Source organism: Cryptomeria japonica, chromosome 8 (assembly GCF_030272615.1).
Source record: "Cryptomeria japonica chromosome 8, Sugi_1.0, whole genome shotgun sequence".
Lineage (NCBI taxonomy): Eukaryota > Viridiplantae > Streptophyta > Pinopsida > Cupressales > Cupressaceae > Cryptomeria > Cryptomeria japonica.
This window is the reverse complement of record NC_081412.1, coordinates 720,157,916-720,302,094: the sequence shown is the minus strand read 5'-3', so window position 1 is coordinate 720,302,094 and position 144,179 is coordinate 720,157,916. Positions and strand designations below refer to the sequence as shown.

Sequence of the window (144,179 nt, the reverse complement as noted above, 5' to 3'; positions counted from 1 at the left end):
TCTCATCAACTTCAATGGAAAAAATGTACTCATTGGGAAAAGACTCTGGATTAGGTAGGGAGAAGGGTGAAGGAGCATCAACTAAGTGATCAGTCAATGCTTGACCTTTTATTGCCTTTTGTGAGACAAATTTAAGGTCAAACTTGGTCAACATCATAATCGACTTAGCTAAGCGTTCGAAAAGATCAGTTTTGGAGAAAAGATGTTTAAGAGGATCAAATTTAACGATAACATGTATCTCAACATTCAAGAGATAATTCCTCAACTTCTAAGTTGCAAAGACTAAAGCAAGGCATTATCTTTCTATCGCAGAATATCGGACTTCATAATCGAGTAGAGTGCGGCTTATGTATAAACCGGGCATTCTCTACCATCCTTATCACATTGTGCCAATAAGGCTACAAGAGCTTGAGGGGAAGCAGTGGCGTATAGAAGGAAAGGCTTAGTAGGATCAACAAGTTGAAGAATGGGAGGATTGGCCAAGTAAGTCTTTAAGTCTTTGAATGCCTGACGAAAATCCTCATTCCATTGGAAAGTGATATTCTTTTTAAGCAATTGTGTGAAGGGAAAGGTACGATCCGCAAGTTGAGAGATGAACCTACAAATAGCTTGGATCTTTCCTTGCAAACTTTTTAGTTGAGAAACATTCTTAGGAGGTGGCATGCTAACAATAACATCTATCTTCTTCGCATCCACCTCAATGCCACAATGTGAAACTATGAATCCTAATAGTTTTTCATTATCCACACCAAAAAACACATTTTTGGGGATTCAAACGCGTTGTACTTACAAATTCTCTCAAAGATTTGATGAAGGATCTTAACATGATCTGTATAAAGAATGGATTTGGCTAAGAAGTCATCAACATAATCTTCTAAGGTTTTATACATATAGTCATGGAAGATGAGAGTCATAGCACGTTGATAGATTGTGCTTGCATTTTTTAATCCAAAAGGCATCACAATCCAACAAAACATACCCCAAGGAGTGGTGAAATTAGTTTTATATTGATCTTGGGGATTAATGAAGATTTGATTATATCCTGAGAAACCATCCATAAAAGATAATAAAGCATGCCCTGCTACCGAATCCACTATCATATCGATATTCGGGAGAGGAAAGTCATCCTTTAAAGAGGCCTTGTTTAAATCACGAAAATCCGTACACATCCTAATCTTGTTTTCAGCTTTAGCCACAACTACAATGTTTCAAATCCATGGGGAATAATCAATAGGACAGATGAATCTAGCATCCAACAATTTTTCAATCTCAACTTTAACAAGTAATGCCACCTTAGGGTGAATCTTTCGAATCTTTTGCTTCACAAGTTTAGCATCAAGAATTAGGACAATGTTATGAGTGACAATCTTAGGATCTACGCCAGGCATGTCAGAATATATCCAAGCAAAGATCTCGGGGAATTCATGTAACAACTCAACATATTGTTTTTGCTCTTCTTCGTCAAGAAATTTCCCTATCTTGATGATCTTATCTTCAACACAAGGATCCATCTTGATATCAATGGTGTCATTTATTAGGAGATTGCTTTGATGAGGAGCATCTCTCAATTGAGGAAATTCTTTATCTCATCGTTATTTCTTTCTTTCCCAAAGTAAGCTTCCACATTTAAACAATAGGGAAAACTACGGTTATGGTGGTAACGAGGAAGGTTGTCATAAGCTCCCAAGAATTCAGCTAAGGAATCATCGATAGAAAAAACATCCAAAGCAAAGACACAAGAAGGGTCAAAGTCAATATATTCTGGATATTTTAGTGAGAGAGAAGCAGAAATGACATTAACACTAATAGATGGTCTCTTAGAGGCTTTAGTACGCTTGAAAGGATCATAACCAAGCCCAAATGTCATATCACGGAAGTTGTTTTCCAAGGGAACTTTAATCCCTTGTTCTTGAGCACCACATCCATTTCCATTATATCCACACCTAGCCAGGATGTGAAAGGCAGGACCATAAAGGTTAGTCATTTCCGAAGAAGAAGGAGGATTTTAAAAAAGTGAAGGATCAAAATACTCTTAACCAGAAACTAAGGGAGACGAAATTTGAGAGGCCACCATAAAGTTATTACTCAATGGCCCAAACAAAGTAGATTGCTTTTTAGGTTCTTCTTCTTCTTTCTTCTTTTCAACCCTAGTCTCTCTAAGGGGAATTTTGTACTCCCCTACGAAAGTAGGATTGAAATCAAGGGATCCCCAATCATCTTCTACAAGAATCTGTTCAGGAGAGAAAGTATTCTCAATCGTAGAGTTAGGTTGAGAAGACTCTTCCTTAGGAACCTTAGGTCCACTTGAGGAAGTATCAGGGATCAATCCAGATATGGGAGACAAGTTCGACGAACTACTCACACTAATCGGAGTAGAAGTTTTAGAGGAATTTTCTAAGATAGTTGGGGAAGAATTGATTGCAAAGGATTTAGAACTTGATGTTTGTAAACAAGCCTGAAATCTCGTGTCTCCTAACAAGGTGTATGTTGTATTGTTGTGAATGAATTTGATTTGCCTATGCAATGTAGAGGGAACACCTTGTATGCTATGAATCCATGGTCTCCCCAACAACAAGTTGTAGGTCAACTCTCCAGACATAACATGGATAGGAGTAGGTAAAGTAATAGGACCTATCTTAACAGGCAAGGTGATGATACCTAGTGAGGATTTAGCAACATTATCAAAGCCACAGATAGTGAGAGAATCAGGCTTAATAAGAGATGTATCAACATTGATCTTATGCAACAAGTTAATGCTACAAACATTAAGGCCAGAACCATTGTCGACTAGTGTTCATCTTATCGCACTATCATTTATGATAACCACAATCATTAAGGGATCATATTGTTGTTGAATTTCACTAGAAGGCAGCTCATCTTGTGTAAACACAATCTGAGCCTTAGGTGATGTAATAGAGTGAATCAAGGAAGCCATATTATTGGATGTCACTGTGGGTGGGACATTCAATGTTTTCAAGGCATCTTGTAGTATTCCATGATGAGTCGAGGAAGTTTGAAGAAAATCCCAAAGGGATATCTCGGCAAGAGTAGCTTTAAGTTGTTTGACAAGATCATATTCCTTACCAAGGGTTTGTGAAATGCAAGGTGCTTGAGGAAGAATGAGTTGAGGATCAGGTAGAGGACTCAGAACAACCAAAGGAGGACTAGGTTGCCTATTGTTTCTTGTGTTATAGGTATGGGCAACCACATTATAACTCTCCTTAGTTAGTTGTCTAGCATAGCTATAAGGACTCTTAGTGGGATTCCTTCCTTGAACCGTAATAATGGGTTTGTTTGGAGTGCTAAAGGAATCATGACTATATCCACCTTGAACCGTGAAAAGAGGTTGATTAGGAAGAGGTGAAGTTGGAGAAGGACGAGCACCTTGGACAACAAAAAGGGGTTTGCAATATTCATTCACATTGATCATATTGATTAACCTTTTAGATTCATTATTCTTGTTTGAAAGTTTAGGCAAAGACATAAAGTCATCAAGGGCATCATCCAATAAAGCATGGTCATAGTGATTGAAAGCCTTATCTTTGGACTCAAAAATAGACATAACATCATAGAGGGAATCATGGGAATCAACTATGTTGCTAGATCTAGCGGAGGATTTGATAGGAATATACCCATGAGAGGGTTCATTCAACTTATCTTTATCATCACCACAAAATGGCATAGTAACAAGGCTGATTAACTTTTGACAAAATGAGGGTTTAGAAGGCTTAGGGTTCAAAAACTCATCTAGAGCTTCATCTAATTCATCCTTACTAAACTCATAATCAACAAAATTGCATACATCATCAAAAGCACGAACATCTTGTAAATAGAAATCTGACATTTTGAAAGGAAAATTGCATGAAACTTAAACACACAGTGCAAGAAAAATACAAGAAACCTATCTCTTTTTTTTTCCTTTTTTTTTTATGTTTGGAAAGCAAATGAAATAAAATAGATCTAGATCTAACAATTCAATGCAATGCAAATGAAATTGGATTCGCGTCGGGTTCACCAAAGATGTGTAGGGGAAAAAGTGAGACTAAGTATGGAAACCCTAATCCCACTCTCATACACACTCATGGAATACAAAAGAGCTTAGGGAGGTAACAGACATCGGCTACTTCTTATGAGAAAGAGAGAGAGTCATGGATTACTTCTTAGGTTTTATATTCCTTTGTTGTAAATGAGAGAGAGGAATGATGCAAAATGCAATCTAACCTAGAAAGAAAGTAAGCAAGCCAATCCTAATATGAGAATGTAGATCAAAGAACAACTGAAACACTGCTAAAAAGTGCAGATCAGAAGGAAAAATCAAAGGTGCACCCATGTCTGAAATCTGAGTAGAAATGTCTAGGACTAGGGTGCCACGCCACTATCCCGATTCTGCAATTCTGGAGCTGCAATTGACAGGAGGGATTCTAAGATCTGCAAAGTACTGTTTTGTCAAGTCCTGCTGATAGAGGGCAGGACCATGGCACCACATCACTATCCTAGACTGGACCATGGTGCCATGCCACTATCTTGGGTAAGACCAAGGCGCCACGCCCCTGTCCTTGACAAATTTATGCACTTATGAGACTTCTGGGTGGTGTTGATGCATGTTCCAGATCTGAAACTGCTTCTGGATTCCTATTTCTTCACCTACAACTAAAAAGGGAAGGTTTGGGGTTGCTATAACCCTCACATTGGTGATTTACACCTCCACGAATAACTGATAATGTACTGAAAATGTGTGTGCAAGAACCTTGTGTATATGCAAGATCCTAAGAATGAAAGTGAACAACCTAGAGCAACCCTAAAGAGCAAACCCTAATTGCTTATAATTGACAAAGTAAATGCCCTAAATCCATGATGCAAAGTGATCTAAAGCATGAATATGAATCAAAATGAAGCTTATGCAAAGACATGAAAACAACATGAAACCATACCCAACCCCAAGGGAGAGGTACAAGCCAATCGTCAGTCGATGATCTCCTATTGTTCTATATATTAAAAAGCCCCCAATTGATAAAATGATGTTTGATGGATGAATGTTGAATGTTGTTGAAGACTTCAAATATCTACTCTTTCACTGCAAAGAAGGCTCTAATACTTCAAAAACCTGCTCTTAGATTCTTAGAAGAAGACCCCCTCAAATGAAGAAAGAGAGCTCTTAAGTATGAAACCCTAGATCTTAGTTTTATGTTTAGGTTGACCTAGGATTTGAATTTCCCATTGATATTTTGGGGTTAAGCATTATTATATCATAGGATTGTGCTCCTGAAATTTCAGGGAAAAAGTCACGGACCATGTGCATTCCCGCCACAGTCTGACCAACTTTTCACCAAATTTTTGGGGTCGTTAGATACGATGATATTAGAGCGCATGCCAAAGTTAAAGCTGATTTCAAGATGTTTTGATATGTGAAAACATGCCTAAATGGTTGAAATAAGACATAATTAGGGTTTATGATTAAATGATTCATTGGAGGAATAAGATGAAAAGGGGCGCACTTAGGGTAAAGGGCCCAACTTTATGATATGTAAAGTGATGATTCATGACCTTAGATTTAATTAAATTAATTAATTGAATGCTTAAAGGGGAATTAGAAATGCAAGATGCAAGACACACTAAGGCAGGTGCTAACCTAAGTGTGAAAATGTACCACCCTAGAAAGGGTGTACAATTTACGACACAACAATAACTACCCTTTTTGTTTTCAATTTGTAACTCTTATTCAACCCTACAAACACCAAGCTCTTTGGACAATGCATAGTCCAAAATAGGGTCATTAGAATTTATAATTGGAGCAAAAAACAACAATAAATTTCCCACTAAAATGTTTGGGTGTTAGATGTTTGCCTCCTCCAAGTTGGTTTAGAGCCAATATTTTTCAAAGTTCACCATTTTAATTCTTCAATGGACCAGAGACACGTACAAAGTGCCCAAAAAATCTTACTTGCAATGAAAAAATAAAATTCACAACAAACAAAATTGAGAGTGTTTTTTTTTTTGGTGAAATGTGTGATTTCCAATGAAATTGGATGCTCTTGCATCAAACACAATAAGTAAAATGTTCCATGAGTTGGAACTCATGAACATTTGAAAATCTTGTGCTTGCCTTTGATCCATCTTTCTTCCTCATCTTCTTGATTTTTCTTCTTCTTCACTCTACTCTGAGTTCTTCGTTCTCTTCCTTCTTCAATTTCCCCCTCTTTCTTTCTCTAATAAAATTTAACTCATTATAATATGAAACCTACCAAGTTTCTAAAGGGAGTTGAGCTAGCATTTCTCCCAAAAGGGACACCTATTCTAGAAAACACTACCATCTCAATTAAGGATCTCAAAGGAAACTGTTAAAAAATGTCACAAATCATGAGGGGAGATATTGGGCATGTTCCTACAATCTCCCTCTCAAAGTTACTGAAGGGGTTTTGAACCTACAACCTCGCTCTAATACCACTTGAAGGGGAGTTGAGTTGGTCATTTCTCCCAAATGGTGCGCCTATGTAGGAAACTGCTACCATCCCAGTTAAGGTTCTCAAAGGAGGCTATTAAACCATGTCACAAATCATGAGGAGAGACGTTGGACATGTTCCAACAGGTTCATCTTCACACTCCACCTCTTCATCTCCAAAACTTGCATACAAATCAACACTAGCAATTTATAGAAATAAGAAATTTCATCTTCTCTTCCTTACCTGCTTTTCTTTCATTTCCTTATTTTTGTATATTAAGAAAAATCATCATACCTTGATGTTTGTTAGCTTCTAACCAATTATTGCTACCCCTAACCACTCCTTTTTCTTCACATCCTTTCACCATTTCATCCACACAAAAATCAACCTCATTGTCAACATTGATACAATTTTAAAAATTAACATATACCTCATCTTTCTCTACTATTGTAACATATTTTCCAGTTTTCTCATACAATTTAATTTTGTCAAAGAGTTCACTAAGTTTGGAGTATACCACTTCAATCTCTACTACAACTTTTGTTCCACCTGCTGTCAATGCTAGCCACTCCTCAACTATTGCAACTTAGTAACATATCATCTCTTCATCTTTTGATACTATCTCTCCACTCTCCTCATTTCCATCTTCACCACAAATTATTCTTTGCATTGCTGCCTTAAACTTGCCACTTTTTCTATGTCCTTCATAGAACCAAGTTCAACTACAACTTCACTTTTATCCATCTTTGCAACTTCACTATTATCTACTACAACATTGTTATTTTTACTCATCTTCACATCCTTAGATACACTCACCTCTTTTTCATGTGCCTCATTATCAAGTTCATTTTCATAAATATAAAAAAAAAACTCTTTACTTGTGTAATCTCTTGCCTCTACAACTTTCTCCTCTTTATGGTTATTTGTTCTAATCTTGTTGTTTTCTTCTTCTACCTCCTCCCTTGCATTCAACCATGTCATTTTCTTCAACATCATGTCCTTCCAAGGACTAACCATTGCCCCAACTTCACAATCACTTGCTTCAACATATCTCTTCATATTTTCTACATGAAATTAGTATCGATAATATCCTTGCAAAGCTCATAAAAATGATATAATACCCAAGTTTTTGCCACCACAACTTCTTTTTCTATGCATGCAACTTCCTTGTCCTCCACTTGTATGCTTTCAATACAATATCAATTGCCACTTCTTTATTTTCCTCATTCTATTCTTTATCCTCTAACATGAGATTATTTTATTCTTTGGTGACATATGCATGATACCCTACCGCATCTTCTCTTCTATCCGTATTCCAAGCGATGTTAGCACATAGAATATGATATTCATCTTTTTGAATCTTCATTTCCTCTATCACCTCTCCTTCAAATAACTTTTTTATCTTCTTTATATCCTCTTTTTTTCTCCATTCTTTCTTTATGCTTATCTTATTTTATTGATTTCTTTCAACTACAATTGTGTGAGCTTCTCCCACATATTTTTCCTTTCATAACCTTCCATCATAGGGTTGTAGTGATGCATCTTCTCATCTTTCTTCTCACTTCCCTCTTTACCCAATCTCTCTATTTCATGATATATCTAATTCTTCTCTTTTCTAGATAGCATTCCACCCTATATCATGTCTTTCAACATTACACCTTTTATTAACCACGATACCATTTTCACATAATCTTTATTCACGTTTCTTTTTTCACATAATCTCTATTCATGTCTTTTTCTACCCATTTCAATATCTTTGCTATGCGCTATCTCTATCACATCCAATCTAGCTTCCATCTCTTCAGTAATAAATTTTGTAAATCTCATCTTGTCATTCTTCACAAATTAAAATTCTCAGAGGTTTTCTCAAGACCCATCCTGTCTTTTTTTTAGATATTTTGTCGAACACTTTCCACACACACTACTATCCTCTACTAACATAATTTTTGGAAGATGTAACCCTACTCTTCCTCTACCCACTCTCTCAGTAGAGGAACCTCATACACTTTCTACTTAGCCTTATTTTAGAGAATACCCAACACCATCTTAGACACCATCTTTTTCAGTGAACCTTCTCTTCTCTAATTTGTGTGTAAAATATTCTTAGATAAATAACTTCAACACATCCCAACAAACTTTCCTACTCTAATACCATTTGATGCAGATCAACATTTGAGAACCCTCAATGGGTGTCAATTGTTGCAGCTCTAGAACAATCTTCCACCAAGCCAAACTATTGCAAGCAACTTTTAGAATATAGAGAAAATTAAATAAAACAAAGGCAACAATAATATTGCATGCAAATATTGCTTCATATTATGGAATTGAAACAATGACATAGTCTTTCAAATCTGCAACAAGCTATAGGCAACATGAATATTCAAAATAGCTCTCAAAAACAACATCATCAACAAAATTTGCACTACAGGCAACCCATTGCAAATCTAAAACAAACATGTTTAAGACAACTTGTCATATGCCACTTTAGGCCTCTCTTTTTTTTGGCATTTCTTCATTTAAGCATTAGTATTCTCTTCTCTTCATTCTTGTCTTTTTGAAATCTTCAAATTCCACCACTCTCAGCTTTTTGTTCCTCTTGCCTAGGCATTTAATATCACCTCATCTGGATTTTTCTTTGTTTTTCCCCCTTGGGCGTGAGTAACTTCCTGGAAACGTCTACCTGTAATGTGTCAATCTTGAACTTGTAACTCTCCTTTTTGCTTTCAATTCAAACTCCTATTCAACCCTACAAACACCAGACACCTGGGCCATATTATACTTATTGTCCTCATTTTTGTTTTAAAAAATGACAGACCATTACATAAATTTTTTGTCAGTTTTTTTTTACTCTACCTCAGAATTTAACTTTACCCTTGGACTGGACTAATACTCAGTCCATCCTCAAACCACGTTTCAAATTTCGTTGCATTCTGAGTTTGTTTGCTATGTTTTTCCTTCAATTTCGAGTTTTTCTCCTTGACTGCAGGTGGAAAATTTTCCTTAAGTTGCAAGTTTTATGTTTTCCTTTGTTTTAGTGTTGTAGGGAAATTTTAAGTTAATTACAAGTGCATTTCATGAAAAATGGAACTTGCAACTTACTTTTTATTTCCCCCTTGTTGCTTTTTGGCTTTTAAGTCATTGTAGGAACTTTTTGGACATATTACAAGTGAACTTTAAGTTATAAAGTTTAAATAAAACTTGTAATTCATTTAAAAAGTTCCACTTAAGTGATTTTAAGTTATGGCAGGGGTTTTTCTTCTCCATTACAAGTTTTATAAAGTCACTTTAAGTTGCAAGAGGGATTTTATTTCCCTATTACAAGTTTTATTTTTAAGTTATTTTTGTGATTTGTAAAGGGAATTTTATCTTCCCTTTTCTAGTCTTTTATTGAGTTGTTTAAAACTTGTAAAGGGAGTTTTATTTCCCTTTTACATGCATTTTAAACTTGTTATTCCTCCTCAAGAACCCGACCAATAAAATTGGAGGATTTTATTGAAGATTTCCACCGATTTTTGTGGAGAGATTCAAGGAGGGAGAAGGCATTTTGGATTCCTTGCTATTTTCATGAATTTTCCAACTCCTTTCATGCCATTTGGAAGATGTTATTACTGGTTTCATGATCTTCAAACAACAAAACACGTGTTTCTTGAATGCCACGATTTTCTCCTTGGAATGCCACGAATCTTACTTTCTTCTAAATCATTTTTGCTTGTCTTGCTTAGGCGTGGGGTTTGAATACTTCTCTTGACCGATTCCTCATGCTTTGGATGGGCATTTTGATCCATATGGCGTTTTGGCAAAAACATGGCTAGGGTTTGGAGTGTGATTTATTGTCTATTTAGGAGATTTTCTTTCTTCTTTTAAGGATTGCTTCTTTCTTCTCGGAGGATGTTTTGATTGATCAAGGTATGTTCTTTTTCTTTCTTCTTTGTTTTCATTTCTTGTTTTTGGTTTGTGTTGATTTCCTTGGTCAATTTGTATATATGTTAGTTTTGTTAGTTCTTGCCTAATATCGGTTTTGTGAGAGATTTTCCCCTTTGTTCCAAGTTTGCAAAGCAATTGGTGAATTGCATTATCTTTCCCCATTTTCCCTCTTTACTTGCATTCGGGATTTAAAAACCCGATTCCAAGTAAGATGAAAATAGTTGATCTTCCCCTTTGGTTGAAAAATCTTAACCCTCTTTTGGTGAAATTCCAAGTTTCTAAGTTGGAAAATACTCATTCTTTCAAAATCGGGGTTTTAAAATCTGATTGCAAGTTGAAAGCTCTTCCCATTTTCATAAAGATGATCTTCCCTAAATCTTTCCATTTTCATCCATACTCATTACGATCATCTGTACCTACCATTCCCGCCATTTCCCATGTCAAAACTTGCATTCGGGTTTCAAAAGTCCGATTGCACATTTGTTTTTCTCCACTTGTATACTAGTAAAACATTTCCCAAGATCCAAAATTGGTCAAAAGCCAAGTTTCAAGCATCCCCATTTATTTCCCATCTTCCTCTCACAGAGTTGTGAAGTGCAAGGGTTATAATTTTTTCCCATTTGAAGAAGAGAAGATGTTAGTTGCAGCTGATCTTGATGTTGCTTTGACACTTTTAAGTCTTCATCGCAACGTATCAGGTTGTTCTTTGATGTCAGATTTACCATCATCTTCCATTCAAAAGAAGATGAAATATAAATTTGATAAGTACCAGAATGAGGTTTCTCCTTCACAAGTTTCCTCTCCTATGGATCATATCAAGGATACAAAAATATGACATGTTAGATTTCATCAAAAGGGTGGAGGATTCACAAGATATTAATATGCAACAACTATTGGACAACCACATTCACCATGCTTCTTCTTTTCCGGTGGCTGCCCTAGAACCCGAGTTTGTTCTTGCTTGTGCCCACCATTTTGATAAAGAGACAAGAACTATCATAAATGATGATGGGGAGGCAATAATCCGTCTTCATGCAAATACTATTGACAAAGTTTTCAGAATACCATCAACACCTATGTATATGGAGATTTCCAAAGATAGTGCAGCTAATTATTATGTCAAGAGGGAAAAAGATTGCAAATGCCACATTAACAGGTGGATCCATGAGCCACGTGTCGCTTTTACAAGGTGGGCTAAGTTGTACCATTGTGACTTCAAGTGGGAAATTGGAGACATCATTACACTTCTTAGTAGGATGTTGGGTCTAGAACATTCTAATGTTTTTGAGCCCTGGACGTATCAATTTATCATGTTTATAAGGCAATCCCATCACATCTCATGGCGAGAAATTATCAGTGACGCCTTGTGTGAACAACTTGCAACAATCCCTACTACCATAACATTCTATATGAACTCATACTTGGTGTATTTAGCAGCATCACTTAGACATTTTCCTAGGCTTTCTACCAAGGATGATCGTTCACTTATACCTGTGTGGGAATACTATAATCAATTATCTTTGAGACCCAACATATTACATTTCAAGAGGGTTTAGGATGCAATCTTTGATTATTTTATGTGTTAGTTTGACAAGACTCTAAAGAATAGTAGAGTATCAAATGAGGCATGGGAAAGGGTGAATGAATATGGTTGTTTGTTCCTTCAATTCCTGACTTTCACTTACATGAGAGTTGGATGTTATAGTGGGTAACCATACATGCTCCCTGGATACTCAACTGATAATATTATTATTATGGAGTTGGGAAGACAGATCATGGCATTTCATGCACATCAATCTGTCAAGCATAAGGTTGGGATGGGGATTTCTACAATTAACCCATTGAAGATTGGTCGATACTCCCTTATTACATCTACCAAAGCCAAAGCTATGGAGATCGAAATGTAGGAGATAAAACTCAAAAGGTTTAAGTCAAGAGCTGATTTTGACTACCGAGGTATGAAGGAGAGAATCAAAAAGTCTTTCATACATGTGCATCGCATTGAGGATATATGGGTCGATCTTCGTACAGAAAAGGAGGTTCATAAGATGAGGCTCGCCCTTGAGAAAATTATTGATTTGAACCTGGTGTACATTCCACAAGGGATGATTGATGATGGGAATATGCTTGATCCAGAATATGTTTTACGAAGAGTTGATGAAGCCCCACTTCCTTTAATTCAGTGGTCACATAAAGAATGCACTTCCATTCTTGAGATATTTCAGCCTATCCTAGCTAACACCAACACTTGGCTAAAAGGTAATGGTGTTAGACTCATCAAAATCAAGGTTGGAAGAGAAGATGATTCTACAGGACCCCTCAGATGCAAGTTTGAAATCCAGATGATGACAAGGAAGGTGCATCATCTTTGGGCACAAGAATCAAGTTGCGGGTTAGTCGTGCAATGGTACTTCCTCCCGAGGAGCTGATAGTTCATGGGAAGGAGAAATCTTAGCTTCACATTCATGTGATTGATCCTGAAAATCCAGAGGAAGAACAATAGTCAGATGATGCTCCTAAGTCACTGACTTTGGAGTCACCTCATGAGGTTCCTTCCTCAATCCCCATGGAGCTGCCTTTATCTCCTCCTGACGCAGTAGCAAATGACTCCCCTCAGAATGTCGTTCCCATTTTAGTAGTTGAGCCACCTCTTGATCATCAACAAGAGAGTTTGCTAGAAATCTTCGAGGATACTCTTGCATGTATTCATTTGTCAAAGATTGATACCTCTACTTCCTTCTTTGCAGAGTTTATGAAACAATCTTCATGCCTTTTGGTTACCGAACAAGCCATGGTTTCCATCCAGATAGATACTTCCCCTAGGATGACCATGATTGTTCAAACAGAAACTGCTTCTCCTCTACTTTCAGCTGCCACTGAAGGATTAATTTTGGCTTTACCTCCATGGCTTAGCTCTTTCACTCCCAAGAGAAAGAAGCATGAAATTTCTCTTGATGTCTTTGATTATTAGCAACTTAATATATCAAGGCTCAAGGTTACTAAAAGAGTCAAGACAATCTCAAGGGTAATAGTTGACAACAACAAGATGAAAGTGGTAGAAATTGTTGAGTCCCTTGTAGACAAGCCACACGAGGAAATGCAAGATGCTGATTACAGGGTCATAAGCAAACGCATGAAGTGGTCAAGCATGATGCCCAACAATCCGTAACTTCACTAGTACATCGATATGATGAGCTTCTAGCGAAGAAATACAAGCTAGAAGAGGAGAATAGGCAATTAGTTGCAGTTGTTCAAAGGATTACAAAATCTGTTAGTGAAGGGAGCAATCCTTCAAGTTCTTCCGATCCACAAGAATCAATTCAAGGAGTTGAGAGAGCTGCTCAAAAGGTACAAGCATTGGAGTCTTGGGTGGATTAACTTCATGATTTATGTGCACAGGTCTTGAAAGAGGTTTTTCAAATGATGGTCAAATTGAAGATCATTGAGGAACAATTGAACCAGGTTTCTGATACTTTCAAACAAAACTTGGAAAAGGTGGAAGATAGCTTGATAACATGGCTCAAAATTCCTCAACAAAATTTGAGTGTTCTTCTAGAACATCAGGTTATTCCTTTGAGGGTTGTATATCTCGGATACTAGGAGCTCTTGGAGAACAAAGCCCTTGTTCTCAAGTCACTTGTTGAAGATATTGATGATGCCATGAGACAATGATTGAAAGTATTTCAGGATATTGTTTCTCGTTGTGAGAAAGCTTCTTGCGATATCATGAATCACAATGGGGAGTTATTATCAAAAGAAAGGGTTCTCTCAGATCTACAGTCGAAGATTCATCATGACTAGAAGAGAACCATTTTTAGCTGCATCTATTCAAGCTTTGGTGACCTACCAAGTGTTCTTACATGAAATTCAGTTTTCCTTTGAGAAGAATAATGCCACAATCCTTCGTTGCAACGATGTTGTTGTGAAAACTATGATCGTGACAAAAAATACTCATGAATCGAATCCTGATGAGCTGCAAATGATCGTCCAGAAGTTCGAAGGATTCATATCTTTACATGCTGCAACCTAAATGTTTTTCAACACTTAGTTGCATTTTCAGAATTGTAATTTCTTAGTTGTAATTTCTCTTTTGACATGTTTACTTGTAAAAACATTTTGTAAACTGCAAGTTAAGTCATTACTTGCACTTTTGTAATTACAAGTAGACAAGTTACAAGTCAATTTAGAATAAGACTTGTAACTTTGAATAAGTCATAGTTAGTTATTGAATAAGTTTTGGTGGTTGAGAGAATTTCTCAAGTTAGTTAGGATCCTCCCACCTTTTTCTCAAGACTCCTCTACTATAAATACTTGAGGGGGTCTATTGTAATTTTTATCTTTTTGAAAGCAAGCAAAAACTCTATCAAATTTGCAGCAAATAAGTCTTTGAGTTTTTATATGTAATTTGAAGAATTGAAAGAAATAGAAGAAGATTGCTCAAGTTTTGAGTTTTTGTGCTACATTCTTGAGTTGTGTTCCATATTATCTTTCTTGGAAGTGTTTCTTAAAAAGCTTAATCGAATTTGATTTGCGGTCTTTGTGCTGCAAATATTGGAGGTTAATAGTAAATATTCTTTTGGGAAGAGTGATAAAACTTTGTGCTTACACTTGTTCTTAAGAGAGACTAGAAAAATATTTCGTGATAAGAAATAGTTGAGTCTTTGAGTTCATACTAGTTCTTATTGTTTTGTGTAAAAGAGAATAAGATATTTCAGACTTTGTGCTGCTATAATTTGTTTTTGATATTATTACTATATAAAAAAGTAAATAGGACTTCGTATATTCAAGTCTTTGAGCTTAATATTGTTGTCCCGTCTCAAAGGAAGTGCCGAAAGTCTTTGGGCTTTTAGAAAATTTTATTTCCTTTCTCTTATTTTATTTCAAAAAGTTGTCATTGTTATTTTAAGTTAACTTGCTATCACTTCCCTATGAAGAGAAAATGATATTGGCTTTTTTGAAGAAAGAAGAAAGACCATTGTCTCATTATGTTTAGTTTTAGATTAAATATAGATAGGGGGAGTCTTCCCTTAATTAGGAGAGTTTTACTCACACACTGTAATTGAAACCACAATTTTGTATATTTCCCCAAGTGTACAAAATTTTCAACCAACAATACCCCTATTTGCTTGGGACATAGTAGAGCCCAAAATAAGGGCGTTGGAACTTAAATTTGGAGCACAAAACAACAATAAATTGCCCACTAACATGCTTGGGTGTTGTATATTTGCCTCCTCCAATTTGGTTTAAAAGATCAAAGATTTGAACCTTTTAAATTAATAAATTTTAAACATTAAAGCCAGTTCACCATTGTTTTCTTAAGGTTCACCATTTTACTTCTCCAATAGATTGGAAGGGTATAAAAAGTGCCTGAAAATCTTACTTGCAAGTAAAAATTAAAGTTCTCAACAAACAAAATTGAGATTGTAGCATAGGAAATCGGAAATCATCACAAGCAAGTCAAAATACTAATCTAGCTCAATCACAAAAGCTCAAATGCAATGATCAATCCTAATTACATCCAATAGAGATAGGAAAACAAGATATTCAAGATCGAAAACTTAAGCAAACTAAATGCAGACTTGAATGTCTCCTTCATGTGGCTCCATTGTCCTTCTTTCTTCTTCAAATAGCTTTGTTGTGGATCTCACCTACTAGTGCATGATCATTATATGAAAGCAAGTAGACAAGATGATTGCTCAAGAATACTCGAAGCGTGATTGATTCGGGAAAGTGATTCATTCGATAATGTGATTAGTTCGATAATGTGATTAGTTGGGATTGAAGAAAATCATCCAATTTATAGACAAATTGGAGAAAAGACAAAATTAGCATGAATAGATTCAAATGGAAATTGCAAATAAAAAATGTCAATTATGACAAATTATGACAACTTATGCACTTTCTATGCAAAATTGATTGATTGATAATTCATGACAAAATTATGACAAATTTCTATGTCAAAATTGATTGATTGTCAATTATGACAAATTGAAATGTCATTCCCATGAAATTAGGAGAAAATTAGGAGAGAATTGAAATTAGATGAATTAGAAATTAGGAAATTAGAAAAAGAGGGAAAATTAGGAATTAAGATAAATTAGGTGAATTAATTAATAATTTGTCATTTATTAATTAATTCACAAAAAGAAGAAAAATTAGCCAATTAAATGAACATTTAATTGCGATGAGAAGACTTAGGATAAATAAATAATTTATTAATCCTAAAGGGAGAAATGACAAACAAGGTTAAATGATTAAATCACGAAACCCTAGAAGATGAATTAGCAATGCAAGGATGACAATTAGGTCTTGATGAAAGATAATTGACTCGATCATGATTCAGATTAACAAAGAACCAATGTGATAAATGATTTGATTGACAAATGCACCAATTGACAAGGAACAATGACAAATTGACCCAAATTGACACGATTGAGAAAGACGACAATCGATGACAAATTGATCACAAAAATGACAAAATTGACAAGAAGACAAGGATCGATGACAAAATAGATTGCAAAATGACAAGATTGAAAATGACAACGATCGATGACAAGATTGAAAAGAGGATAAAACCCTAGTTAGGATTGACGATGTCCAAAATGATGACAAATTAGCACGCACATTGATGCGACAAGATAAGATTGACCAAAATCATGACTGGATAGTGTTGTCGACAAGACCAAATTTGAGAGCGAGACGAATGAAGAACGCATAAGAAAGACTCGATGCTCGCAAATGATAAAGACCAAATGCATGACATAGGAGAAATGTTAATGCGACACAAAAACCCTAAAATAAGGCAATGCGCAAATGTTAAAGTATGACTCCGCAAGCGTTGACCATTTTTAGGTGTCTACATTTTGCCCCTCTTTGAGACAATGCGATTTTAAGCGTTGTTTCAAAGAACAATAATGAAAATACCCCAGACAATAATAATGACATATGCATGCCCCCTCGAGGAATTGGCCGGAAACATGCAAAAAAGAGGCCAATTGATCGATAAAAAATGATAGGATCGAACGGACTGACAATCGGAGATCGGATGCATGAAGGACAAGCAATTGATGGTGAAAAAGACCACGACCAACATGAGATGGAGAGGGTGCACGTCCATCTATGCACTGACAAAGATCTATAAATGAGACCAAGAGAGTGAAAATTGCTCATTTGCACTAGCCAAAAAGGAGAGTTTGTTGCTCTGGAAAAGGACACTTGCAGAGAGATGGCAAACATTCCAATGGCAGATCACCTCGGAGAACGTGTATGCACGTACAGACGACTGGACGACGTAGGAGCAGCGGTATGTATCTCAAAAACCCATGTTTTCAATTTTATGAATTTGACTTGCTGGCGGGACATTGCGGGGCCCACAGGGAATGCAGAAACTGACATCTGCGCTTGTGTAAGGCGAATCCTGCGCTTGTGTGATGTCTTCTGCGCTTGTGTAGGGAGACACAGGCGCAGGATACACAACACAGGCGCAGTTGTGCCCTGAGAACTCAATTTAGGTCAAAAACAGCGTGCAAATGATCCGGAAAGGGGGGATAAGGGTAGGATAGGTCAGAATAGATGAAAAACACCCTGATTTAGACATGAACTGAGGAAATGCAACCCATAGGAGCAAACCCTAAAACTGACAAAATATGCCCCAATTGTGATGTAGAGTCGACAGTATCCATTGATCACGCGGGAGAACCGACCAGACTGCTTCATGTTACGACATAGACTCAGGAGCACGGACAGAGATACATTAGCAGGACTTGGGATATACTATGTCGCATTCATGCCCGAGATTAGGGCAAACACAGGATTGCTTACCGCATTGGCAGAGCGATGGCATTCAGAGACTTCCTCCTTTCATCTGGCGACTGGAGAGGCGACTGTGACACTAGAGGATGTATGGCGTATCCTCCGCATTCCGATTCATGGGGAGATGGTAGAGTATGACCCAGTGACAGGAAGAGACGCATTGTGCAGTTTATTTGAGTGCGACGCAAATGATTTGGATATCGTCGAGAGGGAGATTGGCTGGGAGACCATGGCATCAGAGTATGATCGACGATATGTGGTGATAGCCGTGGTGATAGCATGCCTACTAGCAGGGGACAGACGAGGACACAGATTCCCTATTGGATGGGGAAGAGTGCTAGACCGACGACAGAGGGTACGATGTATGCATGGGGACAATGTGTACTTGCTATGCTGTATTTTCAGTTGCATCAGATAGCATATCAGGGAGTGTAGACTTTGAGTTGTGGAGTCACATTGCTACAGGTATGAGCATTTGAGCACATAGCCATATGTCGACTAATTACAGAGAGACAGGTAGTACCACATCGACCGTATGTGTACTGCTATGGAGGAGCACTGAGACAGGGTCCGTTTGGATACATACTATATTGGCGACATGAGCTAGACAGACTGAGAGAGTTCACATGGAGGCCATATCGTGATTGCCTTGGATGGTCAGATGATAGTGATGAGCTACCGTATTGTAGACAGGAGAGGTACCTGATTGGGCGACCAGTGAATCACCAGAGAGTGATTGAGATGTACCTGTCGAAGAGAGTTAGACGACAGTTTGGAGAGAGGTAGGATGTACCTAGGAGGACTGCACACTTTGCCCGATCTCACAGAGAGACGAGTCAGTGGGGGAGTATGATTCAGCCACACATAGCATATGCGGACTTCACATAGCTACAACAGAGACAGTGGGATTGGAGATCAGACGTAGTGGACGCCGGGACAACAGAGGAGTATGAGAGATGGTTTGCACGACGGCGACCAGTGCCATTGACAGATCCTGACGTTCCAGTACCTAGGAGACAAGCGGACTTCCCACTCGCAGGAGAGGAGGAGGGAGATGAGGATGAGGAGGATGAGGGCGAGGATGAGGATGAGGATGAGGGGGATGACGAGGACGGAGATGAGGATGAGCCAGATTCAGGCGAGCAGGAGGCATTGCAGGATATACCCATAGAGCCAGAGATAGCTAGGATAGAGGAGATGGAGATGTGCAGGGCTACCATAGCGAGTTAGCATGATCACATTGTGACTTTAGAGAGAGAGCATGAGCAGTTCAGAGTGGAGATAGCCAGACTTACAACGGCTCGAGATACAACAATAGCTCAGGCACGACGAGAAAAACAGAGTCACTGAGTATATTGGGTCGATTCGGGATGCCAGTGCACGGGAGATGGCACAAATGTTGGTAGAGACCGGAGAGGAGATACGCCATTGGAGGACACTATATGAGAGTGCAGTTCCACCAGAGCAGAGAGCAGCTTCATATCGGGCACGATTGAGGACAGAGAGTAGGGCATGCTCTCAGAGGTCATTGAGTAGCATGGGGGTGAGTGGACCTATGAGACCACCACAGCCAGGACCAGGAGGGACATCATCCGCGAGACATGGCAGGGATGAGGAGGACAGAGGGAGCACCCAGTGACAGAGGCACGTACTCCTTAGGACAGAGACAGATGTAGTTTGACATTTTGTACTCAGCCTGCGGGCCATACTTAGGACAGATAGTCCAATTTTGTACTTCGATATTATTGTGATATGTGATATGATATGCATCGATATGATGGGATGCAATGTGTTATGACATGTTATTTTCCATGTATGGATGACTTATGCACTGCTGATGTATGTTTGTGGAACATGTATGGATGCATTTTTTAAGTGTTTTTGATGCATTGATAATATGAAATGGATAAAATGCTGGATGTGATGCTTGATATAATGCAATTGTACTAACCAAATGGATGCAAGATGCGGCATATGTGTGTGGAAAAATCGGAGCATTAGACCGAACTGACTATCCGAACTGATGGAAGAAATGTTAGTAAGAAGAAATGAAACAGAGGACAGTTAGAGACGAAGAAAAACTTGCTTTTAGTAATGCACTTTGTAGGTGAGAACCTTTATTTTAATGTAGCAAAATGGATGCGTAGCATCATGGCATTGAAGGCTAGAGCTGAAATGCAACCCTTTTTTGCAAAAGACAGACACATCGCAGACAAACAACAATCACAACCAAAAAGAAAAGGATCATGAACCATCCCGGTCACTCTAAATCACTCAGTGACATCATCGAGCAACATAGGAACATGATCGAAGGCAAAAATAAATCAGTAAAAAGATAAGATGCACAAATTCCAACAAATCAAACAAACATCTTGATCTTCTTTGTCAAAAGTTGAAAGTGCTGATAGGACGATCATGCTGTCTGGTTTCAGGAATTGCGGTACCCCGTCTAAGACAGGACACAGTTTGGTTTCGAGTATACCACACCCTGTATAAGACCCATGATAGTAGTGACAAGGACAAATGATTTTGAGGTTGATTGATATGACAATTTTGATTAGTTGGAATGTCTGGTTTGATTGAAAAAGTTCATCTGTTAATGCATGATTTCATTTAAAGCACAGTGTTGGATTGCGTGTCGTTGGAGGGATGCTCAAGGATCTATCTATGCACAAAGGGATCATTTATTGACAAAATGCAAAATGCTTGTTTTTGGATTTCAATGTTTTGAAATGTGTTTGTGTTCATTTTTTCAGGACTTTATATGACTTTTTAGGGATTTTTTTCAGAACATTATTTGATTTTTTTGAATTATTTCAGAACATTTTGCAATTTTTTTGGATTATTTCAGGACATTTTTCAATTTTTATGATTATTTCAGGACATTTTTCAATTTTTATGATTTATTTTAGGACATTTTTCAATTTTTATGATTATTTCAGGACATTTTTTAATTTTTATGATTATTTCAGGACATTTTTCAATTTTTTAGAGATTTTTTTCAGGACTTTTTTCAATTTTTTAGAGATTTTTTCAAGACTTTTTTCAATTTTTTTGAATTATTTCAGGACATTTTTCAATTTTTTTGAGTTATTTCAGGACATTATTTGATTTTTAGGGATTTTGAATGTTTTCGAGATTTTTTCAATTTTTTTGATTATGATTTTGCCCCCAGTGTCTAGCAAGGCAAGGAATATGACAGGTGAATAAATAGGCTTGTTGAAATGATGGTGGATAGAGGGAAGACAAAGGCCTTTTATCATGGAGACAATACGGATGCAATTTTCAAGGGCTATGGCGTGATGGGACAAGAGACTGGATATGACAATGTAAAGCAGGGACATGGCATGAGGGATATGTCAAGAGGTTTTTGAAACCATGTTTAAACTTTGCATCCTTATGTCAGATCAAGATCAAAGAACAAAATAGAGTGTATGGATAGTGATAAGAGATGGATAGGATAAGCAAGACCAAGAATGGATAAGGGACATGGACTAAAGGTCGGGATTGGCTAAAGGATAGTGGCAGAAAGTTGCAATAAGCTAGGGAATATGGATGAAAGGTTATAATAAGCAAATGGATAAAGACCAAAAGCTATGATAGACTAAAAGCTGCAAACAAGATGCATGATGCTCATGACGATCCTCAGCCTTGTCAAGATCAAAGGTGGAAAAGGGGATATGTACATGAGGGACAATAGGATATGAAGGGTAATGACATGGTACGATAGGATAATGGAAAAATGAAGGACAAAAGGATATGATAGGATAAAACCTGTCCCCAAGTGTGGTGTGCAAGAAGTTCATAAATTACGCATGATGCCTATTTGCCAGGTTGTCATCACGATACTTGCCCAAGGCGCCTGTTTACCAGGTTTTCACTAGAGGGCGAATTATTTTTGCTTTACTTTTTTTTTTTTTTTTTTTTTTTTTTTTGTATTTTGACTTTTTCAATAGAAGATGGACACATGATAAGGGATGGAAGAAGGGCTCAAACATCTCTTTGTTTGGATAGTAGCCTTGAAAAAAATGGATCATGACCTTAAAAGTATGCTCAAAGACGTTGGTAGGATAAGGACATGGAAAAAGAGATGAAACTAAGGCGAGGATTTATGCAAAGGATTGGATCAAAGGGATCGAAGGATGGAAAATATGAATTGGATAATGGATAGGGTATTGGAAGAATTGGGCTTTAGTGGACGGAAATGTTGGCAAGATCAACATTGGCACACACCTTGAGGGGTGATGGATTGATGGAGGAAAGATGTATTTTGGATATTGAGATTTTGACGGAGGAAAGGCTATGGATTTTGGGACATAAAGGCCCAAAACGGATGAAGAAGGTGGTGGAGGAATAGACTTGGAAGGTTTGGATGGAGGAATAGCAATTTTAGATGCCAATTTTGATGTTTCTTTAGGATTTTGTGCTTCAAGGAGCCGCTTAGGGATCCACATGGTTTTTGATTTTTTATGCTTTTGTGGTTCCTTGGAGTGCATTGCCAACACAAGGGATTTAGGAACCCATATATATTTTGACTTTGCTTTATTTTGCTCAGTGGGCCTTTGTGGCCTTTTGGATATATTTTTTTCTTTTTGGATCATATTTTTCTTTGCTTTGACATGTCGATTATATTGGACATGTTGATCCTTAAATACATGCGGATTGCTAGACCTATGGCGTTTATACTTGGCATCCAAATTGCTTGGAGGGGGAAAGGAATGCATGGATGGATATGAATGAAATGGACTTCTTTTGGATTGATGAAATTTACTCAAGGATGTGTGCCTTTGCTGACCTTGCATAGAGGACGAAGGGATATAAGGACCTAAGATGGATGGAAGGTATGATGGGGAAGGTGTATGTTTTGATTTTGATGGAGGGATACCAACGTCTTGAGAGTGAGTTGTGTAGACATGACCCTTAAGATCTTCTTTGATATGGAGGGGTTCTTTCTCATGAAGGTCTACTCCTTTGCCTTTATAAATATCTTGACTTGTAGGATACTCTTTTCTTTGGGAAGAAGACGCGAGTCCATTATGAGGTGGATATGATATGAGAGAACTAATGAGATCTTGAAGTGGATCGGATTGCACCAAAGTGGAAGAACCCATTATGCATGTCGAGGGTCCATGAACATCTTGCACTGACACGTTAGAATCATGAAGAGGATTAGGATCATGAGGGCGATTAGGATCATGTAGTGGACATGGTTCAATGATAGGCTCTTCAAGAGATGGAATGGGAGAAATAATGGGATCATCAAAAGGAATGAGATCTTGGAGTGTATATGGAGCATTAGGACAAGGAGATGGAGGAACAAGAGGATCTTGTGGAGGATTTAAAGGAATAATTTGATCTTGACAAGGAGGAAGATCATTGGAATCCTCTTTAAAGGTGCTTTGCTCTTGACTTTTAATGGGATCATTGGAAAGGATGGAAGGGATATCTTGATCTTTCTTAGGGAGTGGAATGTCAATGGGATTTGAAAGGACATTTTTTTCATGAAATGGAAGGGGATCGTTTGGGATTGGATGGACTGGGATATCTTGATCTTGCTTGGGGAATGGAGTGTCAATAGGACTTTGGATAGGATGGACAAGAATAGGGGAATCATCGTGAGTGTCTGGGAAGATGGGGTCCTGGTCAACAATTGGATGGGATGATAAGGTTTCAAGATCTTGATCTTGATCTTTTTTTAAGACACGTTTCTTCATGCTCTAAATTATCCTCTTGACATGGGGTTGGACTTTGGATATGCATGGAGGATTCTGACAAGGGATCAATGTTTTGGCATGAAGGAAATGCACTTTGAACATTTGTGATGGATTCTGGCAAGGAATCAATGCTTGAACATGAGGAAGAGGGACTTCGAATGGGGTCCTCTAAAATAGGTAATGGCAATAAAGTGCATGGTGGCATTGGGTCTTGTATTTTTGAAACATGACAAGGATGTGCATCATGAATTGGATTATCTTGGCAATCAATTATGGATAGCCCTTGGGCAATTTCATCCTTGGGTGTATTGTATGATGAAGACAATATGGAAGGTTCTTGTGAAACTTGGAAAGGTGTAGGGATAGATGCCACTGGAGAGTCAATTTGTTTGTGGGGGGATGAGACATTGCTAGACATAAGTGTATTATTTTGATCTTCCTCAAAGAACTCACTTGGTAGGTTCCTTAAGAGCCTTGCAATAAAGCCACCTTTCTTTCGAGGTTTTGACATGGTTATATCTGGAATTTGAACTTGTTTGGAAAGGAGTTGGTTTTGGTTTGATGTCATGTTTTGATTTCGAACTAGATGTTGATCAAATTGGTTTGACATGTTCAAAATTTGGCTTGGTGCATGTTGCAAGTTTTGTTTTTGAATTTTTGGTTGTGGTTGTTGACATTGATATGTTGATTGAACTTGTTGATATTCCACCATTGGTTGAACTATTTGTGGACATTGTATAGTTGGTTGGACATATTGTTGAAATTGGACCATTGGTTGTGTTGGTTGTATATGTTGAACAATTGGTTGTATTGGTTGAAAATCTGATTGATAGTAAACACCATCTTGTTCTTGTTGTGGAGGCACATAATGTTGAAATTGATGTTGTCTCTTTTCTTGAAATTGTTTCATCATCTCTATTTGCGAGAGGAGAGCTGGTATGCCTGATCGTTCAAGAAGAGATCTTACATCAATTGGCTCAATCTTTGGATTTCGACCTGGAAATTTTCGAAACATTTTGGACATTTGTGATCTATTCTTCTCAATGTTTTTCACTCTTTGTTCCAAAATCTCCTCTTCTTGAGCTAGTTTCTCCTCTAGTTTTTGTATTTGGAGACTTGTTTCATCATAAAAAGTTTGATCGATATTGCCTTGTTGTTGGGTTGGATAGAATTGTGATTGCATTGTCGGCTGATATGTCAAACTTTGTTGCATCATTGGTGCTTGGAACCTTGTTTCAATAGACATGTCACTATGCAATGTTTTTGGGATTTTTGATTTTAAAAGGATGATGTATGATATGCAACTAAATGCAAACTAAATAAATGAAGATGCAATCTATGGCAAGAATGCAATCTATGTTTTTGTTCTTTATTCAAGATTTTGACAAACATTTTGGAATGCAAATCTAAAAATGAGACCCCTAGGAAATGGAAATGACGTCTAGACCTCAAAGGACAAAAGGACCAAGTGACAAAAGGACAAATTGACAATGTCTCACCTATATGCTTGGATGCTAAGCTAGGTTTGACAAAAATGATATGGATGACAAAAAGACAAAAGTTTGACAAGGTCTAGACTTCTTAACAATGACTTATGGTTTATTAAAGATTTGGATTACTCAAGTATGACAAAACCTAGTTTTGGCACTATATGCAAAGGGACAATTACTATGCAAATGACTCTAATATGATATGATAATGACTTAAGCTTGATGAAGAGACTTAGGGTATGCAAATATGAATGTATGACAATGGTATTACTCTAATGCAAGAGGACACATGCAAATGAATGACCCTTATTGATATGCAAAGGAGTATGACTTAGGTGAAACCTAACCTTGGATATTGACAATGAATTTGCAAAATGCAAACCTAAGATGAACCTAAATCTGAGTGACATGAATGTTGAGACAAGATTTTGAAAAATGTTTGACAACCATGTTTGAAGGTGTTTTGAACTTTGTTGGATGAAATGTTCTTATGTTTAACCTTGTTTTGAATCAATTTGCCTTGTTTTTGATGCAATTCAACTTTTGACAAGCAAAGAAGACAAGATACTTCAACTTAGACTCAAGACAATCATGCTCATTCACACATTTTTTATGGTAGGCAAGGACATTAGGTACTTGAGAGGTAGACTCATTATGGGATTCAAGGAGAATACATAGATGCTTGACCCCACGAGCTCCCCTCCACGACACTCACTTCTCAGGGCAGCCAAGCATCAGTCCCCATGGAAATCTCCCCATGGCGAACTTAGTATCTCTTCCAAGTATCCGAACTTGTCCTTCTCAAGCAACTAGAAGGGTTTTTGGCCTCTAAAAACAAGGTGTTTAGTAAGGATTTCTGTTAAGCGTTACTCCTTGATGTCACGCAAGCATGATTGAGACATTAAGCCCATCAAGATACCAAACAAATGTAGTCGTGCAAGCACGATTTAGACTGTGAGGTCCTACTTAGATGTTGATATGAGAAAGAGTTCAAGGGTCATCACTTCCCAAGTAACTGCAATTCCCACGTAACCCTTCCTTCAAAGCTTTCGCTCATCAGGTATTTTTTTATAGTGAGTTAGAATGCCAAGATATTCTAGCCGTACTCACTTTGGGTCGTTCCCTTCTCACGATTATCACTTGCTTGCAAAAGCAAATGGTCGGGAAGGCAGGCCCTCTAAAGGTGACACACAATCAAAAACATGAGCATGGTATTGAAGATCTGGATTTCTGATCACCCTAAGAAGGATGAGAGCATACTCTCCTACTCCAATGTCAAACTCAACAATCAAAGCAAACATATATTGATTCCATCCTATTTAGAAATCACTAGGTGCCTAAATATTAATTGCAAACACAAAGTTTAGTTGTAGTCCAAGGCAACCTGCAAAAACCCAAGTCAGAAGTTTGATATGTTTAGTTTTTGACTATCGAACCTGCATAAAACGTGTTAGTAGTTTCATTTGTTGTCTTTGTCATGCGTATGCCAAGGTTCTGCACAGAGAATCAGTACCAAAAAATTAAAAAAAAGCATAAACAAAATGCAAAAGAAAACAATTTGCAAGTGAAAAACACTGCCTGTTACCTCTGTTTCTGGCCCTACACAAGCGCAGAATGTCTGACACAGGCGCAGAATGTCCTTGACACAGGCGCAAAATGCTTGACATAGGCGCAGAAGTTCCCAGAAAACCCTGCACTACCCTGTTTCTTGGGTTTTTAACCTGCAAATCATCTCAAAAACACTCAAAAGCATGGTTAGGGGGTTAGTTCACGTCGGGTTCACCAATTAATGTAAGTTAGGAAATCATAAATCATCACAAGCAAGTCAAAATACTAATCTAGCTCAATCACAAAAGCTCAAATGCAATGATCAATCCTAATTACATCCAATAGAGATATGAAAACAAGATATTCAAGATTGAAAACTTAAGCAAACCAAATGCAGACTTGAATGTCTCCTTCATGTGGCTCCATTGTCCTCCTTTCTTCTTCAAATAGCTTTGTTGTAGATCTCACCTACTAGTGCATGATCATGATATGAAAGCAAGTGGACAAGATGATTCTCAAGAATACTCGAAGCGTGATTGATTCGGGAAAGTGATTCGTTCGATAATGTGATTAGTTGGGATTGAAGAAAATCATCTAATTTATAGACAAATTGGAGAAAAGACAAAATTAGCATGAATAGATTCAAATGGAAATTGCAAATAAAAAATGTCAATTATGACAAATTATGACAAATTATGCACTTTCTATGCAAAATTGATTGATTGATAATTCATGACAAAATTATGACAAATTTCTATGTCAAAATTGATTGATTGTCAATTATGACAAATTGAAATGTCATTTCCATGAAATTAGGAGAAAATTAGGAGAGAATTGAAATTAGATGAATTAGAAATTAGGAAATTAGAAAAAGAGGGAAAATTAAGAATTAAGATAAATTAGGTGAATTAATTAATAATTTGTCATTTATTAATTAATTCACAAAAAGAAGAATAATTAGCCAATTAAATGAACATTTAATTGTGATGAGAAGACGTAGGATAAATAAATAATTTATTAATCCTAAAGGGAGAAATGACAAACAAGGTTAAATGATTAAATCACGAAACCCTAAAAGATGAATTAGCAATGCAAGGATGACAATTAGGTCTTGATGAAAGATAATTGACTCGATCATGATTCTGATTAACAAAGAACCAATGTGATAAATGATTTGATTGATAAATGCGCCAATTGACGAGGAACAATGACAAATTGATCCAAATTGACACGATTGAGAAAGACGATGATCGATGACAAATCGATCGCAAAAATGACAAAATTGACAAGAAGACGAGGATCAATGACAAAATAGATTGCAAAACGACAAGATTGAAAATAACAACGATCGATGACAAATCAATCGTATGATGACAAGATTGAAAAGAGGACAAAACCCTAATTAGGATTGACTATGTCCAAAATGATGACAAATTAGCACGCACATTGATGCGACAAGATAAGATTGACCAAAATCATGACTGGATAGTGTTGTCGACAAGACCAAATTTGAGAGCGAGACGAATGAAGAACGCATAAGAAAGACTCGATGCTCGCAAATGATAAAGACCAAATGCATGACATAGGAGAAATGTTAATGCGACACAAAAACCCTAAAATAAGGCAATGCGCAAATGTTAAAGTATGACTCCACAAGCGTTGACCATTTTTAGGTGTCTACAGAGACAATTTTTAATTTTTTTTGAGATATGGGATTGCCAATGAACTCAACTAAAACCCTAGGTTTTGTGCTAGAAGAAGATACATCAACAACTTCACTGATCCTCATCTTTTCAATCAACTGATCTTCTAACTAATTGACTTTTGTACACAAAATGTCTTACAGAATATATGTTTATATTATCAGCACTTCATTATCAACTCTATTTTGTGTTTCATTCTTACGGTAAATTGTAAAGATAACACACAGTTTGAAAAAAAAGTTTGAGTTTGTAAGCAAGAGCGTAATATAAAGAGACAATCATACAAGCCCAAGTCAGATTCCACCGAAAAATGCTTGAAATAGTAAATGTTTATCAGGTCTTTGCTTTAAACATCATACATAGTTTTACAACACCTTATAACTCCCATTCACCCCCTTCACAAAAAACAAGCACATTATGCTGACTGCTACATGCAAAACACAACCCTTTGGTCTGTCAATGACACGCATTGGCCTGTGAAATTTAAAATCGTAAGTTTTGAACAAAGATCAACAGAAATTTTAATCCCTTGACCTCCCAAACACAATAACCATACCAATTCATGTAAGCACTGTACACAATTCTAATTTTCTAAATTACTTTTAAAGCATGTAGATTCTGGAGTGAACTCAGTCTTAAACAACTCGAGTGATTTTGATGCTAAGAAAGGTACCACCTTTGCAATCTTGCCAATGTTCTTAATATGTAGGAAAATCAGTATCAAACTTTTTCTTAATGACTGACATTGACTGACCAGTGCTTCACTTAATACCATGCTACACTCAAATATTCCAACTATCCAATCATTTGATAGATTTGTATGAAGCCACAACCCACATCTTCCTCCATGCATACCACACAGCAGCAGTGCTCATGCCCATGTCTACTAATCAACTCAGAAATGCATGCAGTCATTTCCTTAGCTAATCCATTTTGGTGTGCAGGTTGCTGACTTGCAGCAATGTTTTCCTTTTGGAAGCAACAATTTTCAGTCAGGAGAACAATCATCATGTACAGCAAGCACAGGAAACACCAATAATCTACAATTACTATGAATTTTTCACATCTTCAGTTTGTGTATTTAGCTTGGAAAGAAAATTCAATGCCATAAAACTGACAGCAATTTTCCAACAAAAAATTCAAGTTTATTGCCATAGTCTAAAGACTCTAAACATCTCTTCCCAACAGCGAGAATTCTTATCAAAACCTTAAAAAGGATTTGTTTGAGTTGTACGACTGTTGTGACGTTTTCACACATCGCCCCATTGCAAATGGGGACCCATGTTTTTCGCTTTTTAGGGTTTGTTTTCTAGGTCCTTTAGGGTTTTGTTAGCTGGCCTTTGCATTTTGAGTGCTGTCGGGGATCACATGGATAAGCAAGTCCGGCTTGAGTGAGGTCCTGATCCTGAAATTTGGCTAAGTCTGGAATGTCCTGATCCTGAAATTTGACTAAGTCTGGAAACTGAAAAAACCTCCAAAAACTAGATTTTGCAGTATAACTCCTGGAGGTCTGAAACCACTCTCAAACATCCTGAAAGTATATATGGAATATAACTTAAAGTACACTTATACTTAAATGTTATATTCCATTAAAATTATCCTGATAGAGAGTGCGAAAAGTCAAATTTCGCTCATGTCCTTCACTGAGGATCCAGAGCGAATTTCGCTCCTGTCCCTCTCCAAGGGACCAGAGCGAAAATACTTATTTGAGCTATTCCTGATCGTGTTTGGACGAATTGAGACATCAAAGGCATGGTGAAGGACGAAATGAGCATGATAGAGCATCCAGACTTGATCAAAAATAATGAAATGATGAAGTTTTTGCCTAGAGGATCAAATTCGCTCCTGTCCCTCACTGAAGGACCAGAGCGAAATTCTTCATAAGGTACGATCTGGGCAAAGATCAGGCAAGTTTTATGTTTGAAGGCAAGAAAGGAGATGAATTGAACCCATTGAAGATAAATTGAAGATTACCAAATGCCATCAAAGGACTAAAATGCTTAAGTTCGCTCCTGTCCCTCAGGAAGGGACCAGAGCGATTTTTGTTATAGATGATTTTCTTGCCAAGTTACAACCGATCTCAAGGCATGAATGAATGAAATGAAGTATGGTGAGACCATTGAAGATAAATTTTGAAGGTGATAAAGTAAAATGAAGCCCACAAGAGCAGGATCGCTCCTGTCCCTCTCCAAGGGACCAGGGCGATATAATGGTTATATTGTCGTTCCTCCAAATTCAAGGCACTCCAAGACGAAGAACAAGGTGGTGAAGACATTTTAAGACATCTCCATCAAGTGCAAAGCATCAAAAATTGCCAAAGATGAAGGATTTGCACCAAGACATCTAATTTGCTCCTGTCCCTCAGGAAGGGACCAGAGCGATATTTCCATAAAGGCATAGATTTCAAAAGTTAAGCAAGTGTCAAGCGACCAAGGGGATCAAAAAGACTACGTTTTACACGATGAGGACAATTGCAAGTTGGAGAACGCAAGCATGAACCCAAAGACTTGAAGTTCGCTCCTGTCCCTCTCCAAGGGACCAGAGCGATGTTTATTATATTAGCCAAATCCCTCAAAAATCACGTAAGGTCAAGGTTTTGCAAGGTCGTATGAGGTCCAAGGCATGATTAGAAGGTGATATACAAAGACTTCAAACGTTAAAAGATCCTTAAATTGAACACAGAAGCTATATCGCTCCTATCCCTCTCCAAGGGACCAGGGCGATTTGTATGGGATCCTTCATTTTCCTTCAAGTTCATGCCAAGTCAGGGTTTTTCGGGGTCACACAAGGTATAAGGTGTCATTTGAAGATGATATGCAAGAGTTTTGAACGTCAAAGTGTTACCAATTTGTGCAAGGAACTCATATCGCTCCTGTCCTTTGGACAAGGACCAAGGCGATTTCATTAAAACACTCATGATCCTTTAAATGCATGTCAAGGCAAGTGCACGTGAGATCAAGGACGTCCTTCAAAAGGCAATGAACGAAGAATGAAAGTTGAAAGATCACACATTTTGGCTAGAGCTTCCAGATCGCTCCTGTCCCTCTCCAAGGGACAAGGGCGATAATCTTTCTAAAGTCTAAATGCCTTGTAAAAAAAATCAAGTGGGACAAGCATGGAATGAACAAACAATGTTATTATTCGCCCTACAATGAAGATTAGAGATTAAAGATGCCAGGTCAAGGAGAAATTATAAGGATCGCTCCTGTCCCCCTCCAAGGGACCAGGGCGATATTTGCCAAGACACATGTTATCCTTTAAAGATCACGTTAAAATAAAGTTGTACAAGGTTTGAGACGTCTTCTAAAAGGTGATGAAGGAGGAGTTGATATCAAAAATGGAGAATTTCAAGTGAAAATATTTGGATCGCTCCTGTCCCTCTCCAAGGGACCAGGGTGATAATAGTCATGAGATGCATTCATTCGCACAAACAAGTCAATTAAGCTCAAAGATCCTAGCAAAAATGTCTAATTCAACGTGGAAATAAATACTTTGGACGTCGAAATTGCAAGAATCAAGACCCAGTTGATGGATCGCTCCTGTCCCTCTCCAAGGGACCAGGGCGATGAGGTACGTATCTTTCCATCTTCAAAATATTTTGGCGCTCAAACACATTTTTGAATTTATTTAAATGCTAGAAAATTCGATAAGATTGAAAATTTAATTAAAAATAGCATTTAAATATTGCATTTAAATATTAATTAATTTTTGCCTTGTAAAAAAAATCGAAGTTTATTAATTAAAAACGATGGCAAATTAATTAATTATTATAGAGCGCTTGGTATTTTATTGTTTTATGAAGGTCGGCCTTTCTTATTTATTAAAAAATCGTTTATAATTGCTTTATTTTTACAAAAGTCGGCCTAGATAATGATGAGAGGTAAGCACTTATAAAGGAGGGTGGTGAAGATCATTATTTTCACATTGTTATTTTATCATCTCAAGTGCGATTTAAGGAAGACAAAGAGGTGCGAATTATATTCAAAAGGGGTGTGAACTTGAAAATTCTATTGGTGCGAACTTGTCAAAGGCTTGAAGATCACGTCAAAAACTTGAAAGGTGGCGAAATTGCTATTTTGAAGGGAGATCACGTTGAAGACCATCTTATTTCAAATTTTGCCTAGGCAAATTCCTTTATTTCTAGAGTTAGCTCTCTACTGAGGTATGGCGATATTTGTTTTATTGTTTTAGTTTTTGATCGTCATAGCTTAGATTTTGAAATTTTGAAATTTTGAATTCATAGCTCAATAGTCGTTTTTAGGAAATGATTAATAAAGGACTTATCATTAAGTTTCCTAAAATTTGCTCTCTAATTTATGTTATGTATTGCAAAATCATGGTACTAATTTTGAAATGTTGTGTAGGCATCAAATGGAGATCTCTTCAAGGAAAATCAAGCCGGATCCAGGACGGTCTTCGCCAGGACGATCAAGTAAGGACATGGGCAACCTCTTTCAATCCAACGTTCCAAGGCGAGGTACATCATCATCCTGCACATCAAGGACACAAGGAGTTAGAACAAGGGCTCGTTGAAGAAGCAAATAATTCCAGATGAATTAATTAAAGCAAGCTTCTCAACAACATCAAGTTGAATATTTACCAAAGTTACAAGTGTCAGATGAGGTGGCATCCTAGTCATCACGTCTCCAATCAGTGAGGTCCATCTCAGCATGTCCAGATTCAATGTACTTAACTCATGGAAGGTGGCACAAACTCCGATGTACCTACCCTGGCTATCCATTGGTCGATTTTTCTAGAGAGGACATGTGTCCAAGCAATACAATTTTATCATTGGTCAAACATTAAATGTTATGTAATGGTTGTAACAAACCCTAATTAGGGTTTTCATTGTAAAATCTTGGCCATTGATCTTGAATTGATCTAAGTCATCAAATTGTATTGTGGGCACTATATAAGCCCAGGCATTTCATTTGTAAAGGCTAATAAGCAATAGCTAGAGAGTTAGAAGATAGAGAGTAGTTAGAAATTGATAGAATAGCAATTAGAGTAGAATAGGAGGACAAGGCAAGAAATTGTTGCCATTGATTGTAAACAAACTCCATTTTCATTGAAGTAATGGTGAAGTGTGTCGTTTCTTGCAATTTGCATGGTTTCTTGTTGAGTCTTCAGTCTTAGATGGTAGATGATTAGATGAATGGAGGAAATGTGATTGATTGATGGTGGAATTCGTATATCCATACTACTAGCAGTTTGTTGATGGCAGACTTGCCTTGTGTAGTCAACTGGAATCGTTCAGCTTAAGCTCAATTTCAATTTGTCGCTTCTTCATTGATATGCATCAACTTGGATGGTATCTATGCCTGCGGTGATGATTTGAACATCATAAAGCTTCCCTTAGAAGATCGCACTAGCCTTGTGTAGATGTTCCATTGATGTCAAAACAAGACTTAGTTAGAGTTTCATCAAAAATCAAATCATTGCTCCTACATTCTTAGTATTAGGATTAAATCCTCTCTTCACCCCCCTTCCTTTTTCCTTTTTTTTAATCTAAGTTAGTGAGAGCTTGTGTTCTAGCAAAGTAGATCGGAAATTCAATCACCAAATGTAAGTCCCCTTGTGATTCCAGCAAATCACATCATACCACGAAGAGCTTATCCACACGTAGAGACCCTACTAACAGAACCTTGGAGTCTTTCTAACTGATCCTTTACGCGAATCTTCAGCAGTTAGAGACTATTTTCTCAAGAGAGGATAAGATGCCTATTGGTATTTTATTCTGTGTATGATTGTGTACAAAATACACGTCAACAACGACCTAGGGTCAAACCAAAAGAGTAAATAATGCCACACCAAATAAAACAAATCCAAATGATTTTGCTTCTAAGGTGCAATATTTAGACTAAATAAAATAAAAATTGATCCCTTCATCAGAAATCATAGGAGGAAAGATAAGATTTTGAAGTCATAAAGAAAACGTTGAATGCTCTCGTCTCAAATGTGTCATATGGACAGAGAGAGAATCAAGCCTCTTTTCCCCTATTCAACTAAGTTGTACTGTCAACAATTTCCAAGACTTGAAAATTCTTCTTTGCTTGCAAAATTCTTCACACAATCTTATCACTTTCTCTTCCCTCTCCAGCCTTTCTCTTCTCAAATCTGTACCTTCAAAACTTCATCATGCTAAAAGACATCAAACTCTGCAACTTTGTAATAAAGATATCAACATGGTGATTACATAATACTTCAAAATCACAATAGTCAATCGACATAACCTTTCTGACCAACATTGCTCCGATACCACATGTAGGTCCCATTCAAGTAATCAAAAAGAAAAGCAGATGGTTCAAAAAAAAACTTGCATGGATATAAGCAGAAAAAAATAAGCAGCCCTTTCATAAATGTAAATAAATAGTACAAGGATGGGCCACCACTAATAATAAGAACCAAGTAATTAGGTTAGGTGATACAGTGACATAGGAAACATAGGGATATGAGTAACTATAACATAAAAATATATTGTGCAAGCATATCCAACATTAAACAAATTACACCGAGGATAAATTTTTGACCAAGCCAATTGAAGAATGAAAGAATATGTATACATATATACAATGAAACAATTGATTTTACATCACAAAAGCTATAAAAGCATACTGCCAGCTAACCATGGTTTTCCTCAAGGCTAAGTTCATTATATTAAAGATACAGCACACCAAAATATTTTGGAGTGAAGTTGGTAACAAATTTCTGACTTCCTGATGCCAATCAGTTAAATCAGAAAATCCCCAGCAAAGAATCTTTGTATAAAGGACTCCTAGTTCAGACACTTTGCAGGCCTACACGATGTGGTATGCTCATCCTGTTCATACTGCATTGGTTTTGTCTAAATGTTAAGACATCGATGTAACGGCGAAGTCGATGCTGATCAGAATTATTGAGCAAGAAGGGTGGGTTTAGTGTCAAAGAAGTTGCCTCAACCAGAAGAAAGTGAAACAGTGTCACAGATTTTGAATAGAGACTTGCAGCCTCATTTACATTGCTCATCAGTTCTTTCACCTGAAAATAAATACAACAATCACAGGATAGTTGATATATTGAGACCCAACCAAAAGCATATTTTGTACATTTCAGTGCACTTTTAACAGTGATAGTTTAATCAATAAATATAGGTGCTTACATACTAAATTTGTTAAGACAAACTTTGTTTTGACGTATATTCTTCTAAATCATTTAACAAAGCAAAGTGAATCATATTGCTGCTAATAAAAGAGTGTTAATATTGCTACTTACAGCACCCCTTCTGCCCAAGCACAGAGCTTCCTGAAATATACCTTCCATTGCATCAGGCATCTCTGCATTGCCTGTTACCCAAAATACATAAACAAATGTTGGAAGCATTGGTTTCAAAATCGATTCCATTTATGCATAAGCTTGTTTGTAAATCTTAATATACTATAGATATGTATACCTAATAATTAAATGAAACTGGTCTAGCAAATTGATTAACATGCAAAAACAAACAGGAGAAATCTGATCCATTTTACCATCCGATGGGGCAATCCTTTCAGCATGCTCAACTGCTGTAAGGAACTCTCTTTCCATTTGTGAGCAAGCAGCTGCTGCTCCATGGAAGTCAAATTCTTCTGATATTCGTGCAGTAATGGCACTTCTGTTAAATATTTCATTGCTGTCAATTACATCTGGAGACAAACTTCCTTCTGTAGCAGAGGCAGCCCAATTGTAGCATACATGCAAAGCCTGCTTCCAAATGGCTAAGCACACAAGCTGAAGTGAAAATGCCTCCAACTGTTTCTCTGATTTAAGCTACAAAGGTAACAAGTAACAATTATAAGACGTATTCAATGAAGAAAAGAGATACTTTAAAAGCAAGAACATTCCATGAGAGTTGTACCTTTTCATTTGCTTGATCAGAAATTGCATGAGCACACCGCATCAATGATAGGAGCCTTGTTCGAGGATTGGTGGAGGGTTGATTCACCATATCATCAGCTGAACCTGGAGAAGTGCCTGATCGTATTGAACTATGATTTCCAGGACTTCCAGAACTGCCTACAATATCTACTGCAGCCCCAGCTATTGCCATTGGAGCACTCATAGCTTGAATCTTCTGAATGGGCTTTGTTGGAGAAGCTGCCAACTTACCTAGCCCAGAGGCACTAATTGATGCATAAGAAAGCTCTGTTGTTGATGGGGAAGGAACAACAACATAATCTTGATCCATATACTCAAAGGTGTCGAGCTCTGTCAACGTCATCAAAGAATCTGTTAGGAAAACAAGAATATGATATATCATATAACCAAATGTTTTGCTGAACACAAAGCAAAACGAATGTGTACTTATTCAAATCCAGATATGACAAATTACCTTTAGACGAAGGCGTATTCATACATTTGTGTTCCATGACAGCTGCTGGGGATCTAAACAAATTGGTGCTTATGGGTCTTTCTTGTTTATTAGTAATAAATAGGATTGGCTGGTTCGTATCAGATTCTACACTTCCAGAAAGCAATTCTTTATTGATGGGAATTTTTGAAGATGGATTTTTTCCAGCCACTACAGCAGCACCCACAAAGCCAGAAGAAATGGAACTGGTGAACATATTTTTCTTTGAGGAAGAAGATAAACTTCCCAATTGACCATTTAAATCATCATCCAAAGGAAAAGGTAAACAATCCTCCTGTGAGCTCTCTCCAATGTCACTCAATGAATTGCCTCCTAACATAAACGAATCCTTACTGGGACCACCTGTAAGCCTGTACACAATTTTCCTTTTTAAAGCCAATAGAAACCAGACTTCAAAATCATTGTGAAAATGTATTTGTAAACAAAGAATCCAAATGAACTTGAAACATCATATAATATTTAACTTCATCTCTTCCTGAGAATTACATATCATTCAAGTGAGAGAATATGGCAGACAAGACAAATAAACAAGTAGCAAACAAGATAAAGATCAAGATTTAGTTTAAAGTATATATTCATGAATGCAGCATTGATTCAGGAAATCAAAAGGAGAAATAAACGTTTCTGATAACATATCTGGATAACCATTGCACAGAATATATTACTATTCTAACAAAACGTGCTTTATTAGCATTCTGCAATAAGTTTCTTACAATGTACTATAGCCCAACAATGCACAACATATATTGATAATTGCATATAACCGCAAATCAAATAAAGTTCATATGGGAAGCATTCATCTTTACCCTTCTAATTTTTGAGAGGTATCCAACTTTGCTTCTTTAAGGAATTCATGAGTGAAGAACTCCTCGAATGTTAATCTTTGCACTGAAAAGCATTCAAATCCACATGTAAGACCAAGATAGACATTTGAATTCATATTTCCAATGAAAAGAAATCAAATCTAAATGTAAAATAAATATAGACATTTCAATTTCCTTCATGATAATAAATTATATTTACTAACAATCCCCAATACAGACATTTGGATTTACTTCATAAAAGGGAAAAAAATATATTTACAACAGCACCTACAGCAGGAAATGATCATACCCAGAAAACTAAGAATTTAGTTCAGGAAACCCCAATTAATTACACAGGGTTAATGAAAGGGAAACATTGGTGCCCTAAGCGTTAAAATAGCCATACTTCTATGAATTATATGAGCAAAAACCAAACAGTATTTCCATATAATGCATGATCTTGCGCACTACAAAATTCATGAGTACTTTGAAAGTTAAACAGCCATACTGATTGCAAGTTTCAAATTGGTGATATCAATAGAATTAGATAGCAGGTAGTGGTGTGCCAGCTTCACAAATGAGTTATAAACCCCGCCTGCATTTTCCTAGAAGATCAGACTACCCCTAATTCAACAACAAAATTTAACCATTATATTTGATTGTATTCCTTTTATCAATATAATTTGCCTGCACTTCAAAGATGCTTAGCTCAATGATCAATTTTGGTTGTCAAAAGATAATTTGAGGTTTTGCATAAACTTGTAAATTATGACATCTTTTTGTTGAAATTTTCTATACTTTTGAGCCCCATTTACCTGTTGGATGAATAAATGAATGGAGTTTGAGAGAAATGGATGGCACACTTTGATGATTGTGGCTTAGATATATTATTGAATAGGAAAGTAGTGAGGTTGTTACAACCTGATTATAAGCTACTTTGCAGACATAACTAATGTGATTGTATTCCATCATTAACATAAGCAATAAATGCTTATGTACAAATTGTATTCCAGTATTATGTCTAGGATAATATCTAAAATTACCTAAGGTTGACCATTTGTGAACATTATTATAACTTATTTCTTAGCATTGAAAATAACTACATAAAATATTTCACTTCCAGCAGTTTTAATGAGTTTTGAGCTGCTTGTAATTATTTCAAAAGGTATATCTAAGTACAATGTTGGCTATTGGTTTATTTCCTGATATATTTTGATTAAGGCCATGAATATTGGTTTTGCAAGCTTTCCCTTACAAGTAACAACAGGATAAAGCAGGAAATATGTGTCTATTACTTTTTAAGTGTGATGACTTATATTCTTGTTCAGAAGAAAATCTTTGCCATAAAAAAGAGTAAATCCTGCACAAAGCTATTACATCAAGCATTAGAAATTAGAGGATCAGAAAGGCCAAGAAATTACAAGAACTATGATTGGATCCTAGGAAATAGTAGTTATCAAGATAGGAAATGAACCTACAAAGGGTGTGTAAGTATGAGCCTATGCTTAGGCGTGTGTGGTTTATCAGCAATTAGCAGTTGACTGGGAAACCATGGTTACCCCACCTAAAAAATATTAACAGTCCATACAGTCAATTATCAAAAGCAATGAGAAGGAGAGGGTTATGATACTGTTGACGTGTCTGAAATCGCATTGCTGCAAACTCCATATGGCCAACGCAGAATAGAATAACCAGCTGAGTATCCTATCCTCTCTTGAGATAAGGAAGTCCCTAATGCTGTTTTTTATATTTGATCAAAGGGGACAACCTCAAGGTTTCTTTTGTCAGGTCTTGACTGCGGGATCTCTCAGTGGTCTGATGTGTTTATGCTGGAAACACAAGGGGGACTTACGTTGAATGGGTAATTTATAGATAAGTTCCCTGGAACTTTTATAATCTTTCTATCAAATGATTTCGGTTAAGTTGATACGGTTTTAGGTGGGATTGCAGATTTTCTATGTAAAAAAAGGGAAAAAGGAGGGAAGGATAGGGAGAGAGAGAAAGAGACATGAAATGTAATTCTAACTAAGATAGCAAATTCAGTCAAGCAGATAGACACCTCCAAGAAACTAGATTAAACATCACCAGCTACTTAAGCACAATGTTTGCATAAATCCAGTGCAATCTTCAAAGGAAAAACAAGATTTTCATGTTATCAAGTACAACATTAGAACTTTTACATTCATAGTATGTGTTTGATAACCGAACTAAGCATGAAAGGTCCAGATTAACCATGCAGAAAGAAAGGCAATCAGCCGTTCCCTAATGGTGTGGACTGCAAGGATTCTATCAGATGCTTGCTTGAAAATGCTATGTAAAGGAAATAAACATAACTGAAAGATTTCTAAATTAAGTGAAGAAGGAGACCATGCACTCACAAGGAAATTTGAAAACAGTCTTAATCTTTGCATTAATTCCTGTAAAATTTCGCCAGAGCTTTTGCAACAATCCAAGAACTTCCTTCAAAATAAGGGAAAACCAGTCCCTTAAATAGACTTCAAAAAGGATGAATGGCCTATATTTAATCTAAACAAGTGGCCCAGATTCATCCATAAAGCATGGCTGCCCATACCCATAAATGGGATGCAAATATCAACAACCACCCCAAAATGGGCAATAACTACCCAAAAAAGGGATAATTACAGCAATTTGAAATAATCCAAAAAGGTGCATCAATAAAGTTTTACATTTGTTGACCAAAAGTCAAATGTCACCTTTTGGTGCAAAAGTGCACTTTTAAGATTTAGAGGGAAAAAGCACTTTTGAGAAATCACTTTCTCTATTTCAGTCTCACACTCCTTTTCTAGAAATTGATCTTCGCCATGCAAATATTCTCGCCATAAATCACGACCTGCTGCCCATTCCTCACGAACGTATTCCTAGAACCTGATGCATAACTGGAAAAGTAGACTAAATGGAGGCATGGGAGGATGGCGAATTTTGTATTGCATGCCTTCGAGATACTGGTCCACGTGCTTTAAACCGTCCTTCCAGCTGGAGCGATTACGCTCAAAGCATAATATGTCTGAATGGAACTGACCAGCAAAACTCAAGTCCTTAGTGGAATAGGTAATCCTATCCATTCCCAATCTTTCTTCCCAGTCCGGCTGGATTGCATTATCAGACAAGTTGTTTATCCATCCCGAAACCATTGATCGGAGGATGGTCTTACCTAGTTCTTGCATGTTTCCTAGAATCACTTCACATGCGTCACTCTCTTTGTCAATAATTTCTTTGGTGTTGTTCTTCATGGTGAGAGTCCAGTACCATTCCTTAAGAACACTGATGCTATGAGGATCCAGGATGGCAGACAATGTAGGAATCTGCGCTTGTCCAGGAAAGAGCTCTCATGAGGGGAAGGGTAGTGGTAGCCACTTCGTGCATGTGAAGGGATTCCCTCTTTACCTCTAATAACTTGACTAGAGTGAGCTCTCGATGGAGGGCCATTTCTTTTACTTCCTTAAGGATTCGCTCTCCCCTTTTCTTGATGTCTTGTATCCATTCCTTGACGGCCTTTGCGGTGTCCCGTACTCCTTCAAATTCTGTTGTGGTCCTTGGCGCCAATGCCATCGGGGGAATATGGGATTCGGAGGCATTGCATAGTGGCCTTAGGAGTTGATCGATGTATCCCTTTGCTTGCTCAACACGAGCCCGATACATGTCCTTTTCAGCTGTTATCTCTTCGAGCTGCCTGAGTATCTTCTGCACCGAATCCTTAAATTCTTCTTTTTCTTGCTCTTTAGTGTCTCGTCCGATGGGGACAGTTGTGATGCTATAATCTGCTAGTGTAATCTGATCTGCTGGCTTGTCTACGGGCGGGGTGGCAATGTGGAGAGTGCGGTTCCTTTGCTCGTCTTTGGTCACTCTGGAATATGCCTTGGGCTTTTTCTTCCCCTTAGCTTTTGCTTGGTCCATGCGCGAGAAGATATCCTCTAGATCAATAGGTGGTTTGGTGGCGGCCTTATGCTGGGCTCTGGCAATCAACCATTCTTGAGGCATTGTCTGGGCTGATTATAAGGTTAACTCTGCATTCTGTTCTTTGACGTTCTCAGCCGACTCACCACAGATTCGCAGTTGCTCTACTACCGGAGGAGTGAAAGAGGTGTGAAGCTCTTTGCTTGCAGCTGAATTCTCCCCTATTTTGCTGAACAACTGCCTGACATCTTCATGTGATGGTTGTTCTTTAGTTCTTTCGAGCTCATGAGTCTCATCTATCCTTTGCTCTCCTTCGACGGTGGAGTCATCTTTGGCTGTATTGTGGAGCAGCAACTCGTGGCAGCTCTGTTGAGTAGGTTCATGCACTTTGACCCCCTGGGTGGATGGAATCTCCCCTTCCTCTATTTGGTTGCCCAGTTCGGTCGATTCGAGGGCTCTTAGTTCAGTGTCTAGCACATCGGGCGCAGGAGGATCATTGGCTTCAAATGCATCGATGTCGCTCTGGGAAGGTGGAGGAGGTATACAATCCAATTCTACTACATCGTCGGACGAATTGGGGTCCTTTGAAGATGAAGTGACCTCTAGTCTCTTTATAGGAATCTTCTCCCTTCTTGTTCTTTTGGACGTCCGAGTCCCTCTGCAAGCCTTAGCCTTCTTTTTTTCTCTAGTTTCTCAGTTTCTTCCCGGGGTGCACTAGACGTTCCTTCATCTTCTGAAGACTGAGAATCGAGACTGCCCATTAAGTAGTAAGTGAACTGGACTCCCTCATGGATTAGCCTTTCAATTTTCTGATGTAACCATTGATTTGTGTACCTTGCTGGGGCTGCCATGACTGTCTCAAAATCAGTGATTGGGTCCTGGGACCAATCGACGCCTGGCAAGAGATGCCTTATTGCTTCAAATTCTTGGACCTGGAGGCAATTCCCTGAATTTGTGAGCTGATCTAGGACCCGACGGTATTCAAAGAGTCGCATTTGCTGCACACTTAGTCTAGAATATTCCCGCCTCCCGACCTCGTAGTCATCAGAGCAATTCTTCCAATAGTCTTCAACTGATTCCTTTGCTCTGTACTGCCTACCATAGGCTCTCTTCGCCAGATTATCATGATCGAAATATTTTCTTGGAAAATGGTCCTGTAGGCCATAAGAGGCCAGCTCTGCAAGGGACTCCTCTGCTAGGGTAGGGGTCTTCAAGTGGACATCATGGTTGCCTATGATCATGGGGAATGTGAATCCAGCTTGCTTGCTTTCTCGGAGTAAGATGTCGGCCGGGCATGACTGCCTTGCGACCTCTATAAGAACTACTTTGTCGGTTGGGTACCGTGCAAGTCGAAGAGGGGCACCATCAAAGCCTGCTATTTGGATATAGGAGAACCTTGGGAACTGAATGAACCAAGCTCCATACCTTTGTACTAGAATAGTAGCTTGCTCTGAGAGCCTTATGTGTAATCCTCCCTACATTAGCCTGACTAGGCGCATTGTGAAGGCGTCATTGACGCACTCATACTGGCCAACTGCACAAGCTGGGCTGCTCTTTTCTCTCTGAGCTATATCTTGGTAGTGCAATTGCGGGTAACAATCATAGACCTTCACTTGATCAGGCCCATTCCCGATTTCACCTTTCATTATCAACCCTGGCAGTGGCTGGTTCTTGGCAAACATATAGACCAAATAAGAGGTCATAGTGGAGTATTTCTTCGTTTCAAGCTCAATCCGCTGAGTGTGGATGTTATCGCTTATGATCTGGGCCCAGTCAAACTTACACTTCCCAGCGAAGACCTGCTCTGTGAAATAGAACATCCACTCTTCAAAGTAGTTGGATTTAGGAAGTCCCATGACTCGGTTGAGTAATGTGACCATATCCCCATGCTCATTATGAAAATCACTCCGTGGGGTCTTCTTCCCAATTCTGGCGCTCGAAAGCCTCCTCTCTTTGTACCATTCTTCGTTGATTAGTGCTCTGCATCGGGCTGGATTCATATCATAAGCCCCCTGTGCTTCATCCATAGTTGTAGCTGTGGGATTGCTCGGAAAGGGAATGTCGAATGCATCACCAATGGCCTCAGGAGAGAAGTTGGCGATAGTCATATTCTCAAGGAGCACTAATATGGAATTTGGCTCATAATGCCGGGCAGCCTCTACCACTAATTCATAGTTTTGTACCGCTGGAGGAAATCCCGCTACTTGGGCGATGCCACTTTCCACCATCTGCCTAGGCCTGCCATATGCGTTAGGTGAGAAGACCCGATTCCTGAAGTCTTGAATGTCAATATGGCCAAGGTCGGTATCACCGACATTGTCCCATACGCTCTGCACTTTTGACTCCCTCAATCCTCCCCTCTGATATTGATACTTCATCCTTTCAACCTTGCGCGAGATATCTGATTTGGATGCTCACGATATCTCGGCTGCAGCGGGCGTTTTTGATGATTCTACCACCGATTTAGGCATTTATCCTGCACAGCCGGACGCGGATTATGAGGTGATACAAAAGAAGTAAGGTGGGTTAGATAGAAAATATTCCAGCATGCCAGGATTAATTTAAAATTTAGATTGGACATGGAGCGACATTTCTAGCTAAAAGGGCTTGATCAATTTTAACCACAACATTCATGAAGCTTTTTGATAGCGAATTTATACTTAACGCTTTCTAGATTTTGGATTAATTTTCAACAGAGACATAACATGAAAAAATTCTCCTAAGTTTGAAAACGCAATTTCTGGATAAACCTTAGGAGTGAATTCTAGATTTTGACTGCTTTGAACAACATTTTACAAGTGAAAGAGATGCCGATTTCAAAAATTCAAGCATTTTGATCAAATTTCACGCATTTGTCTATTTGATTTATAAGCATTTCAGATGATCATACGAGACAAAGCGTACCTACCTGATGAGAGTGGATGGCGAGAGATTGCTTGACTTTGCCGCATGAAGACGAATGGACGATCCTGCAAAGTTTCAAATTCCAACGGTTATCTCCTTGATTTAAATTTTTCGCGGTTGTTGGACGAAGGAGAATTTATCATTTTAAATGTTTTTTTACCCTGGGTAATTGGCAATCTGAATTTGAATGATCTGGAAAAGTTAATGCAGCGTTTTACCTTGAATGCGATTTACGCGAAATTGGCTCTATCTCCCTTTCAAATCTGACGTGATCTTTCTTTACATGAAATGCAACAGCATGGAGGGGGTTTTACAAATTTGAATGGTGTTTTATCTTTTCATTTTCGGACCTTTTGGCGAGTTTGCAAATTTTAAACTGCGTTTTCTCTCCCAACTTTGGACCCTATGACGATTATGGAGGTCCTTCCAAAACCTATACTTCGCATTTGCCTAGCCTGCGTGAACTTCGGAGCTATTTCATTCTTCGCGATTTTCGCGTCTTTGGAAAATTTTGGTGCATCCACTAACCTTACGCCTATGGGATTTTGGAGATTTTACCAGAACTAAAAATTTTCGGACCTGGACTCCTCTATGCAAACTTCGGAGCATTCATCGCGTTTGGGATTTTGGAGACTTAGGCTTTTGGTGAGTTGAAAGACTTTAGAACTTTTAAACATGCTTCGCAATAAACTTCGGACCCTATGACGCCTCTGTTCGCAAGCTTCCGCCTTTTTGAATTTCGGAGCTGAAGTATGATCTTGCAGATTTCGGAGCTTTTGAACCTTTTTACAAATTTGCCAAAACTTGAAATTTCACGGCTAGGGTCCGAAATTGAAGTTTTTAGGTGATTTTCGGACCACTTGGAAATCTTGCGAACCTTCTTTTTAAAAAAAAAAACACTTCGGACCTAAAGCGTCTTTGCAATTTTGGAGTTTTCGTGTTTTGGTGCCCAAAGGCATTTTCGGACCATGTGTTTATTTCGCAAATTTCGAAGAACTTCGAACCACTTGGACTCTTTTGCAAGTTTTTTTAAAAAACTTCGGACCTTTATCGCTTTTTGCAAATTTGATATGTTTTGAAATTTCGGAGCTAGGGTCCGAAATTGAGGGGCTAAAGCGAATTTCGGACCTAGAGGAACTTTTCGCAACTTTTAACACTTTCACATTTTCACCCCAGGGTTCGAAAATGGAGGTTCTAAGTGAATTTCGGACCAAATAACATATTTTGCAAAATTTCGCATTTTCACATTTTGCCCCAGGGTCCGAATTTGGGCATTTTAAGTGATTTTCAGACCTAGAGCCACCTTTTACAAATTTCGGAGCTCTCAACACCTTTTGCGATTTGTCATTATTTTGAAATTGTGGAGCTAAGGTCCGAATTTGGGGTCTCAAAGTGAATTTCGGACTTGGAGGAGCTTTTTGCAACTTTCGCCTTATTTCACATTCTCCAGTTTTCGCCCTAGGGTCCGAAAATGGACATTTTAAGTGATTTTCGGACTTGGAGCCACCTTTTGCAACATTTAAAAGCATTTTACATTATCTTTGGACCATTTGGGAAACATCGAATTTCGAAATTTTCGCCCCAGGGTCCAAAATTCGGCCCCCGGGGCGATTTTAGCAACTTTTAACTTCGTGTAATTTTGACCTCTTGGCCTCTAGGTCTGAAATTCGGCCCATAAGGCAATTTTGAAAACTTACATAAAAATTCGGACTTCAGACCAGTTTTCGCCAGATTCTACAAATTTGGATCTTGGAGGCTTCGGAATTCTAAGGCATTTGGGCAAGTTTCGCAACTCCGACACTTTGGCCAGAAAATTTGCTCCTTCACCAGTAGGCGAAAATCATCCTTCATTCAAATCCTACAAACATTCGCGGGGATAAACCTTATGCAATCTGCTTCGTAGCTCGTGCAAAAAACGACGACTTTGGTCCTCGTGCGACCTTTAGACGCACTGCTCTTGCTTGGCGGGCCTCGCCAATTTCTACCACCTTACGCCTATCCAAGGTGATTTTCAAAACTTCGACCAAACTCTTGGCATTCACGCATGAGGGCTAGACTAACCGGATGGATTCATCGGCTCTTTTCCTTGACATCATCACTTTACGGACCAGTCGCGGACTCGCTCAAAAAGACACAAGACACTCTGTGCGAAACTCAGCAGGGCAAAGACGAAAGGCTCAAAAATAGGAAGGGGGACCCTATCGGCAACAGGGAGCGTGTGCAACGCACAACAGATACTCAATTACAGGGAAAGAAGGAAGCATCAAAGATCAATCCATTGTCAAAACTTTACAAAAGAGTAATATGATTTATATAAAAATTTCTATTGGTAAGAGTTATTTGCTAATTGGGGGAAATTCTTTGTAGTATAAGTCTCTTTGATAAGTAGGCCAATAAGGACTCTAAGATGCATGGCATCTTTTAGGAAAAGAAGAATTTGTCAACTAAAACTTTTACAACAAATATTGCTAGAAGTTCAATAATTAGAAGAGCGCTTAAATGAACTATTCAAGTTCAATAATTACAATTTTCTAATAAACAAGTTCAAGTTATTAGTGTCGCCATCCAATCTCAACCCATTTACATACAAGTATAAAATAAACCAAAACTAACACACAAAAGGAAATACGGAACTTGAAAACTGGTGATTAAATTCAAGAGATCGTCACAAAGAGATGATGTCATAATTTGAACAGTCTTGTATTGTGTGTTTGTGCTAATTAGGTCTCCTTATTGTATGATTATTACCATGTACATGAGGAGAAATGTCATTAGATAATTGATACATGAGGTTCTTTTAGGAAGAAAAGAACCTGTCAACTAAAACTTTTCCAACAAATATTGCTAAAAGTTCAATAATTAGAAGAGCACATACATGCATTATTCAAGTTCAATTATAATAATTTTCTAATAAACAAGTTGAAGTTACTAGTGTGTGTAATGTCCCCTTATTGATATTCCTAGATTAGGCAATACTAAAACTTGCAAATACGGGAAATTCACTTTCAATTTGCTTAAAGAAATAATTCTTTTAGTAAGGGTTTGACATTTGAACATGTGTATATTTTAATAGACATAGCAAGATTAATACTGATCTGAATTCTCTGTCAAAGAGGATCTGATATTATGATTGTCCGTTAATAAGACTGAAATTCAATAAAATTGCTGTCTGATCTGATCTTGATGTATATGCAATATGCTGACTGTGTCTGATTTACAATAATTATCTGCCACTAATTTGCTGAGAGGTAATGTACTCAAAGAGCAGATCCATATTGGATATGTATAAAAGAAGAAATGTTCGATAATATTCCCCCCAATAGAATGGGAAATATCTTTATATAGCTCTAAACTGAAAGAATTGTACCCTTTGGTACTGACGAGATACATCCCTTTACTCTCGTGCTTCTTCAAGGTGATTACTAATTCTATTTATAACAAACTGTGGTATACCAATCACACTCTTTCATTAGTATGCAACTCGCTTAGTCTTCTTTACTAAATCGATTCCCTTAATTGATATTAGTAATGCTCTTCTATCATCGACATAGGTTGTTGATTACTGGGCAATATCGATGTCAACCAGGTTAGTCATTCTCTGTAACCACTAATTCCTTTCGTAATCCACAATTATAAAATCGCTCTTTTAATGACTAACGTAGCCACTCTGTCTTAATCAATAGTCTTCGCTATCATCAGCGGTGTAAAACAATTATATCAGTTGGTTATCGAACTCCATGTGGAACTACATTGCTGAGGTGGCAACTATTTAAGTTAGTGCCAACCATGCTCTATATATTGAATACAATTAATAAAAAACATTAATAGATAAACTACATTTATATAAAAATATTATTAGAATAATATTAGATTATTTACCTTACAATGGTCATTTATGTCATTTAGGAATATTTAGTCTTTTAGATAGTTTCTAAATTTCCCAGTTAGTTGTTTTAGAATGTTTCTATTTTCTTTCTTAGTTATTTCTCTATATAAGGAGATTTGGTCTCCATTTGTAATTACTAAATCAATCTATAATGAAATATTGTTTCATGGTATCAGAGCGAAAAGATCTTTTATGGATTTTTCGTTTCGTGCTTTAGCTGGAATATTTTTTCCAGAAGTTTTTTAATTGATTTTTTTATGAAAAAATCATTGTTTTTCATTACCAGACTTTTCACAAAAGTTTTTTACGATTTAAAAAAAAATAAAAAAATTGTGGGCTTCCAAAGAATCGAGCCATTTTTCCTCCACGTATGCTGCGTTCTTCTGCATTCGTCTGTTCGTGAAGATTTGTGTTGTCCAGCTCGTGGGAGGGTTTCTTCTTGCAGTGCGTCATTTTTTGCAGACATGAAGTCTTTTGGAGGCTGTTTTTTGCTTGGTTCGTGGTCTGTTTTGCCGCGTGGACGTAATCGTGGGTTTGTTCTGGGAGAGTCTCAGCAGCAGGCTCATGTCGCACAGCATTCTAAGGAGTAGCAGTCAGCCTTCTTTGCGTTTTAAAGATTTTGTTGTGTAAGGTGGTTAGTTAATAAATTGACCATTATGGGAGGGTATTACAATAATATTAAATTATTTACCTTAAAATGGTCATTTATGTCATTTAGGAGTATTTAGTCTTTTAGATAGTTTCTAAATTTCCCAGTTAGTTGTTTTATAATGTTTCTGTTTTCTTTCTTAGTTATTTCTCTATATAAGGAGACTTCATCTCCATTTGTAGTTACCCAATCAATCTATAATGAAATATTGTTTCAAATATATATTATATATTGAATACAATGAATAAACACTATCTATTAAATCATTAATCTACATACCACTAATTGAATTGGTGAGAGCTGTGGAGGCAGATATGATTACGCATTAGCACAATCTGGAGTGATCAATGCAGCATAAGTTGCTGATAAATCCTTCTAATACAATATTCTTTCCAATATGCTGAATATACTCTCTACTAACCGTGCTGAATTGACTGGGCATGTTTGAGTGCAAACCCCCTTGGTGATCAAGAAAGAAGCATTATACTATAAAACTCATTCCCCAAAAAAACCATGGCCAAGTTAAAACCAGGCAAAAAAACTTAAAAGGGATACCCCACAATTAGACACATTTCAGATGATTGCATCGCAATTAGGTGGCAAATCATCAGTCAAAAATTGTTCACCAAATTTTATTCAAAAATTGCAATTTTTTAGAGGGAAGATTGGCTAAATCCAGCTATTCACAATGAGTTGTGTTTTTTCCACTTTTCAGCTTCTAAACTCATGGAGATCACCTTGAGATGGATGACTTAAAAGCACACAAGTCATATCTCACAGAGAAAAAAAATCCAAAACATAGTTTACTAGGAGACACATATGCCATTTTCAAAAAGGTTCGAGATAGACACTGTAGACAGAATAAAAATATTTATCTATAGTTTAAATTTTAAAAAACAATAGTTATATAGAGGATATGCAACTCTAAAGAATGTCAAATATAAAAAACTACTTAAAAATAAAAAAAATTACATTTCAAAAGCATTGAAATAGATGTAAACAAAAAAAAAGATTGATTAATTTTAATATTTGATAACCATCATTACAAATATAAAAAAAAAAATTCCAACCATAATCACCTAAAGACAGATACTGGGAGGAGAACGTCAGTATTTGAAAAGCATGTTATGGGGGTCCTCGAAGATGAGCACATCTTCATTCAAATGTTAAAACTTCAATGCATTTACACAATTTAGGCCTCATTATTGTTTCTCTTCACATAATTACTGTGTTGGATTTGATAAGAAATTTTCTGCTAAAAATACTTGTATAGAAAATTACAAGTCTATTAGTGTATTCCTTTAGTTCTTTTAGCTTCTGTCAACCGCATATCACCTCTTTTAATAACTCCCAGTGTAACTTATATGATATATCTAAGAAACCTCTCTAGCAAGTTTCCTAATTTTCAAGGGATGCTTCTAGAGTTAGACACACAAAGAAACTTCATCTTAAGTGTCCAAGTTCTAGAGATGTCACCACATGCGTCTCTGAAACAGGGACCCATTTCCAATATGTGAAATGAGTAACAAGGATCAAGGTGTGAATCTTCAAGCAATTATTATCTAAATTAATAAAAATAATTCAATCTAAGATGTTTCTCAAATTCAAGCTACTAAGATATATCTAGTACCAACATATTTATGTACAAGTAATAACAAGCAAAAACTAAAACACAAACAAAAATATATAACTCAAAACTGGTGGTTAAATTCAAGAGATCATCAAGAAGAGATAATGCAGTGATTTAACACTATTTTTATCATCCATACATTTGATGTACAGGGTCCAGGTTTGGCTATGTAACAAAAATTAGCATATGGCCTATGTAGCAAAAATTTAGCTTGCATAAACTGCATAATTTAACAATTCCATTTCGTATGAAAGCATCTGACTACATGTTATGTGCACTTTGAAATGTACCATGTCTTCTTTGTGGACAGGTTTATCAATGATTCAATTGTAATCTACTAAGGCATCTCTAATTTAACCTATATATCTACAAGTAAACCTTTGGTGATCATTTTCAAGAGATCAGAGCATAGAGAACAACAATATTTGGTGATGAAATTCAAGAGATGATCAAAAAGAGACAATTCCTGGATTTTTATGCTACTTAAAATCATTTGGATCAAAATTGAGAAAGGTGGGTCCAGAAAGATTGTATTTGATGCAGCCATCCAATAAAAACAGGAGGCACACTGAGGACAATCTTATTGAAAGGTACATAAAAACACTGTAAGGTTAAGCAAATAGAAAATACTGAAGAATGAGCACAATTCAAAGCATGTGTTTAATTAGAGCCATTTAAAGGATTTGTTTAATGAACACCATGAGTTGAATCATGATTGGTGTGTGGGGGCTAAGTTAGAAAATTGTGGATAAACTTTGATGTTAGAGGAGCTGAAAAGCAATCTAGGATGAGTGGCATTCCAGGAATCAAAATTACTTTTTGGGAATGCAAAATAAAATCATAAAATAATAAATATAAATGGATCAAAACTAGAAGTAATACATACAAAAAATGGCACTTTAAATTTGATTGTTAAATCCAAGAGATGATCAAAAAGAGACAACACTTAGTTTTTTATACAGTATATATTATGCAAATTTTTGTATCGTCTTCTTATCAGGCTACTAAGTTTTAATAAATGTATTAGTTTTTCTATATAGTCATTTAGCTACAAGCTGAAGGTACTTTGAAATGTACCAAACTCTTATCTTATTATTATTTATAATTTCATTAAACAGTAATATTTTCCAATTATAAATAACTGAGCTAAAGTTATTCAGGCATCTCTATTTTTCGCCTATCGAGTCAACTAAATTAGAAATAAAACATGAAACATTTATAACAAATGTGGAAACTAAAAGCATAAATGCAAGATATGGCGAGAAGAAACAATGCCTGGATTTTGACGCAGCAATTTACAGCATAAATCAATAAAATTTGGGTTCAGGCTTCCTACTTCTGGTGGAAATGACAATTCCTTTGATTTCAGTATGTTGTGCTTCAGCTGGAAACAAAGGGCACCAGAAAGATTTGTAATGGCAGCAAGAAAATAAGTCCTATATGACCAATAACCAAAAAGTATACTACATAAGAACATGTTTTTTGCCAGACCTGTAAATGATTAGTCCCAGAAAATGGCGTTCTTCCTGTTACAAGCTGAAAAAGAATAGTGCCAACACTCCAAAGATCTGCCTGAAGTTGGCAATAAATTTTCAGTAAAATCCTGAAAGAGGAAATAAATGTAATATTTTTTCTAAAATTAACGAGCACCATCACCTTTGCATCATACTTTTGTTCTAGCATGATCTCTGGAGCCATGTACAGAGGTGAGCCACACATAGTTTCGGCTAATCCTTGAGGTTGCAATGGCCTGCCATTGTAAATTAATAATATGTCACTAAATTCAGTAAGAATGGAACTTGAGTTGTGAGGGTAGAATTGAGACCCATGATCTTTTCAAAATAGATACTCCTCTTACTCTGCAACATTCAAAAAAATAATTGAAAACCTCCAAGTTCTTTAATTCCTGGAACTTCTAATATTTTATTTATTTCTAGCGACTTCTGTGGCAAAACAAGAATCACATACAGATCACAAATCCAACGATATATATACCTTGAAGTTCAATAATATAACTTATAACATAGAGACGTAGACAGTAACAATTCACTTGTTTTGTTTTGTTGTACCCAACTCTGCATTGATTACTTGTCAGCCTGTGGGTAGTCATTAGGAGTTAGTTGTCAGTAGTTATCAACAGTAGTGTTCTACCTGGCAACCATTGAGTACTTTAAATATGGCTCTCATACTTGACGAAAGCAGTCTAATCCTGGGCTGATCATCCCTAGACTACTTCTAAATCCTGTGTAAAAAAATCATATGAATAAAAGAGTACTCATTTTTGTATAAAAAATCATATTTGTTACTCATTGATATGTATTGTTACTTTTGTTCATCACTGCAAGTATTAGTTTTATCAGATAAAGGAGTACACATTGGTGATGTTGCCTTTAAGAAGCCAGGTCCAATTCAAAAAAGAGTTAGTGTCGAACTATAAAATCTTGAAAGATAGCCACATAAATGGATTACCAGTTGAGGAAGCAATGCAATCTAACCAAGAAAGAGAGGACTCTGTATTGTCCCCTTTCTAATTCATATTACTGAGTTACTTTTAGCATAGCATAGTTACTTTTGGCATTAAACAAGACTTTAAGCACTTCCAGTTTGGAAAGTGGAATAATAGAATAAGGGAATGGAATAAGGTAGCTAGTTGAATGAGCATTCTGGTAGCATAGAAGTAGCAGTTAGATAGGCAGCATTGTAGTTCCTTGTGTCTTTCAGTTGGAAAAAGGCATCTAAGTTTGTCAGTGGAAGAGGTTGTATCCTTCAGTTATGTCCAGTTAACCCCTTCAATTAAGGGATGAACGTACTAGCTAGCTGCCACCATTTACAGTATGAACTGTGCTACCTATGATTATTGATCGCAGGATGCAGGAAGTACAGAAATTTCTGGAAGAATAAAAGAAAATACTTTTGAACTTTTAAAACAATCACTATACTTCCTACAAAGAGGACACTGCTACAGGCACAAATCTGGACATCTTGGAGAACAAAAACCCTTGGGAGTAGTATGTGACACAGTGTGATAGCAGATTAGTAAAGAGGCCTATCAATTCATCATCAAATTCTGAATGCAGTTTGCAATGCACTGAAAAACCACAAAAGGGTCGGATTTGTATGCTCGGCAAGCCCTGTAAATCTATTAGATTAGTAGATTTAATTTGTTTGTATGTATACAACTGATAATAGATTTGGGTTACAATGAGGACAGTGCTGCTGAACCAGCGGGTAAAGCAACATCTTGAGCTACAATTCTAAGGAAATCTTTCAAAAATTTCCACATCATCAACAGAAGCTAAGCACTTTGATTGCTTGTTGGATTGAGCCTCAGAAAATAAAGATATTAGTGACAAAAAAATGTTGCACTAATCTAACACTGCCTTTGCAAAGCAAGGATTCAAGATGGGCAGCGGCACATACTACAGAAAATGGATACAGTATAATCCAAGCAAGCCCTCCAAAAGGAAGCAAGTGCTAGTTCAGAGAGATTCAAAGCTCAGATCAGCTAGGTACACTAGCCCAAGCAAGTCACAAAAAGGTCAAACCTCTCATCTATAGTTCATGGATAAGCAGCTGCAACAACAACGAGGTCTTTAACAACTGGACATGGTTCAACAACATGCATGGAAAACATGGAGAGGTTTGGCAAGCAATAATTTTTTTTTCTTACAAGCTTGGATGTTTGAGCATTTTCTTCATTTGTATCCCAAAGATCCTGATAAAATTATGCTAGCAAGGTAAAAAAGACTGACTTGAAATCAGGTTTCTAATTGATCCATAAATGCATGTGCATGCCTTTGGCAGCCCATGGTAAAAGAGATGTATATGAAAAAAAATAAGGAAGCTGGTTTAGGACTGTAAAATTTGTCTTGCTTCTGTTACAAGGGGGATCTCTTTGAGGGCAGCATGCGCATTCCATGAGTCTTCCTAGAATAGGGCCCCTTTGCCATTGTTTACCTCCCAAGTGATGTGCTTGACAAGTGAGAATTTGCATAAGAGAGGGAGATCCTTGAGGGGGATTGGCTATTGTTATATTCTTTAACAAGCCTTTGTATCAGGGTACGATGCTAAAGAATTTCAGCCCATTTAAGGTGTGGTTTGGATTACATACCCCATATTATTTTGGCTCCTAGGGATCTGTTAAAAGAAGACCATTTCCTTAGTCCAACCCCCTGCCTCTTTTACCTTGCAGATTGAATCCTAAGCAATCAATTGGAACTTCTTATCCTCTGATTACCCTTCTAGAAGAAAATTCTCTTCTTTTGACTAAGTGCTTCAATGATCTTGTGACATGATGAAGATTGAGATCACTGATACGACCACTTTCAACGTTAGGATTCTACCAACAAATGATAACCACTAAAGAAATCACTTTATTGCTACATCTTGATAAAGGGGATCCCAGTGGGAGGCTTTCCCCAAGTAAGAGAATCAAAAAATTCCCAAGCGTTTGTGAAATGTTTAAGAAGAATACTTCTGAGTTTGTCCAATTAATGCTTCACACTAAGCGTTGGCAATAGTGTTGTAGGGAGGCATTCATTGTGTTTGCTTCTCTTTTGTTGGATATTCTAAATAATATCCTATCATTAGCAAATTGTTGATGTGTTGTGGGGTTTACATTTGGGACTACCTTGATACCCTTCCACTTTCCATTGAAATTTTCCACTTGAATGTGTTATTCCAAGGCCTCAAACACAACATTGAGCCTCCCTAGCTGAGGCCACAAAATCATTCAAAGAAGCCACATGGATTTCCACTAACCAAAAATTGAGAATCTAGGGATGGATACACAACAAAACATCCATTCTATTCTAGCCACTTCTTGCAAAAGCCAAACTTACCCATTCCCTATATTAGAAATCCCCAATCAACTTGATCATAGGCCTTGTGTCCAATTTCACCAACATTCTTCATGTCTTGCTTGTTATGACCATGTGTATGGCCTCACGTGCTATGATTATTGTAGGAAATGTTGTCATTGATGTCAAGAAAGTAAGCAGACAATGTTATAGATAAACTTGTCATTAATGTCAAGAGTGGAATTATTATTATTGATGTCAAAACCATAGAATGATATATAGAAAGAATATTGACAAAGATATCATCATAAATATATAGAGATCATATTGACTGTAAAGGAGGTTCAGTCAAAGCATTATTTTGTCATTCAAACTATATAAAGAGATACAGGATCTTCTACAATCAGTATTGAAGTTGATATTAATATTGAAGTACCGTGTAAGTAATACATAGCACCGAGACAAAGACTGATGGTGACAAAGACGTATGGTAACATGATTGATCAGCAACAGTAATCAAACACTTATGGTAACATAGCACTGAGGCAAAGTTGACTCTGAATCAGTGATTAATGTAATGTCCCCTTTTGGGAGGACACTAAATTTTGCCCACTATACTTGTAGAATTATTGCAGGTTGTCTATTTTCAGTCTATTGTGCTAATTTGGACAGATTTAGTTTGATGTTGTTTCCCTCTTTAAATGCACAGGTCTGTTGTTTATATCAATCTGATCTGCTGCCTATACTCAGATATGTGTGTGTATGTGTGTGTGTGTGTGTGTGTGTGTAAGAAAAATCCTTTCTATTCCATCAAGTCTGATTCTCTGGTTATTGATTTAATATTTCCTCTTCTTTTCTTTCAATGCCTGCTTTATTACTATTCACAGATTTGTATTTGTGTTCTGATCTCTTTTGATAAATGTTCATATCATTCTTCCAGATTCTCTTATAATTCTGACTTAGGTCTGCTTCTAAATCTGCTTCTAATGCTTCATATATTTTTTCTATTCCATGGATCCCTACTTCTCAAATGAAAACTTCTCCACTTTATATCCTCCAATGTGAGGGAGAGACACACCTCTTCATCATGTATGCCCTTTGGCAAGAGACACGCCCTTTCACCCTTAGCACCCTTTAAAGAGTGTCACTCTTTATTATTTCTGTCCTTTGAAAGGGACACAACCTTTGGCAAACAGTTCTGCACTTATTATTTAAACCATATCTGCACTTTTGATTCCAAAATTATCCCCCTCAAATGAGGTTATCTTCTCCCTTTTATATCTCATGTTTGAGGGAGTCACAACTTTTCATTTCATGTATTTTGACCATTCATTAACTTAATTAAATTTTAATAATATTTAACTATATTATTTTATATTTTAATTTAAATTATATTTTTATTCTTTTGTATTTTAATATTATTATCATTATTTATTATTAAATTATATTTCAAAGTGGGGGCATTACAATTAACATGAAGACGTGTTCAATTCAGATATAAAGGAAAGAAATACAATCAACCTCGTGAGATTATCGATAATCATAGAATATGAATATCAGTGACTATTTATTACAATGCAAGACAAGTCAGAAATTATTTATTGCTGTGTACTTTGAAAAGATTCATTACAACTCAAGTATAAACAAATGTAAACTTAACAACAGCATATAATGAAAGGATAAACTAATATAGTGATCGACTATATCCAATGGTCGATTAATATATCATGGAGATTCAGGACATATATTTCCTTGTTGGCAACGCCACTTATGATAGCGACTAATGATAATATACAGCAATCATCCTACGACATGATGGTAGATTAATGACAGCGATTCAGAGATTAAGATTGGCAGACCATAGTGTGATATGCATTCATCGAGACAGTGTGTTATGATGCACAGTGGTGATAGCAATGCTGATCAATATCAAAGCGATTAAAGTCTTTTAAGACAATGCAGGGAAGAAAGTATTGATAGATTGCCGAGCAATACAATAGTGGCAGTATAATTTTTTTTTATTTTTTTAAATGCTCGTTTAACCACATGCAATGCCATTGCCCTCCCAACCATAGATGGACATCGATCGTCTCCCCCGAGCATCGCTTATTCTCAATAAGGTAGATTGTGTGTGTTTTCTCATAGTCAAGAGAGGAAGATTTAATCTTCCTATATATCTATCAGTGGTGCCCCTTCACCAAGGGTCACCACTCTTCCAAGATGGCCCAATTAATTATATAAATGTCATATATTATATTAATATATAATGAATATTATAATTATAACCCATATAATAATTATATCTCATATAATTAAATATCAATTATTATAATATCAATAATTATATTTTCAATATAATAATTATATTATCACAATATTATAATAATATAATTATATTATCACACTAATTATAATATAATTATATTATCTCAACCTTTATGTTATGTAAGTCGGCTTGAAGGGATCCAACCATAGCTACAATAATATTAACACTCCCTCTTAGCTAGGGAGGAATCCTTCTCGATATTTATATTTAATGAAGCACTTCTTCATTAGGTCGGCCCAAACAAGGCTCCGACTTTACCTATAAACATCAACACTCCCTCTTAGCTAGGGAGGAATCCTTCTTAACCTTTATAAGTTACATCACCTCATTGTGATGATTGTCCACAATGGCTACATCCATATGTGGAAAGGAAAGATATCACCTCACTACGATATCAACCATTATGGCTTATCCACAGATATCACCTCACGTGATATCCACCATAGATATCTCCTCATGTAATATCCACCATTATGGCTTATCCATAGATATCACCTCACATGATATCCACCATTATGGCATATCCATAGATATCACCTCACAAGATATCAACCATTATTATGAGATCGTCACCTCACAATGATGGTAAGATGCACAAGTGTTCATCATTGTGAGATCGTCACCTCACAATGATATTCACCATGGCTCATCCAGAGGGTAAACACACTAGTATCGGAAAAATCACCACGGACTCTCTCACGTGGTGTTGTCATGGCGTCACACACATGACATCCACCATGAACCATATTAGAGGGTGGAGATAAGGGCTTACACCTCGAACTTCTCTCTCATAGAGAAGAATGCATTACAAGGGTTGATACCTCAAACTTCTCTCTCACAGAGAAGAATGCATTAAAGTACATCTCAAGAACTCACTGATTCTGAGACTCCCTCTCAACAAGGGCTTCATTATCCACAATTCCAAGCTTGTCTCGAAAGTGCACAAACTTCACTCGAGCAAGAGGCTTGGTGAGAATGTCAGTCGTCTGTCCATCAGTGCTAATGTACCTCAACTAAATAGCATTCATTTGCGCTATATCTCTAATATAGTTATCTCCACATGCTTTGACCTATCATTAAATACAAGGTTGGAGTCTGCATCCCTCTTGGTGAATCCCAAGCTCTCCAAGTATCCATCTATCTAGGAATATCACGTCTTGGGTGTCAGCATAAAGGCCTTCCAGCCTACATACATGTGATCCCATCCATGAATCATGGTCCTCTAACTGCTGGTCACTAGAGAAACCATCTTGACATGGTCCACTCCCTTTGAACCAATATGATTGAGATCCTTGGAAATTAAATAAAGCAAATCCTCTAGCTGCTCCCTCTGAAGCTCCAAGTACTAACATGAGTGAATGTAATAAACTGTGGATTTATCCCCAAACTTAATGATGATGTGGCTCCCTCTTGATCGGTTTCACCAATGATGCACCATACCTGGTAACATGTGTAGACACCTAAAAGTTGCACAATGAATTAAGTGAATTTTATTCATTTAATTATTCCTAATTCTTCCAATTTAATTAATATCCCTATTCTTCTAATTAGCCTATTAATCAAATTAAAGATTTGATTAAATCCATTTCCTCTAGCCTAACCTATTAAATTAAACTACGGTTTAATTAAGTACCCCTTAGCCATTTAATTGAATAAATCTTATTTATTTAATTAAAATCCCCTTTTCCCCCTTTTGATTAAATTCACATTTAATTAAAATCCCTTTTGCATTTAAATAAATTAAAATTTATTTTAAAATCCCCCCACTTGCAAAATCCTACAAATGCAAGTTGCATCCCCTTTTTGGCTAAATTAAATCATTTTAATTTATCAAATTACCTATTTTCCCTCACCCACTTGCAAAATCCTACATTCCCCTAATCATTCTTCTAGAAGCCTTCTAATCCTATCCTAATCATGTCCTATTCTCCTAATCATGTCCCATCCCTAAAATTGGGGGAGTCACTTCTCCAAATTTGGAAGAAAGTCTTCAAAATGCATTTAAGACTTTATCTATTTCAACAAGTTAACTTGTTGAGTCTTCCAAACATGTAAGGCTCTTACATAAACCACTAGTGGTTTTCCTCTTTAGGCAAGTTAGCCTCCAAAGTCTTCAAAAGGCATTTAATGCCTCTTACAAGCCCACACCCCTTAGCCATTATGGTTGTCCCTTTAACCCTTTTCCCATGTTGCACAAGAGTTTACCTCTTGGGTAATAGCATGCCTCCCTAGTTAATGACATTATCCATGATGTCACTCCTTGAGGTTATCCCTGATTGCTTGATTAGCATCTAAGGCTTGTTTAGCATCCCCTCAAGCCCTCTCAAGGTGACAATTGTCAACTTGGGATTGGATTGAAACTCTCCCATGGATTGATAACTTTCAATCCTAGCCCTTGTTGAGATTACTCAATCTCAACCATCCATTTCTCTATTTTTCCTATAAATAGAGCCCATTCCTTCTTCAATTCATCAAGTCTTTTCTGCATCAAAATTATAGTCACATTGCAGGTTAAGGAGCTCTCTTTGTCATCACCAAGCATCAACATCATCCTCAAGCATCCATAGCACATAGTTTAGTTTCATTTAGTTGCATTTTAATCTTCCATCCTAGATTAATTTCACTTCTTTTATAAGTTTTGCATTCTCATCTTAGTTTAATTAACTCACCTAGCATACTTAGCTTTCAATTTGGAATATACTTGGCCTCCTAATCACCTAGCTTGCATCCTTCATCTTCATCTTCATCTTCATCTTCATCTCTTAGCACTCACTAGAATCCTAGTTGCATCCATTTCGATTCTAGTAGCATTTTTCATATAACTCGTTCTCTAGGTTGTCATCTTGAGGATCAAGTGCTCTTCCAAGTGAGGGCCACCTTGAATCTTAGAGATCTTTAGAGATAGAGGACAATGAGGCAATTTTAGAGTTTTTAATCTATTCATGTGTTTTGATTTCTAACATCTAATGCAATGCTTCATTGGTGTGTTTGAAGTGTTTTCCCTCTTGCAGGTGGAAGACCACATTTCCAGCATACAACATGATTTCTAAATATTTTGCATATTCTCATCAACATAGGTAGTGGCATCGGGATCCATATAGTGACCCTATCAAAGGAAATCTGAGTGCAAGGCTATGAACAACTCATCTCAGCAACTACTAAGACAAAGTCTCCAATGCACAAATAAAATCACAAATCAATGCTTTAAACAAGGTCAATTTTGCATTGTAGTTACGCCACCTCAAGGATAATGTTAAGAAATTGTGAATAGCAGATAGACTTGTATCACAACACTATGGACTCTCAAAATTCCACAAAGCGAATCCATAAAATGAAACATCCACTGACTTTACAACACTCACATCTACCGATGCCTTCCAATCAATTTACAATGGAAAGAGCGACTCCATATGCGAATAATTGTCGTACCAGCGACCACAATGAACGACTCAACAGCAGAACTCCCATAATTAATTATTTTCAACTCCTCTCCCATGAATGAAGACTACCATCGCCTGTCCAATACAAATATAGACGAAAAATTCCGCTACTTCACATCGTAGCAATAATACTGCCCAATATGCATTTGCGAACCGATTTGTGCCAATATCTTAGAAGTATATGCAACGGGCAGAGATTCAATTAAACTCCACGAAAGATACAAAAAATGCCGCTGGAGAATATTGAATTGTTTAGCAATGAAAGATACCACTCGTGGCATTAACAAGGAATGTAGACTACAAGTCCTCAAACGTTTCCCACGCCACAGACATCTGATGATATATTTCTCTGCCACTTGTTGCAAACTGGAGAACAATAGCAGCGTAGAAGATGTCCCGTTTAGCCAAAGTAAAGGAAATTGCAACTCTTGAAAATGCAACTCTGTATTTCATTGAACGTTCTATCTCCAGACTACACAATTTGACCATAGGAGTATCCATCATGAAGCCATAATAATGATATAAACATGAACTTATGCCCAGAAAGTAATTTGTATCACCATGGAACGGTTTCTTGGAGTATGAATGCCCTTAGAATACAGCTTGGGAAACAACAAACTATTTGAGGCCAACAATTTATGACAGACCCATTTCTTTTAACCGGAAGGAAACCTGAATCATAATGCACAGAAGAAGAATGACCCAGAGAGAAACAACGCCCCAATACAAATATATGTTCAGAACTCCCGATGCATTATTCCCCACATCAAACGCCAATTTGGAGGAATGATTACTATGCCCATACAAGTCTCTGTTGGCTAACACGACAGCCCAAGAGAGATTGTGAACACGTCTTCGCATTGACAGAGTATATCATTTACGACAATAATAAATTGCAGCTGACTTGACATTTAAACTTTCCGTTCAAAACATTAAGGCTCGCATGTATTAAAGCCGAGAAATTTACAATTCTATTGGCTCATATAATAGCAACATATCGTGATATTTCCTCTCACCCAACATTAATAATATAATGAACTCTCTTATCAACATTTAGTAGTCGCTCCAACAATAATGTTTACCATTATTAACATTAAAGCCATCACCAAGGCATAATTGCACAACTCTCTTAAATAATCCTTCTTAAATATTTCCCATTCAAATCTTTAATTGTGAGCACTACCAGAATACCAATCATTATTCCAAACCTCCTATAGTTGCAATGTGAAATACCTAGATGGCATCTCTAAACGGAAATTGGGTTTTTGTCCAATTCCCAAAGTCCGAAGGGTTTATGTCCTCAGGTACTAAACCTGTCACCAAGCTCTGCCAAAACTATTAGATAAATGGAGGAATACAAATTTCAGATGATAGTCGATTTCTGGAAATTGCACCCCATCACCCGACCTGGATGATATCGACTTTAGCCAGAGACATCAATCACTTTTGAGTCTAATATGAACTTCTTTCTTGTAATTGGTAACAACGATGAAGACATCACTTCCAGATAACTGATATAGATTTCAGCACAAGTGTTTTTGATAGTTGCCTCCAAGTTGATGGTTGTGAGCTCCTTGACAAGGATACAAAGTCCCCTACAGTTTGTTCATAGCCGTAAGAGTGGGTTCCTCCCGCTATTGCGTGAATCCGTCGCTATATCTTATGCCACCCCGCGACATTACATGATAGTGGATACTCTCTGTATACATCAGTAGAATCTCTTGCTCCTCTCCACCCGATTAAGTTTTGAGATATTGTGCCTGGAGAGTTCGTGACACCTAATGACAGCGTTCCCGATAGATAAAGTCTGTCGTCATCTAGATCCTTGGACGGATCGTAAGTCGACTGTTGTTTATGAAAGAACAAGTACAGGAACTGAACTATGCTCTGATACCATGTTGTTGTTGTTGTTTTTTAAATGCTCGTTTAACCACGGGCAATGCCATTGCCCTCCCAACCATAGACGAACATCTATCGTCTCCCCCGAACATCGCTTATTCTCAATAAGGCAGATTGTGTGTGTTTTCTCAGAGTCAAGGGAGGAAGATTTAATCTTCCTATATATCTATCAGTGGTGCTCCTTCACCAAGGGTCACCACTCTTCCAAGATGGCCCAATTAATTATATAAATGTCATATATAATTATATTTATATATAATGAATATTATAATTATAACCCATATAATAATTATATCTCATATAATTAATTATCAATTATTATAATATCAATAATTATATTCTCAATATAATTATTATATTATCAATAATTATATTATCACAATATTATAATAATATAATTATATTATCACACTAATTATAATATAATTATATTATCTCAACCTTTATGTTATCTAAGTCGGCCTAAAGGGATCCAACCATAGCTACAATAATATTAACATAATTATCAAATCAGTGATCTCTCATGAAGACATCGACTTACATAATAAAAAAAAAACATTTGTTAGTGGCAAACAATAATCAGAGATAACATATACATGATGCAAAGCAGCGATAACAGATACAGTTTTCAGAAACAGCGATCTTAAGAACAGATGGTACGCATTAAAGCTATACTGATCTGAGCAATTAGAAAACAGCGACTTAAAGATTGTTCACTAAAAGAAACAAAGATCATTGATCTATTTGGCAGCGATTAACATAAAAGAGTGAAAGTGTTTATTCAGCGATGAAGAATAAATAGAAGTATGATAGCAGTGGTAACAAAAACTTGTTGACTGCCGTACAAGCAAAGGCTGCGATAACCTATCTAAGTTGAATTTATACAATAACAAAATCGACTTCATACAGTAACTAGAAACAAATACAAGTCATCACAAATGAGTCGACTCATGATTAAAGTGATTCAAATATTAAGACAGTGGTTATATAGCAGAATCCGACTTACATAACAAGCACACATCAACTTAAGTCAAAAATCATGGGCCAAGTGGAGGAGAATATAAGAACTTGTGTAAAGAATGGAATGAATACACAAATAAGTGCGATCATATTCAAGATTAATAATTGACATAAACACTTGTTTAAGGCAACATTTTTATGAAAGACAAGATGTCTCATCTAAGAGACACGTATGATACAGGTGTTAAGAAAAGTCAGTGAAAGAGAAGACTGCGACTCTATTGGAATGATGAAAGGTGATTAAAGTTACGATTTCTATAATGTATTATTTTGTTTATTTAAAACTACATGCTAAAAGTCACGTCTTTTTCTAAGAGACACAATCCTTGTAAAGAGACTTATGAAAGATATAATGCGTAAGTGATAGAAATATAGAGTTGTGTGTGGTGCATGGCATGAAAAAGGAATATATATTTAAGAAGAATAGTGTGGAATACAATGCTGAAATAATAATTCAGTAATAGAGTAGTTTTCAGGTGTATGTGGTGAGTGTGGGTGAAGAATGTAATATGTGTGAGTTGTGTGCAATAAGGAGGAGTGTGAGTGAAATAAAAAAACAAGTGATAAGTAATAAATAAATATATGATTCAGATACATATGCTGATGTATATGCTGAAAGAAAAGAGGAGTATAGACAGATATTAAAGAGGTATTTATACAGATATAAAGGAGGATATTATACAGATATAGAGAAGGGTATGATGCAGATTTAAGGAAGAATTTATAGAAGATGTAAGAAAGACTTTACAGCAGATTTGTGAAGGAGAATTGAGACAGTTGTACATGCAGATTTGTGAAGAAGGGTATATGCATGTGAGGAAGGAATATATGCAGATTTGAAAAGATCAAATTGTCCATCACCGTTGTTATAGCAACATTGTAAAGATGGAATTTCAGATTTAAGTGAAGTGGTTTGGTGCTCATGAATTCTGAAGTTGGAGTTGGTGCTTCCAGTGGGTTGGTGCTCACTAAATCAGATTTGGGAGTTGGTGCTTCCAATGGGTTGGTGCTCACAAACAAACGTAGGGGTTGGTGCCTACAAATATTGTAAAAGAAGAAATATATAAAAGCATTGATTTACCGTGGTTTTCTCCTGTAAGGGTTTCCACATATATATCTTGTGTTCTACTTGTGTTCATCTTAGTTAGATCACATATGAATGTTGGCATGCAATGAATATGTTAATGAGATAAGTTATATATACTTGTGATTGAAGTTGAAAAAGTTTAAATTGGTTGTTATAAAAAACTGCTCTTAGGGCTGCTCCAATTCGCCCCCAAATTCTGCTATAGATCCACACTTAGGTCTGCTGCAGTTCACCCTTAAACTCTGCTATAAATATTCACAGTCAATGAACACTTAGTACATTGACAACCATTGAGTACTTCACTTTCAATGAACTAGTACCGTGAGCATATTTATAGTCTGCTATAAATATTTAAACTCTGCTATAAATTGGCAACCATCAAGAACATGAGCACAGTCAATGAACTAGTACCGTGAGCACTTTGTCGACTATAAATTTCCTCCTTCTTGAGCTCCACCTCTGAAACTTCAACAGATTTGTCTTCGTGTGTAGTCTTACTTATCTTCCAAACAGAGAGCCATTAAACATCACTACGGTAGAATGATGTACCAATCATTATGCCAATGCAACTAGGTGCACATATAGTCTCTTGAGTAACAAACCTCAGAAACACATCGTAGACACTTTCGGACCTCCACAAACAACTGAAACAAGTTCATAATGATAACACTAACATTACTTTGTCCTCCATTTTTCTCAAATACACTGTTATGGCATGACAAAAGTAATTAAAATTACATCAACCTCATTGATACCTTGACCTCAATGACAACACTAACAACACCTTTGACATCAATGACAACACAATGTTCAAAAAAAACTTGGTATAATTCTTAGGATTTCTTCTTGACAATACACATTTGAGGAATTTGTTATGTTTAGTAATTCCTCGAAGCACTTAACAACCAACACACTAATTTCTTCCCCTTTTCCATAGTGAGTCCGATGCTAGAAATTATGTTTTCTATTCTTTGTAGAGCTCTAGAAAAATTGTGTCCCTATCTCAATCATTCAGCCACATTCTTTGACTTACCTCTAGTAGATCTCTTCTCATGCTAAAAGGTCAACATGGTGGCTTTTGAGTGTTTTCTACTTTTGGTAGCTTTCTTGATATGTTCCATCTCTTATACTTTGTTCATTGAGGATAGCCAAATTAGTCTCCACTCTCTCCTTTTCTTCAAAAATGTTCTAGAAATGTGAATGATTCCATTGTTTCAACTAGACCTTGATGTGATTTATCTTTTTAAAGAATTGGAATAGATTTGTGCCTTTCAACTTGGGAGTTGAGGTCCACCAAGCTTGGACAATGGTGGCGAAATCTAGGTCTGTTAACCACATATTCTCCTATGAGAAAGGGTCTCTGGCGGGTTGCAAATTAAGAAAAACCATCAACTGCAATGGGAAGTGGTCTAATCTTGAGATTGGAAGGATGGAACTTTCAAAGAGAAAAGGGATTTAGGACCAATTTCCATATAAAGAAATCGATCTAATCTTTTAGCTATGTTTGTGAATCCCTACCTTCTCTTTGTCCAGGTAAAGCTAGAATTCTTTGGAATTATAACTTGCAAACAATGAATGCAAACGGAGTTTAAAAATTTAATTGTGTTTGAGTTCACCTATTCAGGCCTCCACACTTTTTCAAGGCATCTAGTATTGTATTGAAATACCCTCCCAAAATTATATTCTCCTTGTCTAGTACTTATAATATGCATGTAGCTAGTCCCACACTTTACTCACCTACTAGAATTGCCTAATCTAAATGCTTCCCAACTCCATCATTCTAGTGTTTCATAATAATCTTAAACCACCTAATGTTCCAATGGCTAGTCTAAATGCTTATCAAGTATTTGCTTCTAGATTTGATTGTGTCTTTTTTTGCACTTGATAAACTTATGGATTGTGGAAATCTGATGAAATTAATAGTCTAAATGCTTTTTTCCTCCATCATTTGAGGGTTCAATTATGTGCCCAAATTGCCTAATATTCCAATAGCTTCCTCAATAAGTCCCACCATTTCCATTTCTACATTAGAGAGGTGGTTTTTGTGTTTCCTAATTTTGTTTCTTAGATTAGGAATATGTCTACTTTAGACATATCCATTTGATGCTTGAACAAGCATCTTTTGTCAAGGGCATTTAAGCCCATAACAATCCAAGCGAGGATCCTCACAACTTGCAGGGAAGAATTATTCCCTTGCTCAATCTCAAAACCAAGATTTGTAGTGTCAATTATTTGTCAACCATCACCTCCAATTTGTCTGTCAATTTTCCTTCCCCTTCGCTTATTTTCTCCACATCTATGCTTTTTTATTTTGGATGTGATCCAACTTAATAGTCTTTTATTATTTTGGATGTAATCTAGCTTATTAGTCTTTCTTCTAAAATGTCCAATACCTCTTCCATGCTATTTTCTTCCAAATCTTCTTCTAAGTTGTGCCTTGACTTGGAGATGTGTCTGACGATTTATGATTCATTATTCTTCAATAGAGGGAAGCCTCCATTCTCCCCCAATTGCCCAAAGAGTTCCAATCCTAATCCATAAGTGAACTTTTCTTTAATGGATCCAGGATCCTTCTCTGTATTGTCATCTTTTCATGGTCACTAGTGGGGGAGTGCCTTTCTAGGAAATTGATGAGTTCCTTATGTGTAGTAAGGGGGCATAGCTAGTTTTTTGAGGAAATTCGCCTTTCCCACTAATATTGTAGGGTTGGTAGTGAGCTGAGGATTTTTTTTATTCTTTGTTGAATATCATGTCTTGTTTGCATTATGTCAACCCATGACCATAGAGATGTCCATTTTTGCATTGTATTGACAATCTTTCTATTTCAATTCATTGAAGCCAAACTCTAACTTCAAATACTATTTCGATCTCTAAGTGAGGGGGATCTCTTGAGGTTAATGGCAACATAGATTCTAACATAAATTCCTTATTTCACCATCCTTGGTGTTGTCATCTACTTCAATGAAATCTCATAGTGAATTACCAATCTTGATGAGAATTTCTAGATCCTAGTATTCCAACAATAGTAGATCTTGAGCCACGTGGGGGTTTTTGTTGGAATATGGATTAATGGGTTGAAGTTAAGCTCCCAATCACACATGTAAAGGCAGTAACATCGATCCATGATCCACCATTTTCTCTTTTTTTTCATCTGAGCTGCATTCTATTAGGAGGAACCTTTCCAGCATCAATTCTATTCTTATATCTCTACCCGATTGCTCTCTACACCAATTCTGCATCTAGACTTTCTGCAACCAACAAATTGCTAATTTGATAAAGGTTGGATAATGAGCATTCATCATCCAAAGAAATTACCTTTTGTTCAAAAATTCCTGGGATAACAAGAATATTATTGATGATTTTTGCAAATTTTGTGCCTTTGGGAATCTAGATTTTCCTATGATTATCTTCCACCATTGTCTTGGGGTTCCATCTACTTGTGTTATTTCTCTGTCAACCTGAAATTCCATAGTTATTCGCCCACTTCTTATGTAAGAGAAGAGTGTTTCTTGTCTCCAAATCTACATTACCGGGTTCGCATGTCCTGGTGCGCACACCCACACCGGGTTCGCCCAAGGTTGCACCCGTATGCGCCCAAGGTACACCCTAGGGACCCAGGTGCACTGTGGGTCCGCGTCTACATACCCACAGCACTTCAAAACGCACTGAGGAGATGATAACCCACAAGCACAAATCTGATAATATTAGGGATGGTAATCCTCAAGAACAATATGTGACAGTGTAATAACAAATTAGTACCGAGGCCTATCAGATTAATCATCAAATTCCAAATGCAGCCTACAGTACACTCAGAAACAACAAAAGCACCAAATCTATATGCTGGGCAAGCTCAGTAAGTCTTTCATATAAGTAGATTTAATTTGCTTGAATGTATATGAAAGAAAAAGGAACAGAAATATAGACATATATAATAGTTGTTGATTAAAATAGTTTTGAGTTTGTTCTTCTGTATGTTTTCAATTAATGCTCATTTAATGATCTCACAAACATCTTGTATATCTATGGGATATATATGTACAAGAGCACATATGCCATGAAACCAAAAGGAAACAAGTACCACAAGAGACTATTTGGAATAATTTAGCAGTGATTGAAGAAGTGAACACACTGCTTTACCTGGCCATCTTCCTCAAATCCTCACCAGACACTTCAAAATATTACAGGACCTTCATGCAAAATGAGATCGTAAGGAACACAAGCAGCAAATAAATCAGTGGTCCGAGCAGTGGATCCACCAGCAAGAAGAGGATTGAGCAAGGATTGGCACCATACTTCACTAAATTAATGCCCTTAGAGCAAAGGCAAGGAGAGACCATAACGAAGTTAGGACTAAGAGACCAGACAATCTCTGATACATGAAAATCCATCAGTACAAAGTGGAAGTAAGAACCAAAGTAGAAACCAAAGCAAAAGTCACAACAAAAGCCAGAGCAAAATTCAGAGTTGGAGTTGAGAATGAATAGACAAAAGCATCTGGCTGACTTTAACACCCAAGAGTGAACCAAAGAAGAGAAGGTCAATGTTGGCAAGCAATTCCCCCTTTGTAAAGAAGCCTGCGATGAACTAGCAAACCAACTTCAGTCAGAGGAAGAAACATTTGCATCTTTCCAATTGCCCTCTCTATATGAGGAAAGTTTTCATTGTGAAACAGAGTTTGAGGACTTCTTGGTAGACAAAGAGCAGGAAGTATACAAGAACAATATTTGAACATCGAAGTATTGTCAATCAAAGATGAACTTGATCCTTGGACACAGAGAGTGATGATTGGCACAGGAAGAAGAGAATTTAGTGTCCAAATTACCAAGATCTCCAACAAGATCGAGGATTGGACATGTCCAAAAGTGCTCCACAAGCAAAGGAACACCCAGACCAAAATTTACTAAGGTGTTAGATCTGGCATTGACCCCTTTATTAGGTCCAAATGTCAAAAGTAGAAGCTGCCAAAGTTCAAAAGAGACAAATCTGAGGATCATGTAAGGCACTGCAAAACATTTCTTACTATATGGACCACAAATGGATAAATAGGAGATATAAGTCGAGATGTTTCCAGCCACACTGCAAGGAATAGCAATACATGAATTGCAAAAAAGAGTTATCCCTACAAATACAAACTTTAGCAAGTATTTTGGAGTGGAAAATTCAAGATTTGCCACAACAGTCATAATAGCTACAACAAATAATCTGCAAGTTGGAGCTTCATCAATCTACTCTACTGCCAAAAATTTGGCAAATAGCAATTCAACAACTCAGCATGAATTAGGAGCACCGAAACCATCAACACCTCCAAGGTCGCCTCATTACCCTGATGAAAAGTGATTTAATTCTTTTTGTTCTCAGCTATTGAAAACGAATCCGTTTTTTTCTTTTAAGGGGATGATGCGATTCATAATAATTAACTTATTATGTCATGCTGTACCAAACTATGTTTTATTTACCAGTCAATTTGTTTTAGTCGTCAGGCGTCAATTGTAAGTGTGTCAATAGTTGTGTTCTACTTGACAACCATCAAGTACTTTAAATATGCTTCTCATTCTTAGGGAAAGTTGTCTTATCCTTGGCTGATCATCCTTGATCTATTTCTATTTAAAGGATTTCATATGACTTAAAGCTATATGTCTGTTGCTCATTCTGGTATGCATTGTTATTTCTGTTTATTACTGCAAGTACTAGTTTTATTGGATGAAGTAAGTAGACATCTAGCAAGAGGATAGATAAAAAACTGTCTTCTTCAGCAAACCTTAGTTATTAAATGATTTTGGAACACATATCAAGCATAATGCTGGATGTGCAATAATAAACATTGATCTGCATAAATGTTGGGTATAAAATGCACAAAAAAGAAATCGCTCTTCAGCAAACCTAAGTTACACAAGGATTTTGGGAACAACTATCAAACATAATGTTTGATGTGCAATAATAAATATTGATCTGCATAACGTTGGGTATAAAGCATAAACTAACTTTCCAACAGTGACAATGTTAAATGAAAGAAACTGAAATCTCACCTGGCAAACCCGAAGTCTGCAATTTTCAGCACCGCATTGCTATCATTTGTAGAGAGCAGGAGGTTCTGCATATTTCAAAAATTAGTATTCTTAAATACGAGAATGCTCAGAGGTACAAAGTAAAATGTTACTTATTCATTCTCATAAATCTCTCATGCTGTCAACTAAAAGTATACAAATTAGAAAGGCTCAATTAAATTAATTAAATTCAGAATATATTCACAAAAAAGAGGATATCATATCTTATCTGCAATCAAGTTTCTTATGTTCATAAGTACCTGAACTAGAAGAAAGCAACAAACCATACACAACATTTCCAAACATCAAGCAAATGATGGTGCCACACGCACTCAAATTTGGATGAATCCTAAATGTATTCCTTATTCTGATTTGTTCATGCTGATAAAAGGATGTCGGTGCTTGCAGGAGGCACAATGCTTCTTATTTAGAATAAAAAGTCAATCAAGTACAATAGTTCCCAAATGTTTGATCAAGGTACATTAACACTTGAGATTATGGAGTTGAACATATGAGAGATAGAGTCAAGTATATATGTTATGAAGTTCAGCTTATCAAGAATCAAGAGTTGCTTTCAGAGGGATGTTTGTAATTTTGTAAGGTCTTAGTAGGTTTCTGAGTTGGTGCTCTATCTGAGGTTGGTGCCTCAGCTGATTTGGGTTGTTGTCCTCTATGAGTTGGTGCTCACTCTGTTATCTGGTGGTGCCTATGGAGTTGGTGCTCATTTTGTTAATGAAAGTTATTGCATGCAGTGGTTTTTTTACCCAAAAGGGTTTTCCGCGAGAAATCTTGTGTTCCTGTGTTATTTAAATTTCTGCGTATCTTTTGGTGCCTTTCTGAAAATTTGGGTAAAATTTGAAACACTGATTCACCCCCGCTTTCCCCCTCCACCCCCCCTTCTCAGTGTTTCCTGTGTGCTCTTCATAAGCATCATGCATATATTAATCATAATATGAGGCTATATTGCAGGTTCAGTGTAGCAACTATACATTACCCATTTCTCCATGTTAATATGGAGCTCTCCAAACACTCAGTATAAGAAAAATATATGCTTACTTTTAATTCATTCCATGGTGTAACATATTTATTTGTCTTATGACTATAGTTTGCCTACTTTATACTGCCTGATAATCTGCGTGGTATGTAATGTCACAGTTCAGCAATTCGAAAATGTGCCAATTTCAGTATTACAATCTGATAATTTCACAGTTCAATTTTGTCCAGGTTTAAGGCTGACCCAGTGTTCCAGATTTGAGGCATTCACAAATAGTTTCAGTTTTGATATAAACACAGTACATCACAGTTTGATAATATTATAATACTACTATTTGATGGTTCAACATTTGAAATATGAAACACACTGAGATGGTTCCAGTTTTGATCTAAAGAAGCATATCACAGTTACTACGATTCAATAGTTCGGCCGCTTGGCAGTTCAACATTTCCAGATTTAAGATTTTTGATCATTGCAGTTTTGACAAATATACAGTATTAAAGTTGTCTCTAAAATATCAGTCCACTCAAGACACGCAAAGATCCAGCGAGTATCAATTGCAATATGTGCCACACTAGTTTCAACAGTAGCAGCAATAAAGCAGACTTTCTGTGCAATATTCTCACCATTAGCAGCAAAAAATTCAGATATAAGCCTTTTTCAGGAGCTCGTTTTGAGCAAGTTGCTGAATGACCAATGCAGTTCCTCTCACATTCCTAAAGAATATATAGATGTAATACATGTATCAATTGACATGAACTTATTAAATATTTGAGTAAACGTTAGGGGGTAAAAATACTACACCTACCCATGTCTACCTATTTAGCGATCCCTCATGTATTCATTTGTGGTGTGAGATATTGATACATCATTTATTTGTACTATTAGTCTATTACATTGTGAATCCAACATATATCTGCATATATGTGTCGTGTCTCCCTTTGATAACCTTCAAAGGAGAATGAAAGGAAGTTGTGATCCAGAAGGTAGTTCAGCTTAAAATTATGGAAGAATACCAAGAAGTTAGGTCAACTTTCTGGGGGCATGACTCCTTCACCATTGATTGAAGTAAATTACTAAATACAATAAATAAAATGTGCTATAAAGCTTAGAATGTACCCTATGATGAGCTGGGAAAAATGACAAGCACTTTGGGCAGAACATAGTCCTTAAAAGGCTCCAAATAGCCTTGAAATTTCAGAAAAGTTCAAATTTTGTGTTTGATGAATTTCATATCGCAACAGGTTCCTTCATTATTGCTCAAAAGAAACAACCTGTGCATGACTTTTCGCTAACAAGGAAGAATATTTTTTGACATTTTATTCCCTCCAAGAAACAGCTATAAAGAAACTGTATCTGAATGTAAAAATCAAGCTCGTGTAGCTTCACATCTCATCTCATCATAGTTAATTAGAGGCCCATACGCTGACCCCTTGCAACTCATCACTTGTAACGGAGATGGATCTGTCTCAGAAATATATATGCTATGTCAACTGTCAAAAGACTACATGTCATCATAGTTTCTTAGATATTTGATATATCATATAAATTACATTAGTTTTGTTCTCAAGTGCTGATGTATGATTGACAGAGATAAAAGAACTTAAGAAATACGCTAATAGAAATGTAATTTTTATTTTTAGCATGAAAATTTAAAAGTTTGTGTAGCAGAATTCATTTAATGAAAACCCAGTGAGGTACTAATGAAAATGGAAACAATAAAAAGGTGTAAGCTATTTAGGTGCACTGAAGTTTTATCTAGTAATTGAAGATACAGCCATCACCAGGTACTCCAATTTCATGTTTTTAAAATTATAGCATTCTCATTTGTCTACTTCAGGTGACTTAATTAATATTTAACTATTTTATGTCAAGATAATGATTATCAAATATCAATATAAAAAATCATTACTTTTGTTGACATCTATTATTGTAGTTGCATATACACATATATAACTTGTCTCCCATCTTCTAGAAAAATGGTGTACTTGTCCCTGTCCGCATATTTCATACCAGTAGAAATCCCCATCTCCTACTAACTATGTTTCTCACAGATTGCCAACTTCTTATAAATACAAAATATCTCTCATTTTCAATAAAGTTACAGATTGCCAACTTCTTATAAATACAAAATATCTCTCATTTTCAATAAAGTTTTTGTTTACATTGTAGTATCATCTACACTCATTGATTGATTGCAGTATCATCTTCCTTTGCTTTGATTGAATGCTTTAAAAACACAAAAGTTTCTGAAAATTAGCAAATTGTCCACTGGATTGCCAAACAAATCTGGATCAGGATATGTCTTCAAACAGCTTAGAGATTGAACAAAATCAGGTTGTAACACGTATAGAAAATCAAGAAAAGATTGAGTTCTTGCAATTGCACAAAATCAGCTGATGACACATAAAGAAGATCAAGACAAAGTGGCAAGGAAAGTTTGCATCAGCCTTTACAACTACTGCACAATTGCAAAGATAAAGAAAAAGCAAAAATCAAACCAATAAAAAGTTAATATGTATAATTGAATGTTAGTTGAAACATGTAACCATATTAGAGTGAATTACCTAGAGCCAAAGCCTACATGTATATTTTCAAATAATCAACAAGAGAATTGTATATTTATTATTTTGAAATAAAAACAACAGAATGAGAACTATCCAATTTAAATGAATATCTGACAAGCTTTTAACTTAGTCAAAAAGTAAGCATGAGGGTGCCCAAGTTTCATATTCTCCCTATCCTAAGATGAGCCAAGTTGTAACATATTTGATGCCCTTTCAGGGAGCCCTAGTACTAGCATACCATTGTACAAAACTACGATCCATGACATAAATTTCTAAGTCATTGCATTAATGCCCTTTATTTAATTTTCATATATGTTGGTAATAATTGCAAGACAAAAAAACCCACTTAGTACATAAGCACCTTTAAGCATTTATTAGTGGTGGGAGACACAATAAATGTGATCCACTACTTTTATTATTCCATTGTAGTCAACATAAAATGTTTATTGTTATGTTTGATATTATTGGTTATCCAACAATGTATTAATTGTCCAAATTAAGTTTGTTGTCACTTAGGGTAGTTATGTGTCAGTTGGTCGATGGTTGTGTTCCTCTTGGCAACCGTCGAGTCCTATCACTATGTTGTGTACCGTCAAGGAAGGGAGTATAGTAGAGTCGGATCAATGGTAATCCTCTTGGTTGACCATCTCTAATCTTCTTCTCTGTAATAATTTCATGTGTGAATAGAAATATATTTTACTCATGTATCTCGTATGCATTGTTATCTGTATTATTATTTCATTCATTTAATTTATCAAATATAGCAGTAAACATTTGACGTTGTTGCCTTAAAAGAAATCGGGTCAGCCTTGAGTGATTCATACCCTTAGACCCCAATAAAGGCGAGAAGAGGGCACAAGGTGGTCAAGACCAAGTGATCAAGCAATCTTTAAGGATTGTCAAACAAAGAGAACGAAGAAGATTATGAGAAACATTTAAGGAAAATCCAGTCAGACAATCAAACCATCTGTCCATACAGTCAAACATCGAACGAAGAGGGAAATCTTGAACTCATAGACATATTTTGTCGTCTATCCATCTAAAAAGAAACAAGTATTGGAAGATCCAAACCGCAAACCCCTGGATAGAGGGAGCACAAGAATGAGTTAGACCCTGGAAGTAACCAAGTGATCAAGCATGAGTTAGAGCCTAGAAGTATGTTTAGTCCTAAATGTATGGTTGGTAAATAATCAGATAACACAGTACTTCCCACACGTACCAAATATTCATGTAACAGAACAATTGTACATCACAGCATAAATGACAATGATACTAATTAGACCAGAAAAGTTATATCTTTATTCTAGTGTCTAGAATTGTCCATACATAATCCCCCCTGCCGAGGTTCCAACCAAACAATATAAAGACCCGACGGTTGGTCAAGTTGCCAACCGTCACCAACTCCCAACTACCTGATGGGAACCTCTTGGCGACAACATAAACATAAACACAACATAACACACTTATAAATATTATTCTTACTAACATACGTTTTTACCCCTAACAAAGTACCCAAGTGAGTTAGAGCCTGGAAGTACACAAGCGAGTTAGAGCCTGGAAGTACACAAGTGAGTTAGAGCCTAGAAGTACCCAAATGACCAATTGATCAACCAATCTTTAAGGATTGTCGAACAAAGAGAACGAAGAAGAAGATTATGAGAAACATTTAAGGAAAATCCAATCAAACGATCAGACCATCTGTCCATACAATCGAACATCGAACCAAGAGGGAAATCTTGAACTCATAGACATATTTCGTCGTCTATCCATCTAAAGGGAAACAAGTATTGGAAGATCCAAACCGCAAACCCGCATATAGAGGGAGCACAAGAATGAGTTAGAGCCTGGAAGTACCCAAAGCGTTGGGGACACTAGAAGCGGACGTGTAGAGGACATGCGTGTGGCCGAGAGTACCAAGAAAGCACTAGAACGTATTGATTGGAACAATCCACCCAAGTCCGTGTTGACGTGTTTTTTGTACACAATCAAACACAGAATAAAATACCCAAGGGTACCTTATCCTCTCTTGAGTAAAGCCTCTGAATGCTGAAGATATCGCAAAAAGGATCAATCAGGGTGACTTCAAGGTTCTTTGTTGTAGGATCTCTACGTGTGGATAAGCTCTCTGTGGTATGATGTGATTTTGCTGGAATCACAAGGGGACTTACACTTGATGACTGAACGTCTGATTTGCTTTGAATATTGCTGGAACACAGGATTTCACTGCCTTAGATTTGAAAAAAAAAGGAAAAAAGATGAGGGTGAGGAAAGGATCTAACTCTGATACTAAGAATGTAGGAGCAATGAATGATCTTTGATGAAATTCTAACTAAGTCTTGTTTTGACATCACAGGACCATCTCCACAAGGTTAGTGCGATCTTCGAAGGAAAGCTTTATGATGTTCAAATCATCACTACAGGCATAGACACCATCAGGTTGATGCATATCAATGAAGAAGCGACAATTGAAGTTAAGCTTAAGCTGAATGATTCCAGTTGACTACACAAGGCAAGTCTGCAATCAACAAACTGCTAGTAGTATGGATATACAAATTTCACCATCAATCAAACACATTTCTTCCACTCATCTAATAACATGAAATCAAATATGAGAAGTATAGAGGCCATGCAAATTGTCGAATCGACCCATAAATTTCACCATTTCTTCAATGAAGTTTTACAAGTCTTTTACAACAACACCTTGGCAACAATCTTTGCCTTCTCTCTCTACCCTACTCTAATTGCTATTCTATCAACTGACTAATTCACTATTCTAACTACTGACTCCCTACCTTCTAACTTCTTCTAACCGCCCTTTACAAAATGAAGAGTCGGGGCTTATATAGTGCCCACAATACAATTCGATGGCTAAGATCAATTTGAGATCAATGGCCAAGATTCAATAATGAAAACCCTAATTAGGGTTTGTTACAACCATTACATAACATTTAATGCTTGACCAATGATAAAATTACATCCTTAGGACACATGTCTTCTCTGGAAAATTCGACCAATGGATAGCTGGGGTAGGTACATAGAAGTTTGTGCCACCTCCCATGAGTTAGGTACATTGAATCTGGACATGCTGAGGTGGACCACACCGACTGCAGAAGTGATGACTAGGATGTCAACTCGTCTGACACTTGGTTGATGCCAATTTGATGTTGCTGAGAAGCTAGCTTTAATTAACTCTTCTAGAACTATCTGCTCCTTCAACGAACCCTTGCTCTAACTTCTTTTGTCTTTGATGTGCAGGATGATTGATGTACCTCGCCTTAGAATGTTGGATTGGAAGAAGCCATTCCTAATGATGTTAGTCCGAAGAAGGCCGTCTTTGTCAATGCTAGACTGGAGGAGGCACCCTTATTCTTGCTTGATCTTCTTTGGTGAGAGCCAGGCGACTAGTAGATGCTCCTGCCTTTGGAGTCGCCATCTTGACACCTACACAACATTTCACAATTAGTAATATATCTTGAAGTGTAGAATTTAAACTTAAAAGGAAGATTTAAGATTTTAATTAGGAAACTTCATGATAAATCTTGAGTTATCATTTCCTAATTAACCATGCAATATTTAGACTTTTCTAAAAAAAGTTCAAAATTCAAATCTTCAACAATGGTGTCAAGATGATTTTGCCATACCTCCTCTTGAGCATTAAACTCTAAGAAATGATGCAAAAATAGATGAATTTCGCTAGGCAAAATGTAGATCAAAGTTCTCCCTTGGATAAAATGCACCTCCTTTAGCCTTCAAAAGAATCAACTCCACTTCCTTCTGGCCTTCAACACTTGAAATAAATTCGCTCCAAGCAAACCAGATTTCGCACCTCCAATTAGCTCTCCAAATTCGATCTTAAGGCAATGATTGAATGATTTGAATTGTGGAAAAACACCTCCAATATATAGAGCGCTCACCCCTTTGCTCCCTCTAGGCCGACTTGGCAAAAAAAGAGGTTAAAAATAAATAAATTTCCAAAAAAGGGGGGCCGACTTGGCAAAATAAGTGAAAATAAGGCCTTGTGCGCTCTATATTTAATTTTAATTTAATAAAAATTAATTTTAAATGCCTCCAGGATAGAAGTTCGATTTTTTAAGGCTTAAAATTAATTTATTAAATTCCAAAATTTAATGTCAATTTAATCTTAATTTTTCACATGCCTTCAAATTAGCAATTTTGGCAATCTAATGCAATTTGGAGAATATTAATTTTTAAAACAAAACTTAATGAGATTTCATGAGGATTTCGCCCTGGACCTTCACTGAGGGTCAGGAGCGATTTTTCATTTTTTGCTCAAGTTTAGCACTTTTCAACCTCCAAAACTTCTTCAAGATGTTTCAACTAGGTCCTTTCATGGAATTGCAAACTTAGCTTTGTCAAATTTTGGGAAAAAGGTGGGTTTTTGAAGTTTCTCGCTGTGGGCCTTCAGTGAGGGTCCGTAGCGATTTTTTGATTTTGAGCTTGATTTTCCATCATTTTTCATTAAAACTTTGTTCATCATTTGGCAATGTCCTTCCTTAATCCACTCCAACCAAATTTGCTTAGGTGTTGCAAGGTAAAATGAGGTTTTTCAACAATATCGCTATGGGCCCTCTCTGAGGGTCCGTAGCGATTTTTCGTTGTGGGCCTTCACTGAGGGTCCGTAGCGATTTTTCATTTTTTGACCAAAATCATCAAGTTTTAAAGGCAAAATAATATTCATCCTGCTCTTGGAGGTCTTTTCTCCTTGTCCAAACCTTGCCTTAGCACCATTTTGAAGAAAACATGCATTTTTTGAAAATCTCGCTGTGGGCCTTCTCTGAGGGTCAAGAGCGATTTTTGCTACCTGGACCAAAATGTTTCACTTTTCATCTAAAAATCACTTTGCCAAGGAAGATGTCATCTTGTTCTTTGCTATGAATAAAAATTCATGTCCAAGAAAGGTCCAAAAATGTGCACACAAAGAAAATCGCTGTGGGCCCTCTCTGAGGGTCAGGAGCGCTTTTACCTTTCCTGGGCAAAACTCCTTCAATTTATCATCTTTGATCAAGTCTGGATACCTCATTATGCTCAATCTATCCTTCACCATGCTTTTGACATCTTAAATCGACCAAATAAGGCTAGCAATGACCCTTATAAGATTTCTCGCTGTGGGCCCTCTCTGAGGGTCAGGAGCGATTTTTCTATTTTCAACAAGGTCCTTTATCATTTCTAGCCAAAACTTCTTCAGGTGGGTGGAGAAAGTCATTTATTTTCCATTCATGATCAAAACTTGGTCTCTTTTCATTGCAAAATGAAGGAAATCAAAATCTCGCTGTGGGCCCTCTCTGAGGGTCAGGAGCGAAATTTGACTTTTTGAACTCTCTGTCAGGATAATTTTATGGAATACAACATTTAAGTATAAGAAATTATACTTTAAGTTATATTCCATATATGCTTTCAGGATGTTTGAGAGTGGTTTCAGACCTCCAGGACCTATATTGCAAAATCTAGTTTTTGGAGGATTTTCAGTTTCCAGACTGTTGTGACCATTTCACACATCGCCCCATTGCAAATGGGGACCCCCTCTTTTTGCTCGTTTTTCGCTCGCTTTTCGCTTCGCTTTTAGGATTTTGTTAGTCAGTCAGTTGTCTGGATTTAGGGTTAACCCTTAGGGTTTTAATTAACGTCTTTTCAAGCCAGAATCCAGTCAATTTTGAGAGCTTTTGAGCTTCTTTTCGAAGGATGCAAATTTTGAATGCAATGATTTCGCCTAATTGGTCTATTTTCAATTGGAATTTTGAGTACAGAGCTTAAATTTGTCTAAGTGTTGATGATGAAATGTGAATTTTTGTCCAATTGAATATTTTTGACCAAATTTTGAGTTTTTTGATTTTTGATCCCGGACATTGAGAATGATTTGTTTTCGCCTCGTGAATTGATTAAACCTGTAAAATCATGTTATTTTGGCCTGTAGGAGCAAAATCGCTCCTGTCCCTCAGTGAAGGACCGGAGCTCGTTTTCGAATATCTTACTATTCCTGCAGGGTCAAGATGAGTTACGAATTGGAAGTGATTGAGAAAGGCGTGATCTTTCCATTGAATATAAATTGAATATTTTCATGAGCACGGAAATGCCTCCAGGGGTCAAGTTCGCTCCTGTCCCTCAGTGAAGGACCGGAGCTACAAATCAAATTTTGCTTTGTCCTTGCAAGATTTCAACGACTTGACAATTTGAAGAGGTCCAAGGGAAGATGTTTTATCAAATGAATATAACTTGAAGAGCAAACATGAAGAAAAATGGTCCAGAATGCCAAAATCGCTCCTGTCCCTCAGGAAGGGACCAGGGCGAAATACATTGTAGCTCCCGTCCCTCTCCAAGGGACCAGAGCGATATTTTTCATAAGGCGAGATTCAGGCAAAGATCAGGTCAAGTTTATGTTTGAAGGCAAGAAAGACGGTGAAATGAATTCATTGAATACGAATTGAAGATTTTGAAACGTCAACAAGGGTCCCAAAATGCCTAGTTCGCTCCTGTCCCTCAGGAAGGGACCAGAGCGATTTTTGTTATAGATGATTTTCTTGCTAAATTGCAACCGGCCTCAAGGCATAGATGAATGGAATGGAACATGACGAATCCGTTGAATATAAATTTTGAAGATGACGAAGTGAAATAAGGCATACAGAGCTAGAATCGCTCCTGTCCCTCTCCAAGGGACCAGGGCGATATGATGGTTATATTGCTTCTTATTCAAGTTCAAGACATTCCAAGACGAGGAACAAGGTGGCAAAGGCGTTTCAAGGCATTTCAATCAAGCACGAAGTTACAAAGGTCGTCACGTTGAAGGAATTTGCACTCAAATCCCCAGTTCGCTCCTGTCCCTCACAAAGGGACCAGAGCGAAATTTGTATAAGGACATGAAATTTGAAAGTTGATCACGTCCCAAGTATCCAAGGGAATCGAAAGGGCTTCATTCTACACGATGAAGACAATTGCAAGTTGAACAAGGTAAAGACAAGCTCAAAATGTTGAACTTCGCTCCTGTCCCTCTCCAAGGGACCAAAGCGATGTTGAAGGTATTGACCGATTCATGCAAAAATCACGTTAAGACAAGGCTTCACAAGGTCATACAAGGTTCAAGGCGTCTTTTGAAAGTGATATATCAAAGTTTGGAACGTCCAAATGTTATCAATTAAGCTAAGGAGTCTATATCGCTCCTGTCCTTTGGACAAGGACCAAAGCGATTTCATCAAAAACATTCATGCTCCTTCAAAATCAAGACAATGCAAGGATTGGTGAAGTTAAAGACGACCTTTGGAAGACAATGAACGAAGAATGAAGATCAAATGTTTACAAATTTGAGCCAGGACATGGAGATCGCTCCTGTCCCTCTCCAAGGGACCAGGGCGATATTTGCCAAAACACATGATATCCTTTGAAGATCACGTTAAGATAAAGTCGCACATGGTTTTAAACATCATTTGGAAGGTGATGCAAAGGGAAATGGACGTTAAATATCACCGATTTGAGCTTAAAATGGAGAAAAGACAAGGATCGCTCCTGTCCCTCTCCAAGGGACAAGGGCGATGATCCTTTAAACATCGAAATGTCTTGTGAAAAGCAAGTGAAATGAGCATGGAATGAACAAGCAAGGTTGTTATTCACCATACAAGGAGAAGTTAGAATCAAAAACGATGAATTTCAAGCTAGAAGACATGGATCGCTCCTGTCCCTCTCCAAGGGACAAGGGCGATGATCCTCTAAACATCAAAATGCCTTGTAAAATTCAAGCAAAATGAGCGTGGAATGAAGGAATGACATTGTTTGTCCATCACAACGAAGATTGAAGTTCGAAGTTACAAAGATTAAGGAGAAAAGAATGGATCGCTCCTGTCCCTCTCCAAGGGACCAGGGCGATATTACATTCAAGGGCATCCCTTCACACATGCAAGTCAATCAAACTCGAAGGACCCGACAAAAATGATGATTTGAACGTAGAAATGCAGAGGTTGAACGTCAAAATGCAAAAATCGAGACCAACATGATGGATCGCTCCTGTCCCTCTCCAAGGGACCAGGGTGATGAGGTACGTATACTTCATTTTCAAAATATTTTGGCGCTCAAATAAACATTTTTGAATTTATTTAAATGCTAGCAAAATCGGTATTTTAATTAAAAATGGCATTTAAATATTGCGCTTGGTATTAATTAATTATTTTGCCTTGTTAAAAAATCGAAGTTTATTAATTAAAGACGATGGCATTTAATAATTGATTATTAAATTAATTAAAAAATTAAAAAGAGCGCTTGGTTTGGAGAGTCGGCCTTGTTATTTTATTAAAAATCGTTTTAATTGCTATATTTTTTATAAAAGTCGGCCTTGGGGGTGAATGGAGAGGTGAGCGCTATAAAGGGAGAGTGAAATCTTCATTTTCACATCATCATTTTACCTATCTTACATGCGATTTTGAGGAAGAAGGTGCGAAATTGTGTTTGAAAGTGCGATTTGGAGTTTATTAATCAAAGGTGGTGCGAACTATCAATCCAAGGTGGCGCTAGTAACTTCCAAGGTGGTGCGAATCTATATTGAGCGAATTTGCCAAGGCTTGAAGATCACGTTAAAGGGGAATTTGAAGATCACGTCAAGGACACAAAAGGTGGCGAAATTATTATCTTGAGGAGATCACGTTGAAGACCATCTATACCTCAATTTTGCCTAGGCGAATTTTGTCCTTTTTGCATTCTAGAGTTAGCTCTCTATTGAGGTATGGTGATTTGATTTTATTGTTTTATTTATTCATCGTCATATTTTAAATTTTGAATTATTTTGAATTTTGAATTCCTAGCTCAATCGTTTTATTTTAGGAAATGATAACTCAAAGACTTATCATGAAGTTTCCTAAAATTTATCCTCTAATCTATGTTATTCATTGCAAAATCTAGTTCTCATTATGAAATGTTGTGTAGATATGGCGACCCCGAAGGCGGGAGCATCTACCAGTCGCTCAGCTCTCATGAAAGAAGATCAGAAGACCGAAGAAGTGGAGCAACATTGCAGATACAAACTTGGGGAACTTCAGCACGAAGAAGTTTCGAGAGGTCCCTTACATTGGCAAGCCATCACCTGTCGCCCGGAGAATAATCGAGAGTGGCATCATAAAGGCGGCCGGCTTTCCTCCAGCTGTTCAGTGCCATGAGTTGATGATCGAGTGTGCTCGTCACTATGATCCACAGTCCAGGACGATCGTGTCCAAAGAGGGAAGCACTTTGGCGTACCTTTCAGAGGAAGCTATAAGTGAAGCTTTCCATCTTCCAGAGCACAGGGACATGATATACAAGAGCATAGAAGGAGCCAGATCAATGTACGAAGATGATCCAGATGCTTGTCTAAGCATTATCAATAAGAACTGGCTACTTAAGAGCCGTCCCCGTCTGAGCAAGGTCCCGAACACACCGCACATGATTGATTTCCAGGAGGAGTACAGAGATTTGATTACCATGCTCAACCGAGTTACAGGAGCCCCTCATGCCTTCTATTTTGAGAAGTGGATGTTTTACTTCATCCAGGTGATTGTTCAAGGGAAAGGTACGATACATTGGGCTAGGATGATTAGCCATTGCTTGGACGTACAGTTGAGGAGACTCAAGGCTACTAAGTCCTTCCACATGAGTTCATATGTCATTTATGCCTTGATTAGGAGTGTTGAATACGCAGGACTACCTCACAGAGGAGTGATTGGAAGAGGACCCGGCGAGGTCAGAGCTTGTGATTCCTATGCCTACTTGTATCATCCGCCAGGGAGCAGCTATACGTTGGTTAATGATACTTTCACGATGAACATCACCAGGACGTTGCAAGGTGGAATTCACAACAGATTATCTCAGGCTGCACAAGAATTCATAAAGAGGTACGGTGCTTGGTTCATTCAGTTTCCCAAGTTCACTTATATTAGAGTGCATGGATGTCCTTTACCTCCATACATGTTGCCGAGATATTCGACAGACAGAATTGTGTTACTTGAAGTAACAAGACAGTTGGCAGCATATGTGAAGGCATTCAGACACAGACATCAGAATGGAGTTCCAGTACCTATCATTTTGGGTAATTCAATTGAGGTATGTCCTAATGCTTTAGCCATGGATGACGCAGAGAAGGAGTTAGCCTTGTATTCTTTTTCATCTTTTGCTTTGAGAGAAAGCTTTGATCCACATGGACATTTAGAGGAGACAGTCGGCAGGAAGTTTAGACATGAGTACCAGATTGAAGATTTTATGATGAATCTCTTAGATGATCTTGAAGTGAAACGGAAAATGCATTCTAGATTGCCTTTGGATTTCATCAGGAAATGCAGGATTTACAGAGTGGCCGACCAAGCTCAGGACAGTGGCAGACATATCCAGTCTTCCTATGATCGAGAAAGCAAATCAATAAGGTTGGATTGGAATGAGCCCGAGGTCGTGGATTTAGATACTTTGATGGCACCAGTCTTGTCTTGTACTCGCAGATGGGTTGACATTCAGCATCAGAAGTTGAGAGAACAAGGCATAGCTATGTCTTTCACTTTGGAAGAGAAACCAGCCGAAGGTGGAGTTAGTGTGAGTGAAGGCAATCCTAATCCTAGAAATTCAGGTGAAGGTAACCTTCGATGTGCCAGTGAGGGCAATCTCCATTCAAGAGGTTCGAAGAGGAAAGAGAGAGTCTTCCAAGAAGAAACAAGAGGCTAACAGAGATCGATCATCCGATACTTCTTCTAGACCTGAGAAGAGAACAATTCAAGTTGAAGAATCCATGGAGTCGATGGTACAGAACGATAGGCAGGAGGAAGGACAGGCACAGCATGGTTCACCAGATGGATCTCTCCAAGACTATGAGTTAGATGAAGACAAAGAAGACAATGAAATAACATCTCCTCCCAGACAAGAAGAAATAGTGCATAAAGAGATTCAAGTTCAAGAAACCAGATCGATTATCCCAGATTGGTTGAAGGAAAGATTAACCAAGGTGATCGTAGTAGAGGACGAGGACAATGCAATTGATTTAGAAAGCCTTGTTGGACGCTCACATGAAGTAACAGAAAAGAAGAAGGCTACCAAGATGTCCAAGATGATTCGAGATGAGACTGGATCCAGAAAACTGCAGATAGCTACACCGGCAGCAGACAAATATGAAGGTGAGATCCTAGCAAAAGAATATGATATACAGACTTTTGAGTTAGGACCATCCACAGCAGAGCAGACTTTAGATGATGCTACCGACTCATTTGAGGCATTGAAAGACAAGCTTAAAGAAGAAATGGAGAAGAACAGAAAGCTTGAGAGAGAGGTCGGTGCATGGAGGACATATTTCAGTCACATCAATGAACCTTTGGGACGTCAGGATCCAGTTAGATCACCAGTGCAAGCATTGCCGCTTCAATCAATCAATGAAGCAGAAAGATTCAGGAACATGGTCCAACGTACAAGTAATTGGATGGATAGATCTCATATAGTGGCTATAGAGTTTGTAACAAGGATGATGAAGATTATTCATCAAGCTATCCAGGTTCTTGAGATGATCCACAATTTGATGATAACAGTAGCTGCATTCGCCCATACCAAGGACGTTATCATTCCTGTCTTGAAAGTTATTAGACACACATCAAGGAAGATTTTAGTGCAGGAGAAGATCTTGGATGGAGAACCTCACAATTTATTCCATTGGTCAACCTTACTCCATATGAAGAGTGTTTTCTTCGAAGACATCAATACTAGATGTGGCCAAGTTGAGGAGGTGATCAATCCGATCCAGGACAGAGTATTTGAGGTACTTCGTACCATTCTTGGCAGAAGGATCGAGGTCGAGACAAATGTGGATATGCAGGAACTAGAGGATAGGATCAAGACCATCTTTTGCAAGGACGCAAATGTTACAGATGAGCAGTATGATCAGATGTTTGCCACCATGCTCTTGATTGAAAGAACAAAGGAACTTGAATCCACTTGGGACGCAGCTCTTCTAGATGCATTCGATCAGGTCATCCACTTAGAAGAGAGTATGAAGAATCTTCCCGAGATTCCAATCGCAGAAATCGAAGGAATCGTTTCAAGATTCATTGCATATGCTAAGAAAGAGAATTGGAAAGGGAATAAGATTCTAGATGAAAGGTTGTTACAGATGACATGACATCTTATTTCTCATTGGTTTATGTCTCCTAGGTTTTTGTGCCAAATTTAATATTTGGCTATGTATTTAATATTGTTCAGTAAAAAGGAGGCCATTTGTAACAAACCCTAATTAGGGTTTAGGTGTCATGATCTTGACCGTTGATCTACTTTCAATCTGGACCTTTCATTGTAATTGGGGATGCTATTTATACCCCCATTTTTCATTTCATTTGAAAATAGTTAATAGTGTAATAGTCAATAGTTGATGTCATAGAGAAGAGAGATTAGAGCTAGAAGCAATTTTATTTTGTAGCAAGATTGAGTTTGAAGAGAGAAATTCAAGCAATTGTTGTACATGATGATTTGGAAATCAATGAAATATTGAAGTTATGGTGTTTCGTTGCAACTTTCTTAAGTTATCTTCATGGTTGTTTAACTTACTTGAATCATGCTCAATCAAAGTAGTGTGTTAATTTGAAGGACATAGTGTGAGACTTGATCTTTGGTAGGATTCGTAATCCAAACCACTAGCCTCTTGCTGATTGTAGGAACGCCTTGCGTGGTCGACTGGAGAATACCTTGAATCCCTTAACCTTCAATCATTATTGTATCTTGGATATGTACCTTCGTGGTAGTGTCTTTGATCTTTGATGCATTGAATATCATTTTATTACCTTAGAAGATCGCACTAATTTCAATTGAGTTGTTATCTTATGGCAAAATTGAAGTTGGTTGAATCTTGCCAAGTCTTGTCCATACTAAGTCATTCATAGGGTTAGATTAGATTAGACCTCTTTCAAACCCTACTCTTTTGTTATTTTTGAAAAGTTGCTTAGTTTAGTAAAATCTTGAACTTTCGGAATACGTAAGGCCCCTTGGAGGAAACAGCAAATCACATCATACCGCTGGAAGCTTGTCCACACGTAGAGACCCTACTAAAAGAACCTTGGAGTCTACCTAACTGATCCTTTACGCGAATCTTCAGCAGTTAGAGACTATTTTCTCAAGAGAGGATAAGATGCCTATTGGTATTTTATTCTGTGTATGATTGTGTATAAAATACACGTCAACACAGACTTAGCCAAATTTCAGGATTAGGACTTTCAGACTTAGCCAAATTTCAGGATCAGGACTTTCAGACTTAGCCAAATTTCAGGATCAGGACATTCCAGACTTAACCAAATTTCAAGACATTCCAGACTTCATCACTCACCAACTTGACCTAACTCAAGCAGAACCTGCTATCCAGGTGATCCCCTTGGCGACACTCAAAATGCAAAGGCCAACTAACAAAACCCTAAAAGACCTAGAAAACAAACCCTAGAAAGCAAAAAGCAGGGGTCCCCATTTGCAATGGGGCGATGTGTGAAATGGTCACAATAGTCCGACACACAAGGGAGTAAGCAAGCGAGAAAGATGGTGACTCCTGCAATGAGTCTGAATGTGGATCGGCAAAAATTGTCAAAGTTCATGGGGAATGGGTCAGAGGATCCTATGAGGCATTGCAAGACATGTAAAACATTAGTTTGGCAAGCGGTCAATTAGATAAAGACTACTAGTTGAGAGTGTTTCCCGCAATGTTACAGGGAATAGCCATTGACTAGTTTTCAGAGTTGGAAGATAAACACACAAAATCATGGGGCAGCCTGAAGAAGGCATTCTAGGAGGAATTTAAACTCTTAATGGACGATAATGAATGTTGCTGAAATCTACAATACCAAATAAGGGAATCATGAGAACGTACGAGCATACAATCATAGGCTCAAGGGGTTGCTAAGTAAAATGGAGAACCAGCCAGCTGATGAGTTGAGGAAGAGGTGGTTCATCGAGGGATTGATCACCTCGTTGCATAAGAAGATGAAGGTAGTGCCTCCATCCTCGTACATTGATGCTTACAATCGGGCGATAGACATCAAGAGTGAAAACAGAACATCCTCCCAAAAGAAGAAGAAGACTGACGATGATGAGAGCACTGAAGGTAGTAGCGATGAAGAATCCAAAACAGTTCAAGCCCTACAATGGGATATGATGAGAATGATGAAAGAATTGAAGGCAATGAAAGGACCCATTAGAGAAAATAATGAACTATGGTGTACAGAGTGCAAAATTGAGGGGCACACGAAAGGTAATTGTCCTAGAAAGATGTTTTGTGAGATTTGCCAAGTGATGGGTCATTCAATAAAGGAGTGTCCATATAATTTGAAGACCAAAAGCATGTAAGTACTCTTCACACTGGGAGAGTCTACTCCATTGAAATCATAGAATGTATCACCAGGCAGTTATGGAAATCAACGAGGAGGGCGAAATCAAATATAGTACGACTCTAGAAGACATCCTATCATACAATGTCGACAATGTAGTGAATGGGGATATTTTGCGAGAGACTACCAGAATTAGAAAGACAACGTACAATTATTGTGCAAATGGTGTGGACCAAGTGACCATGAAGACACCAATTGCCAGAAGCAAAAGGTATTAATATGTTGGGCATAGAGGAACAAGATGAGGCAGTTTTGGCAATCACAAGAGCACAAACGAAGAAGGCAATGTACTCAAACCCTTGTATGAAGAAGGAACGACTCCAAGAAGCTAGAGTAGAAGTAGAACAAGTGTTGGCAAAGGAACAAATAACCTCCAACAGAATTGCAAGTACATCATTGCAATCGGAGTCAGAGAAGAACATGGTTCAGCAAGTACTACAAACAATCGTACCCATCATGGTGATAGACCTTCTTCAAACTATGCCGCAACTAGGAGTGGCAATTACCAACACAGTCAGTGACAACAACTCCAGTCATCAGAAACAGAACAAGACACAAGAGAAACCGACAGAGAAACCACCATGTGAAGGGGACGAGGCGAGTGACCAGATTTTGTTGATGGAAATTATGGGAATGAAATTAACAAACACCATCGTCGATGGAAGCTTGGGAGTCAATGTACTACTAGAGGAAACTTGGAAGAGCCTTGGAAAACCTACACTCTAGCCACCAACTTTCAACTCGGTGGGTGCCAACCAGCATGGCATTAAGCAATTGGGGACTTTGATGGCAAAAAAGCTAACAATTGGCACACAGCCTTTTTCCTTGGGAGAGGGTGGTTAATCATTGCGAAGACAAATCACAATTGAAAGTGGAACAAACTCTCCATCAATAGTCAAGGAAGGAAATGCATCAACCTAAGGAATCAAGCGGTGAGTGACGAACAAGCATCTTCAAACTCGAAGTCTGAAGATGGAGAGTGGAATGAGGAGGAAGGAAGAGGATGGAACCAAATGATGAAGGTACTGGAATTGGAAGATTGCTCGGAGGATGAAACAAGTTCTTTGAACAAATTATTTCATTGGCAAATGGGGGATGACAAAGTCTTCCACCAACTACAACATGCTACAGATTGGTGAAATTGAGGAAGTGCAAAGCCCATACGCAAGCCAAGTCCTAACATTATGTATGAGGTCAGGCTCAAGGGAATTGTATGGGGTCAGGCCATACGTAAAGGTGAAGAGAAGTTGGAGGAAGCCATATAGGAGTGGAGGTGAGCCATATGGACGAGGGAAGGGAAAGCCATACATGGGCCAAAGCAGCATTGGGGAGTCGTAAAGGGTTGAGCCATATGAGATTGAGGAAAGGATCGCACATGAGCTAGGTACAAGAGCACAAACGAAGAAGGCAATGTACTCAAACCCTTGTATGAAGAAGGAACGACTCCGAGAAGCTAGAGCAGAAGTAGAACAAGTGTTGGCAAAGGAACGAATAACCTCCAACAGAATTGCAAGTACATCATTGCAATCGAAGTCAGAGAAGAACATGGTTCGGCAAGTACTACAAACAATCGTACCCATCAAGGTGATAGACCTTCTTCAAACTATGCTGCAACTAGGAGTGGCAATTACCAACACAGTCGGTGACAACAACTTCAGTCATCAGAAACAGAACAAGACACAAGAGAAAACCGACAGAGAAACCACCATGTGAAGGGGACGAGGCGAGTGACCAGATTTTGTTGATGGTGAACATTGGCAAGAAGCCAACAGTTGTGGAGATGGAAATTATGGGAATGAAATTAACAAACACCATTGTCGATGGAGGCTTGGGAGTCAATGTACTACTAGAGGAAACTTGGAAGAGCCTTGGAAAACCTACACTCTAGCCACCAACTTTCAACTCGGTGGGTGCCAACCAGCATGGCATTAAGCCATTGGGGACTTTGATGGCACAAAAGCTAACAATTGGCACACAACCTTTTTCCTTGGGAGAGGGTGGTTAATCATTGCGAAGACAAACCAAATTGAAAGTGGAACAAACTCTCCATCAATAGTCAAGGAAGGAAATGCATCAACCTAAGGAATCAAGCGGTGAGTGACGAACAAGCATCTTCAAACTCGAAGTCTGAAGATGGAGAGTGGAATGAGGAGGAAGGAAGAGGATTGAACCAAATGATGAAGGGGTGCTGGAATTGGAAGATTACTCGGAGGATGAAACAAGTTCTTTGAACAAATTATTTCATTCCACCAACTACAATATGCTACAGATTGGTGAAATTGAGGAAGTGCAAAGCCCATACGCAAGCCAAGTCCTAACATTATGTATGAGGTCAAGCTCGAGGGAATTGTATGGGGTCAGGCCATACGTAAAGGTGAAGAGAAGTTGGAGGAAGCCATACAAGAGTGGAGGTGAGCCATATGGATGAGGGAAGGGAAAGCCATACATGGGCCAAAGCAGCATTGGGGAGTCGTAAGGGGTTGAGCCGTACGAGGTTGAGGAAAGGATCGCACATGAGCTAGATACAATAGCAGTACGAAGAAGACCATACGTAAGAAAATACAAGGAGCCATACAAAGAAGACCGTACACAAGCAAATACAAAGAGTCGTATAGAAACAATGATGACACACCATACATGGAAGAAGGTGAGCCACGTGAGGAATTGGTACGAAAGAAAGAGAAGGTCGTACGCAAGGAATCCGTACGTAAGGAAATGAGGGCCATATGTGAGTACATTGTACAAGCAAGTGGGGAGGAGGTCGTACGAAGAACAAATAACCAGCCATACGTCAATTCCAAGCCACATGTAAGGAAAATTTGCAAGTCATACAAGGAGGTGCCACCTGGGTCGCATGAGATAGACCTTACTGTTGATGTGTATTTTGTACACAGCCAAACACAGAATAAAATACCCAAATGGTACCTTATCCTCTCTTGAATAAAGCCTCTGAATGCTGAAGATATCGCGAAAAGGATCAATCAGGATGACTTCAAGGTTCTTCGTTGTAGGATCTCTACGTGTGGATAAGCACCAGTGGTATGATGTGATTTGCTGGAATCACAAGGGGACTTACACTTGATGACATCATACCACTGGTGCTTATCCACACATAGAGATCCTACAACGAAGAACCTTGAAGTCATCCTGATTGATCCTTTTCGCGATATCTTCAGCATTCAAAGGCTTTATTCAAGAGAGGATAAGGTACCATTTAGGTATTTTATTCTGTGTTTGGCTGTGTCCAAAATACACATCAACAGAATTGGCGCTAGAGGGAGGGCTGAGCATTATCATGCTGTGAGTAGATGAAATCAAGATCCTAATTCGCAAGGAGTTATCCAGGACTTTTTTACCCTCCTCCACGCTCGACAGAATTGAAGCAGAAGAAAGGTGAGCGAATACGAACTCTTGAATCCAAGGAAGATCAGTGGAAAGCCTTTCCTCAAACACTCTACGGAAGTGATACAAAGAAGGAAGGTGATCGTTGGGTCGTCAGTTGGACTTGCGAAAACAAGGAATCAAGCTGGAACCAGTTGAACGTTCAAGTTGAATCTGAGATATTCAAGATCTCTCTTATTCCAAAAAATCCAAAAAAAAGGTGAAAAATAGAAAATCTAAAAAAATCAAAAATCAAAAAAATCAAAAAAGGAAAGATTTCTCAATGGAGCGGCAACAGTTTCACGATGAGCAACAAGTTGATTTCCCTGAACTTTGGTGGAGATTAGATACACAGCTTTATCCACGAAGATTGTCCGAGTTTGCAAGACCAGGGCAATGTCGAGTCCATGAGACAGAGGAGCATGATGAAATGCATTGCTTGAAGTACTTATCAAGGATGGAATCGGCAGCGCAGGGAAAAATCTTCTTTTGGGATGTCCCCAAGCCAGAAACAGAAGAAGGTAACTTCAGTGTCCCAGAGAGCAAGGATCCTCTTCTAAGCTTCTTGTGGATGATCGAGAGTCAGCTCGTTTTGAATGGTGAAATACGTTTGGAAAACATATTGCTACCATTGTGGCGTAGAATTCACAACTCACCTCACTCTGAATTTACTTGCTCAGTATGTGAAATGGCTATCAATCAAGTTAGAAACCAGTTTGGAATGCCAACTTTGTCCGAGGAAGAGTGCATCATGAACAGATCTTGGGGTGCACATCTCGCAGCTGAATTCAGGAGGACCTATGAACAAGACATCGTTCCAGCATCTGATTGTGAGAAGGATCAAGTGTATGTTGATGATACAAATGCACCTGAGGAACAATGTACTACAGTGGTGTTGTGACATTTTCACACATCGCCCCATTGCAAATGGGGACCCCTGCTTTTTGCTTTCTAGGGTTTGTTTTCTAGGTTTTCTAGGGTTTTGTCTGTTAGCCTTTGCATTTTGAGTGTCGCCAAGGGGATCACCTGGATAGCAGGTTCTGCTTGAGTGAGGTCAAGTTGATAAGCCTGGAAAGTCCTGATCCTGAAATTTGGCTAAGTCTGGAAAGTCCTGATCTTGAAATTTGGCTAAGTCTGGAATGTCCTGATCCTGAAATTTGACTAAGTCTGGAAACTGAAAAACCTCCAAAAACTAGATTTTGCAATATAACTCCTGGAGGTCTGAAACCACTCTCAAACATCCTGAAAGTATATATGGAATATAACTTAAAGTATAAGAACTTATACTTACATGTTATATTCCATAAAATTATCCTGACAGAGAGTTCAAAAAGTCAAATTTCGCTCCTGACCCTTCCTGAGGGTCCAAAGCGAATTCCGCTCCTAACCCTCTCAGGAGGTCCAAAGCGAATCTCGCTCCTGACCCTTGCTAAGGGTCCAGAGCGAAATTCATTATAAACTTCATTTGCCACCTTGTTTGAACTTGAAACCTTTTTCCTGGCCTTGAAAACGATCTTACCTTGCCCTGTGAAGTGATTTGAAACTTGAAGATTGAGCATTTTAGCCTAGATTGTGAATTTCGCTCTTGACCCTTGCTGAGGGTCCAGAGCGAAAATCTTATTGGAGCTTATTTTTCGCTAATTTTGGCTAAATTGTGATGTGCAGGGTACCCTGAAAAGGCGATTGAACGTGACTTGACACTTTTGAAGGTTTGAAGAAATGAAAAAGGATGAATTTTAGTCAAAAAATGAAAAATCGCTCTTGACCCTCAGAGAGGGTCCAAAGCGAAATTTTCAAATGTGCATTATTCTTGCAGGATCAAAGTGGTTTTTATGATTGGAAGGGATGAAGGAAAGCATGTTCTACCCGTTGAATATAATTTGGACGATCAACAAAAGAGGAAATCAACCCAAAATCAAAAAATCGCTCCTGACCCTCAGAGAGGGCCCAGGGCGAAAAACCTAATATAGGAACTTTTCATCCAAGTTTAAGGAAAGCTAAGGCTAGGCATGGGTTTGAAATAATGTTTAAATTGCCTTGAAGCGAAAAGAGATTGTTGAGAGTCAGTATTTTGAAGGCAATTACAAAAATCGCTCCTGACCCTCAGAGAGGGCCCAGAGCGATTTTCCAAGGTTCTCTCCCTTTTGTGTGGAATCAAGACAAAATCTTGTGTGGATAGGAAGAAGATGTGATGTTTTGTGCCTTAGAGGCGATTTGGAATCCAAAAGATGAAGGAATATGCCTAGAACCAAAAAGTCGCTCCTGACCCTTGCTGAGGGTCCAGGGTGAAAATCACAAAAACTGCATGTTTTCTTCAAAATGGTGCTAAGGCAAGGTTAGGATAAGGCGAAGAGACCTCCAAAAGCATGATGAATAATGTTTTGCCTTTGAAACTTGATGATTTTGGTCACAAAATGAAAAATCGCTCCTGACCCTCAGAGAGGGTCCAGAGTGAAAATGTTGAAATTTCTCATTTTGCCTTGCAACAACGAAGCAAATTTGGATGGAGTGGTTAAAGCAAGGACATTGCCTAGTGGTGAATAAAATTTTAATGAAAAATGATGGAGAATTAAGCCCAGTTTGCAAAAAATCGCTCCTGACCCTTGCTGAGGGTCCAGGGCGAAAAATTTGGAAGGATGGTTTTCTTGCTTATTTTGGAGGTCTGAACGTGATCTAGCTTGGTGAGAAAGTGTTTTGGTGAGGAAGTGAAGATTTTTAGTTAAAATTGAAAAATCGCTCCTGACCCTTGTTGAGGGTCCAGGGCGAAAAACATCAAATTTACACTTTTTCCCCCAAATTGAATAGAGCAAAGTCTGGAGGTCAGTGAGGAAGCCTATTTAAAATGTCTTGAAGGGATTTTGAACATTGAAAAATGCTAATTTTGAGCAAAAAATGGAAAATCGCTCTTGACCCTTGCTGAGGGTCCAGGGCGAAATTGCCTTTAAGGACATTTTTTCCTCCAAAATTGTTGATGAATTGACTTGGTAGTGCAAGGAAATGGATTTTGGGAGTGATATTGAAGGGTCAACAATCAAGTTGAGGTGGATTCCAGCTAGAAAATGAAAAATCGCTCCTGACCCTTGCTAAGGGTCCAGGGCGAAATTGACATTTCCACCTATTTTTCCTCACGCAAAGTGTCAAATTTGAAGTGCAACACATTAACTGAATATCAATTTACCCTCCAGGAGATTTTCAAGTCAAGATGTGAAGTATTCAAGGCTAAAATCAGAAAATCGCTCCTGACCCTCAGAGAGGGTCCAGGGCGAAATCATCATGGAGTTTCATCCAACCTTGTTTTAAAAAATTCATACTCTCCAAATTGCATTAGATCGCCAAAATTGCTAATTTTGAGGCATTTGGGAAATTTGAATTAGCATTAAATCAAAAGTATTTTGGCATTTAAATAAATTAATTTTAAGCCTTGGGAAAATCGAACTTTTATTTTGGAGGCATTTAAAATTAATTTTTATTAAATTAAAATTGAATATAAAGCGCTCAAGGCCTTATTTTTGCTTTTATTAACCAAGTCGGCCCCCTTTTTTGAGATTTTATTTATTTTTTACCTCCTTTTTGCCAAGTCGGCCTAGAGGAAGCAAAGGGGTGAGCGCTCTATATATTGGAGGGGTTTGTTTCACATTTCAAATCATTCAATCATTGCCTTAAGTGTGAAATTGGAGAGCTAATTGGAGGTGCGAAATAGTGCTGGTTTGGAGCGAATTTCTTTCAAGTGTTGAAGGCTAGAAGGAAGTGGAGTTTATTCTTTTCCAAGCTAAAGGAGGCGCAATTTGTTCAAAAGAAGGCTTTGATCTACACTTTGCCTAGCGAAATTCATCTATTTTTGCATCATTTCTTAGAGTTTAATACTCAAGAGGAGGTATGGCAAAATCATCTTGACACCCTTGTTTAAGGTTTGATTTTTGGACATTTGTTTTGGAAAAATCTAAGTATTGCATGGTTAATTAGGAAATGATAACTCAAGATTTATCATGAAGTTTCCTAATTAAAATCTTAAATCTTCCTTTTAAGTCTAATTTCTACACTTCAAGATATAATACTAATTGTGAAATGTTGTGTAGGTGTCAAGATGGCGACTCCAAAGGCAGGAGCATCTACTGGTCACCCGGCTCTCACCAAAGAAGATCAAGCGAGGACAAGGGAGACCTCTTCCAATCTAGCATTCCAAGGCAAGGTACATCATCATCCTGCACATCAAAGACAAAAGAAGTTAGAGCAGGGGTTCGTTGAAGAAGCAGATAGTTCCAGAAGAGTTAATTAAAAGCTAGCTTCTCAACATCATCGAATTGGATATCTGCCAAGTTGCAAGTGTTAAACGAGGTGGCATCCTAGTCATCGCTCCTCCAGTTGGATTGGTCCACCTCAGCATGTCCAGATTCAATGTACCTAACTCATGGAAGGTGGCACAAACTTCTATGTACCTACCCCAGCTATCTATTGGTCGAATTTTCCAAAGAAGACGTGTGTCCAATTAATACAATTTTATCATTGGTCAAGCATTAAATGTTATGTAATGGTTGTAACAAACCCTAATTAGGGTTTTCATTGTTGAATCTTGGCCATTGATCTCAAATTGATCTTAACCATTGAATTGTATTAAGGGCACTATATAAGCCCTGACTCTTCATTTTGTAATGGCAGTTAGAAAGGAGTTAGAAGATAGGGAGTGAATAGTTAGAATAGTGAATTAGTCAGTTGATAGAATAGCAATTAGAGTAGAGTAGAGAGAGAAGGCAAAGATTGTTGCCAAGATGTTGTTGTAAAAGACTTGTAAAACTTCATTGAAGAAATGCTGAAATTTATGGGTCGATTCGACAATTTGCATGGTCTCTATACTTCTCATATTTGATTTCATGTTATTAGATGAGTGGAAGAAATGTGCTTGATTGATGGTGAAATTCGTATATCCATACTACTAGCAGTTTGTTGATTGCAGACTTGCCTTGTGTAGTCAACTGGAATCATTCAGCTTAAGCTTAACTTCAATTGTCGCTTCTTCATTGATATGCATCAGCCTGATGGTGTCTATGCCTGTAGTGATGATTTGAACATCATAAAGCTTTCCTTCGAAGATCACACTAACCTTGTGGAGATGGTCCTGTGATGTCAAAACAAGACTTAGTTAGAATTTCATCAAAGATCATTCATTGCTCCTACATTCTTAGTATCAGAATTAGATCCTTTCCTCACCCTCATCTTTTTTCCTTTTTTCAAATCAAAGCTAGTAAAAACCTGTGTTCCAGCAATACTCAAAGCAAATCAGACGTTTAGGTTGACAAGTGTAAGTCCCCTTGTGATTCCAGCAAAATCACATCATACCACAGAGAGCTTATCCACACGTAGAGATCCTACAGCGAAGAACCTTGAAGTCACCCTAATTGATCCTTTTCGCGATATCTTCAGCATTCAGAGGCTTTACTCAAGAGAGGATAAGGTACCCTTGGGTATTTTATTCTGTATTTGATAGTGTACAAAATACACGTCAACAAGTGGATAGTTTGCCATGCCATGCACCTGAAAAGGAATACCATGAAACAAAAGTTGAAGAATCAGTTAAGAATACTCAAGCAGTGATAAAGGAAGATCCAAGAGTTGAACAAGCAATCGAAGGAGAAGATGACTCATTCCTTGAAGAATTCTCATTTATACTACAAAATGAGATCCTTGAGAGTGAAATAAAAGAGGTTTCAAGTAGCATCCTTGAAGAGGACAATCAAGTTGACATGTTGAACAAAGAGCTACAAATTATCATAAGTGAGCTCAGATATGAAGGACAATTCGAGGAGGCACTCAAGGACGTCCTCACTCTCATGATATTTGAAGGGGCGTTGAAAGATCTTGTAGAGGAAACACAAATGGAATCACTGCCAAATTTTTTTCAAGATAAGCAAGTTACTGTGAGTGATATGATCCATCATCAACTCCGACCTCCTGAGACTATGCTTGAAGAAGAAATACCAACAGAAATTATATTTGATCAACTAGAGGAGATGTTTGAAGCTCAATCCATCAAGGAAACTCTCATTTTTGAGGATATGCTCACAAAGTTTCTTGAAGATGCCTGGTTTATGCAAGATATCTCAGTGAAAACAGAGAATCTTGAGCTATTCAAAGGGGCGCTGAGCTTGTTTCAAGAACTTCCAAATCAGGACCAACATGTTGTGGATGCTCGTGGAATAGTTCATCATCAATGGCGACCTCTTGAAGCGGCTGGTGACCTTGCTTCCGACAATACAGTTCCGTCTGAGCTAGAAATGTGTCAGGTTGTCTCTTTCCTTAATCCTAGCCTTGAAAGTTATTATGATTTTGATTATGGGGATCTTGGGAAAACAACTTGCATCTGGATTGATCATGGTCCTAACGAATTACCCCAGTTGATCAGTTTGAGTGAAAATTTGCCTGAGTATGAGGGATGCATGGTGAGAGTTTGCCTTTCTGTATTTAAGGATGAATTTGCCCGATTGAGAACCATCACGTTTGCCATGATCTTGTTGCACAACCTGAGGAGTCATGTGAAGTCGTGTATATTTTGCTTCTTTGAGTCATGTTGAGTCTGGGAGTCTTGTATATAGGTTTGGAGTAGGTTTTCTTTTCGCGTCTTTAGTTAGAGGTCTTTTGAGCCTTGTTCTTAATTTGCCTTGAGTCATTTGACTCATGATCTAGTGTGGCTCGGGTAGTTTAGTTGTTTGCTTTCTTTAGTTTGCTTTTGGTGTGCGCTTTAGTTTAATTTGCTTTGAGTCGGTCTGTTGGTCGGTTTGCTTTAGTTTAGGTGTCTTGAGTAGGAGCCTCCATTCGTGAGAAAGGCGTTTGTGTTGTTGCCCACACACTGGCAATATCCTAGATCTTATGTTAGACTCATTTCTTAGATATCTATTCATGAAGTGCTCAGAATCCGAGGTTGTTCCTCTCCAGCTTTATCATCTGATCAGGACTTGCATTTGACTTGGAAGGGAATCATTTTCTGTATCTTGATGCCGACATCTGTGGATTACTATATCTTCACACATTAATAGACTCCAAGTCATTATGGTTTTCAAGCAAAGCTGTGATTGGTGAAAAATCTAAAATCTGGCTTCAACACCACCGCAATCCTCAAACCCTAGTAAGCTTCACTGCTTACGAGCCAAAGGAATTAACGGAGTGAAAAAGCAATATCAAAAGGAAAAAATAAGAAAATGAAGAGAAAAATGAAGAGAAAAATGAAATGAAATGAAATATCAAAATTGGCTAAGGGGAATATACGGATAACTCCATCGGGGCTATAGACGCCTGGCTGGCAATGGAGCAATGTTCGTGAGCTTGCGGCGATAACCTCGTCGGGACTATGGATGTCTGACTGGCAGCGAGGCTCTATCCAGGATGCTTTTGAAGTTCAGATAAACTACGTAGCTAATCACAGGCGAACCTGAAGGTCATAATTGTCTTGTCAAGAGGAATGAATACACTTGCACACACCTGGGTAATCAAAGACTAAGTGTCTAGATCTGGTCAAGGATTTTCCTTCCACTTTGAGTGCATTTTCTAGTCACTTGATAAGTTGGGTTGAATCTTCCGGAGCTTCTAGGTGTCGATTGAGTCTTTATCTCTGAAATGTTCAGGAACATTTATTCAAGGTGGCGCTAGATGTTGTGACCATTTCACACATCGCCCCATTGCAAATGGGGACCCCTGCTTTTTTGCTTTCTAGGGTTTGTTTTTAGGTCTTTTAGGGTTTTGTCTGTTAGCCTTTGCATTTTGAGTGTCGCCAAGGGGATCACCTGGTTAGCAGGTTCTGCTTGAGTGAGGTCAAGTTGGTGAGTGATGAAGACTGGAATGTCCTGAAATTTGGCTAAGTCTGGAATGTCCTGATCCTGAAATTTGACTAAGTCTGGAAACTGAAAATCCTCCAAAAACTAGATTTTGCAATATAGCTCCTGGAGGTCTGAAACCACTCTCAAACATCCTGAAAGTATATATGGAATATAACTTAAAGTATAAGTTTCTTATACTTAAATGTTATATTCCATAAAATTATCCTGACGGAGAGTTCAAAAAGTCAAATTTCGCTCCTGACCCTTCCAGAGGGTCCAAAGCGAATCTCGCCCCTGACCCTTGCTGAGGGTCCAGGGCGAAAATCAATCTAGGACTCATTTCTTGCCTTATTTGACCAAATTTTGACTTGCAAGGCATTTTGAAGGGAAAGTTGGAAATGTTTGAAAACCTTGAAAAAATGAAGGATTTTGGCCAAGATTAGGAATTTCGCTCCTGACCCTTGCTGAGGGTCCAGAGCGAAATTCATTATAAACTTCATTTGCCACCTTGTTTGAGCTTGAAACCTTGTTCCTGGCCTTGAAAATGATCTTACCTCGCCCTGTGAAGTGGTTTGAAACTAAGAGATTGAGCAGTTTAGCCTAGATTGTGAATTTCGCTCCTGACCCTTGCTGAGGGTCCAGAGCGAAAATCATATTGGAGCTTATTTTTCACTAATTTTGGCTAAATTGTGATGTGCAGGGTACCTTGGAGGGAAGCTTGGACATTCTTATTGCCTTTGAAAGGTTGGAAAGCATTAAAGATGATGAATTTTGGGCAACAAAGATAAAATCGCTCCTGACCCTTGCTGAGGGTCCAGGGCAAAATTTTGAATAGCTCTCATCTTGCAATGAAAAAAGTCAAGTTTTGGACATAGATGAAACAAGGACAACTCCCTTTACCCTCCGGAGAAATTTTAACTTAAAAGAATAAAGGATTTTGCCTAAAACCAAAATTTCGCTCCTGACCCTTGCTAAGGGTCCAGGGCGAAAATCTTAGTAGAAGACATTTCTTGCCTTGTTTGGTCAAATTGAGGTGATTTCGAGTTTGAAAAAGGAAGAACCAAGCCTAGAAAAGGAAATTCACTCCTGACCCTTGCTGAGGGTCCAGGGCGAAAATCTCAAAATCTCCCATTCTGCCTAGCAAAACGAAATCAAACTTGGATTGGGAGCAAGAAGAAAGATATTTCCTAGCATTGTGAGGTGGATTGAAGTTGGAATGATCAAGAATTTGCTCAAAAAACTCAAAATCGCTCCTGACCCTTGCTGAGGGCCCAGGGCGAAAATTGCAAAATCAACCTATTTCTCTTGAGTTTTTGTTAAGGCAAGGATATCCTAGGGTAAAAATAGCCTTCAAAAACATGATGAATAAAGATTTGCTTCCAAAACTTGATGATTCTAAGCCAGGGAAGAAAAATCGCTCCTGACCCTTGCTGAGGGCCCAGGGCGAAAATTTGAAAAACTCTTATTTCACCTTGCAGAAACAAAGCAAATTTGGATGAGATGAATGAGGAGGATCATTGCTTAACCTTGTGAAATAGATTGGGGCTAAATGATGGAGGAGTAAGAGCAAATTTGAAAAATCGCTCCTAACCCTTGCTGAGGGTCCAGGGCGAAAAAATCCTAAATGCACTTTTCTTCCAAAATTCAAGTGAAATCAAGCCCAAACTCCAATAAAAGATGCCATTTGGAGTGCCTTGGTGATATTTTGGATTTGCAAAAATTGGATATTCAAGGTCTAATTTGGAAAAACGCTCCTGACCCTTGCTAAGGGTCCAGGGCGAAATTATTGTCAATCTTCATTGAGGCCTTAATCAAACATTGATATTCCTCAAATCCCCCAAAATTGCTAAGTTCGAGACATTTGAAAAAACTAAATCAAATTCGCATTAAATTAAAGGCATTTTAATTTAATAAATTAATTTTTGACCTTGAAATAATCAAAAGGAGGCATCTAAAATTAATTTTTTTTTAAATTAAAATTTGTTAATGAGCGCTCAAGGCATTATTTTGCCTTTACTTAGCAAGTCGGCCCACCTTTTTTAAAGGTTTTATTTATTTTTTACCTCCTTATTAACAAGTCGGCCTTGGGGAAACAAGAGGTGAGCGCTCTATATAATGGAGATGCTTTGTTCAAGTTTTAATCATTCATTCATCCCTTTTAAATGCGAAATTGAGGAGCAAATTGGAAAGGCGAATTTCTTGCTAGATTGGAGGATAATTTCCAGATTTTGGAAGGTATTTGAAGGCGAATTTCCAGATTTTGAAGAAGCTAGTAGAAGGTGGAGCTCTTTTGAAGACTAATGGAGGCGTAATTCATCCACGGGAAGACTATAATCTAAACCTTGTCTAGCAAAATCCAGTCTTCTTTCATCATTTTTTAAGGTTTTGTAGTTAAGCATTCAAGGAGGAGCTATGAAGAATCATTTTGAAGTTCTTATTCAAGACTTATTGTGATCTTATTGCAATTTTGTACAATCTAACTCTTGAAAATCCAATTTCCATTCATAATTAATTTGAAAATGTATAATTCTTGATTTATCATGACCTTTTCAAATTAATATCTTAAGTTATACCCTTGAAAGGTCTTAAATTTCATGCTTTAAGGTTTGATGCTCAAAGACTAACTTTAATCTTGTGTGTAGGCATCAAATGGAGACCCCAGAGTTGGAAGATCAACCACTTTGCGGACCCTCATCAAAGAAGATCAAGGCAAGGGCAAGGGCGACCTCCTCCCGTCTAGCATCAACAAGGACGACCTTCTTCGGTCAAACATCATCAGGAATAACTTCTCCCAATCCAGCATTCCAAGGCGAGGTACATCATCATCCTGCACATCATAGACAAAAGAAGTCAGAACAAGGGTTTGTTGAAGAAGCAAACAGTTTCAGCATCGAATTGGATATCTACCAAGTTGCAAGTATCAGACAAAGTGGCATCCTAGTCATCACTCCTCTAGTCGGGTTGGTCCACCTTAGCGTGTCCAGATTCAATGTACCTAACTCATGGGAGGTGGCACAAACTTCGATGTACCTACCCCAGCTATCCATTGGTCGAATTTTCCAGAGAAGACATGTGTCCAATTAATACAATTATTTCATTGGTCAGAATTGAGTTTGTTGTAACAAACCCTAATTAGGGTTTTCATTGTTGAATCTTGGCCATTGATCTCAAATTGATCTTAGCCATTGAATTGTATTAAGGGCACTATATAAGCCCCGGCCCTTCATTTTGTAAAGGAGAATAGAAAAGAGTTAGTGAATAGAGAGTAGTTAGAAGGTGATTAGCCAGTTGATAGAATAGCAATTAGAGTAGAGTAAAGAGAGAAGGCAAAGATTGTTGCCAAGATGTTTGTAAAACTTCATTGAAGAAATGGTGAAATTTATGGGTTGATTCAACAATTTGCATGGTCTCTATACTTCTCATATTTGATTTCATGTTATTAGATGAGTGGAAGAAATGTGTTCGTTTAATGGTGAAATTCGTATATCCATACTACTAGCAGTTTGTTGATTGCAAACTTGCCTTGTGTAGTCAACTGGAATCATTCAGCTTAAGCTTAACTTCAATTGTCGCTTCTTCATTGATATGCATCAACCTGATGGTGTCCATGCCTGTAGTGATGATTTGAACATCATAAAGTTTTCCTTAGAAGATCGCACTAACCTTGTGGAGATGGTCCTGCGATGTCAAAACAAGACTTAGTTAGAATTTCATCAAAGATCATTCATTGCTCCTACATTCTTAGTGTTAGGATTAGATCCTTCCTCGCCCTCGTCTTTTTTCCTTTTTTTTTTTTTTTCAAGTCTAAGCCAGTAAAATCCTGTGTTCCAGCAACATTCAAAGCAAATCAGACGTTTAGTCATCAAGTGTAAGTCCCCTTGTGATTCCAGCAAATCACATCATACCACTGGTGCTTATCCACACGTAAAGATCCTACAACGAAGAACCTTGAAGTCATCCTGATTGATCCTTTTTGCGATATCTTCAGCATTCAGAGGCTTTATTCAAGAGAGGATAAGGTACCATTTGGGTATTTTATTCTGTGTTTGGCTGTGTACAAAATACACATCAACACTTACCAAATAGCACATGGTAACAAGTTCTAGGTCATACATTGTACCGTCATATCAATGCCATCCTTCCATACGTCTTTAGCATATAGTGGAACGACATCATGTCTTGAAATCTCACTGGAAAGTACGACTTGAACATAATCTCAATAGGAAATCGCAATTTTTTGGCTTCATCATCATTGTTTTTGGCGTCTTTAAAAATCACGAAAATCATGTGCGTCGTGGAGTTTTGTGCAATTAAAGGTCTCGCTTTGATCTTGGCAACAAAAGCTCTGGCCCTCAACCTCACCCTATATCATGACAAGGAGTGTGCCCAAGGCACTGCCCCTTGACCTTACTGGGGGTGTTGCCCCCAGACCCCTGCAAGGGGCACTTCCCCTTGATACCACTAGGGGCATTGCTCCCAGACCCACATTTGATTTGTCAAGTACACTGCAAGTTGGGGTTGCTCAGTACAAGTCATTGTCTACACTCTTGTCATCGATCTTTCTAAATATTACTTGATCTATACTTGTCGTATGAAAGACAACTTTTTCTTTGGGGGGGGATTGATGTAGTCGGCATAAAATGCCTATTGTCGTGTTTGATAATATTGGTTATCTGAAAATGTATTAATTGTCCAAATTAAGTTTGTTGTCACTCTCGGGGGATGTCAGTTGGTTGACGGTTGTGTTCCTCTTGGCAACCATCAAGTCCTATAAATATGTTGTGTACTGTCAAGGACGAGAGTATGGTAGAGTCGGATCAATTGTAATCCTTGGCTAACCATCTCTAGTCTTCTTCTCTGTAATAATTTCATGTGCAAATAAAGATATATTTTGCTCCTGTATTTGGTATGCATTGTTATCTGTATTATCATTTCATCCATTAATTTATCAGATATAGTAGTAAACATCCACCCTCTAGCATCTTTCCCTACTAGCAAATTTTTTGGAGCATGTAATGAGTTATGAGTCACCCTTGTCTCACAATTCTCATGAATGTGAGATTAACCCAAATGATATACACATGGTTCTAAAACTTTGAATCTACAAAACTCAACAATCCAATATTTTGACTTGATCTTGGTACTTGGGAAAATCTTAACAAGTTATAAATCTATATAAATTCATAAAATAAAATAAATTGCCTGTAAAATACTATTTAAAAATATAAGAAATGAATTTAGAAAACAAATAGCTAGGACCATTGTTAAAAAAAGTCATTCACATTCATAGAAAGGAAAAAATATTAGAAAAAAAAATAGTAACAAGAAATCAAAAATAAATAAAATGTTAGCTTCAAGCAAGTACTAAGAACTTGGCAAAACTCAACAAGCTATTGATTACCCTTTTCTTCTCATCAATGTGTGATTTACCCAAGTATTACCCAATCATATATGCATAATTCAATTTGAACATTGCAAAAACTAAGCAGCCCAAAATTGACACAATCTTGGGACTCAACAAAAACATTGGCAAAATCTTGATAGTTATATGTATATACTAAATATTCTTAAATTAAATTTAATCAACAAGAAAACTACTCTTACAAAACATAGGAAATGAATTTAACGGATGAAGGCTAAGAAATGCTGAAAAATAATTCAAATCCACGACAAGCACAAAATATTGGAAAAAAGAATTTCAAAGCAACATTGAAAAAACAATCTTCTATCTAACTAGTTAATAGCAAGTACATAGTACTTTGTAAACTTTGGAGAGTTACTCACCAATCATCAATGGCTTACAAGTAGTCAAGACTCTTGAGAATCCACAACAAGTTTTAGAAATACAAATATATGTATTTTGTATAAATTTAAAGCTTACACTAGTAGTTTAGGTGGAATTTTAGTTTTTGCAAGATTTGACCTGTATGTGCTTTTAGTTATGACAATATGACCTCCATGAGTACTCGTTTTTTTCATTGAAGCATTTGCATGCTAAGCTCTCTCTCTCTTTTCCTCTTTTTGTAAATTCTTTAGGCTTTATGCCATCTACATAATATTGGGGGGTTTTTCTTTGCTTTTCCCCCTTACAAATATTGTGTCTCCTTAGATTATGGTGTGCTTGCTCTTGGTTTTGGCTACATTTCTTTACAGTAATATCTACCTTCAAACAATTGCTCATTGATTAGTTTGTTTCTGATACTTCATGTTATTTTCCTTTCATGGTATCAGAGCAGGTTATAGTAATCTATTTGTGAGCTTGTATTGGTGAAGGGTTACCATGTTTTTGAGCACTCGCCATTGGAGATACTCTTGAGGAAGAGGAGAGAAGAGTTTTAGCTTAGATATGCTTTCATCAATCTTGTTATAACTTGTGCAGGATCTCTAACTATTTTTGTTTCATGTCTCAGATTTAAAGCAATTAGTTTAAATCTATTCATTATATTTGCATGCATTTAAATCTAATTTTTTTTTTAAAAACTTGTTATTTTTCAAACATTTCTTTCTACAATTTGTTATCAATCTCACATTGGTTCTAAAAAAAAATTTATTACTATGTCAAAGTTATAATCAGTTTATTGCCATTGCATGCAAGATCCCTTTTCTTTCAGTTCTTTGTTCTGAATCTTCTAACCTGCACTATCAATATTATTTTTTCTCATGTCGTGTTATCATTATTACTATCATTTTTTTAGTTTCTACCAGTGTTGATTCATAAATCATTTTATTTAAATTTTGCATCCGTTACATTTTTTTTTAAGCTCTAATACCATGAAAGGAAAATAACATGAAGTATTGGAAACAAACTAATCAATGAGCAAGTGTTTGAAGGTAGATATTACCATAAAGAAAAGTAGCCAAAACCAAGAGCGAACACATCATAATCCAAGAAGGAGACACAAGATTTGTAAGGGGGTATTAGAATAATACTTTATTATTTTATTATTAATGCTCAATATTGTAAACTTAGTGTAAATATCTTAATAAGATTTTGCTTGATCTTATTGGTAGTTTCTTTTTAGAAACTTGCCCTCTTGTAATTCTTTGTAATCCTATTTATTGAGCGTTTGCTCATTGTTAATATACATTCAATTTTTTACCAATTACTTGCGTAATATGGTATCAGAGCTTGAATAAAGAATTTGTGAATTCTTTTTTGAGATTTTTCGGGCCTCTTGGTTTTGTTGCAGATTTTCAAAAAAAAATTTGTTTTCAAAAGTCCATTTTTTTGAAATCTTCTTTTTTTTGAGGTTGTTAAGGACTGTGTTCATCCCGTGTAATGGAATTCTTCCTGTTTGTGTCTGTCTGGCGAGGGTTTTCGGCATTTTTCGGTGCGGTACAAAGCCGCGATTTTTTTCTGCAACCTACAACTTGGTTAAACCTGCGTTTTTTGACTTTCGGCTAGGGTTTTGACCCTCCAGATTCAGTCGAAAAAAATTTCTGAGCACATATTTGTGGTGGGTTTTTCGAGATCTCAACTAGGTCGTCGTTAGAATTTTTTGGGTGCCTCAATTTTCGTGCCTCGATTTTTGAGCCAGTGGATCCAAATTCCGACAACAAATTCTTTCTTTTTGCAAGGATTTTTGGGTTGTCTTCAGATTTTTCTAAGTCAGCCGGAATTTTTTTCTTGCAATTCGTGCCCGTCGTACTTTTCTTAAAAAAGTCTGTACCTGCATCTGCCTTTGTTTCTGCATTGGGATTCAAATTTTTTGAATTCCATGCCAGCGCCTACTCAGTTTTTTTCGTTTTTCGTGCATTGGGAAACGTGCAAGATGGCATCATTGACCAACTTGATGTTGGAAGCCAGTCAGCAATTTAATGGGAAAAATTATAACACCTGGAGCTGACCAAGACAAGTTTGATGACCACAATCGAGAAGCTGTTATGCTTCTCAAGCTCTCTGTTACAGATGACCAACTACCTCAGATTCCTTCCAGCAAGTCAACTGCAGAAATCTGGAAGCATCTGAAGGAGTTGCATGAGACATCCGACAAAAGTCCAGCCTTTTTTCTGAAGAATCAATTGTTCTCCATTATGATGGATGAACGCATGTCCTTACAGGAGCATCTTACAAAGATTAAGGACATTCAAGATCAGCTCGAAGCTATTGGTCGACAAATGGAGGAAGAGGATATGGTAGTCATTACTTTGAAAAGTCTACCAAAACCGTATGAGCACTTTATAGAGACTCTCAACATTACTTCTACTAATGTTGATCTGAAATTTCCAGAGTTATGCACCAAACTTTTGCAGCAGGATCGTTGGAAACAACAGTTTGGTAGCGGTGCTACTTCAGCCTCCTCAAAACATGCCTTTGCTGCCAAATCCTTTCACAAGGATAAAGGCAAATCCCAGTCATCCCAGTCCTTTCAGCAAAAGGGCTCTTCTCAATCTCAGGATGGTTCCAAGAAAAAGAAGGTGCAATGCAATTACTGTCACAAATTTGGTCATATGATCAAAGATTGTCGTACCAGATTGGCTTCCAAGCAGCGGAAGCAAGGAGGGTCTCAGCCTAAAGCCAATGTTGCTGAGCACACAGAGCAGAAAGAGTCTGCCTTTTATGCCTTCATGGCTAAAAGACCTGCAGTTCATGTCAAGTCTTATGCCTGGTACATTGATTCTGGTGCTTCTTGTCATTTCACTCACAGGCGTGACTGGTTTGTTGAGTTCTCTCCCTGCATTGATTCAGTTATTTTTGGAGGTGGTGAAGAGTACACTGCTGTTGGCAAGGGCAACGTTCATATACAATCTGGAGGGAGGAATCTCATATTCCTCAATGTGTACTATGTTCCTGGTATGGAACTTAACCTCCTTTCTGTCAGTCAAATTATGTGGCATTCTCCTCAATTGGATGTCGTTTTCAGTACACATAAGTGCTCGATTGTTGATCGTGCTTCTAGCACTACTGTAGCTGTTGGCATTGAGGATCATGGTCTATATAGACTTGTGGATACAGGCGATTCTCTTGAGCATGCCTTCGCAGCTAAATCTTCATCTATCAGCAGTCTCTGGCATCAGCGATATGGTCACCTAAACATTCATTATCTTGCATAGCTTGTTCGGGAAGACTTAGTACATGGTCTACCTGATATTCAGACTCAGAATCATTGTGTTTGTGAAGCTTGCCAAGCTGGGAAGCAGCACCGGACACCGTTCAAGGATGGTGACTCATGGCGAGCCTCTAAGGTACTGCAACTAGTCCACGCTAATGTATGCGGTCCTATGAATACTACTTCTGTTACTGGGTGCAGGTATTTCTTGCTTTTTGTTGATGATTTCAGTCGTAAAATGTGGGTGTATTTCCTTAAGCAAAAATCAGATGTGTTTACCGTATTTCAGAAATTTAAGGCCTTAGTAGAAAAAGAATCTAGTTCTTCTATTATTACTCTTAGGTCTGATAATGGGGGGGAGTTTTGTTCTTCTTCTTTCTCTACTTTCTGTGATACACGTGACATAAAATGTCAGTTAACCACACCATACACCCCTCAACAAAACAGCGTTGTAGAACGTCATAACCGGACCATTACAGAAATGGCTAGGTCTATGATGGAACATAGAAACGTTCCTAAGAAATATTGGGCAAAAGCAGTGTTCACAGCAGTCTATCTTCTTAATAGGTCACCCACTCATGCTGTTAAAAATAAGACTCATGAGGAAGCATGGTCTGGTCGCAAACCTAGGATCAGCCATTTGAAAGTTTTTGGCTCTTTAGCTTATGTGTGGATTCCTGATGCCAAGCGCACTAAGTTGGATTCCAAGAGTCAGAAGCTCATGTTTACAGGGTACAGTGACAACCATAAGGCTTATCGACTGAATGATGTAGATTCTGATCGTCTTATCTTCAATCGTGATGTTGTCTTTGATGAAGAACGAGGACCATTTCAGCTTTCCTCGTCTCAGCGGCATTCTGAGGATCAGCCTTTGAAGGCTTCTGACTTAGGTATCTGTCTTCCATTCGGTTCACCTGATGGGAGGGATGATGCAGATTTTGTATTTGATGATGCACTACCTGAGTTTCCTCCAGAAGATGCTAATCTTCCTCCTACTCCTGATCCTGATCCGCTTCCTCTTCCAGTTATTCCTCCTGCTCCTGATGTTGGCACATCTACTCTTCGGCCTAAATGGTGGGCTAAGACCATAGATGACATACTCGCCGAAAACTCGGCGAGTGACAAAAACTCGCCGAGTTTTTGGGGCTGGCGAGTAGTAATGACTTCTACTCGCCAGGAAACTCGCCGAGTTTTTGGCAAAAACTCGCCCGTGTTTCCAATACAGCCGAAAACGGCTTAAAAATTCATTTGTTTTTTGTTTTCCAATTATGTTTTGGGCTGAGAAGGGGGAAACTCATTTGGAAGGCTTGGAAGGTGATTTGGGGTGGTTATTGAGTGATTCCAAGTGGATTTGAAGGGGATTTGAAGGGAAAATCAGATTCCAAGTAAGTTTTTTAATTTTTTTTTCTATGCTTTTTTAAAACAATTTGTTTATTTTTTGTTGCATTTAGATTGATTACAAATGATTCCTAGGTAGTCTAAATCATTTCTAAGTTATTTACACAAGATTTAACACAATTCTTGTTGAATTTTCACAATTTTTTTGAAGAATCTAGTTTTCAAAAAAAAATTCAAACCCTACTTTTTAAAAAAAAAAACTTCGAATGATGTCTAAATTTATTTAAACTAATGTAGATAGTTTGCTTAGTGCTAAATTGTTTAACTAAAATGTTAATTTTTTTTTGCACTTTGTATGTGTAGGTTAAGTAAGCATTAATCATGGCAAGGGAGCAATGGCCACTAGATCCATGCCCATCTGGATTTATAGGCACCCGTCCTAGAGGTGCTAGAGATGGGGCATGGAGGTATGCCTATGAGGGACCCGATCCTGGGTCAATTATATGCATAAAGTGTGAGAGAATACTTCATGGAGGCATCAACTGCCTCAAATACCACCTTGTAGGAATAGATAGGTATGATGCTAGAGCATGCCCTGGGACCAATGAAGAAATAAAAAGACAAATGAATGCCCTACTTGCAGCTGGGGAAGAGAAGAAACTGCAAAGGGAGAGGGCAAAACTAGCCATGAGATCAGCCATAGCTGAATCTCAAGGTGTTTCTATTGACCTTGAAGAGGAAGAAGAAGCACTTGAGGGCATAGTGGGCTCTCGACGTGGCCCACGTATCCGCAAACCGACCATCAGCTCGCCCATTGCTTCTGCTTCCTCTAGTAGAGTACCTGGCCGGGGCCCTGTTCCACTTCCATCACAACGATCAGGTTCAATAGGTGATTATTTTGTGCCCGGAAACACACCTGGAGGACAACCATCATTAGAGGCTAGTGGATGGAATAAGGAGGTACATGAGAAAACTGACATTGCAGTTGCTGATTTTTGGTACTTCAACAACATTGCATTCAATGTGGCGGAGAATGCTTATTGGTTGAATTTGGTGACTGCTATGACAGTTTCAGGAAAGGGGTACAAGGCCCCTTCTCGCAGGGATTTGAGTGGGAGGTTAGTAAATTACTACATAGTCCACTTGATTTCATTTTTAATTATTTTTTAGATTTCTTGTTTATTAAATCAAAATTGTGTACTAATACCTAATTTCACTTTGCACTTACAGGTTGCTCACAAATGCAGTTGCTAGGGCAAGAGAAATGATGGAGGATCAAAAAATTGATTGGGCAAATTATGGCTGCACCATTCTTTCTGATGGGTGGACAGATGGCAAGAACCGCACCATCATCAATTTTTTGGTCGCTTGCAAGGACAATGTAGTGTTCTTGAAATCTGTCGATGCCTCCAACAAGGTGAAAAATGCAGAAACATTGGCTGGAATGTTGGAGCGTGTCATCATGGAGGTGGGGGTAGAGAATGTGGTGCAAATCATCACAGATAATGCAGCAGAATATGTGTCAGCAGGTAGAATCCTTTTGAATTATCACCTTTAGGCATTAGCAATATTCTCATTTGTTGTGGGCTTTGTTTTACTTGGTTGCATATTTCTTAAGAATAAATTCTTCTTTTGCAGGAAGAATCCTCCAAGAGAGGCACCCCACTCTTTTTTGGACACCTTGTGCAGCACATGTCCTTGACCTTCTTTTGGAGGACATAGGAAAACTTGAGTGGGTGACTCCAGTTGTGGAAGATGCAAGGAGGATCACCAAATATATCTACAATCACCCTTGGGTCCTAAATTTGATGAGACAACACACGCAAGGGAAAGATTTGGTGAGAGCTGGTGTCACAAGGTTTGCAACGATTTTCTTGACGTTGCAAAGCATTCTTGCTGCATTGACTTCTTTGAAACAAATGTTTGTGAGTGGAGAATGGCTTAACTCACCTTATTCAAAGAAGCCTGAAGGAGAGGCTGTCGCATGCATAGTCTTCGACAACCAATTTGCACAAAGGGCTGCAGAGATTGTGAAGGTTGTTACTTCAAAACTTTAATTTTTAAATTTTAGTTATTCTTGATTCAAGTCTCTCATTACTAATTTGTAACTTCATTATTTAAATTTTGATCTTTTTGTAATTTGTATTTTTCAATTGTAGGTGTCAGAGCCCTTGGTTCGAGTTCTTCGCTTGGTGGATGGGGATAAAACCCCAATGGGATATCTTTATGAGGCCATGGATAGGGCCAAAGAGTCTATCAAAAATTACTACAAGGGGGATAGGCTCAAATTTGATCCCATTTGGGAAATTGTTGATAGGAGGTGGAACAATCAGCTCCACCAACCCATTCATGCAGCAGGGTACTTCCTCAACCCTCGTTTTAGGTTCGGGGGTTCTTACTCAGATTCGAATGGAGAAGTCATGGAGGGCCTCAGTACATGCATTGAGAGGATGGTACCTGATGTTGAGGAGAGAGACCTCATTGTGAGTGAGCTCCAAAATTATGAGGGAGGAAGGGGTAAGCTATTCTCTTCAGAGCTAGCTAGGAGAGGAAGAACCACTCAAACCCCAGGTATAACATTTGCCATTTGGATTTTGGGATCTAAAGACTAAAATGATTGATAAATTATGTTTTCTCTTTTCTCTTTGCTTTCTAACTTTTCCATTTTATTTATTTTGTAGATGCTTGGTGGCAAAATTACATCTCAAAAAATTTGCCCTCAGAGTCTTATGTCAGCCTTGTAGTTCATCCAATTGTGAGCGCAATTGGAGCTTGTTTGAAGCAATCCACACGAAGAAGAGGAGCAAGTTAGCGCAGAAACGGCTCAATGACCTTGTCTACGTGCAATATAATCTTCGATTGCGCGTAAAGAAGGTAGAGGAACTAGAAGGTGGTCCAATTGACTTGGATGATATAGATCCTTACAGTGATTGGACATCACAGGAGCAGCCTCCATTGTTTTCCGACACTGATTATATCTTCGTCTTGATGAGCTCATTGAGGATAGAGCTTCCAAAAATAAGGGCAAACAGCAAAACACAGTTAATTTTGCTCTTATGGCTAACATCCACAGTATCTATGAGCCTCAAACATATGCAGAGGCCAAAGGGATTCCAGAGTGGGAACAGGCAATGGATGCTGAGTTCCAAAGTCTTCAGAAGAATCACACCTGGGTTCTTTCAGATCTTTCTCCAGGAAAGAAACCCATTAGCTGTAAATGGGTATATAAGGTCAAGTATCATGCAAATGGTACCTTAGATAAATATAAGGCCAGATTAGTTGCTTGAGGATTCACACAGCGAGAAGGCATTGACTATGAGGAGACTTTTGCTCCTACTGCCAAGATGAGTACTATTCATCTTCTTCTCGCCATTGCAGCTCAGTATGGATGGAAAGTCCATCAGATGGACGTGAAGAGTGCCTTCCTCAATGGTGAATTGCAGGAAGAAGTCTACATGACGCAGCCTCCTGGTTTCAAGGTTGCCGGTTCAAAACCGCAAGTGTGTAGACTCCAGAAAGCACTCTATGGACTTAAACAGGCTCCTCGAGCATGGTACATAAAAATTGATCAATACTTGGTTGCTCATGGCTTTCAACGTAGTCCTTTAGACAGTAATCTGTATATCAAACACTCTAGTAATGATATTCTCTTTCTTGTTGTCTATGTGGATGACTTGATCATTACTGGGAATTGGGCACATTTGATTTCAAAAATCAAACAGGATTTGTGCAACACTTTTGATATGACAGATTTAGGACTTCATTATTGTTTGGGTGTTGAGGTTTGGCAGATTGATAGCAGCATCTTCCTTTCTCAGTCTAAGTATGCCAGAAGCTTGCTTGACAAGTTTCGAATGCAGGATTGCAAACCTGCTTCCACACCTATGGAGACTAGTTTGAAATTGTCAGCCAAGTCTGATTCTCCTCTTGTAGATGAAACACAATTCAGGCAACTAGTGGGCAGTCTCATCTATTTCACTGCCACTAGACCTGACCTCAGTTTTGCAGTGAGCTACATCTCATGCTTCATGACGGCCCCTAGGGCTAATCATTGGGTAGCAGCGAAGCGTGTCCTGCGCTATGTGAAAGGCACCTCGGATTATGGACTTCTTTACACTAGGAGTGATGATCCTAGACTCAGTGGGTTCACAGATTCAGATTGGGCAGGTTCAGTTGATGACAGGAAATCAACCTCTAGATATGTGTTCAGTTTGGGCTCTGGTGCAGTCACCTGGACTAGTAAGAAGCAGCAGGTAGTGGCTCTCTCTTCGACAGAAGCAGAGTATAGAGGAGCTGTTAAGGCAGCTTGTGAGGCAGTTTGGCTTCGCCGGATGCTTGGAGATATGCAAATATCTCAAGCAAGTCTGACTCCCTTGTTTTCGGACAATCAGGGAGTAACTTGCCAAGAATCCAGTCTTCCATGAAAAAACCAAACATATAGAACTTCATTGTCACTACATTCGGCAGTTGGTTGAAGACGGATCCATTCAATTGCTGTATGTTCCTACCTCGGGGCAGTGAGCAGATATTTTCACCAAACCCCTCAGTCCAGATAAGTTTGTAAAATTCAGGGGGTCTATTGGTGTAGTTGATAGATTGAGCATTAAGGGAGGGTATTAGAATAATACTTTATTATTTTATTATTAATGCTCAATATTGTAAACTTACTGTAAATATCCAAAGTTACCCTGAGTTTCCAGGACGGAGACGGCAGGGGACGGCGGGACGCGTTTCCGGGACGGCAAATTTTTTTGCCAAATTTGGGGACGGCGGGGGACGGCTATATAAAATATAGGAAAAATTTAAAATATATAGGAAAATTTCAAAATTCTAAATGTTCATATGAAAACATGGATAAAGCATGCATACATACATTATATTCATATGAAAACAATAAAACATGGAAATAGCATGTGTATGATACTATGAAAAGTTGAAAACATTTTAGAATGTAAATTCTGAACATACAACATTGTTAATACTCAATAGACAATATGCAACTATGCATTCATAAATCAAAATTTCAATTCATTCACATTGTCAATATGTATATCAATAGACTCGGAGGTTAAATTTTCCCTACTTCTATCGACACAGTTTCCCCACATATTTTTCAACGGGGGTTTGGGGGCAGCGCCCCCAAGGTGGGGTCAAGGGGCAGCGCCCCACGAGGCCAAAAAAACTTATTCTTTAATAAAGGCGTTGGGTGTTATTTTTCTATTGACTCGCCGAGTTAGGCAATTTTCTAATCTCTGTGTCAAAATGCCCAAAGGCTACACTGCTGCCATATAGTTTCATTGTCATAATTATGAATTAAATTAACAAATTTAAAATTTAATTAATGTTATCTTTTAATTTTTTATATTTTTAATAACAATTTGAATTAATAAGGGGCCTATATTAGAAAATTTAAATAAAAAATTGAAAATACAACTTTTTAAATTTTTTTAATATTTTTTAAGGGCCTTAGATATGGGGGACGTCTGGCCATCCCCGGGACGGATTGGGGATGTCCCAGCCGTCCCCGGGACGTACGGACGTCCCCCAGAGCTAGCGCAGGCATCCCCCCATTTCAGGAACATCCCCTCAAAATACAGGGCAATTTGGGGACAGGCGGAAACGTCCCCTGGCCGTCCCCAAGTCCCCAAAATGTCCTCGGGATGGGGACGGGGGTTTTCAGGTCGGGGATGCGTCCCTGGGTAACTCTGTAAATATCTTAATAAGATCTTGCTTGATCTTATTGGCAGTTTCTTTTTAGAAACTTGCCCTCTTGTAATTCTTTGTAATCCTATTTATTGAGCGTTTGCTCATTGTTAATATACATTCAATTTTTTACCAATTACTTGCGTAATAGGGGGAAGAAGCAAAGGAAAAACTGCCATACATATGAAGATGGCATAAAGCCTAAGAAAATACAATGAGAGAAAGAGAGATTGAGCTTTAGCATAGAAATGCTTCCATAGAAGAAATGAGAGACACCTCAAATATGTGGAGGTGAGAGAGGAGTTGCAAATGTAACTCCCAAGTCTAAGGATGTCATCTATTATCATATGTGTAAGCAAAGTGTCACAATCCTCATAAGGAGGAAATCTAATATTCCACATATTTGGAATAAATAAAATGAGTTAGCTCACACATGTGACAACTCAAATAAGACAAAAGATTTGTAGGGATTCCTTGGGAATATTCCTACAAGTAACAATTAAAAGGAAATTAAATTTACCAAATAAAGATTAATTCCTAACATTGTCATTACTCTAATTTCCTTTTTTTTTCATTTATATTGAGACTCGCTTAGCCTACAAGCACCTCTATACATCTTTTCAGTGGGGAGAGGAATGGTAAAATCAATCATTCGACCTGTGCATATTTTTTATCAACTCAAGATAATCTTTACAAAGAGTCATTACAGTAATTACTAATTAGTAATGACCTTTTTCCTCGTCTATGTATTACAAGGCAAGGAGGACCATTTAGCATACAAGCACCTCTAAACATTGTTCTTTAAAAATGCTAAAACTGCATGGCTCCCCTAATGCTCACTGACAGCAGAGTGGAGTGCCAGGCACAATCAGCAACTCATCAATCCTGCTCTTCCTTGTCGCTATTGTGCAACTGCAAACCAAAGATCTCTAATGTTATAAATAATTTTCCCATTCCTTGACAGAACCATCTAATATAGAAGATTTTTTGTGAGCCTCTGACTTGTAGCAACTTCTCTTATTTAGGAACAGTGTAAATCTAGTTTGAATTAGTAAATGCCCTCTTTTACTGGCAAAAGATCTTGACTTCAACAATGAGAAGTAACAAAGGGATTCCAAGTAAGCACATAGAAGTTACAAAGGGATTCCTAAGCACAGCAAGTTACAAAGGGTGATGAGAAGTGCTAAGAGAATCTCCAACAACCTAAAATAAAACATTTGAAACAAAAATTAAGAAGCAACTAAACACCACAAAGAAAGAAGGATGATGAGAAAAAGATATCAGACAAGTCAGTATATACTATACACAAAAGCATATAATAGGAAACATCCTGTTAAAGTTAGGCTCCTTGTCAAAAGAACTGAACCAAGAGAAGGGAGTTGACAGAGCAATGTCTCTAACCTGTGGCTTTAGATCTCTGTGTATAACATGGTGTTCCCGAAGCATTTTTAAGCCCGAACCTGACATACATGATGAAAAAGTACTAAGTACTAACTAATGTCCAATATGTTATGATAAAACATTGAATACTTATTTGAACTGAATATCATTAAAAAAAACTCAACTAAATATCAAAAAATAGTGTATCAAAAGAAAACGAGCCTTAGGTCTGATTTTATACCAATTTGACGCATAAAATGCCTGGCAGTATCTTCTGAAACTCGTCCATGACATTGAATGTACGAAGATAGATCCCCACCAGAGCAGTACTCTAAGCAAATATATATTTTACCAGGAGTCTGGCACAAAACTTGATATCAGAAGTTAATATGACAAGCAATCCTTGACAAAGTGCAGCATTTGTTTATTCTAAAGATACCAAAATAAATGCATAGACCTCAATAGTTTTTACTAGCTATTGGGACCAACGATCTACACTGGTTGCATGTCTTCTATTGTAGAAATATTAGCAACCAATAGCTCCTATTTGTCACCCACGACATGAATTCTATGGCTTGGAAGCCATAAAGCATTTATTCATTGCCGCTTGACTGCATCTTGCAGCAGTCACCACTTTTTAAGAATTATGTTAAAATTAACTTACAATTTATTTTTCCTTGTGATCACAGATGACAGAGACCCAATCAATAATTCAGATTTAGATATTCATTCCTGAATCATTTCTTAGGTTTTATGTACTTTTATACAGAAAAGTAACTTCACACGCAGTTGCACACAAAATTAAGCAAATACATACCACACTAAAAAACCACAATGAACAACAATTCACTAGACAATTCTATCACAATATTAGAACCGTTTATCACACTTTGCAACTATACTCATTTTTATTAGATTTTTTCCCTTGGTGCTAAACGATAAGACCCATGCATATTATAATTGCAATAAGTCAACATAGAAGATAGATCACACACCACACAAGAGTTATCAATATATATACGTAGACTAGAATAAAGCCTTGAGGCAGGGTAACACTGTACAATACACCTTATGGGACAAGCCACTTCATGCTATATCTCCAAGAGATCCAAAACACAATATCATATTCAAAACACATGCTTACAATGATATTCACCTTCATTATACAGACAACCCCCTAATGACATAGTGGATGGGTAAACCACTAAATCAATGTAGGCCTCATAATTACCTAATATAATTCATGAACAAATATAATTAACATGTGTGTAACATGTTGGAATCTCCATGCACGTAAATACATTATAATATCATGTCCATAGATACATAGCACTGCTCAACCTAGGGATATTATAATACAGATTCTACCCAAAATTATATCATTATGCATCTACATTTCTCTAAATATGTCAGGTCTCATGGACTTATATTGCCAGAGATTCAGGTTCAATTATTTTCAAATACATAATTTTTTTATGAGATACATGGAAGATTCTGGTGTCTCCTTGGGGACTCAAAACAATCTTTGGAAATTTCCTTTCAATATCAAGATCAGAAGTGCTTGATGTTATATATTAAAGACAACAGTATGTTTAGACATTGCCACTTGAGCAAAGGAAAACAAACAAGCACTTCTGTTAAAATCAGAATTTGACGTTCTTCATTCCAACCAATTCACTTGGTGGTTCAAAAAATGCATCTGATAGTTCTTCACATACTAGACCTAGTCAAAGAAGAACGCAATCAGATATTGGTAGCAGGGGGCATATGGTCTCAAAACCTAGGAGAAGTAGAGCGTGACGGATAGGCCCTGATAGAAGCACTCATATTACAGATTTCTTTGATCTTTCAAAACTGATTTGGTTTTGGATTTTCATATTGGCTTTGGTTGCTTAACTTTTTGTACACTAGATATATTTTTTTGTTTCTGTTTTGTTTAGAAGTGCAATAGGCACTCTCTATTGACTTATTGTGCTAAACTTTATCTTCTGCCGTATTGTAATGTATTGTAATATTTCATTGCTAACTAATACATTAACTGTGGATGCTTTTTGGAGGCTAGGTTTTTCCCTCATAAGATTTTTCTCAAGGTACATCTTGTGTCATCTTAATGGTATGTTTGTCTCTTCTTCTGTATTGTGGTGGATTCTGAGTACTTGTTTGCATATTTATCTCTCTTAAGGTATGTGGAAATGTTTATTATTGATGCAATTCAATATCCGACCTTGGTTGTCAGGTCGTAGGAGAAATCCCTGGATATGACCCTTGGAATGAAATTATGAATAGAGTCTTGCAGGAAAAAAGGAAGACATTTTCAAGGTCCTAGATGTGTTTGCAGTCTTGGACTATTGTAGATCTAGAGTGTAATAAAGATTTGGCAAATGGGTTTTCTATTTGGGCTCTTTGTAAGGGTTTTGGGGGATAACTTCTATTTGAGACAACCTGCCCAAAAACAGACCTCAACATTGAATCTAGAAGACCCAAAAACCTATGGATCCATATAAAACTCAATTATGTTTATAAAAAAAATTTGGATCATTCTTTGGGGCATGGAGAAAATTTTAGGACGGAAAATCCATATGGTCCACATGATCATACCATTAGCATAGAAAGAGCAATTATAAAAAAGTACAGTCCAAAATACTGGCAAAATATTCTCCTACACACCCCACATCACTGCTGTGCAGACAACAATTTTGAAAATTTATTAAAAAAATTATAAAATGGCCAAAGCCCCTAGTCCTGGCAAGTGGGCACAACCATTCTACAAGGACCATAAATTGACCGCCGTAGCCTCACTACCACAGCAGAAACCAACACTCTATAGCCTTGCTACCACTCATGTGGTGTCATCTCCTGTCCCATCAAAGAACTACCAATCCATTGCCACCACCACCCAACCACCAATTGTCCTCTTTGATACCATAATAGAGCAATTTTTTTCTAGAGGGCATAACTTTCACCTACGGTATCTAGCTTTTGATTTCTTGTAAGGATTAAAAATCTCTCTTTGAACAATACATAGTGGTACAAGTTTGTTTGGTCATTGGAATTTAATGCTTGAAGAAAACATTGCTCTGAAATGATTAACAAGTGACATCTTGAGCATCCATAATTGGATTCTGGATTTCAAATAGGCTTTGGGGTGCATTTGCAATGTATTACATAGTGAATTAGAAGGTTTTTCACTTGGATGAGCAAAAGGATGTTTGTACTTGTTTGAGCACTCGTAAAAATCTATGTTTTGGAGTGTGAGTGTGTGAGCATTTGGAGAAATTCGAGGGTAAAAACTTGTGAAAGTGTATGTTTTTATGATACAAATATAATGGTAGCAAGTTATTGAATTTGGTACTCCACTATACTGATTTACATGTACATTTGATGTGTTGAATTTCATGGAGACTGGTATGGAGGTTGTCTTTTCATTTGAAAGCACAGTCAATGCGCACATGAGGCTTGAAGTCCCAATGAAAATTAAGTGCAGGAACAACGGTGGTGATGATTACACTGTCATGGATATTCACGTGCATTTGAGTATTGGCACAATATGATTGTATATGAGATTGACAAGTAGTGGAGTGTTTAATGTTTGGAGGTTGTTCTTATATCCTAGATGATTGTTTGGTTCCTTGACTATAGTTGCCTGGGTCGTAAGATCTACAGATTATCTTCGTTGTGTGGGAAATTAGTTCAATTATGGTTTAGTGTTCAATTATGGATTTGTGTGGCAAATTAGTTCTCAAGATGATTCGGTGCCTGGGTCGTAAGATCTACAGATTATCTTCTTTGTTATCTTAGTTTGTAGGTTACTGATGTGATAGTAAGTCATGTTTCATTGTTTGGGATCTATGAGTTGTGCAATTTAGTGAGTTGTCCTTACTCATAGGTTCCAATGATGACTCAAATATGGACTATCTATATCCATAGATCTTTTTAGTGTTGATTTTAGATCATGATATCAAGATGTGTTCCTAGATTTTGTAGACATTAGGTGGGAGCTTTGATGGTGATTTGGAAAATTCTTTTGGTATTGTGTACATTGGTCATGTGGTTGGGAGCTTCATGAGAGTGTAGTGTTGCATTTGGAGCTTAGTATGGATTGATCAATTGTAAATGCTCATGGATACTTGGAGACTTGGGTGAACTTAGAGTTCTCTTAGGTTTACAGACGTGTTAAGACAACTACTCTTTGGAGGTTCCAGCAAGAAGTCTAAAGAGCCTTCACCCAACTATGGATGTGAATTCATGATGGACCTCAAAGGAGATTGTTCTTAGAGAAAGGCATTATGGCTTGGTGCATCCTAGAGGGGCAATCTCAATCCCCACTCTTGGTCTACTCAACAGATAATCATCTACTACATATTGCCCACATTTTTTTTGAATGCATTATGTTTTTGTAATGTCCCCACTTTGGAATAAAATTTAATAATAAATGATAATAATAAAATTAAATTAAAATATAAAATAAAATAATTAAACATAATTAAATATGATTAATTAAAAATTAATTAAGTTAATGAAAGGAAAGGTTGTGACTCCCTCAACAATGAGATATAAAAGGGAGAAGAGAACCTCATTTGAGAGGGGGAATAATTTGGATGAGAAGTGCAGATCTGATTATGAGAGGTTGCGTCCCTTTCAAAGGGCAGAAATAATGAAGAGTTGCACTCTTTCAAAGGGTGCTAATGGTGAAAGGGTGTATCTCTTGCCAAAGGGTATACATGATGAAGAGGTGTGACCACTCCCTCACATTGAGAGATATAAAGGAAAGGAATCAAAAGCATCTAGTAAGATCACCATTGATCAAATCAGATCAGAATTGTTATCAAGTTACAGGCAGTAACATTTGTGTTCTTGGTGGTATGCATGGGGATGTGCTTAATAAGTATGCTTAATATATGAAGCCCAATAATGTTCTTATGCAGAATTAATAGTAATGCTAATATGGACTGCAATATGTATGACAGTCATACTTAATTTCATATATATGTTCATAATACATAAGAAATATATAAACTTATAGTCTAAAATTTAAATCATGTTATTACTTTCCGTATTTAAGAAGATGGGATTGAGATGTCCCAAAGAGGGGCAGTCTAAATCCAAGCAATAGGTTAAGTCCCAAGATAGGGTGGGGATCAACAACCCATAAGCCTTGAGGGTATAGACCCAAGATAGGTAAGGGCTTGGATCTGTAAACTTTGAGGGAACCTATTGTAGTTGGTCTCTAAGCGCTTTGGTAACATATGTAAACCCTTCTCCCTTAAAACTGAAGTAATAGCAAAGTTTGATATCTGTATTAAGAACTATGAATAATGAAATTAATCAGCTAATGAGGAAAACAGACAAGCACTTGTTAATAACTTATTGAAGAAAATCTATCAATTTCAGTATATTTAAATAGATCAAGTAAGGGACATTACAAATGGTATCAGAGCCTTGATCCTGCCATCCTGCAAGGTCAACGTGAATCAATAAAACATTCTAGTTGATAAGAAATAATCTAACAATACATGTATTTGTGTGTATGCTCCGTGTTCGTATATATCCATGTGTATGCTCTGTGTTTGGTTCATGCCTGATATGTTTCTATGCTCTGTGTTTGATTCATGCCTGATATGTTTCTAGCATTTTCATTCCATGTGTGTTTCCAATACCATTTCATATTGGGAGTCATTTTGAACACTCCATGATCATTGCTCGAGGACAAGCAATCTTGGGTGGGGCGGACTGTAATGTCCCCACTTTGAAATAAAATTTAATAATAAATGATAATAATAAAATTAAATTAAAATATAAAATAAAATAATTAAACATAATTAAATATGATTAATTAAAAATTAATTAAGTTAATGAAAGGAAAGGTTGTGACTCCCTCAACAATGAGATATAAAAGGGAGAAGAGAACCTCATTTGAGAGGGGGAATAATTTGGAAATGAGAAGTGCAGATCTGATTTAAATAATAAGTGCAGATCTGATTATGAGAAGTTGTCCCTTTCAAAGGGCAGAAATAATGAAGAGTTGCACTCTTTCAAAGGGTGCTAATGGTGAAAGGGTGTATCTCTTGCCAAAGGGTATACATGATGAAGAGGTGTGACCTCTCCCTCACATTGAGAGATATAAAGGAAAGGAATCAAAAGCATCTAGTAAGATCACCATTGATCAGATCAGATCAGAATTGTTATCAAGTTACAGGCAGTAACATTTGTGTTCTTGGTGGTATGCATGGGGATGTGCTTAATAAGGATGCTTAATATATGAAGCCCAATAATGTTCTTATGCAGAATTAATAGTAATGCTAATATGGACTGCAATATGTATGACAGTCATACTTAATTTCATATATATATTCATAATACATAAGAAATATATATACTTATAGTCTAAAATTTAAATCATGTTATTACTTTCCGTATTTAAGAAGATGGGATTGAGATGTTCCAAAGAGGGGCAGTCTAAATCCAAGCAATAGGTTAAGTCCCAAGATAGGGTGGGGATCAGCGACCCATAAGCCTTGAGGGTATAGACCCAAGATAGGTAAGGGCTTGGATCTGTAAACTTTGAGGGAACCTATTGTAGTTGGTCTCTAAGCGCTTTGGTAACATATGTAAACCCTTCTCCCTAAGTAATAGCAAGATTTGATATCTATATTAAGAACTATGAATAATGAAATTAATCAGCTAATGAGGAAAACAGACAAGCACTTGTTAATAACTTATTGAAGAAAATCTATCAATTTCAGTATATTTAAATAGATCAGGTAGGGGACATTACAGTTTTATGCTTTGTTTTCTTATGGATATGAATCATGAGCTATGCTTGTTAGTTTTGGAAGGCCTATTTGAGAAGTGTTGGGCATGTTTGTCTCCTTGTGCATATGAGTTTGTTTATGATGTCATTTATGAGGATTTTAGGAGATGTTATTGGTCTTATACTTGGTTATGGAATACATTTAATTTAATTTTCCTTCGTTTTAGAGAGGCTTACACCCTATTTGGTCTATTGATTCATGTTATATGTTTGATCTTGAAGATTAAATGGTTGGATATTGTTAAGGTTTTTCACTTGGGATGGTGAAGGAAATCTAACTTGGCACAACTAAGCACTTTGAGGTGTTGGTATAAGGACATGTTATGTGATATGATTTGCAAGTCTTCTCTCTTAGTTCTATGGCTACTTCCTAGAGATTCATGTTCATATGGTTTGGTGTGGAGAACTTGGAAGAGTTGTGGTGATTTATTGTGAGAGAGTATGCAATGGTTTTTTGTTGCATGTGTAGATCATTGCAATTCTTCTATGTTACTACATGGTTTTTATTACTAGACACTCCTGGTTTATTGATTGGTGGACTTGGTATGCCTTGATCTATGCTTAGATTTGACATTATCCATGCAGTGGGAGTTCATTGATGTGTATGTTCTTCATTCATAAGTTTTAAACAGAAACTTGTGATCGCAGTTTATGAGTTGGATATGTTGTTGGCATGAGTTTTAATGATATTTTGAATACCTTGGAGGCATCAATGATTGGATCTATTAGCATTTGTTGTACTTGCTATTTCCAATCATGTTGGTTGTTTTTCCTTGGAAGCTACTTGAGCGTATTTGTTAATATTGGATTTAGTGTTTGTGTTTGGATATCGGTTTAAAACAAGATTCATGCTTCTATGTAACAATTAGTGTGGCATCTCTTTGGATTTGATCTTATCTTTTGTGCATTTGCATGATGGAGGATGAGAGGAGTACTTGCTTGAGATGGTGGTCACTCAGTTATTGTTGCAAGTATCTTGATGCAAAACATGGAGCACTTGGATGTCTTGATGGTACATGCTGGCTTTAAGAATTGTTCCCTTGATGTTTGAGTGTACTTTTGACCCCTTACGCAATGTATAGAAGTGGAAGAATGTTAGGAAAAGGTGTGTTGTATGCTAACACAAGAAAATAAATATTTTAATTATGTAAATAAATATTTATTTGTAGTGCATCTTTGGAAATGCGTTTAGCCACAATATATATTTACTTGGGTCCAATTGTGAAATTGTATTGTAACATTGATTAAATATTTTATGTGTGGGTTGCAAATTGAGAAAATATTTAATATTTGGGAAAATTTAATACCAAAAAGGGAAAACTTACTACCCAAAAGTAAATGAGAGGACCATGGTTTTGTAAGCAAATGGTATCAGGCACCTGGTTTATGTAATATCACTTGGCAGTTTTGTGCAACCTTGTTTCTACCAAAACAAGCATGAGTAATTGTTGAGGTTGGCTAGTTGACTATAATAACCTTTGGTTGTTGGTTAATGTTGATTGAGCTTTCATGTAAATGCATATGTGAGCCATGGCATGGGATGTGTGGTTGCATGGTTACCCATTATGTTTGGACACATGAATGCATTGGTCGAGCTTGATGTTTCAAAAGTACTCATGGAGACACTATACACATATTTTAAGGCTTTATTGCTAAATATAACATTGAGTGCATATGCTTTTGGAGGTTGGGTTTTACTCTCATGGGTGTTTCCCCAAGATACAACTTGAGTCATCTTGATAGTATGTATATTCTTTTCTATGGTTGATTATGGGTACTTGTTTGCATATTTATCCCTCTTGGGGTTATGTGGAAATGTTCATTATTGCTGCATTTTTTTCTTTCAAATAATTTCACAAAATTCAAATCTGCAACATAAAAAATAGGTTTTGATGGAAAATTCATAAAACAAGTATTTTACAAGCAAATTGAAAAAACTGGAAGAAAAACCCATAGTTTACCTGGGATTAAAAATGGCTTTGGGAATTGTGCTAGCAATCAGAAGAAAAACACTGTCAACCTTGGGAAACATACTAGTGATTAGAGGAGAAAAAATAGCAATGCAATTCTTATCACAGGAAATTTCTTCTCTGTGTCTACTTTTATCATGTCATATGAGTAAGATAGTATGGTTTCTCTAAACACAAAATCGTCACTCAACGTTTTTTAGGTCCTTGGTTCTATTTCTTAAGGAATTGTTCATCTATAGATATCATTTGTCGTAAGATAAGCGCCTGGAACTCACCTCCTTCATTAGTGTAGGCTTACCATCGTCCATTTTATACATTATTACCAATGCACAAAAGAGGGAGTCAAAATGAAATGGATATGAAAAGGAAATACGATACTAAATCTTTACTCTTTAGCATGAATCAATCAAGGTGGTACAAATTTCACTAATCACAGTTCTTCAACACCTCATTTTGCATTAGTAGAATTCATCCAGCTCATGAGAGCAGAAAGAAAATAGAAAATCAGAAAGATCTTCTCAAATGTACAAGACTAAGAACAGCACTTTAAGAGCCCTAATTAAAGATTTGTTACTCAACTTCTTGTGCCTTTTCTCAAATAGCAACGACAAACAACATATGGAAGTCAACAATAATCTGTAAATTGGCTACAACATAAGCAAAGCATGGAAAAGTCAGATAACTCACACTTGTGTGCAAAGTGATTGCTGGGACATGATTAACTAGAGTTTCTCTTATCAATGCTCGTTCATTCTTTCTTCATGGATTGAAGTATTTCCCTATTTACCATCTTGTATTAACTAACAGGGCTCTTGCATTTGTTATTTGGGCAAGCAAAATGCTTCATTTTTTCCAGTGATTCCCGGGTAAGAAGGATGCTTCCCAGCTAGCAAGATTGAATATATGAACTACTACAGTTAGCATTAGTTCGACTTCAGAACATATCATTATCACTTGGAGAACTACATCCAGTAACATAACTACAGTAAGATTTGTATTAAAAAAGAATTAAGTATAGAGAATGGTCGACACAACCTGCTTCAAATATGGAGTAAAAAAATGACCAAAATTTATTTTAAACAGCAATAGAAACAGGAATCATAATTAAGTAGATGATCTGTGAATTGGGAACTCTATTATTTCCCTTCAACAAAAATGTCTACAACTTACAAAAGAAAGACAACCATGCAGTTAATTTCCGCTTCTACCATGAAAATACGGCAAATTGTATAGTTTCCAAGAATCAAACACAATTCAGTTTCTTCTTAAAAGAGGCTGGCTTAAGTTGTCTAACTAACTTAAAACGTACTCAAATATTCACTTATTGCTTCTGGATTCGATTGTGTATGCAAGTTTTTATCATCAACATTTTGAATCACTCTGTAATCCATCATCAAGATGAGCAAGAATTCCAAGGAGATGAATGAGAAAGAGTTGCAGACCTGCATGCCCTTTCCTACCTTCCACCTGTTTTTATTTAGCATCAGGTCTGCAACTCTTTCTTATTAATCTCCTTGGAATTCTTGCTCATCGTGATGATGATGAATCACAGAGTATGATTTGAAACGTTGATGATAAAAACTTGCATACACAATCAAATCCAGAAGCAATAAATGAATATTATAATGGATGTGGAAATCTGATAGCTTTAATCGTACTCAAATGCTTTTTACTTTCACTGACGATTATTAAATAACAAGGGATGTACATTAAAGTGACATGCATCAGAAAATTTCAGAACCAAAGCACTCTAGACACCATATCCTTTGAATATATTAAATCATTTTTTTTTAATTACAATATTTTATAATTATTGGGAGGCTAGAGCAAGGCTTTACCCGAACAATGTCGTGCAGGCGTACGATATTTGGATGATCAATATTCTTCAGAATTTCAATCTCCATCTCAAGACTATCTAACACCTTTTTGTTGTGTTTCCTGGTTGCAATTTCCTTGATAGCAACTTCACGATCGGTGAACTTGTGCTTTGCATGCCAGACGACCGCAAATGAGCCCGATCCAATGTACTCGTTGATAACATAGTCACCCACCTCTCTAGGAGGAAAATCACCATCTTGTGCCATTTTCTGAGTAAGGATAACTTGAATGCAAAATTGAATATTCTTCTCCTAATGAACTCCTGAGATTGATTTCCGCCAGTTAAACAGAAATTAGGCTATGGAATTACGCACTCGGGGGAGGTTCTAGGGCTTGTCAGAGGAGATGGAATGTTAAGTGGTCAAACTTGAATTTTTGTGGGAAAGGGAATATCCATCAGAAATTAGCAAAGAGAAAAACACCAAAAGGGCAAATTCGTAGGATATGGCTTCGCAGATTTCTAAATACTCCTCATTACTCTTTTCTGAGAATTTACAAGCATGTCCTCGTCTTTAAAATCCCTTTTCACACTACTGCCCCTATTTTAAGACGTAAACTGCTATAATAATAGTAAATAAAAAGCACCCGTTTTGTGAACGAATCCAACTATGGTCAAACAAAATTTACAAATGATTCAAAACTTATTCCAGCTTGAAAATACTTTAAAAGATAGAAGAATATAGCATACCCGTAACACGAATTTGATCGACGAAACTACTCAAATAAACAAAAATCAATAATCTGGATCCTGAACTCGAACCCAGAACAATTCACACCGATTACTGAGAAATAAAAGGTACGTATAAATGTACCCAATTGAAGCCCTCAATTCCGAAAAAAAACTCCTTGAAAGATGCAAGGGGCTAAGAGACCACTAATTTAAATGAAACAGACTTCTCCACCATCAAATTTAAAATCACTGATGGATTAAGAGAAAAATTAAGATCGAGCAGAGCCAAATGACAAATTAAAAAACAAAAAACAAAATCTCACCCAAAAACAAAAAGACCTTCAAGAATAGGGCAGAAAATGGTTGGAGAATGAAATTGAATTTTAAAAAATCTTTTGAGGATTCTGAAGCGCTTGGATTAGCAGCTGAAACGGGATAAATCTGTGCGCAAAAGACCCGTTGAAGCCTGGATTCTGTCTCGTCGCCATGATAGAGAAATTTTGATTATATATAAAAAGATAAAGAATATACCTAATGTGTATGTGTCCAATTTATAGAAAATGCATCACTCACGAAAAGGTAAATCTTTGTCCACATTACCTCAAATGCACTCTAGATCTCGTTAAGGAATTTTTTTAATAATTGCAGAGGCGTGCATATAATTGATCTCCTCCTATTTAGTACTAAATCCATTTTCCAAGGGTTTTGATTATGTCGTTAAAAGACGACAGGACTTTAATGATTATATCAATTGGGATGTTTATTTGACGTGTATTTTTTTTCCATTAATTTATATAAACGAAAATATGGATTAAATCCATGTTTATTTTTTATTTGATCCATGTTAGCTTAAAAGTTATTAGTAGTTGCTTTAGGCCAGTACTATTACAATAGGTTGCATTCAATTTTTTTTAGAATTATGATTTTTTTTTATGTGATAGGGGAAAGGACTCACTAGTTGTGCACCCTAACTTCGCGCTTCTCAAAATCCTACTTGGAAATTTCAAATCACTCTGATTTTTTTACAGCAGCTTACTTGGCAAGTCCCCTACTTATAACTAAGGTTTCAGGGCCACATCATCAAATATGATGCCACATCAGCATGCTTTTTGCCAAGGTGTCCAAAACAGTCCCAAAAAAAAGTGAGACTAATAGGCGTGCAAAAGAGACCCCAATAGTTGTGCAGCTGACATGGCATCACCTGATTGGTTACTTTTTACAATATTAGTACATTTCTTAACAACTATTGGTACATTTCCTAACAACTGTTGGTACATTTCCTAACAAAAATTGATATTTTTTGTTTCAAACAATAGTTTTTATTTGTTCAATTTTTGGAACAAAAGGTATCAACAACCCTCACAACAATTGGTACATGCTCAATTACTGGGTCCTTTCCTTATATTTTTAACAATTTTTTCAAAGTGAAGATGCATAATAATTAAGGTTTTTTAATTCAAATTGAGCTAATTTTAATACTAATGATAGTATTTTTTTTTTTTTTATTCAATATTATTGTTTTATTATTAAAAAAAGTGTCCTTGAAAAATTATGTTTTATTCCATTAACTGATATCACTTTCTAATTCTTTGTTATTTTAGTTTATTTTAATTTTATGATTAACGATGTACTAATTCAACAATATATTTGACTTAGTCATAAAAAAATAATACTCAATCTAGCAAAGGCAACATCCTTCAAAATAATATACTATTATAATAAACTAATTTAATTATAATTATAATCTTCGATCTAATTAAAATTAAAATTTTAAAATAATTAAATTTATTACTATTACTATAATACGACAAGTACTGGCCACTACGTGGCACTTGTTGTTTAAATAGAATGTTTATTTATGTACAGCTGGAAAGTGCATTTGGCATTTTCTTTCAATATTTGGGATTTGTTTTGACCATTAACCTTTCTCTTTTATTTTAGTAATCAATTTAGTGTATCACTTGGCATTTATTTTGTATTTGAATTGAAGTTAAGTTTTATTTTTCACTAGTTTAGATTTAGGTGGCTTCAACATCTAGATCTAAAATTTAAATTTTATTAAGGATCGAAGGTGGTTCATTGTTAACTAGTCATTATTTATAACTCACATTCAAATTGTTCAAATTTGAATGTTACGATGTTGTATAAAAGAACAAATTCTAAACCATTTAAACATGTGATCATCATTACATATAATTATACTAAAATAAAAACTTAAGCATATAGAACAGATCAAGTATTGCATCAAGAACATAAGAAGAGGTTCTTAAGCATTTGCATTTTGTGTGTTGTCTTTGATCTTGTTCAAACATCATTGAATTTGTATGGCATGGCTTGACTACAAATGACAAAAAATGTAGATCCCCCCCTTGATAATTGGTCCTAATGATCCTTACGAGAACTTTCTATGTTAGATCTGTACTTGTGAATAATTTTTTTAAGAGCATAACATAGAGTTTAGTGGCCACTCATTGTAAGATCAAACCATGAAAAAAGTTTATGGCCATGAATCTTAGGAATAAGATCACAAGGAAAATTTTGATCTCAAACAAAACATGGCTCATGTTTCAGAATATCGAAGCCCAATCGTTATAGCTCTTATAGCAAATTTCAAAGTCAAATAATAGAGTGTGCATTGCAACAAAATATTCCTCATTGCACACAAAATTAAGACCATGTTTCTTTTTTTGTCAACTTTAGCACATGTTTTAATAATTATCTAGACTCTTTTAAAATTTAAGAAGAAACCCTTATAGACCAAACCTACCATGGCAAAAAATCAAGTTAATGAGCTTGTTGTTGAATATTAGAACACTACTCTTAATGTGGAGGAATTTTTTCGAACTAGGTGTTGTACACTTTATAAATCCAAAAGTTACAATTATTTTATTTATATTTTTTTGTTGTAATATTTGGACCCTCATGGAATGGGGTGTCATACTTAGAATAAATCTCAAGATTTCTTGGATGACATGTTATGCCAATTAGCAATTACATATTATGGTGGTTGTAAGATAACATTAAAGATGAGGATTGCATAGTGGATGAGGAAGAGCATCTTTGATTGGCCAAAATAATTATGATAGAATAATTAGTGATCATATATTACTTCTACTTAAGACATATCTAGAAACCCATTGGTCATAGGAGATAAAGGTCTCCATTGGAATTTGCATTCTATTATGAGAGGAGATACGTCTTGAAGAAGTTGAGAAATACAACTTCAGAGATCCCAAGAACACTTGCAAGCAAAAATACATGTCACAAGAGAAGAATGGAGGCAAAAAGAAATAATGACTCTGAAGAAGAAGATTATCATTCAAAGATGGAATTCAATAAAAAAGTACAATACAATCCTTATAAAAGGATATTAGCAACCCTAAAGGTGTGAAACCCTAAAGGGATAATTATTAAATACCTACAATATTATTAAATGCCTAAGTTTAGCTTAAGCGTAGAGTATAATAGACTAATAATTAAATAAATAATTATTAGCTAATGCATGATAACTCTAACACCCCCCCTTAAGATGAACTTAGGGAGTAGCTAAAAAACTAGATGCATGAAGCAAAATACAACTACATGATGAAGGCAAATTCGGGTCCCAACGACAAAGCCTGATGAGGTACCCAATCACAACCAAATCTCTATGAACGGGAGAAATAGAGAAAACCACGTGGGAAAAAACTCTACTCCAAAAAGAGATGGAATACAAGTGAAGGACTGAAGAAGCCTCCAAACAAGAATGTTCCAAAAGATAGGAACAAAAGAAAAGCAGAAGAATCACTGAAGCATGAAGAACCTGCAAACACTGTTGAAGAATAATTATTGATCTAAAGAACCTCCACTGAAATAGAAGATGATCAGGTAGAGAAGACTGTAATTTGCGTGAGTGCCCTCAAATAACACTACTTGAATCAGATGGAAAACAAAGGCAAACAACTGAACTCAAAGATAAAGATGGCAAAAAACACCAATCTGAAGAGTTGATCAATCGAAGATGGAAGGTTGCCTCCAAAAATAGGAATGAAAGAGTGTCCATATGGTAAATGATTCATCTTACTGAAATGCATAGGTAACTAGCCACTGCATCTGCCTAGTACATAGGAACAGATATTGAATACATAGCTCACTCTAATGAACCAAGGAAGCATTAGAACCAACAACTAATAGGAGAAACCCCCCCATAATGCTGACAAGGGAGAGGTGACATGTACACTGAAACTGAATGCCAAGAAAAACTGCATGACGAAGAACCAGGAATAGCAAGAGTGCAACAGAAAGTACAAAGACATATAAAGGCTAGTGTTGTGGAAGGAACACTAACTTGACACACATCACGAGGCTAATGTCGTGGAAGGAACACTCACATGACAAAGGTAGATGGCAAATAAAGGCAAACATCAAACCCCCCCATGACACTTTATAATGTAGTGTGATTACAATAAGGCACAAGATGTGCAAGATCCCAAGCATGCAAGGCATAGTGGCACTTTATCTCAGTGTGTTTGCAAAAAAGAAAATGCTTGCAAAATGATATATACAATAATCAAAAAAGACAAAAAGCTGGAAATACATGAAGAACAACCAACAACAAGTCATTCCACCCAAACGATAAATTTCCAGGAGCTCAAATGTCCAAGTAATTCACCAGAGTGTGAAAACACCAAAAACTGAATAAAATGTACCTGGAGTAAAATCTGGAAAAAGTGCATGAATGTCTATGAAGAGCTCTGAAACAGCATCCTAACGTCGCTAGAATCGCGAAAAATGGATAAATTGGTGAAAAGATATGAGCTTGGGACTGAAAGTAACACCTCTGACTTCAAATGGTTGTAGAATGTACCAATAACAAAACTAGGTGATAAAACCCATAAATCTAGAAAGTAGACAAAACCAGCTTTCCAACGATATCTCGTTTGCCCAAAAACAATATCGTATGCCCAAGATATGGCCAAAACAAAACAAAAAACCCTCTTTTAGGGCACAAAGAGGGTCTCAGGGGCCATGCAAAGCTGTCCATATCGTTGACGCCAGCATGATGTCATGTTGATGTCAGCAAAATATTCCTAGAATATTTTCTGCCTAGCAGAAAAAATAGGTCGCCTAAAAAATGCGTCGGAAAAAAAATCCGGTGCTCAGAAAAATCCCCCTTGCCAGAAAAAGTCGCCTGATAATTTTTTAGGTTGCCGGAAACAAAAATCTGAGTGGTGCATGTCATCGAAAAAAAGGTCACAGGCGATCGGACGACAAGCGGTGGTCGGCGGCGGCGGCACAAGGCCGGCAACGACAACAACAACATGGCCTTGGTCGGCGGCAGCAAGGCAGGAGCCGGGCGATAGCAGCGGTGGCCACAGGGTGAGAGTCGAGCGGAGCACGGTGGCCGACGGCAGCAGGGCGGCCACCAACGATGGAAGCAGCAGAAGGCGACCGACAATAGAAGGACGAAGCACGGAGCCAAGGTCATGGGGCACGGAGCATGGGTGGGGTCAAGTCCATGACCTACTACAAGCCGTACGGACCTGCAGAGGTCGTCGACCCCCCTACCAAATGCACTCCTTTTTTTTTTAAGTTTCTTTTTTAAAAAAAATCACAATGGTGATTTGCATGGTGACTGTGTCGACCTGGGCAAGACGTTAAACTGCTTAAAATATTATTTTTTAATTTTTTTTTTAAAAACGTGCCCAATAAGGGCAAAAATAAAAAATAAAATGTCAGAGCCAAATTTGTCCAATATGAAAATAGGGTTTTTTAGGTGTTATGAGCTCAACGATGAGGTCTGTTTGAGCCCAAAATGCCCAGAAACAAACAAGCACCCTAGATCCAAATAAAAAACTTTGAAAAAGCTTGAAACCCTCCTCCAAAAAATCTTTTGAAAAACTAGGAACAAGCAGCAACAGATGTAGGGTCTGATACCATGAAGAAGTTGAGAAATACAACTTTATAGATCCCAAGAACACCTGGAAGAAAAATACCTGTCACAAGAGAAGAATGGAGGCAAAAAGCAATAATGACTCTAAAGAAAGAGATGATCATTCAAAGAGGGAATAATCTAAAAAGCACAATACAATCCTTATAAAAGGATATTAGCAACCCTAAAGGTGTGCAACCCTAAAGAAACCCTAAAGGGATAATGTATATTTAATAATTATTAAATACCTACAATATTATTAAATGCCTAAGTTTAGCTTAAGCATAGAGTATAATAAACTAATAATTAAATAAATAATTATTAGCTAATGTACGATAACTCTAACACTTCTAAAGGGGGTGCATAAATCCAACTTTGAATAGTTTGACTAAGACTTGGTATATGGTTTTGAGCCTATGGCTTTGTGAATCCATTAGTTATTTTTTTTTTTATTAAACTAGCAAAACTAGGGTGTTGTCCATTTATACAAACCATCCTGAAAGTAGCATCAAGCCATTAACAACAAATTAATAGCATCAATTAGTCCAAACAAAAACCATCAAAAAAAAATATAAGCCTAATAATAAAATGAGTTTTTAATAGTAGCTAAGTATGAAATACTTAAACAAAAACTAACTATTAGAGAAACCACAAGGTGGTTAGGAAAACACTTTAATCGAGTCTTTAGTAAGGAACTTGAAGAGATCCTTGTAATTGCCTTCATTATCAACATCTTTTTCCAAGACCTTCTTTCGTAGCAAGCACAAAGTAGTATTTAGGTTATGCATGACTTTGGAGCTAAACCTAGAGAGATGCACCAATTTCTTCTCCAGGTTCACCACTTTCACCTTCAAAGCCTCTAGGTTCGCAACAGTGGCAAATCATTTTTCACAGGTTTAGTCCTCCTTGGTCAGGTGTGTCTTCTCAGCTGGGAGCTCATCCTCCAACAAGTGGACAACTTTTGCCAAGTGCAAGGGCTCTAAGGTACTCTCCAATTTGACAACGACAATATTCTCATAGTAGCTAACATTTTATGTCTCCTCTACTTCCTCCAAATCATCTGTATCAATGTTTGTAGCCTCCTTCCCTTTTTTCTTACATGCTAGGCTATTAGACCTATGGGGGTTAATGTTTCATATACCCTTTTCATCCACCTCACCATGAATCTCCTCAATGCGGAGTTGAGCCTAGAGTTTGGACTATTTATTTGGGAGGTAAGTTTACCCTTCTTAGAAGTGCTCAAAGGGGTAGAAATGTGTTTGATTTCACATGGAAAAGTAGCAACAAAGCTAGAAGTACTAGGAGTGGTTTTAGACCCCTTAGGGATAGCTGGGCTAGAACTTGGTAGAGTAGAGTAGGGGTTTTTAGCAGTATTTTTAATAGCCTCAATAATTCTAAGGAGTTTCTTTTAGCTCTTACCAAGAGAGTCCAGAATGGTTGTAGGTGGTGGGGATTCAGATTGCATAGGGACATGTGTGACCATAATGTGTTTGGGAGGACACAAGGCAAGGTGAAACTAGTAAAGCCTAAAGATGAGGCCTTGATGGAGCAAAACAATATTCTTGTCTGATTTTTTAGTAGCATCAAGTGTGTCCCTTGTGGAGTTCTCAAGGGAGTTCAGTGGGAAGAAGGGGAAATAAATCAAATCATAATGGCAAAAATGATTTAGCAAGGGAAAATGGTAAAAATGCTAGACTTTAAACCTTCCTCCAAGAGTGAAAAAATTCGGCATCATTAGGCATACCTAGTGCCAAGGAGAATGGAGCACTTCATCGTCAAAACCACCTTGCAATTTCACTAGCTTTTCTCTATCCTTGAAGAACAAGATCGGGTTGTTGTTGTCAACAACACAAATTTGTTATTTCCAATTCCTCCCTTTAGAGGGAAGACTAGTAACCCTGGCTATGACATCCTCATTGACCTCAAAGGAAATGTCCCTCATTCTAACTCTACAATTCTCCAAGGATGTAGCAAACTAAATAAAAATATTTTCATCAAAGCCAATCATACTTTCAATAAACTGAGCAACCCCACAATTGGTACAAATATGCCAAACAATATCATTATCTTTGAATTTCAAATGAAAACTAGGTTCAATTCTAACCTTATCGCCCCCCATTTTCTCAATATATTTGCATAGAACTTTAGCCAAAGAACTCTATCAAAAAATCAAAAGAGTCATTATCAAAATAAGGAAAAATCTGATGAGCATGTAGCAAATATGAGGCATGTCATAGTAATAGAAATTATTACAAGGCACCCTCTGTCTGGGACGCCAAATGTTCCACTTGCCACCCCAAGTACAAAAAACAATTCCAGAAAGGAAATCACAAAAAATGATGATAGCCATTCTCGCCCTAGGGATATAATAGATATGACAAGGAAATAACTTTTGGATCCACATTAAGATCACAAAATCACATTCATAATAACTATTAGGAAAAGCCTACAAAAAGATAGGGCCTCAAGTGGTATCCACCCTGGCAGGCTCACTGATAGCAAGCCAAGGCGATGTATGGGTCGATCACGGCCAAAGCCCAACACAAGTAAGGATCCACCAAAATAAAGGAGCCCCACCACTACCACCACAATCAAGGTCCATAGGCCATCTCATCGTTGGGCAACAATTCATCATCTACATCCTCCGCATATCTCACACATAATTAAAATTTGAAAATTATTGCCAAAAGCAAACCTAATCATTCTCAATGAGTATATAGGCCCAAAGAATAAAGTTGCAAAAAGGGTATCCCACCACATTAGTCTAGATCATCAGGCCAGAGAGCATATCTAGATTAGTTTTGTGCCACTGAGAAACCACAAACATCACACAATCATTCCAATTGAGGCCAAATAAGACCGAGAAATAACCCTAGTAGAGGTAAGAAAGAAAAACAAGATTATTAATCTTCCCCATTAAAACAGTTATTAATTGTCCACTTCTCTGAAAGGAGGTTTCAAACCCTAGTAGGAACACATCTGAAGCTTTGCTAGCATTGTAGAGGGGTCATGATAAATCCCTAGGTTGCAAGAGCATCTGCAACATTGTTCCACTCACTATATATATGATGTAACACAAACATTTATAGTCCTAACAAGAGTTGCTTGATGTCAGTGACTATAGTTTCAAGGGTCCAGACAGGATTAGAAGATCCTTTGACATCATCAACAATAAGCTTGGATTCCACCTCAATAATGAGGTGTTTGATGCTACTTAACATGGCAATTTTTATCCCCCACAAAAGCATCATACCCCCCAACATGGTTATTAGTAGCAATACCAATGCCACCCGCATAACAAGCCATCGTAGCACTAAAAGAGGGTTAGATAACTCCCCCATCACCAACAAGCCTAGGATTACCCCTAGTTTCCCCATCAAAATTGAGCTTGCACCAACCATTTTGGGGGAGAGACCATTTGATTCTGGGTTAGGCCAATTTCTTTGACTTATCAAGTTTTGAAAACTAACCAGGAAGTCCCTAATTTATTGCTAGAGTAGTTTCAAACTTGGTTGGATGGCAAGAGGGACATGTCTAATGGGGAACCAAAATATTTTCAAATCGAAGTTTCTAGAAGACCACAAATAACTCTTTAGGGGATCTTTCCACACCATGAAAGATTCGATTATTCCTTTCTTTCCAAATGCACCAACCAATGTGGGAGGGACTTGATTCCAAAGCTACTAGAGAAGAGGATGATGAGAAGACCAACACTAGTCTTTGACAAGAGAAGGAAGGGTTTAATTCAAGCATCTCCAAGTCTGGAAATTCTCGAAGACAAAAGCCCATAAGGTGTGAGCAAAGTGGGGGATTGTTTCCTCACTCTCCTTATAGAGGAAATATCTATTAGGGAGATTAAATCCCCTTTTGATGAGATTATCCTGAGTAATAATTCTATTATGCATAGTTTTCCACCAAAAAAATTAATTTTAGGAAGGAGGTAAGGTGGTGCAGGAGCACCTAGCTTTGCTTATACTCTCCATTTTTGGTATTTTTCATGCTTAAGTGTCTTGTTAGTTTTGAAGTGTTGTCATAGGTTGTTTTGATTCATTTCATAGATGTTTGATTTCATTTTGTGCTTGAGAGATCAAGTTTTGTTTTCCTAAGGTTTGAGTTGTCAATTTTGTGCTCCTAGGCCAAATAAGGCTAAAAAGTGGAAAATTGCCTTATAGGCTTAGCCATGCTTTGGAAAGCATTGAAACATGTTTAGAAAGTGTCTTTAATCATTCCTAGGTGATTTTGGAAGGTTGGTTGAGTTAGGCTGCTCAAATTGCCACTTGGAGAAACAAAAGTTGTCATTCTTGCTTGTAAAAGTTGTCATTTTGGACATTTTTTGGAAAAAGAAGAAAAAAATGCCTTATGTCCGTACAGGACTTGATAACTACCTTCCCATTATATTTATATGCCTCCCTCTTCTTGGTATAGGGTTGGATTTTATACTTTCTATCATAATCAATTGAAAGAGCAAGCATTTTTCTAACTTTTCTCATGTTTTGAACTCCATTTGGATAGCAGTCCGTACTGGGGCTTCTCTTTTCCATACTATACCTTTTGGAAAGTGGATTTATTGTATATTAAATTCTCTTTATGTAATTAGTTTGTAGGTTGTGCATTTTGAAGTTGGTTCTATAAAATTGTTTTCATTTTGCTCCTTGACTGCCCTGTCAAGGGTTTTGGACTCCAAAATGCATCAACTTGTCTAAATCCAGGTTTGGGCTCCCATGGGTGGACTTAGGAAAGTTTTATTGCATATATAAAGTGTAAATATTTCATATTTTGGCTAGGGTTATGCAAAAGAAGTGTTTTTGAGTATATGCTAGGCAAGTTGGAGATGGATTTGGCTAGCAAATGTGAACAAAGACTCAAACAAGTTTGTGCTCAAAGGTCAATTGAGTGAAAAAACCTAAGGCAGAGGTCTACACTAGTCTCCTTGGAATTTTAGAGACATTTGGAGCTTCAAACAATGTTTTCTTTACCTTGCAAATGTGTTGAGTTGTAGTTGGCAACGAGCTCCCTGTTTTGGGAATTTAATGTCTTTTTGAATCCAAAATTGCTTTATGAACACGTCCATGCCTTTGGCATCTTATGATAGGTGCTAAAAATGTTGTTGGGATGTTGATACATGCATTGGTGAAGTTTCCATGAAGTTCTAACCTTTCAAAGTGCAGGAAAAACAGTGAATTAGCAGTGACAGTGCACAAAATAGTCATCTTATGGTTTGTATAGCAAATATTTGATATAATGTCATGCAGGGCAGAGTTGGGGAATGGTTCCAAATTATGTGGTAGAGGTTATATAAGATTTTGGAGGCTTGTTTTGTGGTTTAGAAGTGACTTCCTTTGTTTCATGAGCAAAACCCTCTCAAAACCCTACTTTCTTGCCTAAAAATGTGGACAGACATTATACCATCTTCTTAGGAGCTGAAACAATAAAAATCCTTGGGTTTAGACCTTTTTGACATCTTCCAAGTCAGGTTTCATAGTGGTTATGGCCATCGTTTCCCTATGCAAGCAAAATTCACCCAATTAGGCCTCCACGGGCTAGTAGCCTTTTTGCCCTGTTTTACTAAAAAGTTGAACCCGATTGCCTCAATGGTACTAGAACCTTCCAAAATCTTGAAGGATAGTTGAAATACACACAATGGGCCTAATTAAATCAATATTGACATTTAAGACATCATCTTGGGGTGTAGACCTATGGTGGAGGATTTGAGTAACATAGAGGAAACAAGCAAGAACAAGGAAGTGTAACAACATAATGGGGTGGTTGCTTGAGAAGAGGTGTGGGTGTTGAAGATTGATTTTTCAAACACTAATTGAACACAAAATAAAAGCATATACTTTGAGTCCCCTTGACTGATTAAACCAATTTAGACTTATTGAGCAAGTTCTCACTCAATCTCCCTATCATAGTGGTATCAGAGCCTGAGAAAGATTCAGGTGAAAAGAGAAAACAAATTGACTTAGGATTAATAGAATCCCTAGAAGAAAACATGGTGACTGACATTGAGTTAGCCAAGAAGGTCGAAGACCAAGAAGAATAAAATAGAGCACTTAGGGAGAGGTTGGATTAGCTAGCAATGAAACTAGTTGAAGTAGAAGTGAGGACTGAAGAAGTCAATGATAAGGTAGGAGATAAGGGCAAAATGGTGGAAATAGAAGATGAGGTTCCCATAACTGACCCTATTCTTGAGAAAGAACCATTCTTGAAGGCTTTGAGAGCTATGAGTGGTAAATCCTTAGAGGGAGTGGCTCTTTTCAATGGAAAGATGGATCCTGATGCTCTTATAGACTAGATTGAAGGCCCAGAAAATCATTTTGAATGTGATGGAATAACTGAAGCACAAAAGGTTAAAGTAGCAAAATCAAGGTTGAGAGGGACATCCTTAACTTGGTGGAAGTTCATCCAAGAGGAAAGGGTGAAAGAGGGTAAGAAACCAATAGCCACCTAGAAAGCAATGGTAACCAAAATTAGAGAAACTTATCTTCCTAAAGACTATGAAATCCAACTACATAGGAAAAGACAAAACTTGAGACAAAAAGACTTAGATGTCAGTAGCTACACTGAGGAATTTCAAAAACTATGCATGAGATCCAAGGTAGTAGAGGATGATAGTATAAGAGTAGCAAGGTATTCGAATGGATTGAGATGGAGCATACAAGAAGAGATGAGTTTGTTATGTCCACAAACAGTTCACAAGTGTTATCAACTAGCACTCAAAGTGGAAGAGAAGAATAAGAGAAAGCAAGAACAAAGCAATAGAGGAAGAGGTAGGGGAAGAGATGGCAGAGGTCATAGAGGAAGTTTTGGTGGAAGAGGAGATCAAAGGTCCCAAGGAGAATCCAAACTTATTTAGTAAAGTGGGGATTCATATAGCAAGAGAAGTTATAGAGGAAGGGGATCTAGCAACTCAGGTAGAGGTAGATCTAGTGGACCAGGAAGAGGGTCCTACTTCTCCACCATGAAATGCTACAACTATCAGAAGTTGGGGCACCCTGCCTACAGATGTCTAGAGAAACCCACTTCATCACAAGGAGGTGAAAGAAAAGTGCATTATGTGCAAGAAAATGCAGCAAGTAGTAAAGCTCATGAAGTGAGCTTAACATCAGAAGATGGGGAGAGTTTGATGATGAGAAGAGTCTTGATGAAGGAGCCAATCAAGGAGGAACCTATTCGAAGAAGGACATTGTTTAGAATTAAGTACAAGATTATGGGAAAGGTATGCAAGGTGGTCATTGATTCGGGATCCACATATAACATAGTTTCAGAAGAAGCAATGAGTAAACTCAAGCTAGAAAGAATCCCTCACACGCATCCTCATAGAGTCACATGGTTGAATAGGGAGCAACATGTTCTTGTCAATGAACAAACATGGGTAGAATTCACTATAGGAGGGTATCAAGATAAGTTCTTATGTGATATTCTTCCAATGGATGATTGCCATCTACTTCTTGGTAGAGCTTGGCAATTTGACAGGAAGGTCATACACAATGGTGAAAAGAACTCCTACTCATTTCAGAAGGATGGTGTTACATACAAAATTCAGTCTATAAATGAAGAGAAAGAGGGCAACAGGTCAAAGAATCAGAATGTTTTAATAGTGAATGAGAAAGAGTTTATTAACACACTTGAAGAGGATAAAGGAGTGGGATTTGCACTCATAGTGACACCCAAGGAAGAAAAGAAGGAGAAGAAGGTTGGAATACCATGAGAAGTGCAGCAAATACTTGATAACTTTAAAGAAATTATAAGGGATGGAACACTTGCAACCTTACCACCTCCTAGAGCCATTAGCCATTAGATAGACTTCATACCAGGAGCCTCTTTACCAAACAAAGTAGCCTATAAGATGACAACTGAGCAAAACAAAGAAGTGGCAAGACAAGTGCAAGAACTCCTAGATCAAAATTTGATAAGAAAGAGTACAAGTCCTTGTGCAGTACCTGCAATTTTAGCACCCAAGAAAGGAGGTACATGGAGATTATGCATAGATTGAAGAGCCATTAATAGAATCACTATCAGGTATAGATTTCCTATTCCAAGGATTGAGGATTTGATGGATTGTTTGGGAGGTGCAAAGTATTTCACAAAAAATGACCTCAAGAGTGGTTATCACCAGATCGGGATAAAAGAAGGTGATGAATGGAAAACATCCTTCAAAACAAATGAGGGTCTTTATGAGTGGCTAGTTATGCCATTTGGTCTTTCTAATGCCCCAAGTACATTCATGAGACTCATGAATGAAGTGTTGCATGATTTAATTGGTAAATTTGTAGTGGTGTACTTAGATGACATTCTAATTTTCAGTAAAACTCAAGAAGAGCATTTGAAGCATCTTGAAATTGTTTTGAACAAATTATATGATGAACAGTTGACAATCAATTTGGAAAAGTGTGATTTTATGAAACAAGAATTGGTTTATCTTGGCTTTGTGATCTGAGGTGGAGATTTGAAAATGGATAAAACCAAGGTGGAAGCCATCACAAATTGGCCTACACCCAAATTAGTAAGTGATGTCCGCAGTTTTCATGGCTTAGCACAGTTCTACAGGAAGTTCATCAGAGGGTTTAGTGAAATTTGTGCACCAATGCTTGATACTATAAAAGGTGGAGTTAAGGTAAAGTTTCAGTGGACAGATGCAACAAATAAGGGGTTTGAACTTTTGAAAACCAAGGTTGCTTCTCAACCAGTGCTTATACTTCCTAGTTTTGACAAGTTATTTACTATTGAATGTGAAGCTAGTAATATTGCAGTAGGTGCAGTGTTGAGTCGGGATAATAGACCTGTAGCTTTCTTTAGTGAAAAGTTGAATGATGCTAAAAAGAAGTACTCTTCCTATGATTTGTAACTCTATGCTTTAGTTCAAGAATTTAGAAAGTGGAGACATTATTTTCTTCCAAAGGAGTTTGTTGTTTATACAGATAATCAGGCTTTGATTTTCT

General features: G+C 37.3%; 2 protein-coding genes across 2 annotated transcripts; one reads left to right on the top strand and one right to left on the bottom strand.

Moving 5' to 3' along the window:
* Nucleotides 1-35,149: 35,149 nt before the first annotated feature.
* On the bottom strand, nucleotides 35,150-130,040 carry LOC131074222 (serine/threonine-protein kinase ATG1c). The gene is made up of 13 exons (XM_058010793.2): nucleotides 128,617-130,040; nucleotides 118,239-118,356; nucleotides 118,019-118,077; nucleotides 71,402-71,466; nucleotides 52,461-52,554; nucleotides 52,296-52,376; nucleotides 52,080-52,188; nucleotides 37,824-37,905; nucleotides 36,979-37,367; nucleotides 36,505-36,854; nucleotides 36,137-36,416; nucleotides 35,883-35,953; nucleotides 35,150-35,648 (listed from the first exon to the last, which is right to left on the bottom strand). The coding sequence occupies exons 1-13, from the start codon at nucleotides 128,860-128,862 to the stop codon at nucleotides 35,412-35,414; spliced, it is 2,181 nt and encodes a 726-aa protein (XP_057866776.2). The 5' UTR covers nucleotides 128,863-130,040; the 3' UTR covers nucleotides 35,150-35,411.
* LOC131857441 (uncharacterized) lies at nucleotides 112,480-113,570 on the top strand. Its single transcript, XM_059210036.1, has 2 exons — nucleotides 112,480-112,950; nucleotides 113,074-113,570. The coding sequence occupies exons 1-2, from the start codon at nucleotides 112,723-112,725 to the stop codon at nucleotides 113,524-113,526; spliced, it is 681 nt and encodes a 226-aa protein (XP_059066019.1). The 5' UTR covers nucleotides 112,480-112,722; the 3' UTR covers nucleotides 113,527-113,570.
* Nucleotides 130,041-144,179: the final 14,139 nt, after the last annotated feature.

Bases quoted from the DNA above. Each gene is read 5' to 3' on its own strand.
- LOC131857441 (XM_059210036.1), top strand. From the start codon at position 112,723: ATGAGACAACACACGCAAGGGAAAGATTTGGTGAGAGCTGGTGTCACA. The intron at 112,951-113,073 runs GTTGTTACTTCA...TTTCAATTGTAG, and splicing joins GGGCTGCAGAGATTGTGAAG to GTGTCAGAGCCCTTGGTTCG.
- LOC131074222 (XM_058010793.2), bottom strand. From the start codon at position 128,862: ATGGCACAAGATGGTGATTTTCCTCCTAGAGAGGTGGGTGACTATGTT. The intron at 118,357-128,616 runs GTAAAGCCTTGC...GTTTTGTGCCAG, and splicing joins GCCTGCACGACATTGTTCGG to ACTCCTGGTAAAATATATAT. The intron at 118,078-118,238 runs GTATAAAATCAG...CATGTATGTCAG, and splicing joins GCATTTTATGCGTCAAATTG to GTTCGGGCTTAAAAATGCTT.